We start from the raw sequence: 139,564 nt of genomic DNA, 5'->3' as shown, positions 1-139,564 counted from the left end.
TTGGCAGGGAGCACCCTGCTGGATCACACCATCCTGATCTGTAACTACCAGTAGGGCTTATTTTTGGAGTAGGGCTTATATTTAAGCCTCCTCCAAAAATCCTGAAAAATCATGATAGGGCTTATTTTCGGGGTAGGGCTTATTTTCGGGGAAACACAGTAGATCCCAGAAGCCAAAGAGGAAAGATTGTCCTGGCAGATGAATATACAATTTCCTGACAGATGAATAAACAATGTACAATAGTGATTGAGCCAGTCTAGCCCAATAACAGGCTTTGGCTTTCCAATGACTTCTGAAGCAATCTTTTAACTAGAGATGCCAGAGGCTGAACCTGGGGCCTCCTCCATGCAAAGTCTGCACTCAGCCCCTGAATTCACTCCTGGCACGGTGGAACAGTGGAATGATATTTGCCATGCGCTATTGATAGAGACCAAACAGAGCACTTGCTTGTGTACATCCTACAGCACATCCACAAAATGGGCAACTGCCTCAACATCAAGAAATTATGCCATTTTGCTAGAAAGCTGAACACTTTAGAACAGGGGTGTCCAACTCTGGGGCTTCAGATATTCATGCACTACAATTTCCATCAGCCCCTGCTGGTGGGCCTGATGGGAATTGTAGTTAATGAACATCTGAGGCGCCAGAGTTGGACACCTCTGCTTTAGAACCACAAAAGACAGTATTCACATGATATTCTAAATGAAATATGGTTTCTCTGAGGAGTTGGGAATCAGTACCACTGCCTTGTTTTGGATTTTTACACAGCAGCCCCCAGGATTCCTTAGATACCCTCACCCCTTGCCCACTGGCTTCCATGTTATGTGTTTCAACACTGAAGTTCCTGCCCTGAGCAGTATTTACTTGGGAAGTGTGGTGGCAATGACCCTACTTTACCTTGGGGCTTTTATGTTCAAGGCAACGGGAATTAAATGACCGTGAGAAGGCCATGATCACAGGACAGAAAACAAATCCTACTCTGGGCTGCCAGATTTGAATCGAGCTGTACCTTAGAAACCAACAGGATTTTGAGATTATGAGCATCAGTGAAAACTCCCTTTGTCAGAAACAAGGATCTTGAAAGACAATACCCTGTTGAGCTCTAAAGTGCTACTAGACTCGAGTCTAGCTGTTCTACTGCAGACCAACATGGCTAACCACCGACACGGCCCTGAGCTGACAGCTTGCCTGGCGGAGAGGTGAGCCAAGAAGCTATCTGAGTGGTCGCCTACCATACACATTATCAGAGGCGTAGCAAGGGGGAAAAGCGCCCGTTGCACTGGTGCATCCTCCTCCCCAGAACGCCCCTGTCCCATGCCCCCCACCCCTGTTGCCACGCCACCCCTGGAGCTATGCCTCTGCACATTATGCAACTAGGGGAAACACACACCACACAGACAATGCGGTTCCATGACTGAGCATGGCACCAAAGGCCTGTTTCCAACTGGCCACTTTCAAGCCACCAAGTGACCCAAGCCTTTGCCCCCACAGGACAGGAAAGCCCACACTTACGTGATGAAGTCCAGAAAGCTGGCCAGGGGCTCATAGGCATGGTTCCTCATATGGCGGAACTCCACCACCATCTTCTCCTTCAGCTTGTCGTCAATGACGGACACGGTGAGAGGGGAGGCTTCATTTGCCAGGAAGTTCCCATAGTCGGTACTCTGCAGATGGAGTTTCAAATCTGGGGGGGGGGGGGGGGGGGGGGGAGAAGTGACAGAGAAATTAGAGCAAAATTCCTGACTGAAGACACCGTTTTGAACCTAACAAGGTGGCCTAGCGACATCTGCTGGGCGGAGGGAGGCAGCTCAGTTAGCATGCTGCACCTTGCCTCGTGCACGCCCAAGAATGTCTAAAGGTGAGTGCTTGGATCGTAAGTCCAGTCCTTTGCTCTGAAAAGGACGGAGGCGCACAGCATGTCTTGAACTCTGCGCTTTCTTTTACGCCACTGCTTTGTCAGAGAAAAATGAGGTTGCAAATGTTCTTGAATGTCTCTTGATTAGGTCATTGGGATGGGGGACAGGAGAGACGCCGAACCAAACCCCCGAAACCTGCCAGACAACATTGTGGGCCTAGGAGAGGCAAGCCAGACATGGGACTGTACTGAAATGCCATTCGCACGGTTCACTTCCTGATCCCATCAGCTAAACCAGCCGCTGACCTTTTCTATCAGGTCATCCCACAGGCCTTCTAACCTAGTTTCTCCCTATTAATTTCTCTCTGACTTCACTTTTTTAGTTTGCCATCAAGCCACAGCCAACTTATGGTGATTTTGTAGGATTTTCAAAGCAAGAAACTTTCTTCTATGTACACATGGATTTAGGTGTACAGCCTATGAGCGCATGCCTTTCTGTCACATGGGGGGCGCTTCACATGACAAAATGGCGTGTGACCTGGCCACATGCCACCGAGCCCCACCCCCCAGCCTCTGTGCAGGACAGTTTTGGCCCTCCCCAGGTCCTGGGGACAGCAGGAGTCTGCCTGCAGAGAGGTGGGGAGCAGGGCTCGGTCCCAGCCCTGCTTCCTGAGCCCCACCCCTGAGCGTGGGGGTGGGGTGGGGTGCGGAGGCGCCTGGAGGAGATGTTGCCTCTGGGGGCCATTTCCCCTCAGTACGCCTCTGTCTCCCAGCCAGGTACTAACTAGGACCAACCTTGCAAAACTTCCAGCTTCAGGTTAGTCTGGCCCCTCCAGGTCAGGGTCTGCTGGCACTACCTTGGCAAACATGCACATTCTGACACCAGAGTTAATATATACACCAATGTTGCGATGTGACAGAAAGTTGGCTGCTTCCTAACCTGATCATCAATTTGTTTTTTTACCACAAAAGACTCATTGGATGAGTTGCTGTTTTTAAGGGGAACTTTGGTATCACTATGAGCTTGGTCTTCAAGCACTGTGCTGCAGTAGGTTTTTAAAAAGTGGCACCCAGTGGGAGGGCTAGGCTTTGACTCAGGAAATGTGCTATTCGTGGGGATAGACTTTCCAGGAGAATTAAGTCTCGAGGAAGAACAATTCCAGAGCTGTTTAAAAAAAAAAAGGATACAGGAGCCTCGTGGCACCTTGAAGGCAACATTTTAGTTTAACACAAGCCATCGAGGATTAGAGTTGAGAACTTCTGATGCTAACATCAAGGTGGGCAGCAGACTACTGGTGAAGCACTGGAGCACTCTTAAACTGAGGGCTGCAGGAAGTAACGTGCTCCATTTCCTGGACCTATGTCCATAGCAGTCCATCCTGAGCTGCCTGGCCTTGCCAATCTGTGTCTTCCCTTTGCTGGGTGCACATCACCCTTGAACAAATACCTGATACAGATTCTTTAGAATCCCCCTCCAAGGAACTGGACCACGCTGCCACCTACTGGCTGTTCCTCCACATAAGGCACGCCACCGGCATGCATGAAAAGTGCTGTCAAGTTGCCGCTAACTTATGATAATCCTGTCGGGTTTTCAGGGCAAGAGACTAACAGAGGTGGTTTGCCATTGCCTTCTTCTGCACAGCGACCCTGGCATTCTTTGAAGGTCTCCTATCAAAACATTAACCAGGGTCGACCCCGCTTGGCTTCTGAGATCTGACAAGAGCAGGCTAGCCAGGGTGCTGATCAACCACAGCTTCTTCCGTTGTGCCTGGTTCCCACAGTATGGGATGGGCTTCCAGAAAAGGTGAGGGGAAATGTCTCTCTTAGAAATCTTCAGGAGGCCCTCAAGGCTGCTTTATTCACCAGGGCACTGAATGGCACAAACTGTGGGCATCTTGGTGGGTGGGAGTGGATTATCTAGAGTTTTATTCATAGACTCATAGAGTTGGAAGAGACCCCAAGGGCCATCAAGTTCAACCTCCTGCAATGCAGGAACACACAATCAAAGCAGTCCTTGACACAAGATGTGCCTATCGAAGGCCTCTTACTTCACCAGGGATCACTGCGCAGTGAAAGGCAAACCTCCAAAGCAAGGGAGAGACTCCACCACACTCGCCGAGGAAGTGTGCATTTCTACGCTTGTTGGAACAGTTCCTGTCAATGGAAGTTTTTCCTGATGTTTAGGTGGAGTCTCTTTTCCTTCACCTTGAACCCATTACTCCTGGTCCTAGTCTCTGCAACAACAGAAAACAAGCTTGCTCCCTCACCAACATGACATCCCATCAAATATCTAAACATGGCTATCATGTCACCTCTTAACCTTCTCTTCACCAAACTAAACATATTATGGATGCCACTGCACAGGTACACCTGGCAAAACCATGAACCTGAAGATAAGCATGTAAGCATTTTTTTATTGTCATTGTGCACGCACAACAAAATTTACAGCAGCATTCCTCAATGAACACAATTTCAGGACTCACATACATCATCCTTCACTTTCTCCCCTTCCTCCACAGCCCCCAAACACATCCAATACGTAAGCGGCGTTGAGTTTAGTACATAGCCATACAGCTCTGCCAGGAGTAGAAAGCTGTCTCTAAGCCCCTTTGTTCTAGTTTTGAGAGACCTGTATCGTCTGCTGGACGGTAACAGTTCAAAAAGAGAGTGTGCTGGATGAGACGGGTCCCTCAGAATACTTTGGGCTTTTTTTAGGCTTTGGGAATTATAGAGTTCTTCCAAGGAGGGGAGAGGGCAGCCGATGATCCTTTGTGCAGTAGTGATCACCCTTTGGAGATGAGTGGTCCTCAAGCCTGGATAAATCCTCCACAAGGATGAAGTAGCAGAACTTGGAATTTCACACAAGTCAAAGTATTCAGAGATCATATTCCAGATCACTGGGGTGGGCAGGGAAATGTTAGGATACAGAACCTCCTCATAGTAGACATGAATGGAGTCCTCTGAGAGATTATCGGGGTGGATCCCACTCCAACCGACCACTTCTCCGAGCTAAGTTTATTTACTGAAGTCCTTACACCCTTTGGCTCCGGTCTGAAACCTTCCTCCAATGAACAGGCTCTTCTACTGTAAGGTTACTTTGAGAAAGGGTTCTTGGAGGGTGTTGGGATCTCTGCCACTCTGATTCTGTAAGAGGCCAATTGGCCATGCTGGCAGGGGATGATAGGATTTGTAGTCCATGAACATCTGGAGAGCCGCAGGTTGCAGACCCCTGGACTAGACACTCCTAATTGCCTGAAACAGCGGGATGGCGAAACAGCCCTGTTCACAAACTTCCGACAGCAGGCTTAGAGGTGGATGAGGAAGGCAGTGTCGCGCTGGCACTCTCCTTTCCCTGCCCGGAAAGGGAGACCGCTCCTAAGGGGCCACTCTTTATTTTAGTGATTGTGAGCTGGAAGCGCTGCAGTGGAGTGAGTGCGTGGTAATTAGGTGTCGAGAGAAGCATGCAAGAGGTATGATGGCGATGCAAAAGGGATCTCTCTGTTGCGCAAGGAACTGTCCAGCCCCGGGCTATTTATCCACGAGACAAACAGAGGTGAGCAGCAGGCAAACTGGTCATCAACCCAGGAGCCACAGCTGGACCACTGACTTGCAGCTGCCTACCACAAGTCTAAATGAAGACACCCTGGCTTGAAAACGTCAGCCTCCGAAGCAGCTTTTCCCAAGGCTCAGCTACTCTGATATTTAAGGGCGCTCTTCCCACCTTAAAACCCCTCCCTTTCGATTCCAGAATCAGGGAACAGGATCTGTCCCTGGTTGAAGTGCTGCCAGCACAGTCCCCGTCTTAGGAGTTGTTTCCTCTCCCCTTCTCCTTCATAGGCAAACGCATCCAGTTCTTTTAGCCTTTGCTCCCAAAAGCTGACTTCCAGTCTCACCCCACCCACCACCCACCCCCGGCCCACCGGTCCAAAGCCAGACATTCCAAAATACAGGGTGATCAGCTCGTTCTTTGTGCAGCTGCTCTGACAAACCCCCGGCATGCAAAGAAGGAAACCTTCCCTGAACCGGTCCACCTCCACGCCCTTCTGGATCTCAGAAAGAACCCCTATGGATTCTGAGCCAAGCCAAGAATGGCCCCTGCCAAGTGCCACTTGTCACCCGTAACACTGAGGCTCCCCCCATCCTCCAGCTTTACAGAGAGGTCATGAGCCAGACGCATCCTCCTGGGAAGTCGAGGGGCACCAGGAAAAGGCAGATGAGGTGAAAGCTGAATGGAACCAGATGAGAACAGCTCTCCAACACTGCTCTTGGTTTCCTGGAAACTGGAGTTCAAGGCATTCTCAGACCTCCAGTGTGGCAGTTAGTTGTATAAGTACTTCTTTGGAGTGAAAAGGGGGGGATCATTTCCCAGATTAGGAGCAACAGGGGGCAGAGAGAATAGATCAAGAGCATCGTAAGCAAGCTAAGCTAAATATCTGATTTTAACTGATGCTGCCCTTCACTCAAAACTGCCTGTTCTACATGTCCAATGGCCCAGCCAGAAACACACACGAAGAAAAAAGAAGAAGAAAAGAGGAGGAGTTTGGATTTATATTCCACCTCTCTCTCCTGTAAGGAGACACAAAGTGGGTTACAAGCTCCTTTCCCTTCCTCTTCCCAAAGATATCCCCATTCTCCTTGCAATTTTACTTAGGATCTTTATATCTATACCATTCTTGGCTGCTCAGTGTGTACATTATGCTGGGTTACGCCCTGGCTTATTTTAATGACCTGGACTCATTGAATCTGTATAGAACCAGGTTTGTTTCCCCGCTCCTACACATGAAGCCTGCTAGGTGACCTTGGGTTAGTCACAGTTCTCTTGAACTCTCATCAAGGTGTCTGTTGTGAGGAGAGGAAGGGAAGGAGTTTGTAAGCCGCCTTGGGTCTCCTTGCAAGACTCTTCCACTTCTATAGCAACCAGCGGCGTGCAGAACAGATGTCAAATTTCCATCAAAGACTAATAAAAAAATTTCCCTGCAGTTTTGCTCATACGCAAGTCAAACGTGCTTCCAAGTTCTCAGACACTGTTCACACTTGTATGCTACCTCTCTGGATGTCATGTCCCAGATGTGCTGTATTACACATCCTTCGTAACTGTGAAACCTTTATTATGGGGACAGCATCTGCTTCATCACAGAACTCGACCATGCACAAGGAGGATCGCCTGTGCTGCAGAATACACTCCTGGCTCTCAAACGCCACCCTAGAGAGCTGAGTGTGCAGACGTTGTGCCACCCGCCCTCCAAAAGAGTGGAATGGCCTCGCTGTGTCCTGGTGCACCCCTCCACTTTGGCTCCCCTTCACGGCCTCTATTTGTCTACAAAGCATATGCTTTTCCAAAGGTTAATGGTTTTCTGGCCGTTCCAAGGAAAAAGGTCATGCTGCAAAGGGCCAGTGCTGGGGGGCGGGTGAAGACGCAGCAAGCTTCTCAAGCCTGCTTTCCAAAAGAGGTTCTTTCAAGGGCCGGAACAAAGTCCCCAAGTATGCAAAGGGGCCGGCGTGCGCTGTTAAAATAGCTGCAGTTCAGCACTGGACTCCGCCAGCACTGGAAGCGCCTGCAGGTGCTGCGGCCAGAAGCAAGCTCAGCCAAGTTCCCAGCGAGGCTCCTCTGGGAGAACACAATCTCCAGCAGGAACAAGGATCTTCCATCAGGCAGGAGGAGTCCGCCCGCCCGCAGCGTGCTATCAAGCACCCAGCCCGGTGCCTCATCTTGGCTGCCGAAAGTTCAGGGGAAGCGCCGCAGCTGTGACTGTCAAAGCCCTGAAGCTGGGGTTGATCTGTGCCGCTTTTCAGCTTTGCAGCAGTTGCCAGTGACAGGCCTCGTAAGCTGTCAGAGCGGGCGCTGCATTTCAGGAACACCCAGTGAGCAGCCGCGATTCAAGACTTAGGAAAGGAATTCATTTATACAATGTAGAATCGGCTTGCAGAACTCACTGCCACGTGAGGTTAGCTAGGAGGGAATCGACAAACACAGGGAGACGAGCCATGCAGATCAAACAGAACTTCCATGTTCAGAAGCAGTGAAGCTTGATGCCACGTAGGCTTTTCTGGATCACTGTGGAGAACTACACAGAACACCTGACTGATCTGATCCAACAAAGCGCTTCTTATGTTCTCAGTCCTTTCCGCTGAGGACTCTCGAAGCCGTGTGTGTGTGTGATTGTTTTCAAGGTAAGAGACACTTGGAGGTGGTTTGCCATTCCCTGCTCTCAGGTCACACCCCTGGTAATCCTCCGAGGCCTCCCATCCAAATTCTAACCAGGGCCACTCTGTTTACCTTCTAAGACTAGATGAGATCAGGCTAGCCAGGGGTCATCTATGTCAGGTACAGAAGCTACAGATATCTGAGATTAGAAGAAGAGTTTGGATTTATAACCCCCCTCCTTTCTCTCCTGTAAAGAGACTGACAGACTCCTTTTCCTTCCCCCTCACAACAAACACCCTGTGAGGTAGGTGGGCTGAGAGAGCTCCAAAGAACAGTGACTAGCCCAAGGTCACCCAGCTGGCGTGTGCTGGAGTATACAGGCTAGTCTCCACAGCTCAGGCAGAAGAGTAGGGAATCAACCCCGGTTCCTCCAGATTAGAGTACACCTGCTCTTAACCACTACGCCACTGCTGCTGAGGGGAACAGACTGCAGACAGGAAGGTCTTCTTTCCAGAGTTAACCCTCAGCTACTGTTTTCATTCAAGCAAAACATTTGTCTGATTACCAAGGCAAGGACTGACTCCTCCCTCATCAAGACTCTCACCTAAAAGCAGCTAGATTGGACTAAACCCACTGCCAACTGGAGCACATTCTGGTGCTCTCTGCCAAATAGGTAAATGCTACCCACTGGCCATGATAGCTCAATGGAACCTTCATTTTCAGAGATAATCTATCACCCCAAACCAGATACTATGGACAAGCAGGAGAGCTTCTTACCCAGATATTCTACCTCATATTCAGCAATCCTTTCCTTCCAAGGAGTTCGGAATGGCATATGTGATCTGCCCTTTGTATTACGCAACCCTGTGATTTAGATTACACACAGACACACAGAGAGACATTTAATGGCAGAGAACTGCCTCAAAGTCATTACGCTGCAGTGATTTACAAGCTTCCAGAGGAACCTGGTTGTGGGAAAGCTGGATGGATTTTTGTTCCTATTGAAAAGGCTTTTCCGACGCTCTGCATTTTATTTCTCTCCCCTCTGGTGGGTGATGCTCCCAGGGGGCTTAAAACAAGCTGCTGCTCTCCGAGTGGTCTTCACTGAATACCAAGCTGATGGCTGCTCACTTTCCATTTTGTGTCTGTTTTTAGTGATGCTCAAAGAGTTCCTTTCCAGAGCTAGGCAAACCTCGAACAAAGCTGGGCTGTACTCCAGATGACAGGCCTTGACTTCCAGCCTCCCTTCATATTCTAGACTGGGGAATTGGGGGGGGGGGGGAGAAGCAGACCAGACCCACATATCATTGCCACTGAGGGGAACAACTACGGTACACATGCAGATTTATGTGCTGCAAGATTCTTACACTGAAACTGTGAATGCAATGTACAGTTTTGCCAGAGGGAGCCTGAAATGGAAAATCCACCCACAGGGATGCACTGGATTCAAGGGAACATTCAGAAGTAAACCTCAAAGGGACAGATCTCTCCTTCCCAGTGCAATGATACAAGCTCAAGCAGCAAGATTTCTCAAGCATTTGCTTATTTGTTTCGAGGCAAACAAACACTCATAGCTCAAAAAAGCCAGGCCAAAATGGAAAGCATGCTGAGAAGAGGATGGCTCCTTTGTCAGCCAAGAGGGGCACACGGATGGGGAAACTTGTCCCAACATAGCACATCACCAGGTCACACAGATTAAAAAAGGCTGGACAGACAGTTAACAGAAGGCCTGAGATGCCATCTCGTGATGGAAGTGAGAATTGCAAGTAGAGAAGATTTTGGCAGATAAAAACAACTGAAACACATTTAAAAAAAACCAGGGGAGATCTGCAAAATTATGCTTCCACTGTCAGAAACAAACATACAGACATCAGCCAGCCATCGTCCCCGAGTTCAGACTTCCTCTGGTCCGGCTTTTAAAATACTGTATACTATAGCTAGATTTTGATGGTAGCACAAGTTTTCTTGATCAGCATGCATGGTTCAATATACAGTGGAACCTCGGTTTTTGTTGTCGTCAGTTTTCGGGTTTTGTTGCTTCTTTCCCTGAAAATTTTGTCTCGGTTTTTGTCATTTGCTTCAGTTTTCATTGGTGAGCACGTGTTAATTTTGCGACAACAATGCATTTCCATTGCTTTCCAGTGTTTGCCTCAGTTTTCATCGGTTTCAGATTTCATTGAGGTTTCCCGGACAGATTATTGACGAAAACCAAGGTTCCACTGTAGTTGTGAGCTCACGTCAGTTTCACCTACAGCAATTCAATTCCTAAAAGCAGTGTAGGAGCTTCTAATATTTGGTTTGATTTTAAATTTTATTTCCTTTAATATGGTTGAGAAATGCTAGGAGATTTTATAATAATGGCATTTGTTTTGGAAATTGCTGCAAGGTTAATTTTCACATAGTGTCTTCTAGCATCTCTAATAAACATAATTATTTCTTTGTTTAAAAATATATAGTTTTCTACCTCAGTTGGTAAGAATTCGAAGAGAAGAACTCACAATTAATTCATTTGCATTATTAAAAAGCTAAGGTATGCAACTATCTTAACCTGATAGATCCTGGAGCTAGATGGGCCTAAACAGTTTAAAAGATAAATTCTTATAATTCTTTAGTTAGAGTACAATAGGGCAGGTTTCTTCCTTCCAGGCCCCCCCATAGAAAAAGCCTGTTAATCGCAACATAACTAACATCTGGTTCATTTTTTCTCACCCTGACCACCATTACCAAATCGTTGAAAAAACAACCAGAGAACAATGAGGCAGTTTCCTCCGCCTTATTTGACTGACAGTTGCTTCATATGCCTATGAAGCCCACACAGAGTTTCCCATCCAGCCCACAAGAGTTTCAATTCCTTTACAGTTTTTCTAAGAAAATGAAAGAATTCCCATCAAGGTTAGTCTTGTCTGTTCAGACTGACAGGGACTCTTTAGTGTCTCAAGCAGAGGTTTCCTGTGTTATCTTCTACCTGATCCTTTTAACTAGAGATACTGAGGACTGAACCTTAGAGTATCTCCTTAGGTTGCAGATGGTCCAACACTAAGAATACAATGGGGGGAAGGGGGGCTGAAGCTGCACAAGAAGTGGTGGGAGCCCTGTGCGAATGTTTGAGCCCACTGAGCCATGCAAAGTGGCATGAATGCTGGCATTGTGCCACTTACCTCAGATATTTTATCTCTCTATCTCTCTATCTCTCTATCTCTCTATCTCTCTATCTCTCTATCTATCAGATTTTTATACCGCCCTCCCCCAGAGGGCTCAGGGAGATGTACAAATAAATATATGCAGACAGGGAAAAGTTAAAAACCAGTACAAATATAATACTAGCCCTGTCTCCCTATTAAAACCAATAACAACAATACAGTCAGCATCTGAGAACTAAAACCGACCCCCCTCGGGGAACCCCAAAAGGTCCCCCCTAAATGGGCCACATAATAAATAGAGAATAAGGGGAGGAGGGGAGGGGACCAGGGGCACCCTCAGCAGCCAACCTCCCCCCAAAAGCCTTTCTTCCTTCATGGAACTCAAGATGTAGGATTCCCAGCCAGTCTCGCATTCAAGCACTAATCAGACCGTATTGGCTTGGCTTTAACAAAAGGTGCTGCACTGCGTGCCTTTAAGCCACGCCCTGGGTCCTGGATAATTCTACGCTATCTGTTTAAGCCTGTTCCCAAGTTACATTGAACGCACGTATAATTCATGTATGCCATACACTGTTCTCAAAGGAATACCAGAGACAAATGTTGTCAGGGCAAGACAACTTCATCTGGTGATATGGAGGGAGCATCCATGAAAGGTCAGCTGCAGATGAATCCCTTCCAATGGCCTGTTTGTGTATTCCAGGCCAAGGCAATGCCTGCAGAGCTGGACCAAGGAAGGTAAGAACGAGAAGAGTGAGCTAGGACCAAAGTTCAAGTCCACCACAATTTGGCACATCACCCCTCGCGCTCCCTTTGATCCCTACACAACAACCCTGATACAAATTCCTTCATCACCCTCTCTGCGCTGGAAAATCTCTTTCTAAATATGTTTCACCCCCAGGCCACAAGGAAGTGTTTTGATCACCTATTTACCAACCTCAGTAAGAACAGTATTAATCAAGAACTGCCCAAGGCCGTTATCTTGAGGAACATTCTTTGCCTTGGCAGCTATTTCAGATTTTAGCAGTGTGATAAGTTACTCATGAGAGAAAAAAAAAAACCTAACAGAAAGGAGGCTTCAGAACCTGTGCCAGCTCCCTGGTAACCACGAAGACTGAGAAATCTTGACTGCCAGATAGTCTTGTTACACATCTAACGCAACACTGAAAATATGTTATCTTCTCTTCAGATACCGCAATTGCTTCCAAAATTTTTATCTTGATAGCAGTTGGCTTACTTGGAAGTTAAGTTCCACAGAGGTCAGTAGAGCTTGTTTCTAGGCAAGGGGGTATAGAGGGAAACCATAGTATAGTGACTAAGCGTGGTGGACTATAATGTAAAAAAATGGGTTCGATTTCCCACTCCTCCACGTGAAGCCTGCTGGGTGACCTTCGGCCAGTCACAGAACTCTCAGAACTCGCTCAGTCCACATAGAGGCAGGCAGTGGTAAAGCACCTTTGAATGTCTTGCCTTGAAACCCTACAGGGTCACCATAAGTCAGCAGTAGAACTCAGATGACAAGGATTGTTTTGGCCCCTCAAGTGTAAAAGTCATGCTACAAAAATAGGCCTGGATTGAATATATAAACGAGACTTTCTGCAGTGCTGGATGACAGATTAAGTTGGTGGTGCATATTAAAACTTTCTGTCGTATTATGGCTTAAACATACGTGTAAAAAAGGTACACGTTGTTCCTTGAGAAGAAGAAGAAGAGTTGGATTTATAGCCCCGTTTCTCTCCTGTAAGGAGACTCAAAGAGGCTTACAAACTCCTTTCCCTTCCCCCCTCACAACAAACACCCTGTGAGGGAGGTGGGGCTGAGAGAGCTCAGAAGAACTGAGACTAGCCCAAGGTCACCCAGCTGGCATGTGTTGGAGTGTACAGGCTAATCTGAATTCCCAAAATAAGCCTCCACAGCTCAAGCAGCAGAGCGGGGAATCAAGCCTGGTTCCTCCAGATTAGAGTACACCTGCTCTTAACAATACACCACTGTTGCATCATTTCTTGAGGGGGAAATGATGGTGGCACAAAATTTTCAGAAATGTTTAAGTCATGGGGAAAAACACTGGAAGGACATTCTAGAAAAATCTTGTCCAACACATATACATAATACAAATGTATGTAAAACAATAAGTTTAGAGGAAGTATTGTGACAACATGCAATACTTACTTTCTTACCCCCTGTAAATCTATAGTTTAAAATAAAATGTAACACTAATTATGTTGCATAAAAAACTAGACTGTTCACTGTCTTTACGGAAAATATAAAAACGCCTTCTATTTCTACAAGCAGAATTGTCAAAATTGCCAATGGTAGGAAGCTGCAAATCACAGCACCCTTTTCTATCTTAGCACACAGGCCTTGTTTTTTGCCATCTGTTGAAATAAGGGAAAAATAAGTTGAAAAGAGAAACCAAAGTTTACAATATGCAAAAGAAAGCACCCAGTTTGAATGGAAACATTCCCACACTTGCCACAATAGGACTGGCGCTATATTTGCTTGCAGAGTTGAATTTTATAACACTGAAAACACTCAACTTTTCAATAGCACTATAGCAGTGGTGGCGAACCTTTGGCACTCCAGATGTTATGGACTACAATTCCCATCAGCCCCTGCCAGCATGGCCAATTGGCCATGCTGGCAGGGGCTGATGGGAATTGTAGTCCATAACATCGGGGTGCCAAAGGTTCGCCACCACGGCACTATAGCATATTAAGTGTGTGTGACAGTAGACAAATTCTACCTCTCTCCCACTTCTCAGTTATTTATTTAAAACATTTTATTAGCTGTCTTTCTCCCCTGCAGAACTCCAGTTGGATTACGATATAAACCCAAATGAAACATTATGAAAAACCCTAACAGCAACCCATAAAAAATCATAATCTAAAAACCCCAATTAGGACTGCCAATAAATAAGAACTAAATCAGCCAGAGGTAGCCCTACATAAAAACTCTCCTCAACTGCCTTCTGAAGACTGAAAGTGAGGCGGACAGACGCACCTCCCTGAGGAGGTCATTCCCTAATTGTGCATAACTCTGTTATTTTGCTAAGAATCAAAAAGGGTGGCTGATCAAGGCATTTTTTTCTGGGGGAGAAGGGATCTCCAAGACTTCACACAGGGGAGAAGAGGGGGGGGGATCCCACTTCTGTTCAAGCCACCTGCCTTGGCAAAACTCTGAGGCTCAATATCTTTTTCTCTTCTGAAGGAAAAAACAGGGACTGGATAGCTGCAGAACCCTGAATTTGGTGAAGGAAAGTTCAATCACAATGCAGCTCCCTTACACAAGACAGGAAAAAGAACTCAAAGACCTTATCTGAAACCCGCCTCTTTTGCCCCATCCCACCCTTTGCAGCAGTGAAAACACCTCCATTCACAGATAACAATTGGGCTTCTCTTCAGCACAATTGAATTCAATAAAGAAAGGCCCAGTCATGATGCAGGGTCATGTGACTCCCTGGCACAACACAGGAAAAAGACCTCAAGGACCTTAGCTGCAGCCTTCCTTCCTTCGCCCCGTATTTCTTTTCGCAACTATGGAAAAACCCTCTCTATTCACAGCTAGCAAATGAGTTTCTCTTTAGCACAACCGAAAGCGATCCCAGCTCTGGAGAAATTCTGCCCTCAAGAACTTCTAGATATTGCACCAAGTGCAAAGCATAAGACACGCAAAGCTGTCTTTCTCAGACTCCAGTCCCTTTTGCCTCTCATCGTGACTGGGGAAAAAAATTCCCCGAGCCATTAGATGCCAGGTACAACAGAACCACTGGAGGGCAGCTAGAACTGCACTTTAATATCTGCTCAGCCATGACTCTTACTGGGATGATCTTGGGCTCATCCTCATCGTGCTTGACCTGCCTCCCAGAATTTGTTATGATAGAGGGGGAACCAGAGGCGTAGCAAGGGGGAAAAGTGCCCAGGGCACCAGTGCATCCTCAGCCCCCATCCCGCCCTGGAACGCCTCCGCTACACCCCAACAGGGGGCGCATACCCGGTGCGTTGCTCCCCTGTCCCTTTGAAGCTACGCCTCTGGGGGGAACACATCAGCTTCTTGGATGTACAGTTATGGTTAATCAGGAACAGAGGCACATGCCTGGGGGAAAAAAAGGGAAAAAAGGATAACACGTGTTGAGGCTAAATGTTTAGGAGTAATATGAAAATAAGTGATGCCTTGTCTTGTTAATTCAGACTTTGCTCTATTTTATTGTTTCCTTCGCAGTATTAAACACTTCCAAAGATTATATGCCGTACAGTTCATAATCATAAATATTTTGACACCCTATAATAATTCACACAGGATGCCAATAAACAAAAATAATAATATGCAATGAAGGCAATTAATAACAAATCACACAATGAATAGCAACAGACAGAATTTCCAGACAACTTTCCTGTCGAAACAAGAAAGGTTATTACACAGCACTTTGGAAGTGATTAATATTGGGAAGAAAACAATAAAGTAAAACAGAGGCCCCTTCCACACATGCAGAATAATGAACTTTCAAACCACTTTCAATGCGCTTTGCAGTTGTGCGGAATAGCCAAACCCACTTGCGAACAATTGTGAAAGTGAATTGAAAGTGCATTATTCTGCATGTGCGGAAGGGGTCTAAGTCTGTGAATTAAGAAGACAAAGTACCCCTTACTTTTAAATTACTCTTAAATACTTTCAAATTACTCTTAAATTGCTCTTAAAAATGACCTCAACATGTATTATCCTTTTTTTCCTTTTGAGGAAAAAGAAGACAGCCCTGTCGCTGCAAATTAATATGCATGCACTCTTACTCCATTGTGCCTCCCTGTCTATTCTCCTCCTCTTCTTACATGCCTGTGCTGCTTGCCACAGCAGTCACCAAGATGCTGCTGCAATCCCTTCATCTGCTCTTTAAAACTAGGAGACACAGGGCCTCACCACACTCCCTCTACCTAAGAAAGAAGTTGCCTCTCTCACACTAAAGCAAGAGACAAGTTAGGATCTCTTGCAGGGAAGGAACACTGACACTACACAGACAAAACTGTACACACATCCTAGCTGCCATTAAATAGCAAGAAGCTTCAGTCTTTACTCACACTCTTTCCAACTGAAAGATATTCTTTTGGGCAGTTAGGGTCATCCTGGGAACACTGCATCTGAACTAACCCCCACCCTCCAGGCAAATACTACTGGGATTGGAACTTATCAATGGACTGCCAGTGCCCTGAAGTAATATTAGTCTTTAGAATTATCAATTATCCCAAAAGATTCCCCAATACAGATCAATGTCCACTGTTACATTATTGCCCATGTTGAATGACCATCTTTAGTGCTATAGGGGGTTTAAAAAATGAAGGCCCAGATTGGCCATACTCATGTGCCCACAGAATATAAACAGTAAGACACCAGCAGGAAGAAAAGAGAAGGACAAGGTCCAGGAATGTGACATACAGGCGAGACTTCAAAAGCAGGGTCAGGAAGCAAACCCCAGAGACAGGAAGGGGCTGCAGGAAAGCAAGTCAGCCAACAGGGTCAAATCCTGTCCATGGGATATGAGACAGACCACACAAGCCCAGCAGCCCTCATAAGAATGCCTCCTCTGCCTGGGAGCCTCGACACCCCCACTAACAACTAAGTGACCTGATATAACTTCCTGTTTGTAAATGTTGTATTTCCGTTTAAGAGGGGACACTTATCCTGTGATGTGAGAAAGGCAGGGAAAACAAGACGGACGGACTACTTGGCAGGGTCGTTGTAGAGATTACAAGAGAATTCACACGAAGCGCTCTACAGAGCCTTTAAGTAACAGTTGGGCCGGGCCTGGGAAGAGCCACACCGAAGGGATTCTTCTGCCAGCTTCACAGGGATACCAGGTCCGGGGGGAGGAAGGCAGATAGACTGCACCTGGTCAGAGAGGCTCGCCACCGCCCTTACCTTCCAGGCTCTCACACTGCACCAGATTGACGTAGTCCGCCTGACTCAGCACGCCCGCCTTGAAGCCGCGCACCAGGCCCTCCAGGTAGCCGCTGTCGACGTTGAAATACAATTCGGGGAAAGACGACAGCATCGTGAGGACGAAAAATCAGTCGCGACTCCACTCGCAGAGGCGACACAGGCGGAAGCGGCTCCCTGGGTGTCACGTGACGCACGGACGGGTGACAGGACCGTTCAAATTGCGCACGCGCAGCAGGACGTCGTGAGATACGAGCGTGTGAATTACTACCTCCCGCGACCATAAAGACCATCGATATGTATGGCTAGAGCGGCAACGCCCGCCTCCGTTGTTGCTTACGTAGCGGGTTGGCTAGTTGGCGGAGGGTGGTTTTAAGTTAAATTCTGCACGTTCGCCTTCCGAAAATCCTAGATGCATGAAAAACGAATGATTTTTTAAAATCATTTTTTATTTTCTCAACATACAAAAGAACAACCTCCCCTACAAAACCAAGACAAAAACACTTTCACACCATTGTTACAGATCAATGCAAAGCAAGAACATGAAATACAAAAAAGAAAAATAACCAAATAATGTTTTGGGTGCTGTGTGGTTTCCGGGCTGTATGGCCGTGTTCTAGCAGCATTCTCTCCTGACGTTTCGCCTGCATCTGTGGCTGGCATCTTCAGAGGATCTGATGTTGGGAAAGCAAGTGGAGTATATATATCTGTTGGAGTGTCCAGGTGGGTGGAGAAACATAGTCTATGAGTAACAAAGAAGGCAACCAGGTCAATAGTTGAGGGCATCTGAATAGAAGTATGAGTAACAATGAAGACTATCCATATGCATGGGAGTGTCAATGGAGATAGCAAAGGTCACTGGTGGGAGCATCTGAATAGAAGTATCCTGGCCTTTGTTTCTTTTGTCTATGGTCATCCTGTGTTTGTGTGGAGCTGGTTAGACACTGTCTCTTGACTCTAGTATTTTTCAACACTGGAAGCCAAGTTCTGTTCATTTTCATAGTTTCTTCCTTCCTGTTAAAATTGTCCATGTGCTTATGGATTTCAATTGCTTCTCTGTGTAGTCTGATGTAGTGGCTTTCAGAGTGGTCCAGAATTTCTGTTTTTTCAAATAATATTCTATGTCCAGGTTGGTTTATCATGTGTTCTGCTATTGCTGATTTTTCTGGCTGAAATAGTCTGCAGTGCCTTTCGTCGTTCTTTTGATACGTGTCATGTGCCATGCGTTTGGTGGATTTCCCCTATGTAGACTTGTCCACAGCTGCATGGTATGCGATAGACTGCAGTAGCTAAAGGAACCCTCCTCTTATCCTTTTGTATTGAACGTAGCATCTGTTTTCGAATTTTCTTAGTAGGTCTGTAGATTGTTTGTAGGTTGTGCTTCTTCATCAGTTTTCCTATGCGATCAGTGGTTCCCTTGATGTATGGTAAGAACACTTTCCCTCTAGATGGCTCTTTATCTTTGTTCATGTGGCTTGTTCGTGGTCTTGCAGCCCTTCTGATTTCTGTATTAGAGTAACCATTAGCCTGTAGAGCCCTGTTTAAGTGATTCAATTCATCTTGTAGGAGGTGAGGTTCACAGATTCTGTTTGCGCGGTGTACCAAAGTTTTTATGGTGCTCCTTTTTTGCCCTGGATGGTGATTGGAGTTTTTGTGTAGATATCTGTCCATGTGCGTAGGTTTTCTGTATACTGTGTGTCCCAATTGCTGGTTTGGTTTGCGGATGACTTAACCAAATAATGACTTCCCGCTAGCTCAATGTTAAGTTCTAATCCATCCTAACATCATGCATCCATCAGCTGCATCCTTTATCATTTCTAATATTCTATTTCAGTTTGCTGTTTTAGATCTCAAATCCTGCAATTGTTTCTCTTCTACCATATTTTTCAATAGGTTTCCAGTTCTCTACAAATTTCTCTGTATTATTGTCCTTTAGTAACGTTGTTAATTTTGCTGTTTCTGCATAGTCTTACCTTCTGTATCCAATCTTCCTTTGTTGATATTTTTTCCTCTCTCCATTTCTGTGCATACAATATCCTTGCAGCAGTATGCATATACATGAAAAGCAGTCTGTGTTGATTTGGAATGTCATCTCCCAAGAAAGCAAATGCTGATCCAAGAATCTGAGGAAGAAATTGGGGCCATGCAATCCCAGTCAGCATCCCTGTTGCAAGAGGGGGCAGGTGTGACTGCATGTGTATTTTTGTCCATGTTTGGAAGTTATCCCAAGCATCATCTGTTGTTGTTGTTGTTGTTGTTGTTGTTATTGGTCTTGTTAGACCGCCTAACCCCCGAAGGGCTCGGGGTGGTGTACAATAAATATAAAACAAATACAATACAAAATATCATAAATAATATACCAATAAAACATTAAAATACATTATAGCAGCAATTGCAAAAATAGATATATGGACAGATACACAGATGGTGCCTGAGAAACAGAGAGGCTATAGAATACCCCTGCCATGTAGATAGAATGTGTACTCCTCTCTCTCCAGCAGTATTTGTTCCAAAATAACCTACCTTTTTCTTTCATTGGCTCCATTTTGCTGCATGCTAAATACTTGTCTCCTGACATGTTAAAGACAGACACCGAGGCAAACAGGGGGAAAAAGCAGAGATAGCCAGAGGTTCTAAGGAAACAACTAAGGGAATGTGGCACCTGCCTGGGGGCAGTTTAGAATGGAGAAAGTACATGGAAAGAATGATGAGCCAGGGAGTAATCAAGTGACATTGGACAAAAAGAATAAAAAGGTACAGGCTGCAATCATCTTTCCTGTTGATGGTAAACCTATAAACCTATTGCAAAGCTAGAGACAGCTATAGATTTGTGGAATGAATCACATATGTTAATTGAATTATGGGCCTTGAAGGGGAAACAACAAATCCAAACAGCTAAATTACTTGTTAGCCCTTGGTCACCTAAACAGATATTGTCCAGGAATGCAACTGAACAAAGGCAGATTTCTGGGTAGTAGAACAAGAGGGAAGAGGGAGCAAGCTTGTTTTCTGCTGCTCCAGAGACAAGGACAAGGAGGAAACGAGATTCCACCTAAACATTAGGGGCTGTTCAACAGTGGAATACACTTCCTCTGAGTGTAGTGGAGTCTCCTTCTTTGGAGGTTTTTAAACAGAAGCTGGATGGCCATCTATCAGAGGTGCTTTGATTGTGTGTTCCTGCATGGCAGGCAGCGGCGGAGAGAGGGAAATTGTGCCCAGGGCATGAGCACGCTCTGTGCCCCTGCCACAGCACCACCCACCCCTGCCACAGCGCCGCCCACCACGCCCCCGCCACAGCCTGGCCATGCCTCTGCCTTAGCTCCACCCAAGGCGTCGCACCCCCCCTCCGCCCCATTGGTGCTACACCACTGATGGCAGAGGGTTGGACTTGATGGCTTTTGTGGTCTCTTCCACCTCCATGATTCTATAGTCCTGCCCACTAGTGATGGAGGGAATTTATAGAATATTTTTAATTGATGCCGTATCAAATAGCTAATATATGGTAACTTTATTTGGGAGCACCTGCTGATATGACTAATGATAGGTGTTTGTTCCATGTTTTTAATGACAAAAGAAAGGAGAAATTCTACTGAAAAGATCGGCCATCCATGTAGAAGTCTACACAATTGGCTTAGGCTCAGTATCTTGTTGGTGGAGAACTCTGGTAAGGATGGGAGATATTTGCCAGGGCTGCAGGAAAGTCTCATTTCAGTGGGCTGCTTAACTCAGGAGGAATTAGCTATGGCATCTAATAAAGATAAGTATACTTTCAGTAATGAGTTGAATGCAAGAAGGATTCAGTGTGACTTCCATAGAGGTGACTTTCAAATGGAGCAAGATAATGTTGCCCATCAATGAAGAAAAAACTCCTATAGGGGATAGCATATGGGAAAGCCAGTCAGCTAGGGGTGTGGGTGATGCCTTCTTTCTGCTGTTTCCTTGTTTGTCCCCAGAATGGAATTATTAAGCTTCTTCCCTGCTTGTTCTGTTTCTTCTATCCTTTTTTGCTGTTTTCCTGCAGTTTGGTACATATTTCTCTCTCCCTCCAGAAGCATTTGTTCCAAAATGAACTACTTTGTTTCTTTAATTGGCTCAGTTTCTGTGCATGCTAAATATTTACCTTTTCATGACCAGTAGACTTGGCAGTGGGCTTCTTAATTACAACATATCCTTGAGGCAATTTATTGCTCTTTGTTCCAGACTGAATATGCTACATGTAACCCACCCAGAGCCCATGAATAAGTAAGTATTCCTTTTCACAACTTTCAGGACCAAAATGTGCTTGGGGAGGACACATTTTGGAGGACTGAGTCCAAATAACCTCCAGTATAAGGAAAAGTTGTAGAGCAATCTACTTTTTGCTTTGAAAACAAACAGACTTTTGTAATTCCTTTATTTAGGCTATTTATTAGAACAGTAAAAGGAACATCAGAGCCCATCTTGCACAGAAGGTCGAGAAAATCCTTCAACACTCTACTGCAGTTTTGGCTAGTTCTTGCCACATGGAAAAGTGTTGCTGAATTTCTTGCAAAAGCAATTGGCATTGAAAAAGCGGCAGTAGCAAGTGGCGCATGGATCACAGCAAGGGAGCTTATGGCCATTGCACGATTCCTGCAGGCGGACGCATCTTCTTGGGGAGCGTTCCTCCCTTCCCTGGGCCTGCAACGCTGATGACAGTATCTGGAAGGAGAGCAATAAGGAGAGAATTTGAGACCTGGCCTGCTGATGGCAAAAACAGGTAACCTTTTAAATGTGGTGGGGGCAGCTTGAAACTACCTCACTGCCCTGAAAACATATATAAATATATTCAATGTATATGTGTAATGAAACGCTGCTTTTCTCCCCAATGCACCAAAACCATTTAAATTTTATTTACTTTATTCACACCTCTCCTTGTTCGCCAGTAGGGACGCAAAATACTACATCATTCTTCTCTCCTCTGTTTTATTCTCACAACAACCCTGTGGAGTAGGTTAGACAGTGTGCAGGCGATTTGAAGCTGAGCCTCCCAAATCCCCTTCCATCACTCTAACCTCTATAAGACACTAGTTTCTGCAAATTTAACCTCTATACAACACCAGTTTCTACAAATTTATATCCCACTGATATATATATATTCCTATATATATATATTCCTATATATTCCTATATATATAGGAATATATATGTGTGTATTAAGGCAAGCCATTTTATTATGTGTATTGTTATGGGTATTAGAGAAATGTAAGATTTAAGCAAGATATGAGCTCGTGCAAGAAGCTGTAAATTCACATGTAGCTAAGAATGCAAAACTGAAGCCAAGAGAGATAACAGGAAAAAAAATAGGCTTGGTTTGACATAGCAACCAAAATCCTGGTTTGGGGCAAGGGGAGGTATGACATAAAGAGCATGCCCAAATATGGGAGAAGGTAAAAGTAAGCAAAGGGGGGGGGATGTCAGGAGCAGTCCAGCCAATGAGTAAAGAAACAGTGTGTGTATGCTCAGGAAGGGTATAAGTAATGATTGCAAACAGTAGAACTCTGAGACTCCTCCCTGAAGCTCACAGGAAATCTCCTAAAACTGCAATTTTGAATGAATAAAACTTTGAAACAGAGGAATCTTTTGGAACAGGCTTTTTTAAACCTGACAGAGCTCTGCTCTGTGGCAGAGCTTTTGCTCTGTGCCTATCACCACCATGCACTGGCCCTGCTTGGGCTGACAGGTGGGATAAAAATATTGTAAAATAAAAGCTGGCTCTGTGTACCAGTTGCTTAGCACCACATTGTCCTGCCTTCTAATCTTCAGTTTTCCAACTGTTTGACAATGTTAGTGGGTGTTTCTGTTCTTGATACAGCGATGTATCGAGCACGTTATGCACGAATTACCAAATATATGCTGTTTTAAAATGTTCTGAAAACAGCAGGCACCTGATGAGCATTTGGTTTGCAAGACAATGTAAAGACAGTGGTGAAGCTGTACTCGAGCCTTCAGCAGCTGCTTGCTGGTTTCTGGTGGGCCTGTTCAAAGATAATCCTGTTCCATCACATTTGTTTCCCAGCAGGAAGTAACAGGCAAGGGTGCATTTGAGTGAGAACATCCTGTTGTGTTAATTGTTCCTATAGAATTGTGAAAAAGCAAGCTGTTTCAGTGGGTGAAATACAGATACAAGTACCCATTCTAACTAAAAATAAAGCTGTTTTCCAGGTATCACGACCATGGTATTTATTTCATGTCTGGTATTGGGTGTGTCTCTTCGTAGGTGTGATTTTGCCGTCAAGTCGCAGCTGACGTACGGTGACCCCTTGATGTTTTCAAGGCATGAAGTGTTCAGAGGTGGTTTCCCATTGCTTGTCTCTTCATGGGCTGCGAGAGTGCTGAGAGAACTGTGACTGCCCCGAGGTCAACCCAGCAGGCTTCACCCAGAGTGGAAAATAGAACCTGGTTCTCTAGTTTCGAGTCTACTGCTGTTAACTGCTACACTGTGCTGGTTCTATTAAAAAGGTGAAAAAGAAGACCTGAGGCTGCTGTCCTCTGGGTGGTTTTTATTCCACTCCTGTTAACTTGCACAAGAGAAATTCCACATGCTACAGTTAGCTGAAACTCAGCTCCATTTAATTCACACACTGTAAGGGAAGATAAATACTGGCTAATTCTCTTGGGTTAACTGAGATTATTTGCCACACCGGTGCAGCTACAGTATGTTCCCTGGCCGTGGCATGCTGCCATCTGAACTTGTGTGGGTCAACTTGCGTGTGGTACAATAAAGGCAGTCCCAGTGTGCAGAAACATTCAAGTACATGTCTTAGTAATCCCTTCCAACTTAATGTCCACATCATAATGAACTCCCATAGTTCAGAGGTCCAAGTGCATGCCTTGAAGAGCCGGGAAAGATCCTCCTCTGCCCGAGACCATGGAGAGAAACTGTTTGTTAGATGAGACAGCACTGAATTGGATGGACCAACAATACTACTTCATATGTCCCAGATGTAATCTTTCAACATACCTGTGACTCTATCATGCTGGCCTCTGGCCCAAGGTCATCTTGAGCTATTGATACCTCTAAAGCCAACTGTTCAAAATCTGAGAAAGCAAATGAAGTTTTATAAAGGGGGGAAAGATATTGAAGACATCTGAAAAGCAAAACCTGGTTAGATAGCAATCCTATGCTTTTTGGGATCCCACTGGAATACATAAATACCAGAGTCTCCTTTTTTTGTTTCGGGGTATAAATGTATTTATTGCTATAGGCTTAGTGTTCCCTCACTGTTTGCCCTAAAGGACTGAAGCTAGAGCCTATGACAAAATAATGTTGCTGCATCCTCAAGGGTGGGGTGGGGTGGGGTGAATAATGGTTAGGAGATGATTTCTCAGAGGTTCAGTTGTTCTTCTACTCATAAGATCCTAAAGAAGATGAGCACTCCCAGCTGAGAGGAGATGGCAGGTGTGTGTATGAGGAAGAGCAGTTTGAATTTGGCTGAGGGACAGCTGTGAATTGGTAGAAACAGCTGGCCTTGGGTTAAACAGATCTGCTGCAGTTTAGACGTACCACCTGTTAAAAAAAAGCAAATATTGTGGTACTCTGCCTCAAAGCCCCCCCCTCCCCCCCGGGATAGTTCTACTCCTGGAACATGTCACCACTTAGAGATTCGGGAACAGTCTGCTAACTAAACCCGTTATTTTTACCAGCCTACAGAAAGCAGTAAAGATAACTCTTAAATCAATAAACGATTGACTCTTCCATCATAGTATGTTAAAACCAAATCTATGCAGATTATATCAACAGTTTATAACAGTAATTCTGATGTGGCAGCCAAAAAAATCCAAATCATTAGAACAGAAATACTGTAAAGGCAGTTGTTCGCAGTATTAGACCTGTGTTGAATGTAGGAAGGCTGCACAAGCAGATGGAGCCAAACTGACCTGGGGGTGCATCTTTGACCAGATGCAGAAGGCTCGGGTAGCTGGCCCTTCCCACTTCCTCCAGAATGGATCCCACCTCATCCATACGGCTATGGCTGGAGCTAGAGGCAAAGACGGCATGGATTCCCTGCAGGAGTCCCAAGGACAGAAGGAGCAGCCTCAGCATGGTTCTAGGTCACCTGCACAGAAGGGGTGAGTGTGCTGGGATTAGAGAGGATAATGAAGCCTGAAGCCCCCTCCCCAACTCTGGAATTAGCCGGAAGCCCCTTCCTCAAATCTGCAGAAGAGAGTGTTCTGTACATAAGAAGAGTGTTCTGTACTGCAGAAGAGAGTGTTCTGTACACATTTCAGAACCTCACTGCAAACAAAAGGAGGTACCCCACACTGTATTCAAATCTCTCTTTCTCCAAATCTCTCTCTCTCTTTCAATTTTTGCATCCTCCTCCATGGTGCTCAGTATCATTTTAAAAAAAGGTTACCCCATTTTATCATTGTGACAGCCCTGTGAGGTAGGTTAAGCTGAGAGGGAGAAAGTGGAAGTTGAATTAACTTCATGGCTGAGCTGAAGGTTCAGGTGTTTTCCGCATGGACTAAATATCCTGGGATGGGGAGGTGAAATATACCGGTCTGCACATGATTTTCGCATGGCTTCCAGTCCTACATCGGGCCCACCCTGTGAGATTTCCTTTCTTCATCCCAGGGTTTCCAAAAATCGCTAAATTGGCTGTTCTTTTGAAAAACTCTGCACCAATCCTGCTGCCATGCAAATGCTGCGGGAGACGAACTGGTTTATTTTCCTGGCCTCACCACCTGCTCCCCCCACCCCACAGCGACAGCCAATCAGAATGTCGGGAAAACGGGCATGTTCGCCCATGTGCAGAAACATTTGTGTGGAAAATGAACCGGGGGCTTGTGCATAATTAATTTGAGTACTTCATTTCAGTCTTAACACGCTAATGGGCAGCCATGTGAAGGGAGAAACCGAGATACAAACAACCCTCTATGCAGTGGTGGGATTCAAATAATTTAACAACCGGTTCTGATGATGGGATTCAAATAATTTAACAACTGGTGGTTATTTACAAGCACCATTTTGACAACCAGTTCTGCTGAAGTGGTGCAAACCTGCTGAATTCCACCACTGCCTGTATGTATGATCCCGGTTTCCCCCTGGGGAAATTACGGCGTGCGGAAAACGCCTCAGTTCCAGAGTTTCACTTCTGTGTCCAACATTCGGTCCACTAGAGGTCTCCGTAGCAAAGTGGTGAAACACAGTAAAACACCCTGCTTTTGTCTAGCTCGCTTTACCCTGCCTTTCCTTCAAGGCACACAGGGTGGCATGCTTTTTTCTTCCATCTCCCATTTTATTCTCACAGCAACCCTTTCAGGCAAGCTAGACAAGGAGTATGTCAAGCTCCATGGCAAAGTGGAGACCTGGATCTGGTTTCTCGGATCCTAGTCCAATCCAAGGTGGGCACCCATAAGCAGCACCCCCAAACTATTGTGCTTGGTGCTCAGGGCCAGCTCTCCTCCCAAGCAGCCAAGGCAGTGGCAGCGTTGCTGGTACAGAGGAGAAACTAACAAGCGAGGCATTGATTTTCCCCTATAAGAATTTCCCAGACAATTTCCTCTTATCACACCAGAGAAGAGAACTCTGACTCAGGTTAAAATAAGTGTTGGTAATCTTTTAAGATGCTACTGGACTTAACACCCATTATCATCTTTTTGACCCACACAAACACCAGCCAAGGTAAATCCCCGGGGCATTGATAATGCTTCCTCCAAGCAAATCTGGTCAAATACAACCCTCTCCCCCTACCCTGCCACTACAATTTTGCCCACACATAGACATGATATTTTGGGGGCCTCCCAAAAGGCTGCTTATGCCTGCTCTAAGTATTGCACCACATCTGACTCTCTTCTCATACTTCCTCTTGAAAATATTATGCACACACAGAGTATCAACTTTGGGAGCCACGCTGGAGCCTTGCATGCGTCAAATCGGAACACACGCAGATGCCATATTGAGTCAGACCATTTGGTATTTATTTAGCCTAGCAGTTGTCTACTCTGATTACGCTCCCTTTACCTGGAGATGCCCGAGTTTGGACAGTGGTACCCAACTCCACGGAATTTGTTTCATGCCGCATTACAAACCCATTCACATGAAAGATGAAAATGTACCATACCTGGACTTCTTGTCTGTCGCCCTGACAAAACGTTGTGGCTCTGCTCGGAGCTGTATGTTGACCACCGATTTATATTAATCGCTCCTAATTAAGTGCCTAGATCACATGACTGCTATCTAAAGGATGACATGGGCTTCCATGTCAGCATCGCTTGGTCCGTTTTCCCCGCAGTGACTGATTACCTTTCTCTCTTACTGGCTTGGTGGTACTCAGATATTTTGTGGAAGCAACACAGTAAAGTCATTCCTTGCTGAAGACATTCCCTAAATACCAAGACAAGCAGTTCTCAAAAGGCTACACCCAGTTAGGGGTACCAATAAGGTAACCAAATGAAAATATGGGGGGAAATATATGTTTCATTAACTAGAAGAGGCCTTTCTGAGATTCTATGGTACAGGTGTCAAACTCGCGGCCCTCCAGATGTTATGGACTACAGTTCCCATCATCCCCTGTAGTCCATAACATCTGGAGTCTGGAACTGTAGTCCATAACATCTGGAACTGTAGTCCATAACATCTGGAGGGCTGCGAGTTTGACACCTGTGTTCTATGGTGTTCTTCGGTTTTGGATAAAGGACACCCTTGCTGATTTTTCACCAAACATGGAGCAGTATGGTAGGATACCATCATAGGAAGCCCTGGTTAGTACTTAAGACAGAACAATTTAGGGTTACTGCATAGAGGTAAGCAATGGCACATCAGCTCTGTTCATTTCTTGCCTTGAAAACCTTAGGGGCTTGTATGTCAACTGTGACTTGATGGCACTTTCCACCATCATGAACACAGGAAGGACAAAACGGAAAGCACAAAGGTATGGAAATTGTGGTGGAAATTACTCAGGGCCCTATTTTCAAATCTTTAGGATAGTTTCCTCAGTGTTGTTGAAGATTGAAGGGGTGAGGGGTGTCCTAGCCGCTCCAGGATGTAAAGCACCCAAGTCAATCTTGATCAATACACTACTATTTTCTGATTGACCCCCCGGCCATGCCACAGGGGGCTTTCCACCCCACCAAATACCAGCAGATGAAGTGTTTTTCTTTTAGATCATTTTGTGTCACAATTTTCTATGTACCTGGGCAGTTTCACTAGTATGAAAAGGTGTCTGAGGGTGGCCTGTCTTTGCTGGAGGTTTTTTTTTTTGGGGGGGGGGTGACGCACATGGATTAGGAGTCATATCCCAACACAAATAAAATTATCTTCAACCTTCAAGAGCAGACAGAAACCTTCCTATCTAAAATTCTGATGTCTCATTCTAGTTTCATTTTCCTAGGCAAGACAGCTGGGGAAAAAATCACATATACACACAAATGCTACATGGGTGTCCCAGGAAAATGTATTAATTCATTCAAAATAGTTGGGGATGTAATAAGGATAAAGAATAAGGGTGGTGGAAGCTGGAGTGCTTTCAGCATACCAGTAAGGAAAGGGGTTCCTTTCTCAAAAGAAGGATGGTGGGGTTCAGGCTGGCCATTTGAACTTCCCACGCAAGCCCTGCTCTTTAATTCTGTCTCTTGAGCAGCTGTTTCCCCCTCCTCCAGTCCCAAACAAGAGCTACATGGAAGAAAGGGTTTCAGATACGAGAATTTGGACATGAGGGAGAGAGAAAGGCTAGACTCAGGAGATGTTCCACACAGCAGCCCTTTCCTTCATGCAGCACACTGCCTGGGGGGCTTCCAGATGGTAGGTTTCCCTATCCTAGTCCACACAGTGGCTATTGACCCCCGGCCATGCCACTGGGAGCTTTTCCTCCTACCAAATCCCAGCAGTTGACATAGCACTATACCATTCTATCAGGATGTTGATACATTACCTACTAGAAAACAAATCTTCAAAAAAGCCATTGTAGAGACAGGTATGTGTGCACGTGTGTGAAAATGGCTGACATGTAGGCAGTACAGGGAATATCTAAATTTTCATACACAGCTGACACACAATAGGTTGGGGGTGCTAGGCAGCGAGAAGAGTCCCTTCTGGATGCATAATTGGAAGTGATGTCACTTTCCGTTCTGCGATAGGAAGTGATGTGGCATTGCTGCAAAGGTACACACACACACATACCCATTTTTCTCCCACTGCCAGAGACCAGGGCAGAGGCTATAACAGGAGTCTTTCTCAAGCAGGTTTGAGCAAGATCACAGAAAACCTAGGAGAAATTGGAAACTGCAAGAAGGGAAATCTGATTTCCAGGCAGTAGTAAAACAAACTATGCAGAAAAGATTAGGATTGAGGCTTCGGTAAAGCATAGAAATCTACCATTGTGAGAACTAGAAGCTGCCAAGATAAATTGTTTGCGTGAAAGTTTTGGAAAGCACTTGAGATGAGAGATATTCGCAAGGACTTTCCCTTCCATCCCAGAAATACTTCCAGGTCTGTGGAAGCCTCTGACTCCCTGCGTCCGCTGCAGCGAACACTGTGTCCAACTGCCTTCTTTCCAAAGCTCATTAATGCCTGTTTGTGCGGGAGGCAGAAGAGGCTTCTGGGAAGAGATTAGTCCCATAATGAATTAGGCGGCCCCAACCTGTCCTGAAAGCTTTTCAATCTGCAGAAGGAACGTTGGCTTTAAACGTCTCCCCCAGTGTTCATTAAAGGCTAAATTAAAATCTCTCCGCTAGCCTGCACTGCCGTTTCCAGGAAGAGAGGGGCCAAAATGGTCGGAACACTGCCAGGTGCCGTCAACAAAGGCTGTTGATGTATGAGGGGACAGAACATCCCTTGGGAGCTGAGGTGGGTTCTCAGCCCTCCATAAGACATTTTATCACCCTTCCTTCCAGATCAGCATGCATATACTGGAAAGGACATTGTGCTAGAACCATGGAAAAGGCTTTCTTTCACAAGTTAAATTTTCATCTAAGGCTTTGTGAACTTCTCAGACTGAAAAACGTTCCAAAAAAAGAGTGAGAATGCACAGTTGCCAATTCTGGGCTGGGAAATTCCTGGAGATTTGGGAATTGAATACAGGCAAACTTTGGGAAGGACCAACAGGGTATAGTGTGCCCCCTGCTTAGGTCCCGCCCTGCCAGGTTCCTCCCGGATGTGGGTATAGGGATGCCAGATCCAGGCTGCAAAAGTCCTAGAGATCTGGGGCAGAGCCTGGGCAGAACAGGCCACCACAGTAGGGTACAATGATGAAGACTCCGCTCTCCAAAGCATCTGTGTTCTCCAGGGGAATTGATTTCTGTAGTCTGGAAATGAGACTGTAGGGGTGAGCCCGCGAACCCAGCAGAACCGTAGAAGGAGCGCTTGGGATGCCGGTGCCGGCTACGGCCTTCTGGGCGCACACGCTCCCCCAACCCCCGCTTCCCCGTGAGTCACGGGTCATGAACTGCCTGACTCGCGGTCACCAGGTGTCCCACACAAAGGGACACAAAGGGCTCCTGCCCTCAGGTGAGGATTAGACCCAGACGCGGATGCTTCCTCCCGCACGTAGCCACCCGATGAGATCATACATCACATGATGATCTCCCATTCTCCCGCTCTCCCGACCTCCCGCTCTCCCGCCTGCCCGACCCCTTTACACGCCCCCAGTGAAACCCTAATAAAAGGTGCGAGGGGCGAGCACACGGCAGAGTTGCCAGGATCACGGGATCCCGCGCTTCCTGCTGCTGGCGCTCTCCACCAGATGAAATCTCCGCGTCTCGTCTCTTCCTTGGGGCCTCGTGGGCAAGACTTCAAGAGATGTCATTCCAGGGGATCCCCAGGTCCCACCTGGAGGCTGGCATCCCTAAGTAAGCTGTCAATGGCGTATCTAAGGGGATAAGAGGGGACAGATGACCCAGGTGCCATGCACCTGGGTCACATGGGGGGCACATTTTGGCCCACTGCTCACCCCTCTGCCCAGCTCACACTGCTTGCCCGCCACTTGTCCAGCCTCCACCGCTCACCCACCCCAGCCTCACTACTTGCCTGCCACTTGTCCAGCCTGCCCTGGCTCATTATGGGTTTTTTTTTTTGCCCTTGTGGTCTCTTCCAACTCTATGATTCTACTTGTTTTGATTTTTGAATTTGTACAATCCCTTGAGCTATGGGGGAAAGTATTTTAATAAATATTGTAATAGATGAATAAAATGTGCTACAAGACAAAAGTGCATCTAGTATTCCTGCTGTACGTTTTGCATTCTGCACACATGTAGGAAGTGGCACCAGGCAAATTACAAACAGTCGCAGAGGTATTTAAAATACTGCCGAAATGCAAACTTTTCTCTGCTGATCAATGAGACTGTTCCTTCCTGTGAGCAGTTGCACATAAAACACGCACTTGCCATTTCATTATGTCAGTTTCATTATGTCAGTTTCTCTTATCCTTCTGAGAGTGTTCAGTGGCTGAATATGCTTTACAGACTTAAGCATAGTCACCGAGGAGAACATTTAATTGCTACTCTGCCAGGCTTGCTGCCCTCACTGAGCCTCTAAGCAAAATTGGTATGTGACTTTTTCATCTATCACCTTCAAAATGTGTGTATTCCAAACTGAAATATTGCATATTTCAACAGGATTTAAATAATTCTCAATATATAACTTTAAAAAATTGCTTCTCCTGATCAAGTTGCAAGGTACCCTGATTTCGCTACACTAGTTACAGAGATTTTTCGAAACATGCTTAAATTGAACCAGGTGACTCAAGTGAGAAAAATCCCCATACACACATACACTGTACCAGCCAATCTGACCTGGGAGACATTCACTTCCTGACAATCCTCTTGCTCAAGAAACAGAGTCCCTGAAAGCAGTTTGTTGGTCTCCCAAACATTGGTTCAGGCTTCAGGCCTACAGTGAAAAGTTTAAGAGCGGAAAGTAACGATGCTGTACTTGAGATTCAGCAAAGCTGTGACCTTTTGCAAAGGAATTAAGGAGGTAGTTTCTATCCTGCCTCCCTAGATCTCCAAGGCCAGAACAGCACACCTACATTCCAGTGAATTAGCAGAAGATTTTGCCTTGTTACTTGTGAGAAGTGGAAGATTTAGCCTGCAAGTAAATCCCAGTATTTTATCTCATTCTGATTCTTGGGGTCATCTGCTAGCAATGTGGTGATGTGTGCCTTCAAGGAGTTTGAATTGAGGGATGCCATTAAGAGACCTGGGAAAAGCAGTTGTAACTTAGACCTGCAGGAGTTCAAACCCGGAGCTTCTGTTAGCTGTTCACTGTTCAATTAGTTCTTATTGTTAACGGTAACGGTCATCCTGCCATCCGTCTCTGCAAGCAACAGGGTTGCGTGATGACCTGACATTACTAGTCATGGATCTGATTCGTCACTGGGCCTCGGCCAACTCCAATCCCTGACCATTTTCAGTCTCGTTTTGTGCATTCTTGGTGCTGCATTACGGTTCCTTGTTACAGTTTTTAAACCTTGTAATGCAGACAAGCTGTCTGACTTGCTGATATTCAGAAGGAGCAGCCTTTGAATTTGGAGGATTTCAAGTAACATTATTTTGAACCAATGCTGTTTTCTGTGCAGTTAGTCCTTTGTTGTTTATTTCTTATTATTTTAATTCATCACTGCCTGTTCTTATTGAAATATTCTTCAATAATTTTAATGAATTCATTAAATTATATTTTGTGGTGTTTTGTCTCCAGGAGGCTTCAACCTGATTCCAGTACCTAAGCTCACCTGCCTACACCTACCAGGTTAATTGTTTTGTGAAACTCATGCTGTAGGTGGTCTCCCTCGCAGGGCTGACTTTCTTGACTTTAATCCCAGTAAGGAACTTCTGACTGTTTGGATAGTGAAAAGGGGCTGGTGGGAGCTACCAAGGTCCCTTCTGCACTTGCAGAATAATGCCCTTTCAATCCACTTTCAATGTACCTTGCAGCTGAATTTTACAGTACAGAATAGCAAAATCCATTTTCAACCATTGTGAAAGTGGATCGAAAGTGTATTATTCTGCATGTGTGGAAGGGGCCTAAGTCTTAGTTGTGAGGATTCGTACCACGAGGATTTGTAATTTTGTGTTCTGCTTACTCACCCCAGAAAATCCCTTGGTCTAGTGGTCCCCCCTCCCCCCACTCATAATGATAACTAGTCAGAAGTTCTTGGTAATATTTTTAGACTTTGTGGTGTCCCTTGTTCTATTTATCTTCTTCCTCTCCTCAGAATCTCCGTCTGACTTCCTGTCTTCCTCCATGGCTGGCGGCCTGTTGTGGCTCACCCATAGCTCTGTCAAAACTCAAGTGAGCAGAGGCAACTTGAGCTGACAGGTTGAAGCATTTGCAGCAGAGGAAGGCAGACAGGCCTCACCCGCAGGGCACAGTCCCAGGGACATTCATCTTCACAAGCCCCACTGAAATGGATGGGAGCTTCATAAGAGCGCAGCTCCAGATTAATTTGATTAATGCAGTTGTGTGCAGAAAAGAGGCATGTGGCTATATGTTCTATCAAGCACTGGAAGTATTTTGGGCCCGCCATCCCTGCGATTAGTTGTTTTAAGCCACTATGGGCACAAGACTGAAGGAAAGAGAGGATTCTGGGAAGTCATTAGCCCTGTAACGAAGGACGCCACGTCTGTCCTCCGCCCCCACTGTGCTCTGAAAGCTTTTTAATCTATGGGAACCACGTCTGGCATATGTTCTGCCCCAACCGTTAACTAAAAGGCCAAATGAAAGCTCTCTTCCGTTCTGCACAGCCATTTCCAGGAAGAGAGGCACTCTGAAATAACTCTGGCAAGGTCAGCAAAACTTGTTTTTCTGAATCTGGGATGGAGAGCAGGTAGGCGGCAAAGCGTCAGCACAACAACCTGGTCCTGACTATCTCTAGGCACAAGTTTTCCATGTTCCAGTGATATGTACCGTTACTTAGGATGATACATAATGTTGCTTAGGTTTGCCAACTTCAACTTGAGAAAAGTCTGTTTCACACTGTGTCTAAGTGAGAAGGGAAAGTCACCCTGGGACATGGACAATATACCCCACTAAACTTTCCCTTCTCAGACTTTTCTCTGTGATACACCTCTGAAGATGCCAGCCACAGATGCAGGCAAAACGTTAGGAACAAAATCCCCCAGACCACGGCCACACAGCCCGGAAAACCCACCAGAACCCACCAGTTGTTAAATTATTTGAATCCCACCATCGGAACCGGTTGTTAAATTATTTGAATCCCACCACTGGAATCGCGCTATTAGCTTTTGAAAAATCTGGAATGGAGAGGAAGAAAACCATCTAGAAAGCTGAGGCTAATACTGATTGGTAAGGCAAAATAGTTTCTAGCTAGGCTGATAATGGTCTCAACAGACAAACAACACAGATCCTATTCAAAAATGGAACTTATCTATCCCAGCTTGATAAACACCAGATATCTTTTGCGTATACTTTGCAACATCTGCATTTTTCAGCTGCCAAAAAACATTGTTATTTCTTTTGTCCAAAACAATTTTATACTATTTGTCCCAATAGTATTAATGTACCAATATCTCTAATATTCAATATGCATACAGTTAAACAAGTGTAAATAAGCCTTTATACTGCATAACATAAACAATATCTACACAGGCTTATTATTGTGTGATAATTTACCCAAAGAAACATAAGCTTTTATACTGTGTGACATAAACAATACCTACAAAGGTGATAATTTGGTTTATGTTTCTTTGTGCCAATTATAAATTCATACACACTACGAAAAGAAGGTAAAGGGATTTGTTAAAATTTATATTCCTGGTGGCAGTTACCAAATGGGGAAGAATTAAGGGAACAAATATTAGTTGGCACTTAATATATATTTATTTATACAGAAAAAATAAAGAGTGGACATCGCTTTTGGTGCCCGTGGGTGGAAGGGTCACCGCAGGTGGGATATAAGTGCTCAACATAAATTGAATAATTTGCGTCTGAGAGCTGATGTAGTGTAGTCGACCCACGCGGTCAGCGTAAGAACGAGACGAGACGCGGAGATAACATCTGGTGGAGATCGCCAGCAGCGGGAGACCGGAGGTCCGTGTTCCTAGCGAGTCTCCCGTCTGCCGGTTCCTGGCACCTTTTATTGTTACTCTATCGGGGGCGTGTAGAAGGGAGGACTGGGGGGAGTTCCGGGAGAACGGGAGGCGGGAGGTCAGGAGAGCATCATGTCCGTGATGTATGATCTCATCTGGCTACGTGCGGAGAGGGAGCATACGCTGCCTGGAGCTCTTCCAATCCTCACCTGGGGCAAGACCATTGTCCCTGTACCGTGATTGGAGCCAGACAGTTCATGACCCGTGGACTCATGGGGATGAGGAGTGGGGGTGCGATGCGACCGGGCAAGGCCAGCAGGTCCGCTGGCATCCCAACGCTCTACTCACGGTGCTGCTGGGTCGGCAGTGCACTACTACATCTCCCTCCTTACATTTTTGTATATGGAAGGGAGGGCCTAAATGCTAAGGGGCTGATTTAGATGGACGCCGCTCTCCTCCGCTATCGCTTGGTCAAGCTGGCCAAGCTGCTTGTGTAACATTAGAACTTGGCTGCGGGGTAGGGGAAATCCGAGGGGTTTCTTACACATGTTACAGGCAATATTAGACACGCATTGAACGAAACAAGATCCGGATAACAAGGCACACGATCAAACCGGGATGCAGAGCTGTACAATAGCATTCTCAACCATCCTCCCGGCAGCCAGCTCCAGAGGGCTGAACCACCAATGGGGGGTAAAACATCATACTTCCAGATTAGATACACAACTTTGCAGCTCACGCACTTTCATGTGAATCAACTGGGAATTATCAGAAAGATTAAAACAACACATGTTATGTACATTCTCACAACCTTGGTGAAAGCAAACAACAAGTAATCAATAGCTAGGCACGATTGTCTAGGGTCGCTTTGGACGAAGTTCCTGCTGCTCGGAGGCCAGGGCATCCAGAGCGGTGGAGGTAGAGTTGATGGATCCCTCGCGAAGCGGCAATAAGGCCAGCCGCCAATAGCTCCATTAAGGCATTGTGGTGGAAGCGAGTCCGGGGACTCCCACTAGGGAAGTTGCGAGGGAGACCTAACTCCGCTTCGAGAGGGCGACCGCCGCTCCGGCCAGGAGGGGTTGAAAGGCAGAGCTGAGCTGGGGCGGGCGGGCGGGCTGCCCGTGGCTCCCGGGGTGGAGCCTGGGCAGGACGATGGTGAGTAGCTTAATTTGGAGGCAGCAAAGAGTTCCGCAGAGAGTCGGGCTGGGAATGTAATTAAACGTTCTCTCTCCCGCAAGAGAGGGTCCAGAACCAGCCCCTGGGGAAAGCGGCAGGATGTTTCCAACACGGGGGAAATGTCCTCCATGTGCGTGCAGTTCCACTGGCCGAGCCCATCGAATGGGCCCGGGTCGGTTCCCCCGTTTGGCTGGCGCCGGTGATGTGCGTGGGCGCAGGTGTTAGATTCGTGGGTTAGCGACAGGGTCTTGGTGACAAGGGAGAGAGCGCCAGCCGGGAGGGTTTGGACGACGGGTCCCCAGTCGGCGCTCATAGAGTACCTGGATGGATGAGGCATTCTATGAAGGGGCTTAGCCCAGACTCCGCTAGGAAGTCTCCGGGCGCTTTGCAGACGGGGAGCAGGCAGGGAGCTTAGCAGGCTCCCCGACTCCCAGGTACTGGCCCAGGCAGGAAAGATGAGACGTTGGCAGCGGCAGCAAACTGCTCCCAGATGCTGGTCTGGTGAAAGCTCGGCCAGTGGGTGGCCGCATCGCCATCGGGCAGGAGTGCAGCAGCAGCAGGCAGCGATGGTGGCCGCCGAAGTTGGTGGTGATGATCGCAGCGAGAGCCGCACAGAGGTTCTCCGGGTGTCTCGGGTGGCTCTCTGCTTACGCAGCAGCTCTAGGGCTTGGCTGGTGGTCGCCTTGACGCCTCCCCCAGGTCATTCGGGTCTTCGGCTACGACGGGCGCTGCCTGTTGAGACCGCTGGGCGGGATCCTTTAGAGAGATGTGCTCCATCTCCTGGATGGGGTTGGTTTTCCTCCCACGCAATTCCATGGGTTGGCCTGTCATGGCTTAATCGGAGTCCATTGGCCCAGTGGGGACCTGTAGGGAAGAGGGACTGAAACACACCCCCCTTCCCAGGTTAATGGGGCGGGTCCCGCCAGGCTCCAAACAGTTCTAGGGCGGATGGCGGAGAAGTTTTTTTGAATTTAATATAAGAAGGGAAGAAGGGCTTGTTTTGCAGCCTGTGAAGGTTAAAGCTTTTAATGCAATCCTTCCTGGGGGCCGCCTACTCCTCTTTTCTTTAGTTGCTCTTGACAGGGAGGGCAGGGAGGTAGGCCACCCTGGTGGGAATTGGCTTCAGAGCCGCCATCAGGCGCGCCAAGGCGGTGGGTCCTGGAGCCCTCGAGGGGAGGGAGCAGGCGAACCTGGGGGGATTGTGGGTATGCATGCTTAACTTCAGCAACACAAAGGGGGCTTTGGGAGCACCTTTGGGGATGGGTGCATCCGGGGAGTGAAGCGATCCGCAATTAGAGGCAAATTCCCTCGCACACACAAGGAAAAGGGAAGGGGGGGGTTTCTTTGCAAGGGAGTTGCACTTACCGTGACCTTGGTGGCTAATGCAGGAAGCGGGATGGTGCAACAGATCTAATTATCCCGGGTTGCCGCCTCGCCGAGACCGCCTCCTTAAGGGCGTAAGCTGCCGAAGCGCGGCAAACACCACCCCACCCAAATCCGCGAGAGGATCTAGGCTTGCAGCAACCCCCTTGTGGGTATATTAGGGGCATAATGGCAGCAGCCCCTTTTTTTAAACTGGGGCCTGTCCTGACAGTGCTACGGTATCAGGACGGGCCCAGATTTTAATCCAGGGAGGGCCAGCCAGCCAATTGGCCCTCCCGCCTTTACTTCGGTCGTAAAAACAGAAGGAGGAGAGGAGGGGAGAGGGAAACAGTTTTCCTGCTGGAATCAGAAAATACCGAGGGCAAGATTGGGGTCAACGACCGGGCAGACGGCTTTACCCGGCCCCAGACCAGCCTGACCTGACTCATGAGGTCCCTTCCCCAGAGATTGACATGGATGTCCACGATGGGCGGGACTGTGAGCTGTCACTCGAGTCCTGGGCTGTTGACCGTGGGAGCGGGGCGGATGCTCCGGCTCGCCGGTTTGTCTCCCCACCCCCCAGATGTGCGGGCAAGCCCCGGTCGGCCACTGGTCGGGCCACTCGGCTGCTCTGATGAAGGTAACATCAGCGCCCGTGTCCACCAGGCCCTTGAACTTACATCCTTCTAGCGGCGAAGCTCCAGATATGCACGGGAGCTCCCGATAGGCGCCTCCACCGGCTAAGCGACGGTGGTGTTAGGCTGTACCATGTTGGCCGCTGGGGCCTCGTATTCTATTGGGTCGGCAGCGGGCAGCGCATGGGGCAAGAGAATCAGCTGATGCGCAGCTGGCTCCGGCGGGCAGCTCCTGTGGGATGTTTGTCCAGACCTGGAGGTGGATGGGTCCTTGGTGCGTGGAGTCGATCACTCCAGGGACGATGAACAGTCCCTGTTCAGCGGCAGAGGCCTTTGGCAGCACTAGCCCACCTTGTCCCCGTAGGGATGGGCTCGGCCATACTGGCTAGCCACAAGAACCCTCGTGGGGGAACTTAAAGGAGATGTGCTGGGTGCATGCGTGCGAGATGCCACGAGAGGCGGGTGGTTTTGGCAGGGCCCTAGGGGCGCTTGAGTCTGCTCTCAGTACTCTCCTGGTCCTGGGCTGGGGAGGCTTCCTCGGGCGGGAGCTTCCGGACGGGCAGCTCGCTTCTCCAGTGGAAGCCTTTCTGGCAACGTAAGGCACCGGGTTTTTGGTGGCCTTCTCCTCCTGAGGACCCTCCTCCATCGGGGTTGTAGGCCCCCCCGGCTGGCTGCCTACACTCCCTTCGGAAGTGTCCGGGTCTGCCGCAGTTAAAGTAGCTTCATCCTGGGGCTACCGGAGGAGAGTGCTGCGGCGAGGAGGCCAGCTTGGCAGGCGGAGTGGATCCCATGTCCCGGCAGGCCTTAAGCATGTCGCTAAGTTCAGGATTTTTGCCCAGGTCTGCCGTTGCCCTGCGGCACTGCGTGGAGGCGCTCTCCCGCGGCGGGCTTATGAGTGAGCCTTCGCTGCTGGGCTTCGCCATCTACCCGCCTCTTGGAGCGCCTGGAGCCTTGCTCCACAAAATCGGCATAGGGCTCTTGGGGCTTTTGCCAGATGGAGGAGAAACTCTGGGTTGGCGGGCCGGCGTTGGGGACCTTAACAAATGCCTTATAGGCGCACTCAGAGGCTTAATCGTGAAGGGTGGCCTCAGGCAGGACAATCTGATCGTTAGGGCTACAGCATCGGGGCCATAAAGCTGTAAGCGGCGCAGGCGCCGTTTCAGAGGTGGCTGCTCTGTTGAAGCACTGCTGGTCGAACTCACCTTCCCAGACCACAAATTGTGCAGGGCTCCAGGAGCATGCGAAAGGTGGTCTTCCAGTCGCCTGGAACCATTAGGTGGTTCCTATGCGATGGCCTCCAGCATGCCTCTCACGTAGGGGCTAGTGACTCTTACGTCCCGCATTAAGCTTTATGGAGCCCTCGGTAAGCGATGTTATAGTTTAGCGGCACTCATTAACCTCACGCTGACGACTTCACCCTCCCCCTCAGTATCTGTGAAGTGGACGGGGCACAATGCAAGAATCTCAGCATCGCCTTCCATTGTGGTTTCTTCTGCAGATCGCGGGCTACCACGCTCTGCTTTTATGAGTCTTGAAGCCCGCCACCATTACGCGGCGCTGACGGAGGTGCAGTGGCTTCGGAAACGAAGGCGGAGCAGGAGGGCTGAGCCGGAGAGTTTGAATTGGGTGAAGGAGCCGAGGGGGGCAGAAGGAGGACAGGCGTCCAATTTAGTGGATAGAGAAAATCTTCGGGGTTGAAATTGAAGGTGAAAGATCGGAAGGAGGGCTGCCTACAGCAGGGGAGCCGTGAGGTCTGCAGGCTGATGGCGACAAAACATTGTCTCCACGCCAGCAGCCATAATCGGCGCGCTGAGGTTCTGGTGCCAAGAGTGCGCCCGGGATGTTTTCCCAGTCCTTAAGATTCACGTCCCCCCCTCTGGGCACCATGGACACTGAGCTTCAATCTCAACTATTCTGGCGCAGCTCCCCTCTCTTTACGGGGACCCTGCCGCATTTCGTTAACGCTTTCAGTTCGTCAACGTGCTTGTCATGGGCCCTGCTTTTGCAAGCTCCCATAATACCACCGGGTGTTCCGCCGGACGAGCGTCCTAGGACGCGTGTCTCTTGATGCGCCGATCCAGAGGACAGGCGATAACGAAACGGTGGTCCCTGGATGCGCCGGTCCAGCGGACTTCGGTGACGCTGCCCTTCCCCAGGCGCACGGTGAGCAGGGTGGAGGTTCGAGGATTCCCGGGTTTCGGCACCAGCTTGTAGTCGCACCCACGCTGTCAGCGTAAGAACGAGATGAGACGCCGAGATAACATCTGGCGGAGATCGCTAGCAGCGGGAGACCGGAGGTCCGTGTTCCTCAGCGAAGTCTCCCGCCTGCCGGGTTCCTGGCACCTTTTATTGTTACTTCCTATCGGGGGCGTGTAGAAGGGAGGACTGGGGACCGGGAGAACGGGAGGCGGGAGGTCGGGAGATCATCATGTGATGTATGATCTCATCTGGCTACGCGGCGGAGAGGGAAAGCATACTGCGTCTGAGCTTCAATCCTCACCTGGGGGCAAGACCACATCCCCGTGATTGAGCCAGACAGTTCATGACCCGCGGACTCATGGGGGGATGAGGAGGTGCGAGCGCGACCGGCAGCGTCGCAGGTCCGCTATATCCCAACGCTCTCTACTCACGGTGCTGTTGGCCTGCAGTGCACTACTACAATGTAGCAGTCCCCTTTAGACACCCTCACACTTGGAATAAAAAGTCTCTTTGCCCACCCCCATCCCCCCTTATCCATCCCATGCTCTGGAAGAAATTTATTCTATTTAATGACACACTTTGAGCTGAAAACTGTAGGCAAGAAAATGGTACCAGTTCTCAGATCCTTGAAATGGCTTCCAAACATTAATAGGCCAGGAAATTAGGTCAGGAATTTGCCCCCAGCTCTCCAAATCTTTCTCTTTGTCTCTTTAGCTCTTCCTGCCTCAGAAGTGAGGAGGTGTGCTGGCAACTGACCTTTAAATGATTGCCAGAGTTCTTTCGTTTCAAGGACATTTTTGCAGCAAGAGAAAGCTTTGCGGAGCCAAAAGAAGTCCGACTTGGTAGTTTTTATGTCTAACGTTGTCTTTGTTGTTTAGATGTACTAGAATAGAATATCTCTACTGAAACAGGGACCTACTCATGTATATATATTCTATTTCAGATTGTTGTAAAAACAGGTTTATATGCACTGACCTGCACTGAAAGTAGTATGAAAACACTGCCTTTTCGATTTGGAACTGTAATATGGGAGTGAACAATAATATATATTTTTTTACATTGTAGGTACCACACACTCACGAGCTTTTGAATGTTTTTGAAGCCAGAATATATCCAGAAGCTGGTGGCCTGTGTTGGGTTTTCAATATTCAATATTAGTTACTAGCTATCCCTGTAAAGTTTACGGAAGCAATTGAAAAGTGCTTATTAGTTCTTAGGGATGCAAGTTGCAACCTTTGTCTGCATGTGAGACTGACTCGAAGATGTACTTGGGCATTATGGAGACACAGCGTCTTTGATGTATGTATTGTAGATTTAGTCAACTCACAAGTTATACAGTCTATGACTGCTTGCCACATTGTGTGCAAATATTTGCTTGTTTGCTTATTCTAGTTGCACGCCCCCTTTGTATTGTATACACTCTTTCAGTTTGAGATTCAAGTTGCTTACAGCCACATTGGTTCAAAAGTTAAAACCAAAAACAACATCCATGTAAATAATAAGTTTATTAGTTATTATTAGTTCCAACCGAATAGCAGATAACAGTGTGCATGCTTTCTAATTCTTCATCCGGCCAGACAGTCCAACCTTTAAAAAGAGAGAAAAAGGAGTTTTTAAGCAAATTTTAAGGTAATGGTGTTAAGAAGGCCTCCTCATGTGAATATATTTTTAAAACAATCCTTTGGTATAGAAACTGCTATTTTAAAGCTGCCATTGTTTTAATGGTCTGTGTTTTTATACTGTGCTGGGTGTTAATGCTAGATATTACTTAATACATTTTATCATTTTGCTTTTATTGGTTTTCTTTTATCTTTTATAAACTGCCTCAGACAGGTTCCTAGAGAAGAAGCATAAAAATTGTTAAATAAAAAATGTAATCAATAAAAGGTAACAAACCAATGAAAAGCTACAGCAGTGATTGCCCCCCCCCCCCACACCCCAATCTCTAGTCTCCCCTTTAACCAGCAAGACCCATGGTTCTTTTTAGAAAGAAGAATAGGAGAAATTGCTTGAAAGTTGCCATATTCAGGATATTAATTTATAACGTTGTCAGGTTTGACAAACTGAAAGGCAAAGCTGCCTTTCTGACCCAAAAGAAAAAAAAAGAATTTGGCAGATCCTCCAGGAAAGGTGGGTGGATGGGGGGGACCAGAGTTTGGTGTGCAGGCAAAAGGAAATTGAATTCTAGGCAGATGTTTCCAGCTGAAGAAAACCATCACTGTCTCCTCTACAAAGTGGGATACTCAAAAAGTATTCTGAATGCCTAGCCCCTGAGGGCCAAATGAAACATCACATTGTTTAATAAGGTGTCAGATCCCTAACTCATTGTCTATACGCCAGATGTCAGCTATGGAGATTTTATTTTTAAAAGTACTGCAAGGGACTGTCCAGTTTAGATCAGGACAGCAATGTAAGTGGGAAGGTGCTTCAGCCTGCCCCCAATGCAATTCACCCAAAATGACCCAGTGGGCATTTTTTGCTCCATTTTTTAATTACACATGAATTGAATAGTCCAGCAAAATTCTCTTCACCTCTCTTCACAGTCTTTTTAATGGTCCCTTGTAATGGGTTTTTTCCTCCTATGGAAGCTGCATTCCTTTAAAAACAACACCTCCAATACCTAAAGACTCTGAATATCAGGCATAGCCTGTTTTGGTTCTCCCGAGTTTTATTGCCAGGCTAACAGAAGCCAGAGAGGAGCTTGCTTATCCTGAGTGCCAAAAAGGCCATTTGACAATCAGCACTTTTGATCAGGGCAGAAACAAACTGGGAGCCAACTGCAATAAATTTCTTTTTCTAGATTTTATGCATTTCCTGTCAGGAAGCTGAGCTGCTGCATTTGCACCAGCTGCAGTTTCCAAACTGCCTACAAGGGCTGCCCATTGGCGTCAGTCAATCAGAAAGGCTGCAAACACATGGGGGGCAGACGAATGCTCCTTGTTCTCCATAAACGCATGTGACTGGCATTAATGAGTCAACAGAGATGGAGAAATACAAAAGTCACACACTATTACAGTGTTTTTTTGACACTGGTGGTCTAAAATGTAGCTGAGTTTGTGCTTTTGATGTGAACTAGTCAAGATTTTTACCTCAGATGGCATGGAATTACATGCTCCTCTGCATCCACAGAGAATTCTGATTAAAGTCAATTTTCAGTTTATAGCTCTTCCCCCCCCCCTTTTTTTATTTTTGCTGTTGAGTTGCAGCTGACCACAGGGGTTTCAAGGCAAGAGACATTCAGAGGTGGTTTTGCCCACTGCTTGCCTCTGCAAAGCAACCTTAGGCTTCCTTGGTGGTCTCCCATCCAAATACTGGCCAGGGCTGACCCTTCTTAGCTTCTGAGACATGACTAGATCCAGCTACCCTAGGCTATCTGGGTCAAGGCAATACCCATTTAATGTGTCAAATAATCCATAACTGGCCCCAAGTGATATTTGTTCTGGTCCTCTGGGGAGGCTGATACATGGGAAGCAGTCTCATTTCCAGACCATGGACCACTTTCCTCACTGCTATGTTGCCTGGACGCAGCTTCAGTTTGTAATGTATCATATTTATCCTTTCGAGGTTTCCCATTGATATTTATGTAGACCTGTACCACCTAAACCACATAAAAACTTGCCTAGATCCACCTCCACTGTTGCTAAATTTTTGTTTTTACTTTACGTATATCTTTTAAAAATGGTTTTTTTCTGAGTTTTTTCGGGGGGATCAAACAAGAAAAAAAACAAAAACAAATTTGTCCTGGTTGGTTACTGGGATTCTAACTGGAGGCCCATGCACCCACACACACATTGTTTCGCAGAAGGATATGAACTTGCTCATTTTTCTGTACTCACCTGTCAGCTTCTATCCCATCAGTGTGCTCCACTTTTACCAGCAACTGTCTCAAATGATCATTTTTCTTGGATTTTGCCCCTGCAGTCAGCGAGGGTGCAGGTTCGAATTCTAATTCACACACATACATACCCTGCCCAACAACCCCCCTACCTACAGCACGTCAGGGATCAGCTATTCCTTGCCAGTGCTATGTTGTTATTTACATGGAGATTGCTTTCTTATGGACGGGCTCATTCAGATATGCAGTCTACTGCTCACGCTCACCTGCAATCTGAAGGGAGAATTTAGAAAGGCCTTTAGGGTCTTGGTGCTGCCAGTTTTATGCGCTGACTCACTGTGCGTGACATTTCCATCTCCCATGGTTCTCTAAGCAAAGCAATGGACTGTGATCAAGAGCATTTCTATCCTGCCATTCCTCCAAGAAGCTCAGAGTTCATATGTGGTTCTCCATTCCCCCATTTTATGTGAGGTGGGTGAGATACCTCTGCCCTGTGGGGTAAGTGAGACTGTATATGTATGACAGGCCCAAGGCAGGGGCGTATCTATAAAAAATAGCACCCGGGGCAAGGAGTGGAAAGTATGCCCCCCCAAACCAGTGAAACAGTGGCATAGTGCCCAAGGGGTGGGGGCGCGATGGCCAGGGCAGAGCAGCCACGGAGGTGTGGCCAGGCCGTCGAGGCAGGGGGCGTGGTGGGGGCATTCCGCAGTGTGGCGGGGAGAAGTTACAGTTCTTTGGAACTCTCTCAGTCCCACTGACCTGCATCTTCTGCTGATTTCTTTGATGAAAGGCCCACAGGCACAACAGGCTGGATATCTGGTTACTTTAGTGGCCATCTCTCCATACTTAATGGTGGTGAGTTCCATATTCAGAACCTTGACATTGTGTATCTACGTGTGGTCAAGTTGCAACCAACATGTGCTGACCCCAGCCAAGGGGCTTTCAAGACAAGGGAGAAGCAGAAGTAGTTTGCCATTGTCTCCCTCTGCAGAGCCTTCCTTGGCAGCTTGCGATCCAAGTATTGACCCTTGGTGACCTCCCATCCAAATACAGCCTCCCAGATATGACAAGATCAGGCGCCGTGGTGGCGAACCTTTGGCACTCCAGAGGTTATGGACTACAATTCCCATCAGCCCCTGGCAGCCCCTGGTCAATTGGCCATGCTGGCAGGGGCTGATGGGAATTGTAGTCCGTAACATCTGGAGTGCCAAAGGTTCGCCACCATTGGTACTAGTATACCATATCATTCCACATTCGAAATTTATATTGCGCCATCAATTTGTTGTTGATTTGGTGACCTCTGCAAGGGACTTTCAGGGCAAGCAGAGGTGGTTTGTTATTGCCTTCCTCAGCACTGCCTTTCCTGGTGGTCTTCATTTCAAGTACTGACCCAGCTTAGCTTCCAAGATCAGGCTGTACCATCATGTCACCTTCCCTGCCCAGCTTTACATTACGAAGTACAATTTTTAAAAAGTCATCCTTCTCCAAGAGCCAGTGTGGCGTAGTAATTAGAGTGCCAGGCTAGGATTTGGCCAACTTGGGTTCAAAGCTCCACTCTGCCGCGAAGGCAGACACTTTCCGCCCCAACCTGCTGCACAGAGCAGTCGCTGCGAGGGTAAAACGGAAACGAGAATGGTGGGTGTGAGCCAGTGGTGTGATTCAAATGGTTTAACAACCGGTTCCGGTGGTGGGATTAAAATAATTTAACAACTGGTTGTTTACAAGCACCATTTTAACAACCGGTTCCACCGAAGTGGTGCAAACTAGCTGAATCCCACCACTGGTGTGAGCCACTTCAACAGCTTTATATCTCGCTTTGAGAAAATGGGCCTCCGAAAGAGAGGGGGGAGGTTGCCATCATTTTTTACAGCTATTTATTCTACTGTTTACAACGTGACAGGTGTTTTTATAGTTTTAATGTTGACTATTGTCTTCATTGTTTTGTTGTGTTTTCATTCTTGTAACCCGCCCTGAGCCCTTGAGATAGGGCGGGATAAAAGTGTGGGGGAAATTAAATAAATAAATAGGGACATAAATAAAAAGCAATCACTATTTATTTATTGATTACTTTTTACCCTGCCAATCTCCCGAAGGACTCAGGGCGGCTTCCAAAACAAAAAAGAAAAAAAGCCCAACCCCAAATCAAAGCCACCCAAAAATATAATCAGATTAAGCAATCAAACCAATTTCAGCAAGATGGCACAGAAAAGAAATTGGGGCGCTGCTGCTCCTGCAGGGAGGTGAAAGCAAGGGCGCACTTCTTGCAGCCGCATTTCAAGTCAGTCCCTCTGATTGCAATGGCTGCCAGCCTGCCTCTTCCCGGCCCGGGCTCCTCCAGGCCATCCTAACGGGGCTGGCTCCGCAGGAGGTGCCGTAGCGCGCACAGCCGCGCGCCTCCCCAGCCCGGAGTGCCATCTTGGTGCCACCCCAGCGTGCCCCCTCCCCCTGGTGGAAGCGGCGGCCCGGCGCTGGCTCGGCCCCTGCGCCCAGGCAAACCCCCCCGGCAGCAGCAGCAGCAGCAGGGGCTGGTGGAGAGGGGTGAGCCAGTTAGCGCGCCCCGGGCCAGCGCCGTCCCCATCCGCGCTCCCTTCCCTGCGCCACGGCGCGGCCCCCTTAAGAATCTCCTTGACGTCAGCCAGTGGGGAGCGGAGCGGAGCGGAGCTCCCGGTTCGCAGCGCCGCAGAGCCGAGGGGGGAGCGCGCCCGGCCGGCTCCGGGTAAGTGAGGGGGTCCCGGTCGGAGGGGAGGGGGACTGGAGAGCAAGGGGAGAGGGGCGCCAAAGGCCTTGCGCTCCCGTCCCAGGCTGTGCGCGCCCCAGCTGCCCTTGCTGCGCCCGGCCGAGGCTGCGGCACTGGGGCGGGTGGGGGCCCTGCGCGTCGCTTCTGCAGAACGGCAGCAGGCGGCGGGGGCAAGGGAAGGGCGCCCCTGCCTGGCACTGCCGGGCACAGATGGAAGAGCCGGGGCTGGGGGAGATGGGCTGCGCTGCAAAGGCTGCCCTCTCTGCCCTGCGGCTTGGCTCTGAGTCGGGGCTGCGGAGATCCGTCTAAATGGAGGGATGGCGCGGGGGCTTCGAGACCCTCTTCCCAGATCGGGGGTCTGCTTGGGGGGTGGGACTGCGGACGTGCTCCGGAGGGAGCCCTCCCCGTGGGAATCGCTCCGGTTTGCTAGACCCCTGCCAAGAAATGAGATGGTTAATAACCTCAGAGATTGGTCGAGGGGACAGAAGCACCTTTTTGGAGAGTCCCCTATAAAAGCCCCTGCAGACAGAAAGCTAGCCCCGCAGGCAAACAGTGGTGAAAGAGCAGGTTTCTGGTTGCAGCGCTAGTTTGCTGCTTCCAGCAATTTTTTTTAAATTGAAGAATTATTCAAAACTGGAACCCACTGCCTGCCAAGGTGAAGGCCAGGCTGCTGCTTCAGTATTTTATTGCCTCTTTCTCTGCATGTGGAAACCAGGCGTGGTGTGGGGAAAAGAGAACCCCATGCTCAGCCCTAGTGGACATTGTTTGCTGCATCTCACTGAACTGAGATGCTTGAAGCTGCTCCATCTGGCCTCCAGGCAGCAGCTGTAGGGCTTTTCAGGAGGAGTGGACTTTAGAGGAGCCCCTTTGCCCACTGCCTCCACCCATATCCATCCCACCTCTCTTGGCCTTATGAGAACCAGGGTCTGCAAACTGCCCCAAGCAGTTCATGGTGGCATGTTGTATTTGAGGCAACTTGCAGCAATTCAGATTGGGGCTGGCATGTTTATTTATTTACTGAAAACAATGGTTAATCTGCTAGAGACCAGGTCTACCAGTTGTTCTTAATGGCCATAGATCAACTCTCTTAGCAGTGGAGGCTGATGGGCCGCAGCCTAGAGGAGGGGGCGTGGAGGTTTCCTGCCTAACCAAGGAGCAGCCAGGGTGCCCCCAGACAAGTGGCACGCCTAGGGCACGCACCCTGGCTTGCCTCACCCTACATAAGCCAGTGGTGGTATTCTCTATTTCATTATTGACCTTACTATTTTAAAAAAATTATGTAATATAAAAGCACACATTTATAGCAGTTCAGTGACTCATGAAATTCCAAAATAGGTCATAGCTATGCCAGCCTGTACAACAGGGGTGTCCTGTTCAGATGGCGGTTCAGATATTCATGGACTACAATTTCCATCAGCCCCTGCTGGCAGTGGGAATGGTAGTACTCCTAGCCTTAGTAACATTGCTGTTGTGTTGAGTATTGGGGTATGTTTGTATGTATCTAGTCAAGTGCATGTTTATGAGGAGGGCACACAGGTGCCCAGTGTGGCTGGCTGGCTCCCAAAGGTGGGACAGTGGAAGAAGAAGAAGAGTTTGGATTTATAACCCACCTTTCCTGTAAAGAGACTCAAGGTGGCCTAAAAGCTCCTTTCCCTTCCTCTCCCCACAACAGCAGGTCAGTGGGACTGAGAGAGTTCCAAAGACCTGTGCCAGCCCAAGGTTAACCACCAGGAACCTAAACGTGCAGAAACACCTCTGGTTCACCAGATAAGCCTCTGCCACTTAGGTGGAGGAATTCTTCGGTTCTCCAGATTAGAATCCACCTGCTCTTAACCACTGCACCATGCTGGAGGCTTGGCTGAGGCTCTGCATGGTCTGTGGTGTCTCTTTTATTCTGAACTAGGCTTCGTGCTGCCTTCCCTTCAATGAAATGGGCGCAGAATTCATTCAGGAAAACCTCCTAATTAGTCTCATATTTGATGGGGCCTGACTTGCTTGCTTGAGACCTGTGAGGTGCTCTGGATCCTTTTGTTTACACACCGTCCTCTTTCCAGCCTTCACTGGCTGAAGGGTCCCACTGACAACACTAGTTTGGTTGTTGGACTATGATCTGGGAGAACCAGGTTCAAATCTGCACTCTGCCATGAAAATTAGGCCAGTCATTGCTTTCCAGCCTAATGTACCCCGCAGGGCTGCTGTTAGAATAAAATGGAAAAGTGAAGAGCAATGATGTATGCTGTTTTGGGTCTTCTATGGGGTAACAGAGTATAAATACCTAAATCATATTCAGCAAACGGTTACCAGCCCAGTTCCGAAGCCAGTCCCACTCCTTTCTGAGATATATTGTAGATCTGACTACTTTAATCTTCTTTAACCGTTTCTTTCCCTCTGTTCCAGCTTCCCGAATGACTAGGCCTCTGTGAGGCGCAGCACGCCACAGAGATGGCTGGAACACGGGCCTTCTCGGAGGGGAAGATCGCCGGCCTCTATGATTTGGAACGCACCCTGGGCAAGGGCCACTTCGCGGTGGTGAAGCTGGCACGGCACGTCTTCACGGGCGAGCGGGTGGCGGTCAAGGTGATTGACAAGAGCAAGCTGGACGGTGGAGCGGCCACCCAGCTCCTGCAGGAGGTCCGCTGCATGAAGCTGGTCCAGCATCCCAACGTGGTGCGCCTCTACGAGGTCATCGACACCCACTCCAAGCTCTACCTCATCCTGGAGCTGGGCGACGGCGGAGACATGTTCGACCACATCATGCAGCACGAGGGTGGCCTCGGGGAACAGCGGGCCAAGCACTACTTTGCCCAGATCGTCCACGCCATCTCGTACTGCCACCGCCTCCACGTAGTGCACCGTGACCTCAAGCCTGAGAACGTGGTTTTCTTCCAAGAGCAGGGGGTGGTCAAGCTGACGGATTTTGGCTTCAGCAACTGCTTCCAGCCAGGCACCATGCTCACCACCAGTTGCGGCTCCTTGGCCTACTCGGCCCCTGAGATCCTCCTGGGGGATGAATATGACGCTCCCGCTGTTGGTAAGAACTGGGTGGAAGTGGCTGGGAAGGGTTTTGATAAGCCTGTGGCCCACTGGGGAAGCCTGGTTTAGGTTTGCCCTGGCCCAGTGACAGGTTAGCAACCGGAGAAATAACTGGGGAAATAAACAGGTGATTTGCTGTCTGAACAGATAGCGATGACCTCTAGCTTTTCCAAAGGGCAGAACAAAACTAGGGAGGGTATGGTTTATATATTATTTCATTTATACTCTGACTTTCTCCCCAGTGGGGGTCCGAAGTGGCTTTCGTGGTTCTCTTCTCCTCCATTTTGTCCTCACAAGAACTTTGTGAGGTAAGATAGGCCAAGAGCGTGCCACTGGCTCAACTTCCATTGCAGAGATTGGGGGTTTGAACCTGGGTCTGTGAAATCCTAGTCCAGCACTCCAACCACTAAAGCATGCTGCCTCCCAGACCTTTGTTGATCTGTTGGCCTCAGCTGCAAGTCAGTATCCCCACTTTCAGAAACTGCGTGCCATGAAATATCAAAGGCAGGGGACCTGCAAAAGGGAAGAGCAAACTTCATGCCATTGTACTGCACTGTTGAGCTTCCTAGAGAAGAGGAGTTTGGATTTATACCCCACCTTTCTCTCCTGTGAGGAGACTCAAGGTGGCTTACAAGCTCCTTTCCCTTCCTCTCCCCACAACAGATGCCTTGTGAGGTAGGTGGGGCTGAGAGAGTTTGAGACAACTGTGACTAGCCCAAGGTTACCCAGCAGGAATATAGGAGTGCGGAAACACATCTGGTTCACCCAGATAAGCCCCTGCCGCTCAGGTGGAGGAGTGGGGAATCAAACCAGGTTCTCCAGATTAGAATCCAGCTGCTCTTAACCACTACACCATGCTGGCATCTTGCAGGCTGCTGTTGGCAACCAATCGCTAGTCCAGTCAAGCCTTTTAGTCAAATTCAGCAGAGCTGTTTCTTTAATTCTTAAATCAAGCTATTCATTATCATCCAGAGCAGAACCACTGCTGACTCCTTAATAAATCAATAATTCTTATTTCTATGCACAGATAACCTGAACTCCCTTCCCCCTAGTTCCGGAGGGGGACACACGGTCTCTTACACCTCCTGCTACATCAGCCGTGACCAACTCTGGGGCCCCTTCATGCAGAATAATTCACATTTAATCCACGTTCACAATTGTTTGAAAGTGGATTTTGCTATTTCACACAGTAAAATCCAACTTCAAAGTGCATTGAAAGTGGCTTGAAAGTGCATTATTCTGCCTGTGCGGAAGGGGCCTGGATGACCTTGGTCGTGTCTCTCTCAGACTTAGCTTTCCTTATAGGGCTGCTGTGGGGATAAAATGGAGAGCAGGGAAGCTGCTTTGAATTATTTGGAGCAAAGGAGATGTTAACATTTAATAAATAGATCCAGCAAAGTATTTTATGCAACATGAGGTGTTTCTCAGGAGCTCACAGAAGCCTCATGTCTTCCATGGCATACATGTGGATTTCCTTAAGTGGAAAAGCACCACCACCCTGGGTCTGTTTCAGGCTGACAGTGCAAAGGGAAGGGTAATGTTCCTATTCCTAATTGGGCACCTCATGTTTAGGGATTAAGGAGAACCCGCAATGCATGTGTTACACATCTGACACAGGGTGGGGACTCAGCCCCACCGACCTGCTCTGTGACATGTGAAGAGGCCTTTGAACATGGTGTCTGGAGCTAAGAACTGACTTCTCTTGCCATCTGGACGTTGCACACATTTTGTTTCTTGCACCAGGACTCTTTCAGCCATCCATGCAATTTGGTTGCTGTTAGCGAGAGGGGGTTGGAGGGGGCCTACCGGAAGGAATCTTTCAACCTTAGTCATCTGCCTGATCGTTGTTAGGGCCAACAAGGCTGCTTGTGCTAGGGAAGATTTCTGTGCTGACAGGATATCCTGAGTGCAAGTGTGGGCAACTAAACCCTTACATTTGTGTTTGTGTGTGAGTGCGCACACTTTGTATTGATCTGCTTCTGTCTTTTGCCTGGGAAAACTGGCAAATGAGAAAGCCGAGTCTTAGAGATGGAGGCATTCCAGAGTGAAATCTGCAGCGGGGATCTGTTATGTAAATTGGTACTAATATTAATCCCTTGCACTGTGTAGCATTTTCTGTTCAAAACATTTCACATTCGTTGTTTCATTGCAAGGCAGAAAGCCACAAGGATCGTTGCTCATGATTTTTGTTGTATAGGCAACAGCACTCAGGGCCAGGATTTAAGTACTGTTGTTCAGTTGATTTGCAAGGCCTCACTGGTCCATTGCCAACTTTCTGTTTTGCGAACTGCTTGCAGTAGCTGCCACTGGTTTGCTCGCAGTAGCTGCCACCGGTTTGCTTGCAGTAGCTGCCACCGGTCTGATCCTAGCTGATGCTATGAATATTTGTAAGCTGTTAGCATAAGGTGGGCAGCAGTGGATTCCAGCCACCTGCCACAAACAACTTAGAAAGGTGTGTCTGGAGACAGGATATGGAAGAAGGAGGCTTGACTGGAGAGGCTTAAGATCCCTGAAGTAGCCTAACTAACAGAGGCTTACAGTACAATCCTGTGCAGTTTCTCCAGTTGGATTGCACTGTGAAAAGACTTGATATTTCGCAAGGAAAGTATATTTTAAATCTCTGTATCTGACATTTTTTTTCAAATATTGCAGTAATTGCACTGTAAAAGGGTTCACAACGCATAGCTGCTTTAATTCAGCTCCACCCACGCAGACCATGCTGGTAAGGTGTTTTCAGTCACATACTGGCCTTCCCAGAATGTACAACATGCACACTCTTGCTTTGGAGGGCTTGGTGGGGTCAGTCTGTTGCAAACTAAGACAGGAATGTGGATTGTAGCTTCTGCTCAACTCTCAAGTGTGTTATCCTTCACTGAGAAATCCACGCAGCTTTGATTATAGTGTAAAAGTTGGTGAAATTATCCAGCATAGATCAATAATACTGGCAGGAGCATGTAGCCTTTGATTTTAAAACATGACTCTAACCCTCAGCATTACAAAGGAAGCAGTCTGCTTTGTTGAATAAAAGTCAACAACTTGAAGTGGTTCATGCTAAGGCAGATTAATGTGTGTACTGTATGTGTGTGTGTGTGTACTGCCAAGTCAGAGTTGACTTATGGCAACCCCATAGGGTTTTCAAGGCAGGAGGTGTTTGGAGGTAATCTGCCGTTGTTTGCCTCTGCTTCTTGGTCCTTAGAAGTTGCCCATCCAAATTCTAACCAGGCTGACCCTGCTTAGTTTTTGAAATCTGATGAGATCAGGCTAGCCTGGAGCTATTCAGTTTGGGGATGTCTATTCTATGAAGAGGCTAATTTCCCCCTTTGGTGTCCCAAAAATCAATTTGCCTAATAGAATCTCTGATGACAGAAAAATTCCTTTGAAAACTAGGTTGTTTTGTGGAATAAAATAATTTGTTCAGAATAAGGAAAATGCATGAGAACCTAGATTCTCTAGACTAAAAGAATTTCCTATGACTGAGACATTGTAGGATTTTGCCACAGCAAAATTGGGCGTGATTGGCACATTGCATCTTACTCTTTAAGAGGACATGACTTTGTGTGAAAGACCTGGGTACCAATTTTGAGCAACTCTAACAATCGGTCTCAGTCATACAAATGTAATAATTGTAATTTGTAGTCTGCTAGCTAAACATTGCACTATTGTATCATTTCTGACCACTGAGGAAGGCCAGTTGGCCAAAATGCATCTGTTTTTAAGGGCTAAAAAGTGTCCCTTAGCTTCTGTATTGAATTGTGTATTGTATATTGAATTGTGATAGTGTGCACAAGGTAGTCTACTTGGGGTCTTTTGTAAATATAGATGATTTCAGTTTGTAATAAATACATTTTTGGATTTTTGTTACTTAGCAGATTTATATTTAGTGGCCCCTTTATTTCTTTACCTCTGTGGTGTTCTGATGTGAAACACATAAATGTATCTGATGTATTTGATTCCTAAGACTCTTTGTTGCCCAAAGTGGGAGTTGCCCAAACTTGGGAGTTGTTCCCTGGACTCATAAATTCTTAAAAACTATTCTAGGTGTCCTAGCATGGCATTGATTGTATCTGTTCATTCAGTGGATCTTAATCACTACCACCTATGAGCAGTTTGCTAGTTTTTATGTAGGGTTGGCCCTTGTTTCTATGTGAATTTATCATATGCATTTATAACACAGTAGAAGATGGTCTACCGATACATGTAGGCTGAGCATAAATGTATATTGTTTTGTATTAAACAGAGTTTGTTAATCACAAATTAAACAGGGTGCTTGGGTATGCGTGTGCACATGTGTATGCTTTGTAGGTGGTGAATAAAGGTGCATGCCCCCGAGTTTGCTTTTTACGAGAGAGGCGTCTAAACCTGAAGATGGGCAGAAAGTGGGCGTGTGTTTGCTTATGGATTAGGAATGTTTGGTGTCTCTCTTTACAGCCATGTATTGGAGGGCAGTGTATTTTGCTGCGGGGAAGGTTAGCTGTGTTTTGGTGGCTGGCTGTGATCAGCTCTAGCAGAGCATTTTGTGAAAATCAAATCAAATCCTGGACTAACTTGAAGGCATCCTGGCTCAGCTTAGTGTAGATGAGGGGGAGGGGTATGCTTTTTTGTAGGAGCGGCTTCCCTGGAGACATTGTGGAGGAGCTGGACTCTGATCTAGATCCAGGACTGATGGGTCAGTTCTGCTTTTCTGTTCTGTCTTTCATCTACTGGATATAAAAAGACTGGGACACTTATGCTCATGTTTACCTATAAGTCCATACCCCTTTCTCCCTGTGGCTTCATGCTGAATGGAAACCAGAGACATTCCCAGAGCAGATTCAAGAATATTTGCATCCACTCAGATCATATTCTCAAGCAGATTATGAAAGCGACAAAAAAGAGATGTCTGGATTTAAAGATGCTTCAAGCAGAGGCGTAGCAAGGGGGGGAAGCGCCTGGTGCACTGGTGCCCCTGCTATGCCGATGTCCGCCACTGCCCCGCCTGCCCCACCCCCACAGGGGCATGCGCGTGCGCCCGGTGCATCACGCACCCCCCGCTCCCTTGGAGCTACGCCTCTGACTTCAAGGCTGATCCTTTGAAGAGATCTGTTGGATCAGGCCTGTGACCCATCTAGTCCTGTATCCTTTGTCCCTTAACAGCCAGACAATTTCTCTGGAGGGTCAAGAAAAAGAGCACAGAGGGCAAGACTTTCCCCAGATACTGTCTTCTAACATTGGTATTCAAAGAGTATAATGTGGAGGTTCTCTTTAGTCACCCTGGTAAGGAGCTGCTGATGGACTCTCTATGCTGACAGCCGCTGGTAGTACATTTGACAATTTGATTACTTGTTGAGTAAAGGAGGGTTTTATTACACCCTTCCAGAATCTATCAGCCTTCAACTTCATTGAGTATCCCAAGTTCTGATTGTATGGTTACAGGTTCTCCAGTCTTGTCACGAATTTATAAACCTCTAACACCTCCCAATGTGGTTATCTCTTCTCTTAACTGAAAAGTCACAACCTCTAATGTTTCCTCACAGGAAAGGAGTTCCAGCTACTTAATGATCTTAGTTATCCTCTTCTGCACTCTCAACAATTCTGCAATATCTTTTCTGAGTGGCAATCAAAAGTGCAAATAGCAGAATTTGCTGAAGGAGCTTAGCAAAGACGTGATACCCTATGGCCCACACTTCAAATAATCCATTTTGTCCAGAAAAACCATATGTGTGGTCTAGAAATCAGGTATAACTCCAGGAGATCTCTAGACCCCACCTGGAGGTTTGCAACTTTACTTCCAAATGAGGCTGTACCATACATCCATATAGGGACATTATAATATCGGCTGTCTTATTTTCAGCCATTTTCATAATAATCCCCAGCATGGAGTTGCTGGCTGAATGGATCTCATCCTGTCTGTTTGCAAACTGTGCCTGTCCTTACTTGAGCATCTAATCTTGCAGGATCATGAGCTAGTTAAGCAATCCTTAGTTATCTTGTGCATGAGCAGATGCATTTCTGGAGGTGGGGGTGGGGGGTTGAGTTGCAGGCTGCCTCCCAGAGTGCTTTGCTTTGAGGGCGTCAGTTCAACTTTGGGGCATTTTTCTTGGAACCAAACTGTACATCATATCCTCGATGGCTGCTTTGGCTATGGAAAAACAATTTCAAGAGAAAGTGACCTTGAGAGAGGGCTGACCCTTTTTCCTGCTTCTCGTTTTCCTGTTCAAATCGCACACGCCCTGATTGCTGTTCCTGCTCAGAGTTTCTGCCACACTTGCAATCACATTCTTCTTGGTGGGAAAGAAAAACTTTGTGGAAATGGGCGGGGCGGAGAGGAGTGTTCAGATTTTAGAGCCAGCCAGCTGAACATTGCATGCCTTCTTTTCCTTCTTGCCACTCCTTTGCTTCCAATGTCCCCTTTGCATACCTTCTGTACAGACCATGTGCTTGGCAGGGATTACAAAACACCTCACTACTTTGCCCTCCAGTCGCTAATTTCATTGATCCCTTCAGATTCCCAAGGAACCTTTTTAGGCATGTGCTGTTGAAATCAATGAGGCAAATGTGATCAACTTTTGCTGGGTTGTTTGTCAAACCTCAGTGGGCATGAAGCTAACTGTAAAAGGCTGGAGTATTCATGTGGGGGTGGTAACAGTGATGCTCAGTCCTTGCAGAGGGGTGCCAGCGCCAGGCACAGAGTCTTAGTAGAGGTGGCAGGAATTGCTGGCTGTCCCCAAGGCAAGCTTCCCGATTGCCTGTTATCCCTTTCCTTCTGGCCTGGCCACCATCCCCCTGTATCCCAGCAGCTGTTGATCAAGGAAGTGAAACCATGGCCCCTTCCGCACACGCAAAATAATGCGTTTTCAAACCACTTTCACAACTGTTTGCAAGTGGATTTTGCCATTCCGCACAGCTTCAAAGAGCACTGAAAGCAGTTTGAAAGTGCATTATTCTGCATGTGCAGAATGAGCCCATGTTGTATGGGAGGAACTGGGTCCCAGAAGGAAACAAATAGGATTTCTGTTTTTCTTCTTTGCCACTTCTTCCCAGTTGATGGAATTAAAAAAAAAACATTCCTGGAGAAATAGTGTTCACCTTGAGACACATCTTAACTTTTTACTCAAGAAATAAAAGTGTGTTTTATTATACTTGATTAGTCAGGAGTCCTGTCTCCCCATGTGTTGGTGGAGAACCTGCTTAACCCTTAAGACTCCCTGTAGTTTTCGTAGTCCAGTCAGCTGCCTGCTGCTTTTCTGCAGCATGACAAACCTTCCTGAAAATATTTGCAAAAAAGATAAGAATTAGGGAAGCCAGTATGAACACTTAACAGTTAATTGATTAATTTGTTTACTTACTTCATTTGTACCCAACGCAACTTACATTGCTTTCCACCCCTCTATGTTATCCACACAACAACTCTTGAGTGGTAGGCAAGTCTGATAGTCTGTTCCTGGCCCAAGGTCACCCAAGCAAGCTTCCAAGGCCAGGTGGGGATTCAAACCTGAGTCTCCTGGATCCTTGTCTGACAGCTAACCACTTCATTTTTTGAGTCTGTGTCTTCTTGCTGTCAGTCCTTACCTGCTGCGTGTTAGCAGCTGGATTCCCAACTCCAGGTAGGGAAATCACTGGAGATCCAGGGTGACGAAAGGGACTCAGTGGGGATGTTATACCACAGCACCCACCCTCCAAAGCAGCCATTTTCTCTAGAAGAACTGATCTCTGTAGACTGGAGATCAGTTGTAATTCTGGGAGTCTGGCAACCCCAACTACTGGGCCCTGGTCTAGAAGAAGAAGAGTTGGATTTACATCCCCCCTTTCTCTTCTGTAGGAGACTCAAAGGGGCTTACAAACTCCTTTCTCTTCCCCCCTTACAACAAACACTTTGTGAGGTAGGTGAGGCTGAGAGAGTTCAGAAGAACTGTGACTAGCCCAAGGTCACCCAGCTGGCGTGTGTTGGAGTATACAGGCTAATCTAGTTCCCCAGATAAGCCTCCACGCATCTCAAGTGACAGAACGGGGAATCAAACCTGGTTCCTCCAGATTAGAGTACACCTGCTCTTAACCACTATGCCACTGCTAGCAAGGTCAGCAACTGTAGATCAGGGCCAGAAGTAGCCTTACAGCAGCATCTTCCTCCACCTCCACGGCCACCGATTAGTTTGCATCATCTGGAAGTGGCTTTCTAGGAGAAGGCTGCCTTGCTTTTGATACCCTGATAGCAAGGAGCACAAGAGAGCAGATGTAACCACAGGATCTCCCTCCCACATCTTCTATGTGACAGCTGGTGAGCTCTGCCGGCCACTTCCTGTTTCTTCTGATGCATGTGCATCAACACAAAGCCCGTGCATGGATTCCACCACAGATCCGCTCCCTCTGTGTCACGTGTGTGCGAAGAATATTTATAGCTCGGGTGGAGCTGAAACTGTACTGAGGACTGAACAGGGGGGAGGAGCAGAGCTCAGCTTTCAAAAGCCGTTTGTCCAAAAGAACCTCTGTGAGCTTTGGCTCACAAAAACCTTTGCTGGAATACATTTTGTTCGTTCTTAAGGTGTCCCTGGACTTATTATTTGCTTTTCCCAGGCTACCCCTTCTGCAGTGACCTGATTTCTCTATGTAAATTGGGATGTCAAGTGGGGGCAGAAACAAAGTTTAGAAGCTGGAGGAGATTGTAGATCTGAGATAGGTTGTGCTGCTCTGATGGGCAATCTCCAACTGCAGGGGGATGAAGGGGCTTATGTCCTTGTCAGGGGTGTTTGCTTTGATCTAGTGTAGAATCCTCCCAGCCTTAGGATAGCCTATTTTCACCAGCATACAATTGGCCATGCTGGTAGGGGCTACAAATTGTGAGTTCCCTGAACACCTGGAGAGCCAGGTTCCCTACCCCTGATCTATGTAGACCTCCAGACAGCTCAGTTGCTCATCAGCCTACCAGCATGGCCAATTGGCCATGCTGGTAGGGCTGATGGGAATCTCAGTTCCTGAACATCTGGAGGCCGCAGGCTCCTACCCCGATCTATAGCGGCTGCTTTTTACATCATCCAGCTGTTTGTGCTCTTAGCGTGTCTGAAATGGTAGTAGAATTTGTAGGGTCTCCAGATATTCAGGAACTGCTATGGCCTCCCAGCAGCCCCTGTCAGCATGGCCAATTGGCCATGCTGGCAGGGGCTGATGGGAATTGTAGTTCCTGAACATCTGGAGAGCCGCAGGTTCCCTACCCCTGGTGTAAGGGAATGGGTATTTCGTTGTTGGCAATGCCTGCATCTTGAGTTCCATCGCATTGCCAAGATTAGTGTGTGTTGCCACTATGTCTGCAATATCCTTCTGGAACACATTCCTTCATTGTATCCTGATCTGAAGGAAAGAAGAAGGAGACTCAAAGGGGCTTTCAATCTCTTTTCCCTCTCCCCTCAACATCAGACACCCTGTGAGGAGATGTGACAACTCTAATCATATCATCCAGATATCTCCACACCCCATTTGGTAAGACTGAGAATACCCCAAAGAAAAGATCCTCATCCCAAGCATTGCACTCTATTCCTTCCTTCCCTCTTGGTAATGATGTGGTAACAAAGAAAGGGCTTTCTTAGTGGTGGCTCCCAATCTATGGAATGTTCTCTCCCTAGAGTCCTTTATCTGGCACCTATTCTTCTAGCCTTTAGGTGCTGGGTTAAGACATTTTTTCTTTGTTCAGAACTGTTGTCAGAGTTTAACTTGTCTTCTCTTTCTCTTTGGTTGAAATGCAGTTTGCACAAGCAATTCTTCATTTTTGCCAGGTTTACTTAGTAGCTATTGTCCACTATTGAGAATTTTTCTGTGCTGGGAGGAAAGCGTGGTTGAGAGGAAAGGTGGGCTTATAAACCATTTCCATAAATTAAATATTTTTGGTTTTTCTCTGTTTTAATCTCTATTTAAATGTATGTTATTTATTAGTGCATGGTTTCCCCCCCTGTGTTTTGAAATTTGCTGCCTGCCTAGTGGGCAAGCAGTACTGAAAAAAATTTTTTTCAGGGGTCTGTGCTGAAAATCTCAGCAACCGAGTTGTGCCAACACCCATTTACCTCAACCGAGTGAATGATTCTTACTTCTATTTCTGCCATGCACACAAATAATGCCACATTTTATAGCCTGGTCATTTTAACCAGCTCCTTTTCTATGTTTGTTTTTTGTTTGACTTCTGCGCTGTGACTCTCCCTGGATCTAATCTAAAATCTACACACTCTTTGTGGTGTGTTTATTTGCAGTCTGCAGGAAGTACATTTTCCAAAGTGTTTGGTGAAGCTCTAGAATCTCTCTTCCTTCCTCTGGGCATTTTCGCACATGCAGAATAATGCACTTTCAATCCATTTTCACAATTGTTTGCAAGTGGATTTTGCTATTCTGCACAGTAAAATCCAGCTGCAAAGTGCATTGAAAATGGATTGAAAGTGCATTATTCTGCATGTGCAAAAGTCCTTGTGACTTGCAAGAGAATGGGGGCAGGAAGGAGAGAATAGTATTTGAAGTAATGAGTTTGGCTCAGAAAAGTCTGATCTTTGCTTCTGTTGGCAGCCTTCCATTTTGCATCAAAATCTTCTGGAGATTCACCAGCTGTAACCCTTCCTCAAGAAACCCAATCTGGCCACAGTGATCCATTCTGTCATCACTTCCAGTTGATTATCGTCATGCATCGTCTGTGCAGGGCTGTTTTTAGAGAGTGGAGACTATTCGAAATCTTCAGTTTGTCCAGAATTAGCACAGTAAGACTGCTAGTTGGGGTGGACTTCAAGCCACAATTTATTCCAGTGTTGAAAGCGTGTCACTTGCTTCCTCTTTGCTTCAGGCTACAATTCAAGCTGATATGAATCCCTGTTCAATCTAGGACCTGGATAGTGGAATGACTGCCTGCCCCCTCATTGTCCTGTCCAGACTTGGTATTCATTATAACAGGCCTCTTTCTTCATGCCCTTCTGTTTTCTCCTGTGAGGCGGGGGGACCCTGAGGGATCGGGATTATTCCCTCTCCCCAGTTTCTTCTCCCTTTCTCTTCATCTGGCACCTACATATGACAACTTTTAACTTCTTACCCAAACATTTTAAAAAATTATGTTGGCTTGAGCGTGGTTAATTCTTTTTCTTTTCCTCCTTATTGCTTTATTGACTTTATGCCCTTTAGTTGCTTGCTGGTTTAGATTTTATTCTGCAGTGGTTGGCTTTGAAATTTGGCCGAAAATGTGTTGATTTTTGGAAAAAGTAATCAATGTAATAGATTGCATCTTACTAATGACTGTACTGCATTTTGTCTGCTACTGTATTTTCTATTTTGCTAATGGCCTGAAGTACTTCAGTACTGAAATATGCACATATTTTAAATAAATCATATCACTCCCGATGAATAGTGTATCCGAAGACTGCAAACGGCAGTAGGAAGGGAAGGGTTACTGGAAGATTCAGCAGCTGTGATAGCTTGGCTTGTTATACTGTTTGACTAAATGAGATTTTTGGAGTGATATTTTAACAGTCTTGATTCCTTTTGTATGCAGTTTCTGAGAACTGGCGCAGAATTCTTCCCAGTCTCAATATCTACTGTCTCCATGTTGAGAGCTAGATTCTGGATGTTAGGACCTGCAATACTAAGCATACTTGGAAATAAACCCCAGGCGAATGAATAGAACTTGCTTCCGAGTTGGGCTGTGATCTGCTGGCGCTGTTTTGACCTCTGACTGAGGCTTTGTTCCCTGCTCGCCGTTGCCAAGGGAGATTTTGAGGGAAAAGAACAGAGCACTCGCTCTTTCGTTTTGGAACTCCCAGTTCCACATTTCAATTGAGGAGCGGATATAAAGCTGTCCCCTGTTGGAACAGCAACAGAAGCAGAAGGTTAAATCTCTCCCCATAGGCCTTGCAGTGCTTTCCAAGAAGAAAGGCAGGCAGGATACTTGAGCAAGGTCAGGTAAGAAGATTGTCCCACAATTCCTGCCCCTCTGTCACAGTCTTTGCCAGGAACAGTTGGCAGAAAAGGTACAACACATGGGCTCGGTTCACATAACCGTGAGACAACTTTGAATAATATGTAAATGAGGTGACCTGGTTTGAGGACCTGAGCAACCCTTCTGAAGAGTAACTAGGGAAGATCCTCAGGGAAGAAGATCTCTGTAGCTTGCATCAGGGCAATATTTCAGAATCGGGCACCATCGAAATAACATCCAGTATTCTTGACCATATACCGAAGGAGACTCGTCCCACGTGTTGTTTTATAAGGCGCCCGACATGCTCTGGGCACACTCCTCTCTGGAGATTGTTTAAAAGCTTCAGTTGATTCAAGATGCACCTGGCACTGATCCAAATCACCAAGAAGCGCTCTCTGACCAGTGCTGAAAGAGCTATGCTGATTTGCTCCCTGGCTCAATTGAACATGCAGGCTATTCTTCTTTTAAAGTTCTAAATGGTTTGGGATGAGTGCCTTAAAGGACTTCCTCGTCCTCTCTGTGCCTGCCTGTTGGCAGAAAGATCACCCACTGAATTCATCCCTTCAGTGTATTGTTGAAGGCTTTCACAGCCGGATTCAACTGGTTGTTGTGGGTTTTCCAAGCTATGTGACCGTGGTCTGGTCTGCAACTACAAATGCGAATGGACTGATAACCCCAATTGCAATACAATGCACTTAACCACACCTTTGCCTAGCATAGTGGTTCTCAACCTTCCTAATGCCACGACCCTTTAATATACCGTAGTTCCTCATGTTGTGGTGACCCCCAGCCCTAACATTTATCCATTTTACAGATGGAGAACACTGATGCAGAGAGTCTTAGGCGACCCCTGTGAAAGGGTCGTTCGACCCCCAAAGAGGTCCCGACCCCCAGGTCTAGCAAGTTCCACCAAACACTTACTGATTGGTACCCCACCCTGGGTCATGGACAATATATACCCCACTAAACATTCTCTTCTCACTAGACATAGTGTGTAACAGACTTCTCTCTGTATTACACCTCTGAAGATGCCAGCCACAGATGCAGGCAAAACCTTGGGAACAAGATCTACCAGACCATGGCCACCCAGCCCGGAAAACCCACAACAACCAGCTTCTGAGGTGGGGTGTCTCTTGAAGCCTTTAAAGTGGTGGCTCCTGATTAATAGAGCCCTCCCCTTGCCATCTGGGCCAGGTTCCATGAAACTGCTTTACTCAGGCATTTGGTTATTGTGGTTGTCTTGAAATAACTGTGTGTAAATATGTTTTCTAATTGTTTGTTTTGCTTTCCTGACTATGTATCATTGTTATTTGTATACATGGCTTTGTTTTCAATTAGTTGTAGTTAATTTTATTTTGTGGGATGGGAGCCAGTGCATTGTGGGGATCAGGGCTTTGGACTCTGACAGGGAACACCAAGCTTCAAGTCTCCGCTCCGCCACAAAACTGGCTGGACAACTTTGGGCCTGTCACTCTCCTGCCACCTAACCCAGTTCGCATAGTAGGGCTAAAGATAAAATGGAGACAGGGAGAACTTATGAAGCTTATTGGATGGCCTTGAACCAGCCACATCTTCTCAGGCTCCCCTACCTCACGGGGTTGTTGTGAGCCTGAAACGGAGGTGAGCTTGAGCCGCATACTCTCAGCCCAAGCAAGATTGTTGGTGAGGCAAGTGGAGGAAAGAAGGTGGAGAACCGGTGCAGTATAATGCTTAAAGTTCTGGACCGGGATCTGGAAGAGCCTGGCTCAAATCCCAGGTCTGCCAAGGAAGCTTGATGGTTGATCTTGTGTCGGTCACTCATTCTCAGCCTAACCTACTCATGGGGTTTTTGTGATGGTTAAGTTGAGGAGAAGAGAACAATATAAGCTGCTTTGGCCTCTCATTATGGAGAATGGTGGGGTATAAACAAAGTAAAATTAATAAGTAAACTGTGTGTGCTGCCCCAGACTCCTTGAATGAAGGGGGCAGGATGAAAACGTAAGAGATGGTTTGTATGACAGTTTTTATTGTTGCGCTTTGTACATGTTCTTGACTGCCCTAGGGTCCTGGTTGGTGGAGGATTCTATGGGATTCCCTTCAACGGATACTCAGAAAGGATCTCTGCCCTGCCTGGCAAAGCCCCCCCACCCTTTACTAAGGGACCCTGACCAGTGGCAAAGAGCGATACCCTGAGGGAGAGAAGGCAGCTGCTGTTTGAGACCTGTTGTCTCTGGCTTGACCTGTCTGGGACATGGCACCGTTTCAAGGGTGACCTGATAGCCTGGACATCTGTGCATGACGGCTTGCCCGCCCGTCTGGAGAGCTGTGTCTGTTTGAAAAGGAGGGGTGTGAGATGTAGGTAAAAGGCTCTGAAGGGTTCCCTGGCTGGTTGGTTGGCATACACTGAGCCGGATTTTGAAAAGAGCCCTGAGCCGATTACCGGGGCTTATTTCCTCGGCCATCTGTGCTTGACTTCCTCTGGGGAAGTTGAATCTTCGCTTCTGCCTCACCCTCTAAGCTGCTGCCTTTCCCCCTTCCCTTCCTTTTTGTATGGAAGAAAGCAAAGGGCCGGGGTCATATCCTGGTCTTGGGGATTGCCCCACCCAAGTACTTGGAATTCAGGCTGCCTCCTTTCTATCCACTCTTCACCCCTTTATAAGCCCTTCTGGGAATTTTAGTCACCATGAGTCGTGTTCAGCATTTTCTCCCTCATTCCTGGAACACCTTCCTTGCACACCAGGAGAGCATCCTGCTCTTGGTTCTCTTGATACTTGTGGTTGTTGTTTTGTTGACAGCATCTGTTGACAGGATCATTCTTTTATCTTTCTTTTGGAGGCCCAGAGGCTGGGTATGCATTAGGATGGACAGTGACCTGAACCGCTTGTATCAAGATGTCTCTTACCTCAGGATGCTTTCCACTGTCTACACTCCACTAATCTTATTCACAATCACATTATGCTAAATTTTAGAGTGTAATGGGTGGTTGAGATGGGCTGGTAAACTTTCAGATTTCCCACAGACTCCAGAGATTGTGCTGCTGTTCCCATTCCTTTCACAAGTAAAAGAGTTTGATAAAATGAACAGTTTGTGTGGCCGTGAATCTGCCCAGGCAGTGTTATGTAGTGGCTAGAAAGCGGGCTAGTGCCTGGGAACCACAGCTTTGAATCCTCACATTACCATGGAAGCTGACTCAGTTTCCTTGAACTTGTTGTCATTGGCCCCTTATTCACTCAGCTTCTGCACAGCTGAGAGCTTTGAAATGGAGATTCCCCACTACTTTCTGGGAGAACAGGGATCTTCCAGGGGCGAAGCACCTCCGCCCCCAACTTCCTAATTCCCTCCCTGCCGGAATTCCTGCTGTTTTGTGCACAGGAAGAGCCGGGAAGAGCAAGAAGATCCACAGAGGGCAGAACTTACAGCAGAGTTCTTCACAGAAACTGCAATGGGAGAGTAAACATGGTACTTTAAGAGGTTTTGAAAACTGCGGGCTATGACCGTCAGAGGTGGAGTTAGCACAAAAAAGCCTAATGTGCGTGTGTGTGTGCAGGGGAATCAGCCATGGATGCAAAGGAGACCATGCCTGTATAATGGGCCATTGTTTCTCAACCAAACCTACCTCACAGAATTGCTTTCTTGAGGATAAAGCAGAGAAGTGGGGAGTAACTATGGAGTCCCTTTGGGGAGAAAACCTGAGTATAAACATCAAAATGAAGAAGAAGTAGTGTTGGATTTATATCCCCCTTTTCTCTCCTGTGAAGTAGATAGGGCTGAGAGAGCTCAGAAGAACTAGCCCAAGGTCACCCAGCTGGTGTGGGTAGGAATGTACAGGCTAATCTGAATTCCCCAGATAAGCCTCCACAGCTCAGGTGGCAGAGTGGGGAATCAAACCCGGTTCCTCCAGATTAGAGTACACCTGCTCTTAACCACTATGCCACTGCTGTTCCCTAGGAGCATTGTGGTATGAGCCACATAAGATGGTTGTAAGGATGGTGAAATGTTTTCTAGAGCTTGCTTGGGTTTGCCCCTCAACTGTTCACAAAAGTGTGATGTCCCTGATGGTTTTCTATTGCTGGGGTGCTTGCTGGTGTTCCCCATTTCAGCCCAACTTGCCTCACCCTTTTCCTTTTCTCTTTCTTCTGTCACAGATATTTGGAGCTTGGGTGTCATTCTTTATATGCTGGTGTGTGGACAGCCGCCCTTTCAGGAAGCCAACGACAGCGAGACCCTGACCATGATTTTGGACTGCCGCTACGCTATCCCTTCTCACGTCTCCTCACAGTGTGCAGAGTATGAGACCAACCTTTATCCACTCCCGTTTCATGGCTCCTGTTTCACAGGGCAGTGTCATGTGCCTTCCCCCTCCTCTATAAGCATACAGGAGCTCCAACTTCCCCTAGTGTGCCTGTCCTTTTCCTGTTCCATAAGTGTGCACTGGTTAAGTGTCAAACGTCCTCTGCAGACCAAAAAGGAAATGAGATTTAAATGTCATTTATTTATACTGTATTTATAGTAAATTACAATCTATGAGTCCTTTATGTTTTGTTTTCTTTATGTTTGTTTCTTTATGTTTTGCTGTGTAACAAAACACAGATAATTATAATCCTTTACTGTCCCATTAGAATGCCTCATTTTGGACAATTTTGCACTCCTAAAGAAGGTGTACAACTATTATAACCCTCACCAAGTCCTTCATGTATGCTGACAGTAAAGGACTATAATTATCTGTGTCTTGTTACACAGCAAAACAGAAAGAACTGGTAGATTGTAATTGTTCCTATGCATACAGTTGTATTTTCTGTATATGTGTATTGCTAGTGGTTTGTATGTTTTATTTATAGTTGTTTTAGACAATAGACTATAGTGCACTTAATTTCACTTTTCAGTTCACTTGGTAAATCAGTACTAAGTATCGAAGTTTGTGTAGTTGTGGTCTTAAGCAGCAGGACTGGTGGGTTTTTTTGTTCATTGTTCTTTGCCCCTGATTCAGAGTTTGAAAACTGAGACCAGCCCTTTCTGCAACGATATCTAAGTCTGTTTCTCCCTGGGGATCTCACCTAGCTGGCTGTGTCGATAACCCTCGCTGTTTTCTCCTGGCCAGCCTGATCTCTCAGATGCTGCAGCGGAACCCACTGCAGAGGGCCTCCTTGGAACAGATCGAAAACCACCCATGGCTGCAGGGTGTGGACCCCTCCCCGGCCAGTCGGTACCTCTTGCCTCTGACGTCACACAAGCGGGTCTCAGAGGAGGAGCATGAGATCATCATCCAGGCCATGATGTGTGGCAACATTGCAGACCGGGAAACCATCCAAGAGTGAGTGTCACCAGCCAACTCTGCTAGCCTGGTTTTCTGATTGAGCAGGAGGTAGGGCTGGGTAGGGAATAAGATTGATGGAGGTATTACTGTGAGAATTGAGGCATGCATGAATGTTCCTTCACAAATGTATCTCCAAATCACAGGATAAGGTATCTTGGGTTCGTGCTTACCTCAAGTAGGGTTCTGGAGTAGCACACAGCAATGGAGATGGTACTTATGTTTGCAGTCTTTATGGAACATGTGAAATGGGGGGGGGGGGGGAAGGAAAATGTATGTAAACTGGAAGAGCAACGTGAAATGCCAAATTAGTGGAAATGCTGAGCTGTGGGTAACTAGATCACAACAGCAGTTGGGGAAAAAACAACAAGAAACAAATCAGATGATTCTTAGTGGAAGCAGTCCCAGCCAAACTAGATTATCCTCCCTGGTATTAGTCCAGAGTTGGAGCCCACCCTTGATATTTGTTAGAAGTTTGCACTGTGGTTGCCGACCTGCAGGTGGGTAGTAACCACACCACTCTGCCCCTAAAAGCTAAAGGATGAAAGCACCCTACAGATTCCAAAAATAAATTTCAAAATGTCTTCTTTTTACTAATTGGTATACAGTACAAAATATCAGGCATACACAGATGCTTTCATAATAATTAAATATATACAAAAATGTGTATTAGGCCAACTGCATTTACAAAGAAAATACATAAAAGGCCAACTGCCTTTATAAAGAAGATGTTAAATAACAACAAATCTGGAAGTGTTATTACGTATTGTGTATTTTCTTGTAAACTTGCTCGTGTCAGGGTGCCACCTTCATGCAGATTTTGCTTGGCCATTTACTACTGTAGCCAAAATCACAGGCAGAACTTTTCTGTCCTCTTTGCTTTTGGACCACTTTTTAGAATTCTGCTTGTGATTGGAGAAATTTGAGCTGCTCTTTGATTGGAGAGATTCTAGGAACCTTGTTTTCACTGTGGGAGAGGATTACAGTTTGGATGCCTATTGGCAGGTTCACATTTCTCTTTGTGTGAGATTCTGGCAGAGAAAAGGCACAAGACAACACAGCGGGAAGGAGAGATGGATCCAGGTGGCAGGATCAGATGACCAAATCTGACTAAGACCTGGCTGCCGTGGGTTTTGCCTATGCACTAAATTGATTCGGTGTTGTAGGGAATGAGTTAGAAGGCAGATTCCTGGATAGTTCCTAGAAAGCTGATCATTGTCTTGCAAGCCTCGATTGCTAATCATATGCCGAATTTTGATGAGCCATCAAGAAACCACAGAATAGAGCCATTGCCAAGGTATATCTGAAACTGGCTACTTTTCTATGTACTGGTATCTCAGCCACATGTAACCTGATCTTATCTCTTCAGCTATAATATCAGATCTCGGGGGGCCCTGCTAGCTCAGCCATCACAAGGTCTGGTGTGGGGGGGGGGGAGGATGGGGGCATGTTTCAAAAGCATGTCAGCCAGCCCAGGGGTTTTTGTGGGACGACAAAGGTGCCTGAAATCATACCAGAAGCTCTGAAGAATATTCTGTACCTCTAAGACTCAAGTACTGTGAAACAGTTTCCTTAAATAATGCTTAACAAACACATAGGCATTAGTACCTTCACAATGATATTTTTACTACAGCAATAATTTTTATGTCCTTACAATAATATATCTCAAACACAAAACTCTTTACATAGTAAAGAGAAGAGATAAGATCAGGTTACATGCGGCTGAGATCCCAGTGCATAGAAAAGTAGCCAGTTTCAGATATACCCATGTGTTTGTTAAGCATTATTGAAGGAAACTGTATTTCACAGGACTTGAGTCTTAAAGGTACAGAATATTCTTTTTGACAACTTTCAGGTGTACCTACCCCTTTTGTCTTATGGAAGCTCTGAAGAAAGCAGGGAGATACCATCTGCTTGCAGACAGATGTCTAGGGTCGTTCTTTTATGCTCAGCTGCTATCACGAACTGCCTTCCAAAACTTCCCCAGTTGCCAATTTATTTATTGTTTCAATTGTTTGAAAATGAAAGTTTGACCATAGTCCAGGTTGAAGGAGTTGGGATGTATAAGATGGGGCCAGTAGCTAACCTTCTGTTAGCCCAGGACACCCAGGAGCAGCCCCACAGTGACAGCCTTCACAACTCCTCTCCATTTGTTTCTAGATGGATGATGTTCCTGCCCTGCATTGGTGTGTTCCTGCGTAATTGCCTGCATCAGGTCTTTACTGATTGACTCCTGCCATTCTGATTTTTTTTTGTCCCTTGCGTTTCCTGTAGAGCATTGGAGGCCAATCACTACAACCATGTTACTGCCACCTACTTCCTGCTGGCTGAAAGGATCCTGCGTGAGAAACAGGAGAAGCAGAGCCCTAACCCCAGCCTGGTCTACAACCTTGCCCAGCATGTCCAGAGCAGGCAAGTGTTTTCCCCCTCCTCTAAGGGCCTAACTCATAGGTGTCAAACTCGTGGCCCTCCAGATGTTATGTACTACAGTTCCCATCATCCCCTGCCAGCATCATGCTGGCGGGGGATGATGGGAACTGTAGTCCACAATATCTGGAGGGCCGCGAGTTTGACACCTGTGGCCTAACTCCTTGTTACCTTTTCCTTGCATCTGGGCCAGCGTCTGCATACTGTGAAGGGGGGCAGCTGCTGGAGCCCAGTGTTTCTGGTGGCCCCTGCTGATGCTGACATCCCAACCTCTCTTCAGGCTCATGTCCTTGCCCTGCCAGTTTGCAAGTGCTTTGTCACCCACAATCCCATTTGCCTAGCTAGCATCACTTGTGAGGGTCATGTGAGTGGCGCCCACAGCAGAGGTGCTCATAGTGTCCATGGCAATGGCGCTTCCGGATGCACCCACCGCACAGCACCTTGAGGGAAAGAGCACGTGAGACAGCTTGTGAATGGGCAGGGGAGGGGTATACAGGCATATGGAGGCATCCGGGTACGTAAGCAAGAAGAGGAAGTTGGTGGTGAAATAGTCTGCCCTCTTAAACTGCCATTTCCTCTAGGGCATAGGTGTCGAATTCAGGCCCTCCAGGGGTACAAGAGACCCCTGACCTCTCCTCACCCAGGATCCTTCCAAACCTGGGATGCTAGCAGGGGCTGCTGGGAATTGTAATCCATGAACATCTGGAGGACCTGAGTTCGACACCTATGCCCTAGAGGAAATGGCAGCTTGAGAGGGCAGACTATTTCACCACATGTCCCCACCCCAAATTCTGCCCACTCCAAACTCCCACCCCTACATACCCAGGACTTTGGCAGTTGTACAGGTAAATGGTACATCGTGTCTTCCTACATGCTGTTATCCCCATCCGAATCAAGACCTCACATGCCTGGCAAATTGAGGTTTGACTATGGAATATGCAATGTACACCTCAGCAACAGGACATTTGGGATGGTGGGGGGGTGAGGAAAACATTAAATGGAAAAAATAAGCCCTCCGTTTGTGGCTTCTCCCTGTTCATTGCTTCTTTAGATGTTCATAGACATTGAGCCCTTTCCTTTACATCTCTCTTTTGTAGAAGCACGTTCAGCACCGTGAGTGATCCGAATCGCCCTGCGTCTTCGGCAGATAAAAGCCCTCAGCCTCTGCTGACAACCAAGAGTGCTTTGGAGAACTTTGCTGAGCATTCTGGGAAGTCCATTCTGTCCTTCTCTGCTCTGGGAGAAAGTGAGTCCCCTTCTAGCTTCCACGTGTGCGGGCAGCCAATCAGAGCGCTCATTCGACCCTCCCTCATCGAGACTCCTATTGCCAAGAGCACGCCTGCCTTGCAGCAGATTTCAGAGGAGGAGGAGGAGGAAGAGGAAGAAGAGGAGGGGAGGCCTGGCCTCTTCCGAAGGAGAACCTCCTCCTTGAACCAAGAGCAAATGAGCGATTTCCAGAGTGCCAAGGCTTCCTTGTTGTTCTGCCGAAGCCTCGCAGCCCACAGCAAAATAGCAAAGGCTCCCGCGGCTGGGTTCACCAAGGCATGCTCCCTTGATCAGTCGTATGAATCTAGCCTGAACCAGGTGGTCCTCCAGAGGCCTCTGTCCCTAATAGACAATCAAGGCCTTTGCCAAGAATTTCTGAACCAAGCTGTGCAACTGGAACGTACCAGCAACTTCAAGTTGCAGGGGGAGAAAACAGCCCCTGAATCCCCCCCAGAAGGGACCACTGAAGGTAAGCTATGGCTGGGCAGCAAGGATGATCCTAAGGAGGGGGACTGTGGCCAGGTTGCCAAGAATCCAGACATGGAGCGACACATAGGGAAGGAAGAGGACAATAACAACACTCCCCCAGTGGGATATGGCCCGATTAAAGAGAAGCCCCTGAAGAAAGGTGGGATCCACATTCCTCAGAAGAATGAGGCGCAGGGCACAGCTGCCCAGGCAAATGCAGCCTCGGAGTCGGAAGGCAAGTCCCAGAAACCAGACGGAAGCCTCGAGATGGGACCACCCGGTAGGCCAAAGCACTTGAGCGACAGCTGCGGGAACGGCAGCCCCAGCGGCAGCGAGAGTTTGGCCGACAACATTATCAAGCTCGACCCCGCAAAGGGCAAGAGTGCCAACCTGAAGGACCGGATCCTACAGTTCCCTCTTTGTGAGAAGGCCCTGGCCTTCCGAATGCGGCCCGCCTCCAAGGAGAGCCTCCTCTCTCTAGGACAATTCAACTGCTGCCATGTCATTTAGGGCCCATGTTGCATTTGCGCGAGAGAAATTGACCGTAGTGACAAAGGCGATGATGAAGACACCGGCCAGAGGCAAGATGTTGGTTCCGTTCCCATGATCCTCTGCTCCCCCGGAATGGCTGCTGCGTGAGAATGCATTCTGACTCTAGTACCTGTTGTATCCGCTTGAACGAGCTGGAATGAACCAAATGTGCCCTCCCTCTTCCCTCCACTCCTTGCTGATACTCTCCAAACCCAGCAGCCTCCCAATGCATGCTGGGGTGCAGCCCCCTCCAGAGGACAGGATACCAGGAGCCGCTGCCTTTTTTTACCCATTGTCTGTTTCAGAATCCCAAGATTTAGAAGGCAGCTAATTTAGCTAAATGAAGCTGGAGCGAGGTCAGTGGCTTTGAAGAGGCCTCAATAAGGAGATCCTCAAGCCACGTTTTGGCTGCTGCAGGTCCCTCAAAGCCAAAAACTAGCAGTCAGGCATGCAGCTTCCTGGCCATGATATGCCCATCCGCAATGGCACTTGGGGGAAAAAACCCCATGGTGCATTGTGGCAGTAACTTTTTTCTTTTGCTTGTCGAAAGGACCATTGTCCTGCTCTCTTATTCTTCCCCACCCCCAATAATTCTCTGTTGTCACATGACTCAGAAAAAGCCTGTCCTGCAATTACGGATTTGTCAGAAGCAGGCTGGAGGAGTCAGCTTCAAGAGCTCCTTTCGCTGCATAAAAATCCATGCAGACAGAGGCCAAGGAGCTGCCTGACCCTGCCCTACTGCAAAGCTTGAGTCGTCCTATCCTTTGCCTGCAGGCACCAGTCTTGACACCTGTTGTAGGCCTCTGTAGATCCTTGGCAGTGAAAACTGAAGTTCCCCCGCCTCTTGCTGACAAAGAAATTGCCAAGAGACCCCTTGGTTTGCTAACCCCACGGCTCATGTTCCAGTTTGGGTAGGATCTGTATTGCAAAGCACTGGGTGCAGACACCAGACCTCTGTACAGCCAAGGTCTGTCACGTTGCTCCTTTTCAGCTCCCCCAGGATTCCTCCTGACCTTTTGTCCCATGGACTGCATAAGGAAACCTAGTGGGACAAATACATCTTCCCCCATCACATGTAAAGCCGGCGGTGCAGGATCTAATGCTAGCTTCAGCAAAACTTGTCCAGGTGAGGGAAGCCAAATCTTGCCTTCCCCTTACTGCACCCCATTGCCAAGGCACTTAACATCCAGCCCAGCTCACTTCTGGGATTGAGGCAAGGCTCAATGGGGGTTTAGACAATGGACTGCAGCGAGGTAGGAGATAGGCGCAGCTCCGCTCATCCCCAGTCTCCCTCTTATTTATAGGCGAACTAACCTGACTGCCCTCGTTGGGCTTAAAAGCTCCGAGCTTCAAGTAGACCTCTCATTGGCTCTAGCCTGATGACTCAAAGGCACTAGGTCCGCAGCTCAACTCTTGGCTTTCCTTTATGGCCACGACAAGAACGATGAGGGATTTTGCTAATAGGTTTGAGGGCAACATATTGCTTTCACTTTAATTTTCTATTAGGAGCCCACTGCACTGTGTCATTAAGGCTGTGGAGACCAAACTGTTCACCCACCCCCGTCCCCCATGGACCAGCTTCTGGGTTTGATTTGGTGCTATGCAAGGCAGGATGCCCTGGAAGCCAGGGATGGCTCCACAGTAAGCTCTCAACTGGCCCTTCCCAGCCGGTGCCCCCTCTGTGTCAAAAGGGCCAGTGCTCAAGCCCCCTCGCAAGCAGCATGCGCTCCCCTCCGAAGCATCCCAGCTCGGCCAGCCCCGAAGAGGTGAGGTTTTTTTGTAGCAATTAAAATATTTTTTAAACAAATAGTCTATTTTAATGTAATATAGAGATGGCTCTGTATCCCTTCCTCAAGCCCCAGAGTTTTCCCTGGGCAGTGATGCACTTTTTAGGAGTGAATTAGCCATGCTCTTGCCCGTCTTTGGCCAATGAAGCTTCCCGTCCTTCCTTCCCCAGCTGCCTGGCAGCTCCCCTACCTGTCAGTTGTACAAGGACACGCCCCTCTTCAGGACTTCGCTTGTTGGGATCAGATGGACAAAGAGATGACTCTGCACACCCGATGTATGTGCAGGACTGGGTGTGTGAAACCCGCGCACCTTATCCAAACCTGTGTTTTTCTACCCTTTCCATGTTTGGCGCCCTACCAAGCAGCTCCACGTCTATGTTTACCCCTGTCCAGTGCCCAGATCTCCAGCCCCTGTCCCCTCGCTGCCCCCTGTCTGAAACTCTTCCAGGAAAATAAGCTGTCCGTGTATTTATCCTTCTTTCTTGCTGGCAAGAAATGAACTGGGAAAATAGATTGCTGAGCTCACTCTGGGTTCTGTACAAAGTGCACTGATTGGATCTAAGGCAAAGCAAGTTGAGTCCAATAAAATAACCCTTGTGGATTTTAAAGCTGCGCATGTTTCCTTTTTCAAGTGTGGGGTCGCAGCTGAAACTGGATGGATCCTGCCTGATCAACCCTGCTGATATGTGGAACCCTTTTGTCTCTGTGCAGGGCTGAAGCCAGTGTTAATATTCAGGTATACATGTAGAAAAAAACACAGGTTAAACTCAGCCAGCTTTCAGCTCAGGTTCACCCAATTCCAGCCTTTGTTACAATTCCTGTCCCATCTGACTTTTGTCTGTGAGTATCCCATAATCCTCACCATAGCCTTTTCAGATTGGTCAAAAGTCCCTTCCCACTGCTTCCTTGCTAGCAGAACCCCATCTCTGGAAGGTAGCATGGCCATTGGAAAAAAGATGCAGGCACTCTCCGGCAGTGTGGTGTAGTGGTTAAGAGCAGGTGGATTCTGGAGAACCGGGTTTGATTCCCCACTTCTCCACCTTAGTGGCAGAGGCTTATCTGGTGAACCAGATGTGTTTCCCTTTTCCTACATTCCTGCTGGGTGACCTTGGGCTAGTCACAGTTCTCTCAGAACTCTCTCAGCCCCACCTACCTCATAAGATGTCTGTTGCAGGGAGAGGAAGGGAAAGGAGCTTGTAAGCCACCTTGAGTCTCCTTACACGAAAAAAGGTGAGGTATAAATCCAAGCTCCGCTCCTATTCTTGGACTTAAAGCACAATCCTAAACAGAGTAATACTCTTCTTCACACAGCAGTAGACTTAGAAAGGTATAACTGCTTAAGAATGCACTGAAAACCTGGTGTTTCTCACACCCAGTAATTGGCATATCCAGTCCTGTTGGGACTTGCTATATCCAGAAACCCTTGCTAGCCCAGTTTGGTTGATATGTTGCCACTAAATACTATGGCCTGTTTGCCGAAGAAGGATTAGGATCAACAACAGGACCTGCAGAAGATTTATGGGTGATGAGTATTCACAGTAGATGTTGACTAGACGAGATAAGGCACCATCTCACCCAGCATCCAGTTTCCAACAGGGACTGACCAGGAGGTTCCAAGAAGCCCACAAACAGAACCTTTGTAGAGATCTTAGACTTGAGAAGGACGCTGCTTGTGGTATATACATTCATCTCATTTTGCATGCTAAGTATATTTTGTGAGGTTTTATGCCGGTTCAAAAACCTGTTGATCAGAGGTGACAGGATACAAAAGAAGTGTGGGCCCACATTGGAAAGGGATTCTGTCTCAAAATAGTTTCCTCTCAAAAGCCCATCCATTTCTGGCTTTGTCACATGCAACATGGCTTTGGTTGTACCAGGGCTGTCCCGACTACAGAAACCAAAGCAGCTCCTGGAGTGTCAATGAAGCAGTGGTGCACACCTTCCAAACAGTATGCACTCAAGATCTCCCACTGTATCTGGACCGGAGTCTTGGCTGTCTTTCAAAGTTGGGAAGCTGAACCAGTGTGGTGCAGCAATAACAGTGTCAAACTAGGATCTGGGAGACTCAGGTACAAAGCCTCACTCTGCCATGGAGGTTGGCTGGGTGACCTTGGACCAGTCACATCTTCAACCCAACCCTACAGCAAAGGATGGCTGAGGATAAAAGTGTTGAGGATTGTTGACCCTTGCTCTATACTTGCCCTAGCTGGTGACATTCTAAGGAAGTCTCCTTAACTTGTAAACTATTGTCATTACTCTGGTCTTTGTTCGGGCCTGAAGTCACTCACATGGCAATGGCCATCTTCAGCAGGAACCCACCTGAGAACTCCAGCTAAAAGAGAAATCAGCTAAAAAAGAGACACTCCTCTCTGTGCCAGAGTTTTTAAATCTCTCTTTGGCTACCCCTTGCGGGTCAAAAAATCTTTCCCTGAAGCCTACAGGAAGGCACTTCTAGTACTTTAAGACTTCTAGTACTTTAAGACTTCCCTGTCAACTTTTTAGCTGAAGGTGTGAACCTACCACTTCATTGTCTAGCTTGTCCTACCCTTGACATTTCTAAAACCTGCTTGAGTGAGCCTGGAGAGCAGTGAATGTGCTGTGCTCCTACCTGATCTCTGCCAGGAGTGAGAGACGCTTTTTGAAAGATTCTGCACAGTACATTTATAACGAAGGGCAGCAATTATAAATGAATTCATTTTCCGTTTATAAAAAGGGGAATGAATTCATTTATAATGATTGCAACTCATAAATATTCTGTGTGGAATCCACTTTGGTGAAGGTCTAAACCTCCAAAGTAAAACACATTTTACCACAGAGCATAGGAGGGGGAAGGGGTGCTGTGCCTGTATGGGTTAGGGGCTGTGTGTGGGAGAGAGGGAAAGCAAACCTGCAAGAAATCTTTTTTTTAAAAAAAATGCCTGACTACAAACACTGTTTCTGGCATCAGACTCCCTATCATGTGCAAATGCAAAGTCACAGAAAACAGACTTCAACTTCAGTAACCTTTTCTTAGGCAAGCATTGCCAAAAATGCATTCTGAGTGCATGTTTTTTTAACAGTGTGTTCCAAGTTCTTCTACCGGGTTGTGTTGTTACAGCTGAGAGACATATACTTAAATGGGTACAGCTCATACCCTTTAATAGTTAGTGGCCATACCAGAAGTCACTTCCTGAAGTGCAAAAGGTGTACATTTACCTCTCAGAATTTCTGCTAGCACAGAGCAAAGATCTCCTGTGATGTGTCATACATGATGATTTATCTTGGGCCAAAGCCTGATGCAAACAAACCTTTGGTTAGCGATAGGCCTTTTGGCTTGAAAACACCGTGAGGAATGTGAGACTTTTGGAAAGAATCTCCCTCGAGGTGGTAGATACAGAGTTGAATGCTGGGGAACAGAAATGGCTTCAAGCTACATTTGTCTGAACCGGACCTTGGATGCATCTGGTTTCAATCATGGTAAGAACAAGTTATTGCAGGCTCCCTGGAGGGGGGAGGCTATTCACATTCCAACATCTACTTTTGGGATGCTTTTTTCTGCCAACGCAGCACATGTACTCCCCTGCCAGTGTGTGCAGGGGCCGGGGCTGAGAGACACGGACAGCCCTTCTGGGCTGACCTTAGCCTAGCATCTGCTAATGATTCCCCACCTTGCCTCCACCTCTCTGCAGTGGGCTGTGTTTAAAAAGACTGTCCCGGAGTAGGCTGAGCTGGCTGGAGAGCAGAACTCACGATGGGCAGCTTCCTTGGACCTGCAGCGCTCTTTCTGTTCCTCTTCCAGCCTGCGAGCCCGTTCTGGCTTTTAGATGTGCTGTTCCCACCCAGTTCCACTCCAGAAGCTGCCCTCGCCAACAACACCCCTCCTGTGGTGCTTGGTAAGTTGGGCAAAGCCTGGCGGGGGATATGTAGCAAAACTGGTAGCAATCGGGAGGGGGTGGCATACCCCTGCAGGTAAGGCTTAAGCCTGGGTACATGGTCCAGTGCGGGGGGTGGGGGGGGGCGGGCTTGAGATGATTGGCTTAGCTAAGGTTGACAACCTCTAGAAAGGGACTCAGAGATCTCCTATAATAACAGCTGATATGAAGACTACAAAGATCACTTCCTCTGGAAGAAATAGCTGATTTCAAAAGGTTTTCTTTTTTGCATTATACCCCACTGAGGCCCTTCCGTGAACCCCGCCTTCCTCAGTTTCCACCTCAGTTCTCCAGGGTTTTCCCAATGCAGAACTGACAACCCTAAGATTAGTCTTAGGCAGGCAATTGGAATAGCACAGGGCTCCTCTCAAAGGCACTGAATATTGCATGGGGAAGAGGCTGAAACACTCAAGACCTGAAATGCTGGAGAGCACTTGTTGTCCGATACGCTGCTTTGCATGGGAGGATCTAACTAACTTCTCAAAGGATCTGGAATGAAAAAGAAACATGCCAGGATCAAGGAGTTGTATGTTTCTGCTGCTGGTCCCCGCAAGGTTAGCTCAGGATCAGACATATTCCCACGGAGCTTCCTGGAGATCATGGGTTGCTTAACCAATTCCAACCTGGCCATTGCATTTTGATGCCACAGTCTATGGGCCTTGTGCTCTCAATGGAGTCAACTTTGCTGGTTTCTGCATCTGCCAGGATGGACAGGGTTACCTGCCTGCTTTTCAACTTCCCAAGGTGAACTTGAAGTCTTTTAAAATGATTTTTAATCCGATTTAAGTACCGATCAATGGGAAATGTTCAAACCAGTATGCCCGAAGAAGCAATTCCTGTTTCTGAGGGAGATAGCCACCTAATGCTAGACAGAGCAATAGCCTGGAACAAAACAAAGGCCAATTACACACAAGGTGCCTGCTGCATGGTGAGGGTGAATGTCTGTTGCAGCAAGATTTCTTATACAGACGTATTTCCTCGAGCCCTGCTTCCACTTTCCATTCTCTCCATGGCAGGTGAGACAGCCTGTAGCACGATTTTAGTTTTGTTTCACCACCAGGGCAGGCAGATTTGCTATTGAGCATAGCTTTACCCTGGACATCTTCTCTCTGCCTTCAGTCAGCCTACCTAGCTCCACTCTTCCCATTCTGTTGCATTGCACACCCTCGCCTGCCCCTTCCATGTTGCTGGCTAAGAGCAGCAGTGGCATAGTAGTTAAGAGCAGGTGTACTCTAATCTGGAGGAACCGGGTTTGATTCCCCGCTCTGCCGGTTGAGCAGTGGAAGCTAACCTGTGCACTCCAACACACGCCAAGGGTGACCTTGGGCTAGTCACAGTTCTCTCTCAGCCCCACCTACCTCACAGGCTGTTTGTTCTGGGGGGAGGGAAAGGAGATTGTCAGCCCCTTTGAGTCTCCTATAGGAGAGAAAGGGGGGATATAAATCCAACACTTCTTCTTCATGGAAAAGAAGCTCACTCATTCAGACTTAGTCAAAGCATACTGACCTCCACCTTCTCATGTTGATAAATCAAGATATCAACATAATAAAAACAGAGAGTGCTTGGAAATAAAAAGTCCCTATGTCCTCTGGCGGCGGCAGCAGCAGCAGCAGCAGGAGGTGTGTGTGTGTTATGGATGGGGGGGGGGGTATCAGCTATAGCACAATGTCCCCTTCTTTGACAGTGTGTGGGCCAGGGAACTCCTTTACTCTTTCATTGGAGGGAATTATTTTTGGAACAGAAATATCAATAGAAGTGCAGTTCAAAGGCTAAGTCAGCAGATTTAAAAACTGAGTATAATAAGATCTGTACCTTTAAGAATAAGCTGATGGGTGGAGTTAAGTGCATGCCCAGGAGTGAGTACCTTCTCGTGTGTAAACAGAGAAACGTGAGGAGACCCCGCTACAACCCCACTGCGCACTGAAGAGTCTCAAGGTAAGCATTCCATGCATAATGGGCCAAAGAAAGCTGAACAGCAGAAAATTATAGGATGATCAGCTTCTTTATGATGAATGTATAATTTGGGAATGTATAATTAGGGTAGGAAGGCTGAAGGGTGGATTTCAGGCAACCGCCAAAACAATGCTAAGAAAGAACAATTTTTGCTGACATTAGTTTACTTCATTTATACCCCATATTTCTCCTCAACGGGATCCAAAACAGTTTACATCATTCACCTCTTCTCCATTTTATCCTCACAATAACTATGAAGTAGGTTAGTCTGAGAGTATGTGATGGGTTCAAGCTCATAACCCAATCCAAAATGGGGTGGGTGGGTAGAATGGCATCCAGGGACGATGGCACCCCACTGCCTCCAAAGAAGCAATTGGCAGCATGGGCACTGGGGCAGCAAACAGCCACCACAGGGACTAACTTCTGGGTAAGTCCCTCAGTAAGTCCCTCAATCAGCCACTGAGGTAAGTCCCTTGGCACTGGCATTTGTGCCATTTTGCATGTCACTGGTGGCACAAACCCCAACACAACCCTTCCACCACTTCCAGTGTGACTTCAGCCCCCCTTCCTTTGGACTGCGCAGTTAGCAAGCTTCCCTGGCAGAGTGGGGATATGGCCCTAGCCTGATGTTCTAACCACTGTACACATCGCTGCCATTCTTGCTACTGGACTCACAGAGGAAGATTTAGTTTCACAACTGTCCCTTTGGTTAAAGCAGTGATTCTCAACCTGTGGGTCGGGACCCCTTGGGGGTCGAACGACCCTTTCACAGGGGTCACCTAAGACTCTCTGCATCAGTTTTCTCCATCTGTAAAATGGATAAATGTTAGGGTTGGGGGTCACCACAACATGAGGAACAGTATTAGAGGGTTGCTACATTAGGAAGGTTGAGAACCACTAGGTTAAAGGAAGGGGAGCTCTATCCCAGACTAAATCTGGCAATCTTTGCTTCACTACCTTTAGCCTGCTTCAAGAGAGTCTCTCAACTGGCCTCCGATTCCCCCTCCCCTTTTGTCTGAGTCCCTATTGATCCCCTCTGTGAGATTATTTCCTTGCACAATTTCTTTCTGGCAAACGGCACTAGCTGGACTTTGTTTTGTTTGCCCAGGAAACGAAAAATGGATCTGTTGACATTCTATCTGCTCTCATTGTTCCTTTTTATTACATTTTTATCCTGCTTTTCTTTCATGGAGCTTGAAGCGGATCACTTGTTTATAAGATGAGAAGAGTTTTCCTGCCTCCTTCTTAGGAGGCATCACTGCCGTGCCCAAAAAAATTTCTATTTTTGCACTCTCCCCTTTTTATCCTTACATCAATCTTCTGAGGTAGATTAGATTGCAAAAGGATAGCTGGCTTGAGGTAATTGAACAAGCTTCCACGGCAGATTTGAACCTGGTTCTCTTAGATCTCGGGCTGACACTCTAACCACCACACCCCACTGACTTTCTCTGGTGACCATAATGCAGTGCTTCTGCAATGGTGTGCTGGAGGGCCCTCCAGAAAGAACAGGGTTGCATAATCTGAGTGATTTGGACATGGTGCCTGGGAACGGTGGGTTTTGGGGAGGACATCAACAGAAACATGATGTCATAGAGCAGGGGTTCCCAACACAGTCCCCATAGGTGCCATGGCACCCACTGACAACTTTTTTGGCACCCGTCAAGTGTTTTTAGGAAGTGGGTGAATTCAGGTAGAGCTTTTTCCCAGTAACACTCCTGACTGAATTGGCCGGCAGCTTTTGAAAAATGTTGCTTTGACACATGTGCCACCATACCACAAAGATCTGCACTGGGCATTATTCTGCATGTGCGGAAGGGGCCTCAGAGCTCTGTTTGAGGATCAGGCAGAATCATACTCACAACTCTGGGCTTATATAAACTGTACTCTGTGGATTTCTCAAGCTTCAGTTCACTGTAGCCCTTTTTAAACCTAACAAATCGGAGATCCGAAATGACATGTTTGCCCACCAGTTGAGCAAGAAGATGAAAGTGTTTTCAGGCTTTTCCCTCTCTTTTGTAGGATGGGAATCGTCTCGTGTTCCTGTGCAGTGAGCATAAGAAAAGCCCTGCAGGATCAGACCAGTAGTCTATCTAGTCAAGCTTCCTGTTTCACTCATGATTAACCAGTTCTTCTGCAGGTCCAATAAGAGGGCACAGAGGCTGAGCCCTTCACCTGATGTTGCCTCCTGGCCCTGGAATTGGGAGGCTGGCTGCCTTTGAACTTGGAGGTTGACCTTAATCATCACATCTAGTAGCCACCAATACACCTTTCCTCCATGAATCTGTCTAACCCCCTTTTAAAGGTGTCTATGCCAGTGGCCATTACTACATCCTCCAGCAGTGAATTGTGCATTTTAATAACTTGCTGTGTAGATAAGTATTTTCTTTTGTCCTTCCTGAATCTACTCTCCGTTAGCTTCATCAAACACCCTCAAATTCTAGTATTTTGAGAGAGGGCAAGAAAAAAATGATCTTTTAAACTGTCTCCACCCCGTGCATAATTTTGCAAACCTCTGTCTCGCACCTTAGTCTTTTCTTTTCTAAACTGAAAAGTCAGCCTTTCCTCACAGTGAACGTACTCCAACCGCCTATCAGGGGGAAATGACACAATCCGTGCCTGGCCAAACTTTGCAGACTGCCCGATGCAGTTTATGGAAAGTTATGTCCCCAACTCCAGGAATCCTGGCCAAAAACAAGAGGCTCCTGACCTGCAGTTCAAAGTCACAGTATGGGTACAGGTTTACAAAGCTCTTCCCACCCAAAGCCTTTTGCTTGATGCAATTCATGAAAAGCCAGAGGCCTGGTCCAGAGACCCAGCAAGCCTCACAGACATAAGCCAGCCTTCTCTATTTTTAAAGCCACAAAGGGTGAGGGCCAAGGACCAGATGACCAAGTCTTCTTCTCTGTTTGCAGTAGAGAGTATGTGTATTTGCAAGATTCACATGAGGCTGGATTCCTAGAGAAATACAGCTTCCCAGCAACCAGCATAATGCTTCTGACAAGTGCTGTAGACAACAGTAGACAAGACTAGACAAGTGTTTTAGATTCAAGGGAGAGAATGTGGCTCAGTGATAGAGCATCTGCTTGGAATGCAGAAAACCCCAGGTTCAATTCCCCGCAGCTTCAATGAAAAGAATCAGGTAGCTGCTGCAAGTCTAAGTAGACAAAACTCACCTTGATGGAAACAGTGGTCTGATTCAGTATAAGGCAGCTTCATGTGTGGTTCATGTGTAGGAGCAACAGACTCTGATAAATGAAAATCTGTCAGCCACAAAAGGCTCAAGGTTGCCATGATTTTAGTCGCTCCCCTCGCTGCTTCTGTGCTTTTCATAGCCTGACATGCAAACATACAGTCTAAACCAGGGGTAGGGAACCTGCGGCTCTCCAGATGTTCTGGAACTACAATTCCCATCAGCCTCTGTCAGCATGGCCAATTGGCCATGCTGGTGAAGCTGATGGCTGATGGAAATATGGATAATTTATCTGAATCCTAGTCTAAACCGCAGTTCTAGTCTAAACTGGAAATGCCTGATTCTGTTGATTGTATTTGACTAACTCTGTGCAATCAGTGGCGTAGAAGGTTAAGAGCTCGTGTATCTAATCTGGAGGAACCGGGTTTGATTCCCAGCTCTGCCGCCTGAGCTGTGAAGGCTTATCTGGGGAATTCAGATTAGCCTATGCACTCCCACACACGCCAGCTGGGTGACCTTGGGCTAGTCACAGCTTCTCGGAGCTCTCTCAGCCCCACCTACCTCACAGGGTGTTTGTTGTGAGGGGGGAAGGGCAAGGAGATTGTAACCCCCTTTGAGTCTCCTGCAGGAGAGAAAGGGGGGATATAAATCCAAACTCTTCTTCTTCTAATCCTCCTTGAGTCCCAGTGAGAAAGGCAGGCTATAAGCAATGTTTAAAAAGTAGATAAAAATTAATGTTGCTGATCCAAGCACATCTCTATGCAACTACTGTTAAAAGGCCAGGAGCTGAGGAGAAAAGCCTAAAGATGGCAGGCCTACCCCTCAGCCTTTAGCATCTTCCGCAATGGCCAATGCATACACAGCTACATAACTGTCGTTTCCTTAAGACATAGAAACCAATCTATTGAACCTGTGGTTTAAGCATCTCTTTCTCATTCTGCTGACCTGCGGGTTGCCTCAAGTTTTAACCTTAAGGAACCGAAGTTAAAGGAAAGGCCAAGCTAAGACGACAGCCTGATGTTGGTCAACTGGATGTTAACTATCATAAAAGGCTAGAGGACTACTTCACCATCTGGCTGAACCTCAACATGTTCCTGCCTCTGGGGGTGGACTGTTGGATTGATAATACCAGGTAGGTGCATTTATGCTGGGACAGATGCGACCTGTGGTTTTGTACTACTGAACAGGAAAGCTCTCTTATGAGGCACAAATTCAGCACACGTAATGGGGAAACTGGATCCCACAGTTGCCAACTGTAGAAGCTTCTGCATGGGGAGAATGCAGAAAATGCAGGAAATCACTGTTACATTCATAAAACATTATGTTCATTCTGATCATGATTCCTGGGGCTCCCTGATCTTTCCCCTTTCAACCAGATCAAAGGATGCCCTTCTGTGATTTACTTCAAAGGAAGAGCTATGGGGGGGCTGGGAAAGAACACCCACGTAAACACTCTTTGCATAGCCATTCTAAGAGGACGACAGAAATCACATTGTCTCCTCCTGGCCAGTGTTACCAGTCTCAGGCGAGGGAGGAGAGAACCAAAATTCTTCCTGATCTCCTGACCACACAGATCAGTTCCCGTGAAGTTAGGAATGTCAACTCTGTCTTGGGAAATTTCCTAGTGATTTTGTGGTAGTGCCTGGGGAGGGCACTCAGCAGAGATGTAATACTCTAGAGCAGGGGTCCCCAACCTTTTTGAGCTTGTGAGCACATTTGGAATTCTAACACAGCATGGTGGGTGCAACCACAAAATGGCTGCGGCAAAATGGTTGCCACAGGAGGTGGAACCAGCCATCGAAGGGTTCCAACACTTCAGCACCTTGGACTGTGGCACTTCAGTAACACTTCAGCACCTTGGACTGTGGTTGCAGAGGATGCCAAAGCAACACTAAAAAAATCTGCACAGCCAATCAAGTTTCTAATAATCAGTCAAAAGGCTTGCTGGGCAAAAGCCCTCCCTGGCCCCTCCCACTTCCTAAGAAGCATTTGTTGGGCACCAGAAAAAGTGTTGATGGGAGTCATGGCACCCACAGGCACCACATTGGTGACCCCTGCCCTAGAGCCCACCCTCTGAAGTTGACATTTCCTCTGTATTCTAGAGATCAGTTGTAACTAGATCACAGTTAGTACAACTGCCCAATGAGGAATGGTTAAAATGCTTAGGGTTGTTTAGCTTAGAAAATAAGGAGATGTCTATAAAATCATGCACAATGTGGGGAGAGTGAACAGGGCTTTTACCACTGATCTCCTCTTCTCCCTGTCACATTGTTCCAGCTGAAGGGTGAGCAATGCAAAACAGACAAACGGTAGTATTTCTTCACACAATGCATTGTTACATTTTTGAACTCCCTGGTGATGGTTGCCAACTTGGACGGCTTTAAGAGGGGAGTGGATATGTTCAAGGAAGATAGGGCTATCCATAGCCACTAGTCAACTGGATATTATGATGCATACCTATTCTCTCTCAGAGGAGCATGTTCATTATATTAAGTGTTGTGGATCACAGGTAGGGTAATGCTACTGCAGTCGTCTTGTTTGTGGGCTTCCTAGAGGCACCTGGTGGGCCACTATGTGAACAGACTGATGGACTTGATGGACCTGGGTCTGATCCTGCAGGGATTTTCTTATGTTCTCATATTCACAGAGTCCCAGTCTGAGGTTGGTAACCCTACCTGGAGAAAAGGGCAGCTCTGCAGCATGACCTCTACAATATCCTATCTCCACTGAACTCCCTGGGCATTGGCTCCAAATATCCTGGCATTTCCCACGCCAGAGTTAGGAACCCTACTTTTGACCCCTTGAAAGATTCTGTGGAACGACACCCAGTCCAGCCCATTCTCTGCTGGTGGTCAGCCTTCAAATTTATAAATGGCCTTAAAGTTTATAGATCCTCTGAAAATGCCAGCCACGGATGCAGGCGAAATGTCAGGAGAAAATGCTACTGGAACATGGCCATACAGTTCAGAAACCCCACAACACCCTGGCCTTAAAGTTATCTTCTGGCTTTCACCTGACTGGCAGAGAAGAGTTGGTCTTGGTTTCTAAATGAAGGGAAAGAAAAGGTAAATGGCATAGACCTTGAGGATAACACGTGCATAAGCAGGAGGTAACCATTACAGCAATTCTGACTGTGATAGTTTTTAAAGTCAGTCTTAAGGTTTGCAGTGGTTGGGAGAAGAAAAAATTGAAGTGATAGCTGTATTGGTCCTTGCACCCATGTCTGCTCTCTCCTTTGCCTACAGGGTGGTATACAACAGGACAACCCAGAGAATGTCCAATGCACCAGGTGTCCATGTCCGAGTCCCTGGGTTTGGCAAAACCTACTCTGTGGAATATCTGGACAGCAGTAAACTGGTTGGTAAGAGGATCTCTTCAGTGCCAAAGAAGCCATTCAACCCCATCTACCAAGACTAAGAACTTTGCCTGCCTTCAGTCTATTCTATCATTCAACAGTACTGGCAGGGAAGGATAGAATGCATGCAGAGTTGGTTAACCACCTCAGCACTTCTCCTTGTGTTTGTGCTCTGCCACCCATCTCCAAGATGGGATGTCTCCAATATAGGCATGTGGTAGAAATGCTTGTTTCTGTGATGTGCTGCCCTTGCTTGAGAAAACAATTAAAGTTCAGCCATCTCTGTATGTATATGTGAGAGAATATGGATTTGTGACAGGTTCTACCTCAGTGGAGCCAGGCCCTATAACAAAAGAATGGAAACTTCGGGGAATGTTTCCTGAGGGATAATTTTTTTAGGTCCACTGATAGCTTTGTTGAAACTATGGACATTTGAAGGAGGTGACTTCTCCCAGCTGAATGAAAGCTAGGTCTCTGTGTGAAAAAGAGACATCCTGGCTAAGAGTCTGAGACAAGAAAGCAGAGACTTCTGGGATTTGGCTGAAGCACCAAGTGAGTGTGTGTGTGGAAAGGTGGGAGAAGTGGCAGGCTCTTTTTGTTCAATGTGAACTGGATGCTGGATAATGGATCTGGTGTCCTGGAAATTCTTTGCCTCCTTCTGTAGTATGTAAACAGAACAGCTTTTTACCCCAACCTGGACATTATGTAATGCTACTCTAATTTAAAAACAAGGTCTCTAATTTATTTGACCTTATGCTGGAAGAACAGTTTGACCTGGTTTATTTGACTGAAACTTGGCTGGATGCATCTGACCATGTTACTCTATCAAAAGTAGTGCTGGCTGGGTACACAGTCCAACACACCCAAACAGAAGGTGAGTGTGGAACAGAGATGGAGAGGGTGTTATCCTCTGAGAGTCTTTCTCCTCCAGCAGATTGGCAATGCAAACAGGTGCAGGCAGTGACTGTGTGTCCCTTGACCAAGCACAGATTGAGCATTCTTCTGGTTTACCATTTGCTTAGCTTGCCATTAGGTAGTGGTGATCTCTGGTCTGGTATGCAGGGGAGGGGGGGGGTGTTCCCAGACTTCAACATAGATGCTGACCTTGCTTGCCTTGTCAGGATTGGCTCAGTATGTTTTGGCTACCATGAACCCACCCAATGTTACACTGGGCCCAGCATATGGAAAAGGTCACATACTTCATTTAATCTTCTGCACTTAGCAGTTTCTGGTGATCTACTCGAAAGCTTGAAATCTAACCAGCACCTTAGCCAAATTGTTATCTGAAGATGACTTATTTAAAGATGGGTCTCTTGCCTCTTCAAGAACAGTGGATAAATTAAATTAGGTCAGCCTTGGAGGTTTCTGGATTTCATGAGTTCTCTAGAAGTGCTGATGGATGTTGGGCATATGATTAGTGACTCTGGAAATTTGTATACCCAACTGTATATCACTTTGACTCAATAGTCACAAGCTGCCATTTCTGTGCAGAGTCAGTGTCTCAATACTGTGGTAAAGTAATTAAGGCAAAATAAGCTAAAATTGAATCCAGATAAGAATGAATTAATGCTGATTGGAAAAATAGCTTCATTGAATGGGGTAATTCTCCCCATTATTGACAAGGTACAACTTTCATTGAAGGATTTTGTCAAAAGCTTGAGCGTCCTATTTAGATCGAGATCAGCTAATAGAAAAACAGACAGATACAGTTACTTGCATTTCATTTGGAAAGTTTCTGCAGACATCTGATCCTAGCCATGCTGACCTGTGCTTTGTTAACTTTGAGGATAGTTTACTGTAGCACATTCTACATGAGGCTGCCCTTGAAGACTATGCAGAAACTTCTACTGGGGCAAATGTGGTAGCCTGTTTGTAATCGAGGGTTGCCTCAACTGGCCCAACTGCTGTGTCAGGCTTGAGGAAAACCAGGGAGACGTTTGCAAAATGAAATGTAGACAAAGGTGTGCAGGTCAGAGACCAATGAAAATATAAAGTGGGCCATCAAGTGACAACCACCTTCTGCTGGTGCTATGAAATTCCTCCTGAAGAGGTTTTCCAGGCAAGAGATGAGCATAGCAGCCCCAGCAGTCTTTCTTGCTTCTCTTCCATCCAAGTACCAACCCTGCTCTAATAAGGGCTAGCCTGGGCTAACCTGTAAGAAAAGATGTAGCATATAATGCAGTGCATTTAAAACACCCTATAATACAATCTACAGAGAAACGTATAGTGCAGTGTTTCCCTTCCATTTGACCTCACCGATCTTTCTCCCTTTCTGCAGGGTATATGCACACCCTGGTGCAACATCTGGTCAATAATGGCTATGTGAGAGATCACACTGTGAGAGCTGCTCCTTATGACTGGAGGACTGGACCCAGTGAGTATGATCGAGTTGAATTTAGAAGGCTAAAAACTGTACTGAACAAGTCCGAGTGCCTTGACTTAACAGGCCCTTGACCCAGAAACTAGGCTCTGAGTCAGAATACTCTCTATATCCACCGGCCAGGCACTGTCTTCAGAGCTGGGGGAGGTGTAATTTGGTACAAAAATTCTGGGGAAAATGACACTACGAACAGATTGAGTTTCTGAGAGCTCTCTGCCACACATTACTGAAAGGGATAATTGCTGGCAACAAGCAGACAGGGTTGCTTCTAACCTCCCCACAAAGCTCTGGGGACCTTTAATTTGACAGGTGGACTAGTCTGGGTTCCTTTCTGACTCTCTAGTTTTGATAAAAGCTAGGATAAGTAAGTGTGAGCCAGCTGTTCAGCTTTTAGAAGCTGCCTATCTGTCTTCTCACCATCACCCCCCCATTTTTTTTTGTAGTTTCCCACTTCTACTTTCTCTGGGTGTTTTATTTTTTCTTTATTTTATTTTTGATCTTTTTGCAAACTTTTTTTCTTTACTGGATCTGCAGTTAGATTTTTAACTGATGGATTATAAAAACTTTTTTAAAAAGGAAAACAGATGATGCTTTTTTCTTATTACACATTGTAAAATCTTATTACATATGTGTCGATATCAGGATGTTAAAGTTTGTGTTTAAGTTTATATGAATTTACTTACCAAAATTATTTTCCTTGACCAGTATTATTGCAGATCTATGTAACTACTACTACTACTTCTCCTCCTCCTCCTCTGCCGCCGCCGCCTCCACCGCCTCCGTCTCCTCTACTAAATTTCTTTTTTACACTTGTGTAATGTTTAGTGGAAAAGTTTTTTAAAATGCAAAATTTGCTTTGAGTTACAGATACCTCCAGATTCTTAACCTTCTTAATGTCTCAACTTGTTTTGGAACCAGACTGTGGTCTGTGGAACAGCATAGCTCTTCTTTCAGGGTTAAGTTATCTGAGTCTGGAGAGGTAGGATTTGAAGTGGTCAAAGACTTGCTTTGGGGTCCTGAGCTTTTAAAGTATTGTCAACATTTGAGGTTGTGGTTCCTTCAGAAAGGAAGAACTAGAAACACTGAATAAGGAACTGGGAACCAACTTTGGTTTTATAAGAGACAATGAGGTATAATCAATATTGTGTCATGGATGGGTTGTTGGCTCTTGAGGAAGATCTCCTCCATGTACCTAGCTGCCTGAGGAAACTCATTGGGCCAACCGTGGAGAAAGACCGGGTAACTCCTATTCTCTAAAACACCCCATTTCAACAGGTGCTTGCATTCTAGGTGCTCTGGAAATTTATAAGGGGCTCTAAAATTATTGAAGTTCTCAGCAGCTGTCAAGTTTAGTAGTGTTGTTTGGGTGCTTCTGTCTAGAAGTCTGGCTGACAATCCTATTTCTGCAGATGATCAAGAAGAATACTTCCACAACCTTCGTGCCCTTGTGGAGGAGATGTATGATGCCTACCAGAAGCCAGTCTTCCTCATGGGCCACAGCCTGGGCAACCTTCTTATCCTGTACTTCCTGCTGCAGCAGCCACAGGACTGGAAAGACCATTTTGTCCAAGGCTTCATCTCTCTTGGGGCTCCCTGGGGGGGAGCTGTGAAGTCCTTGAGAGTCATGGCTTCAGGTAAGGTGCTGAGTGGGTTTGAGAAACCTTGGTGATCCTTCATCTCAGTGGCTGAACCCTCACTATTTCTAGAAGACGAGAACTACTATGTATTTAAAACACCACCTTTCTAAGAAGTATTTGTACAAGTTTCATTGTGGTTTGGATGCCAAACTGCAGCTGCTTTTCTGCAAGCTTCCTCCACAATGTCATTGTTAGTCATTCTATGGTTAATTTGCTGTTTCACTGTGCTTTCTCAAACCACCTTTCAGCTGGTTTTGAGAAGGCATGGAGGAACAACAAGGAAACCACACAAAAGACAACGTGGATAATCGCCACCTGTTAGGAAGCTCAAAGAATTAAAAAACGCTGCAGTTCAAGACCCAAACAGTGTGAAAACCTCTGTGTGAAAAGTGTGGCCTTCTCTCATTTGTACCTATCACCAAAGGTTCTTAGGTTTTCCCAGGTATATTCCCAGTTTTCTCAGGCACCCCCAGACCTGGTGGACAGACATAGTCAGGAACTTCTGTACTTGGAACTTGATTCTTGGAACTGTACTTGGAACTTGTAGGAGCATGATTTGGATCAGAGCAACAGCTGATCTTTCTCTCTGCACTGTTCCCCCTTCTGTAAGGCAGAGATCCACAATGTGGTGCCCATGCGGTGTCCATGGGCACAGAACCTCCCAGTGGCTTTCCTGGTGCTAGTTTACTTCTTCAGCACACCACCCCTTCCCTTAAACAAATAGCTAGTTTGGCTCCCCTTCACCTCACTGAAGCAGATGATACTTCAGAAAAGCACTGGAGGCACAAACTTTGTGTCTGCAGGGAACAGCCATTCAGAAAGAGCTGCCTCCATTGTAGGAGGATGCTTGGTTTGGAACTCCCAACATTTTCCTCCATGGCAACCCTTCTGAGGTGATGCCTACTCCCTATCCAAAATTCCCTATCCAAAATTCTCACAATACTAGAACCAGGGGGCATTCATTGAAAATGCTGGGGGGAAGAATTAGGACTAATAAAAGGAAACACTTCTTCACGCAACGTGTGATTGGTGTTTGGAATATGCTGCCACAGGAGGTGGTGATGGCCACTAACCTGGATAGCTTTAAACGGGGCTTGGACAGCTTTATGGAGGAGAAGTCGATTTATGGCTACCAATCTTGATCCTCTTTGATCTGAGATTGCAAATGCCTTAACAGACCAGGTGCTCGGGAGCAACAGCCGCAGAAGGCCATTGCTTTCACATCCTGCATGTGAGCTCCCAAAGGCACCTGGTGGGCCACTGCGAGTAGCAGAGAGCTGGACTAGATGGACTCTGGTCTGATCCAGCTGGCTTGTTCTTATGTTCTTATGTTCCATAAAATACCCACAGCCTTAACAAAGACCTCTGCTGAAAGGTATGTGTTACTTCAGTTGACAATGTTTGAATGGCAGGTACCAACCAAGGCATCCCGATCATGTCCAGCGTCAAGCTACGTGAAGAACGGCAACTGACCACCAGTAATCCATGGTTGTTCCCAACTGGAATGGCTTGGCCAGATACTCACACCTTCATCTCTACTCCCTTCCACAATTACACATTACGTGACTACAAAAACTTCTTCACTGATATCAACTTTGAGGATGGCTGGTACATGTGGAATGATACTAAGGACCTTCTGAAAGGACTGCCCCCTCCAGGTGTGGAGGTGTACTGTCTGTATGGCACTGAGCAACCCACTCCAGTGACCTATATCTATGATGATCGCTTCCCCTATGAGGACCCTGTGGATATGGTGTACGGGGATGGGGATGACTCCGTCAACAAGGGCAGCCTAGAACTGTGTAAGCGGTGGCATGGTCAGCAGAAAGAAAAGGTGCACGTTATGGAGATGCCTGGGGTTGAGCATCTCAACTTGGTCTTTAATAACCTCACCTTGACCTATGTCAATGAAATCCTGCTTGGAAGCTTTGGGAATACTACAACTGCAGAGGATGAAGGAGGAGAGGAAGAGAAAGGCCCTTTAGAAATGCATCCCACAGCCAGATGAAAGAAGTGAAGGATGCCGATGGCAGCCCGGGTGCTCCCAGGTGCCCATTGGGAACTAAACAAAATGGTGGCCTGTACTTATCTAAATAGCTTCATCTTCTTTTAGGTTGCGGGGGAAGAAGTGTGCTTTACTATGGTACAGAAGCATGGTCACTCTTTTGCTCTATCATATCTACACTGCAATATATGCTACATCCATAGGCACTGTTACTAATACTTCCCCCAGCCCTTTTATTCCGATAGGGAAAGATTGCAAAAACCCTCTTGGCAATTAGCTACTTCATATACTGCACTGGCAATGAGATCGGAAGGCATAAGGGTTCGTGCTTTTCTAATTCTGTCTGAACTGAGGCTATTGAGGTATGAGCGTGGTTATGTTTGCTCCACTTTAAGACACCTGGCAAGCAGAGAGTTGCTGGAAAAAGCAAAATATTCCCTGTTTTTGGTAGGCTCCACCCTACTTTATATGGATGGCAAGCAGGGGGCTGGTCCACAATCTTGCCACTAGAACAGTGGTTCTCAACCTTCCCAATGGCTACGACCCTTTAATACAGTTCCTCATGTTGTGGTGACCCCCAACCCTAACATTTATCCATTTTATAGATGGAGAACACTGATGCAGAGAGTCTTAGGTGACCCCTGTGAAAGGGTCGTTCGACCCCCAAAGGGGTCCCGACCCCCAGGTTGAGAACCACTGGACTAGAAGACTGACTGGCTCCCACTGCTGGACTATGCATTCTCACAGAATGGTTCAGTTATATAGACAAATGCCAATTTCTTAAAGTCTGCGAGCTTGGATTTGCCTTGCTCATCCTGGCTGTCTGGTGGGGCAGGAGTAGTTTGTAAAACAAAGGTAAGGTCAGACTGAAACTCCCTTTCCCATTCAACTCTTGATAGGAGAGGAACTCTCCTTTTGATCACCCTCCCGAATGGGGAGTTGTTTACCTTGGCAGTTTTCGCATCCTTGCGTAACTTCTGTTAGTTGTGAGCTTAAGTGCAAAAATTATGTTATCTGGAAAGTTAAATTCCACAATGTTGTTGCAATACAACATGACCAAAGGCTGGATTTATGAGATACTATTGATTTATGTAACAAAGACTTCATTCAGTGCAAGTGGAAACGGCTTCAAGTCAAGGGGATGACCCCATGTCCTCAGATGCTGAGGAGAGTAGTGATGGAAATAGGTGATAAAAGGACGGGTGTTGGGGCAGAGTGTGAACACACCCCGACCTTGCATCTATGTGGAGACGCTGTGCTAAGATTCTACACCACACAGTCCACAGCAGAAATCAGGCAGGGTAATGCTGCGCATTTCCAGAGATGCCACTCATCTAGTGCTTTGTGAACTGATTTACTATTGGGAAAGATGTTGCCAATCTTTTATGTAGTGCTTCCTTCTGAAATACAAATGACATCATAAAAGTCCTCTATTTGAAAAACTGTTTTGAAAGAACACTGCATTCTGTTCAGCAAAGGGAAGGGTTACAAGAAGGATTTGTTCATTTACTTCATTTACATGCAGGCTTACCAGATGCACACCTGTAGTGACTCCTGGCCTGTCATCAATCGCCCATGCCTCACCAAGTGAGCAGTAAGAGAAAAATGGGGGGGGGGGGGAATGCCATCACCCCGCCCAATATATATATATAAACCTTTAATGGCATAATTAAAACAGCAGCAATATACCAGAAAAATGGCGACCTCAGTGTAATGATACAATCTCCAGTACAGTTATAACCGTTTGCTGATGACAGAGCACAAAAAGTTAGCCAGCGCTTCCAATACACTTGCAGAACCACAATCCAACATCGTTACCACAATTGATAGATTAATATTATCAATGGGGGGTTTTAACCACGGGTTTAGATATTTATTCCTGGCTAAACTGTGTAACGGGCAGTGTAATATCACGTGTTGGATTGATTCTTCGTAAGCTGAACTGCAGGGACAAAATCTTTCATTAAAGAGCACTTTCATGTATTCTGCCCTGCAATTGGTAGCTGAAGGGAGAATAATATTGCACCTGGCAAAAGGAGTCCAGGAGCTGCGTCGCATAATTGTTGGGTTCCTAAGACCAAATGGAAATACTTAGCCATGGAAGGTATAGGGGTTTATTAATATGGGGTATACCCAAGTGCAAGGGAGAGCAAGCGTTTATTAGCCTGCTGCATCAGGTGACTATACTTTCGAGATCATACAATCTCTTTTTTGATAGTCAGCTTTTAGCTCATTGGCATTCATTAAAACCAATGCATCCAAAGGATATTAGACCCATTTCATGGATTTTCGCCTCTAACAAAGGACCACCACTTTCGGTTTTGGCTATGAAAGAAAGAGCCTGGTAGGTGAGAAGCTTTTGTGACAGTTGTTAAAAAAAAACACAACTGTCGTATTATCAGAATTGGAAGGTCATGCACCATGCTCTTGTATGGAGTAGATGTTGGCCCACCTCCAAACGAACCGCAGCATTATAGGGGACTGAGTAGGGGTAAGCCAGAGTATATACTATAGAGAAAGCATGACTGAACTCTTTCCATATCGCAGCTCCATAGCTTGTATCCACAGTGGGATTCCGTATAGTAATTGCATGGTGATTTTAGCATTAAATGCCTTAATGGCTGCAGGTACAAATTCATGACCTTTGGTGCGAAAATAGCGGCTAATGGCCTTGCAACTAAGTTTGCTTGATTCAATGGCCAATTTCCTTTGGGTAACCCAAGAGGAGTTATAATTAAAGTGGAGACCCAGGTATTTAAAATGTTTGACCTGTTCAAGCTGTTCATTATTTATTGGCCAACTAAATGGTCTCCAAGAACAAGCAAAAACCATTATTTTTGACTTTGCAAAATTAAGCGTCAGGTTATTATGACTACAATATTCAACACAGCGTGCCAGTAAGCGTTTCAAGCCAGCTTTTGTACGGGAGAGTAATATAGCGTCATCAGCATACAAAAGTAAAGGTATGGTACAAAAGTAAAGGTATGGTCCCCGCCCAATAAACCTTAAGGAATTTCCCCAATCTCTATGGTCTTTACCAAGGAGATTGGGGAAATTCCTAGAGAGTTAGCTTCTCAGAAGCTAAACAGGGTTAGCAGTTGGAAGGGAGACCATCAGGGAAGGCTCTGCATAGGAAGGCAAAGGTAAATTACCTCAGCTTCTCACTTGCCTTGAATGTTCCTTGCTAGGGTTAAAGGCAGTTTACACACACTCAGTTCAGATGAATAATGCAATGGGGTTTTTGAACTTCTCAATAAGCCTTAGACCAGATTAATTAATGTGACCTTGCAGCCTGGAGACACCTCCCCCAGCATCACAATTGCCTTAACCCTTAGTGTAGACTGAAACCAAGTGTGGTAATAATATGGTTTCCTTGCAAGGTCTACATGAGTAACTAAGCTTTCCATCCAGTCAAACTGTACATCCCTGTGATTAGGAAACTTTTCACTGGGAGATGCCCCAAAGCTATATCTAACAAGGCTTTGGTTTTGTGCTAATGACATGTCCATGTGATTCCCCACCCCAATCCTGGGCAGTGCTGCAATGAGTTAGGAACCAGATATCTGTGCAGAAGCTGACCTCTCATCAAGTCAAACTAAGCCAAGCAAAATCAACCCCTTCAAGATGCCTCAAGATCACATCTGCCCAAAACTTAAATTTTAGCACAGGTCAGACATGGCATTGTCTTCATTTGTAATGTATTTTATATCAATACACCAAAAATAATGAGCTGGAAGCCTTGCTCTCTTAACTAAGTTTTGACCTAGAACAAATCATGTGTCCTGTGGCCAAGAGGTCCCCCCGCTTATGATGGCTTTCTGTGGTCTCCAGTTTGGTAATTTCTTCACACTCCTTTCCACCACAATGCGTCTATGTCTAGCAACATAGTTATATATGAGCAAATTGATGTTTTGCACCCTGAAATTTGGTTTGGACTATCCTGTGGCACACTGTTCATTTTCTAGAGCCCCATGATGGAGTCTGATCCAATGCCCAGCATGATGGCTTCCCCAACCCAATAAAAGGATATTTTAAGTGCAACTAGCCCTATAAATGAAGAACTGGAGGTTTTGCCTCTGCTGGTCAACTTTAGACCACGCTAAATCAGTGTGGTGTAGTAATTAAGAGCAGGTGGATTTTAATCTGGAGAACTGGGTTTGATTCCTCATTCCTCCACCTGAGTGGCAGAGGCTTATCTGGTGAACCAGATGTGTTTCTGCACTCCTACATTCCTGCTGGGTGATCTTGGGCTAGTCACAGTTCTTCAGAACTCTCTCAGCCCCACCTACCTCACAAGGTGTCTGTTGTGGGGAGAGGAAGGGAAAGGAGCTTGTAAGCCACCTTGAGTTACAAGAGAGAAAGGTGGGGTATAAATCCAAACTCCTCTTCTTCTGAGGACCAAGTTTCTGTTTCCTGCTAGTCCTCTGGCCATTATGTCCAGCCTGAAGTTTCACTTTTAAACAAGTCACTGTCAACTAATGATACTCCGACCTATACCAAGGCTGTTATGCAGAGGAAGTCTGTGGCAAACCAGCTCGGCTCATTTCCTGCCTTGAAGACTCCATGGTCCAACACCTGCCATAAGTCAATTGCAATTTGCTGGTGCACAATTACTACCAAATGCCTCCCTAAAACATGAGCAAAAAAAATCAAGGCATAAAAAAGGCACTCTGAAAAAGAAAGCTTGCTTTATATAGTCATATTTATGATTTATGTGCATATGAAACACGGGCCTTGAGGAAAAGGGGCTGCTGCAGATCCTGACAGTCGTCGTTTGCGCTCCCCCAAGATTTACAGCACATTATACACCCTCAATTTAAAAAAAATCACCCCAGATCTTCCAGTTTACCCCTACCTGCTGTTTAAAAGAGCAGCTGCGCATGGATTATCCATAAGTGGCTATGCATTTTCCTCTTCCAAACACTAGGTTTCCAGGCGTAGTGACAGCATCAAGGTTAGAGGTGCAATTACAAACTGTCAGATTCAGAGTTCCTGTTTACAACAGCTGGTGCCGCCTCGCGGCTGCTACGTGCAGAAGAGAACAATAATAAAAAGTGAGATCCAAAAGGAAGACCGGGAAAGTGGACATTCTGCAGTTACCGGAGCCTACTGAAAGCACAGGATTTATGCAGCCCCGACTCTGCACAGAAATGCTGCCCCAATGCTGCGATCTGGCTGCAGACATTTTGCAGCGCGAGTCAGAAAAGCCACACAGCGCCCTACAGATGCATGGGGCAGTATCTCCCCCACCCCCGTCCCTCAATAAGGCAATGAAGGCAAGGTCGAGCCCCCATCCTGACCCCGCATCACCCCCACCCCCGGTGCCTGTCGGCTTTTTTCCTTGTGACTAAGCGCAGCCTTCCAGGTAGACCGAGCAAAACCGGTGTACATCTCCTCGAAAGTCAACCCCAGTATTTCCCGTGGGATTTCCTCCTAAGTAAGGTTCTTATAACGAGTTGCAATAAATGAATTCGTTTTTCAAGAGAGCACCTTAGAGGCGTCTGCCCTCCCCAGGCTTCCTGCGGAGTAAAGCCCACTTCACCTAAGCGAGAGCCAAACCCCGCTTTAGTTGGATCCCGTTGCAAAACCCTTACACGAAACGCGGCGGGTCGACTTTAGCTCCCCACCCACGGGGAACGGCGAGAGGAGCGGCCAGACGGCGGCATTCGGTCCGGGTTGGCCTTTGATTGGCCCGAGGAGAGCGGTGGGCGGTGTGTCCGGACGAGCGAGTGCGCATGCTCCTAGAGCAGAGGTGCCTCCCCAGGCGCAGGGTGAAGGATGCCCGTGGAAGGCTCTGCGGATGCAGTTGCGGAGCGAGACAGGTAAGGCGATGGGCGGAGTCTCGGCCGCAGGGAGCGATCCTGGTCCAGCCGCAGCAGCATCCTCAGCATCCCAAGGCGGGCGGCGGGGCCTCCTGCTTGTTTTGCTGATGTTCTTAGAGCCCCCCCCCCCTCTTTGCAGCCCGTTAGGGACCGGGACGCCACGTGGGTTTTTTAAAAATGGCTAGCTGTCTGGTCTTTGGCTTCTGGCTTTGTTCTGCTGGGTTTGCTGCTCCGCCTTTGATCCGCTAGCATTTCTAAATTTGGGCTTTCAGTGAAGGCAATCCAGTTCATGATGCCAGGAACGCTGATGTCAAAACCGGTGCAGCAGATGATATATATTTAAAAGGAATGTGGTGTTGCGCTGATTAATATGTAACACAAAGAGCAGTGAAGCAAGGAGCTATTTATAATGCCGGGGCTTAGGGGTCTGTGCGTGCATTTCATCCACAGGGGTTTTCAAAAAGGAAAACAAAACCTAAATAACGTCTGCTGCAGAAGGGACTGCTTAAGGACAAGAACAAAGGTGAATTTTAAATATACCTGGATCAGAGTAAGATTGCATTTTGTTCTGTTGGCATTGTTTAAAAATGGTTGTGTAGCTTTCAGCACTGGATTTTTGTGATACTTTATTAGACTTTTTATGGGTTGTTGGCCGCTTGGGAAAATGGGATAATTTTTTAAAAAATGTGAAACAGGGAAGAGTGAGCCTATGCAATCTCTGCCAAGTGTAGAAATCAACCACAGTCATTCATCACAAGGGAGATTTTCATGTCTGTCTGTGTTTATTCAGTTAGCCTGCGGGGATTTTTCTCAGTTCAGTCTCACAAATGGTCCTATGAGATGCTTTGGGCTGAGGAAAGATACCAATACTGGCTGAGAATTTGAACCCAGGTCATTCTGGTCCAGGTCTTATCCTATCCAGTACAAAACAACAATTAACTTAATCCACAACAAAATCCGTGATTGGTTTAATCTTGACAACAAGAAAAGAAAAAACATTGTTAAAAATAAAAAAGTCTGGCAATTTTTGGAGGGATTTCAACACTGTCCAAGTATGGAAACATCAGTTCTCCACTGATTAATGGCATATGCATTCTGTTTCTGGCCTAGCCCATGGTAAAGCCAAGATGATGATCTTTTTTGGCATCCAGATTTACTTATCTTAAATATTTCTTTCTCCCTGATGTAGATCCAAATGGCTTACAATGTCATTTTTTACCTTCATAACAACAACCTTATGAGGTAGACTGAGCTGACAATTAGTGATTAATCTAAGGTCACCCAGTAAGTTCCCATGGCAGTGTGGGGATTCAAACCTGGGTCTCCCAGATCCTCAGTCTGACAAGGATATCTACCTCTTTCCTTGTATGTTACATACATTACTATGCTTGTGACAGCATAGAAGTTAGCCTGTACACCCTTGCAGTTTTTTCAGGGTTTCTGTCACTTGCTAAGTGTCTCTTGCCATTGCGAAATGTTTTCAAGCATGAGATCCCAAATTGCCCGTATGGATCCTTACATCTGAGTGCCTCATAATATGTCAGGAAGTTTCTTTTCTGATAGAAGAGAACAGCAACCTCTGCATCTTTTGGATTTGTGGCTCTTGGTTCCTTCAGTCAATTCTTCCTCCTCTTTATAGGTGCATTTCCTATCTTGATAGCATTTCATCAGTGATGCCCCTCCCCAATAGCTTTGTTGCAACATGGCATCCAAAGCTGGATACAGTATGTCCATCACTGGTGTTGCCAGTATAGATGGTTTGGTGTGCTTGATCTCTGTAGTGGAGTGTGTGGCACTTCCCTGGATTCCTTGCATTGTCTACTCCTACCCCTCCCCTCCCCATTATGATGACATAAGGATCAAATGAAAAGTCTGTCTTGGTAAAAGTTCTTTCCCCATCAGTGGCCAGCCAGAGGCCCCTGGGAATCTTAGAAGCAAAGGAGGTAACTGTCCCTTATTTTTCTCCAGCCTCTGAGGTATATTGAGATATATCTATACTGGTCTCCAACTTCTTTCTGACCACATTTCAAGGTGCTGGTCTTGAACTTCAGAGCTCTCAATTTTTGTGTCCATCATACCAGAAGGACCACCTAAACCCTTATGAACATGCCTAACCATTATGGTCATCTTCAGAAGTACTGCTTTGGGTCCCTCCCACCTTCTGAGGAGGGTGGCAACTTGGGAGAAGACCTTCTTGGTCGTGACACCAAAGCTTATTTGTCCCCTTCGGTTACAGTCCACCAGCAGGTGAAGACTGTTTGTTTCATGTTGAATTTCCGCAATGATCCTTCCTTACAGTTTAAAAAAAATGTTTAGAATGTATTTTAACTATTTTAAAAATTGTTTTAATGATCTGTGTTGGGGAGTGGGGGTTGATCATAAAGATTTTTATAATGTAATTTTATCTTATGTGTTTTCAGGTGATTAGCTGTCTTGGCGTCCCTTGTAAGGTCAGAAAGGCAGGATGTAAATGTTGTAAATAAATAATACATATATTACATTAATACATGGAAGTTCCATAGTAGCTGCTGATAGACCTTTTCAACTAAAAATATCCATCTCTTTCCAAGAATATAAGAACTGCATAGGTGGATTAAACTCAGGGGTAATTGTGCAGCATTTATTGCTACTAATAGCAAGACAAATGCTTCAGGAAACCTCACAAGTAGAGAAGGTGGGTTTCACTTGTTCATTGTCCCAACCTGCGGCTCTTCAGATGTTCATAGACTACCAATTTTCATCAGCCCCTGATGGCCAATTGGCCATGCTGGCAGGGACTGATGGGATTTGTAGTCCATGAACATCTGGAGAGCCGCAGGTTGCAGACCCCTGTAGACTGAGAGATGGGATTCCATCCACCAAACATAGCTAAATCTAAGGTCTCTTTTGTGGTGGCACCCTTCTTACAGAGCTCCCTCAACAGAATAATTAGCATCTTGTACACTGACTCTCAGGTGCCAAACTGAAAATTGCTTTTATTCTTTTAAGTATTTGATTGAGTTGTTTTAATGTTGCTTGCTCCTATGGGTTATCGTTCGCCATTTTTCAGTTGCTGTTTTGCTTTGTGCAGAGTTTTTGTCATTTTTTTTTTACTGCTAACTGTTGCATAGTTTTAGGTTTTGTTAATCTGTCTTGAAGGTCTGGATTGGAACGATAAAATAGAATACTTGCTTGTGATGTGAAGGAGCACTTCCTTTAATCTGAACTAAGTGCCAGTTGGCCGGAACTCGGGTAATAACAAACCATTTTAATTGGTTTTTAAATGTGACTGTGTTTAGGTTTTTAAACCCAGATTTGACACGCAGACAGTAATTCAGATCATGGTTTGACTTGACAGGAGCTAAGTTGCAGGTCAGTTCTAAGAAGAGTAGACCCTTCTAAGTGATTTAGAAGAGTATGAGTTTGTTTAGGATTGTACTGTCAATTCTTTTGCTGACAATTACTCTCTCCCTGACAAAACCACAGTTAAGACTTACTGTGTTTAATAAGCGAACTTCATGCCATGGATTTGCATCCTGATTGGATGTACCCTAACTAATAGTAAATTTCAGAAGGCTAACCAAAATAACAAAAAGATGTGTGGAACCTTAAAGATTAATAGATAATACGTTGCTTCAAAGAGGCAACTCGTTCGTATTTTGTTCACCTTTGAGGTGTTGTTTGACGACCACGCCCAGATAGAATCCTTGCATTACAATCAAGTTGCCAGGTGTTTCCTAGCTGTTTTCAGAACCTGTGGGTTGGTTATGAATTATCCTGAATAATCTTCTTTTATTTCTATTTTATTTAAGTTTATTAGCACTTATCAGCACACTTTCTAATGTGTATATTTGGGCCAACTGGCTATGTAGTATTTTAGATAGTCGATGTCTGTAACAAATGTCTAATAAAGGTTTTGTTGATGATCTTATGTGAAATTATTATAATGTTCAGATGGCCACCCTAACCACATAGCTAAATTAAGCTGTGCTTTCACAAGGCATCTGAAATTTACTGGAGAAGAAAGTCTGAAGCAGTTTTAACACTAGGAACTTTGTTTGCCGAGCAGCATCTGGCCATGTGCGGAGTACTTTCTCCTTCCCTGTGATTAATCACAGCCAGCTTTTCCAGTCTTGGGAAGCAGTGCTAGGCTTCCAAGTTTGCACAAGCTTTCTTTTCAAAAGGCACATCTACTTCTGTTAGTGTTGCCAGCTTCCAGGTGGGGCCTGGAGATTTTCCAGAACAGTAACTGATTTCCAGATTACAGTTCCCCTGGAGAAAATGGCACTTTTGGAAGGCAGATTCTATTGAATTACATCCCTGCAGAGCTAACGCCTCTCTGAAAATGTTGCTTTTCCCCAGGCTCTACCCCCATACCTTCAGGAATTTCCCAAACTGGATTTGGCAATCCTAGCTTCTGGTTGCATTTTGCCAGTGTGAAAAGTGAGGGGAGGCAGTTGTTAGGCTAGACATAAGAGCTTTCCCCACCTGGCTTCGCAAAGAGCAAAGCACACAGGAATGACTTCCCTCCAGTCCCAAGTCTGGAGGAGGAGATTGGCTGAGCCTGGCCTCCTGCTTTCTGAGGGGAGGGAGGGTCTGTGGTGCAGCATTAGAGAATCCACACGGCATGCAGAAGCCCTCAGGTTCCATCCCTGCATCTCCAATTGAAATGATCAGATAGGAGGTGGCATGAAAGACCTCCACCTGAGACTAGGCAGAGCTGCTGCCGGACAAAGTGAACAGTATCGACCGTGTATTGTCAAAGGCTTTCACGGCCATAATCACCACGATGTTGTGGGTTTCCTGAGTTGTAGATGCCAGCCACAGATGCAGGCGAAACGTCAGGAGAAAATACTACTGGAACATGGCCACATAACCCAGAAAACCCACAACATCGTAATATAGACATTGATGGGCCAAGGGCCTGACTGTTTATAAGGCAGTTTCATGTATGTGTAACAATTGGTTGCTACATTTCTTTTGCAGCAGAAACATATGTTGGAGTGTTTGGGGGGGGGGGGACCCTGAAATTAAAGCCTGTCTCTCTTTCTTTGCTTGAGGAGATGAGAATCCAAAGTCGGCCTTGATGACACCCTCCTGAGGGCTTTCGTGGAGCAAGATGGTGCTGGACTCAGGGTCACAGTCCTATACACAGCAGCATCCCCATGATTTTGGCAATGGCCTGCCGCACAGGAGAGGTGGGAAGAAGGGCTCCTCATGTGATGGACTGCGGCTTTACCCGTTCTTGTCCCCTTCCCTTTCTTTGGAGTCAGACTCTTCCAGCCCAGCGCAAAGCACCCAGCTGCCGTTGAAATCCTGCCTCCGAAAACCCGAGCCCAGACCGCCGCCGAATTTCTGCCCTGCCATCTCGAGTCCTTGCAGCTGGATGCGCCGGAGCGAAAGCACATGTGCAGTAGACCGCAGAGGCCGGCCTCGAGGCCAGATCCGCAGCGCCTCATCCCTACCTCACATCCCCAAACCCGGGGCCGTGGGACCTAACGGCAGGAAGAGCCCTTGTTTGTTGGTAGCCCTGAGGCCTGTCAACATTGAGGTGGAAAGGGAGAAATTCTTCCAGTCGTGTTATTCCTATGACCCTCAGTTTCAATATGAGGAGCCTCTTCCCGAAGCAATCTTGGAAAAATACCAAGAGGCCTCTGGCAAATTTATTTCACAGGTAAAAATCCATTTCTCCCTACCTCACCTACATAAAAATTCCCCTCACTCATTAAGGCTGGGATGGGTCATACTTCAAGCCATATCTCCTGCTTTCCTGCCTGCTTTGAAAAGAAAAGGGGGAGTTTGCGACTGTCTCCCTCCAAGAGTGAGGAAAGGCAAAAGCTAGAGGATCTCCTGGCAGGCAGCATAGCAAGCAGGATAGCATTTATATACCTGAATGAAGCACTTTGAAGTTCTTCACAGATATTAGTGGGCCACTCTCCTGGAGAGTCACTGGTGGGCAGAAGCAAACCTATGTAGCCTCCGTGGGGCCAACAGTGCTGTAGGGTCTGCTCGGACTCAGAGCAGAGCAACACGTTTAATGGCTGCAGGTCAAGCAGTTCAGGTAGCAGTGCTGGCCCTGCAAGGACCTCTTGGCTCAACTTGCACCAGTATTGCTGAATACCCAACCCACTCAGCTTTTGATAGTTACAGGCCTGCCGCGAAGCCAGGAAAAGGGGTGATGGGTGGGCATGCATGTGCAGATGCATAGTGTGTATGTTTGTGTTGCAGGCAATCAGAATTATTAATGCTGTTCTGGAGAAATACGGCACCTACGAAAGCTTTGAAGCAACAAATGGCGGGAAGCTGCTTAGCAAAGGCCACATCTGGTCTATCATCCGGAAGTACATGCAAAAGGAAGGCTGTTCTGGAGAGGTGAGTGTGGGGCCAGCCTGGGACGGTTGTCCTCTTTGACAGACGTAGAATCATAGAGTTGGAAGACATGCATTTCACAGTGCCCCCAGGATCCTTTATAGGGCCCCATTCAAACATTGCTGCCCCCCAAAGCTGCTTGGCTTCATGCCGTTGTTCTATTTCTGACTTCAGTCCCAGGGAATTTTGCCCTGTGGTCAGACTTCTGGTTGACTTGAGCTCATTCCTTATTTTATTTTTTATTTCATTTCATTTTCAGCCCAGTTTTCTCCCCAATAAGGACTCAACATGACTGACAACGTTCTGACCTTATCTGTTTTATCCTCACAACTACTCTGTTAAGTAGTTTATGCCTAGAGTGTGTGACTGCTCCAAGGTTCCATAGCTAGCATTTAAGCTAGAATGAGGATTCAAACCTAGGTTCTTAGAGCCTACTTTAGCACTCTAACCATTACAACACAGTGGCTCTTCTCTCCTATATTCTCTCAAATACTGGTAGTATTCTCTCTGCAGCAATGAGACTGGTGAGACCTTGTGTTTTGAATATCTCCCTGAACTATAGTAGCTTCTGAGGGGGCACACTGGAAGGTTCACAGGAATATCTGGGCTATGACCTGGTGAGCAGGCAGGGGAGCTGTATGGTTGGCACAGCCCCTACTGGTTTGCACAATGGGTCTAGAAAAAGTTGAAAGGGTGCTTACTGATCCCCTCCCCAAGGTCTGTGAATCTGCATGCCTTCCAGAAGTCTTGGCAGGTTTCTCACCCAGTACTCCCATTTTGGTGGTCAGTACTGGGACATTATTGGCTGTGTGCCTCTTCTAACTCCAGTAGAGCCCAAACATAATAAAATTAAAGAGTTGAGGAAACCCAGGAAGGCTGTTTAAAACTGTGTGGTTGCCACACCCCACCTTCTGTCTTTCTTTCCAGGTCGTGGTTCAGCTCACCGAAGATCTGCTTTCCCAAGCCGTGATGATGGTGGAGAACTGTCGCCCGACTTTAGCCATCAACCTTTCTGGAGCCCGGCAGAACTGGCTGGAGGGCATGCTGCGTCATGAAATAGGTGAGGATTCCTGAGGCAGAGTGACATCCTGGGGCCACCAGGGTGATGGTTTGGTTTGGAGGAGGCTTTGAACCAGCTACACCTTTTTATATCACAAGCTGAAGTCGTGCAACTTCCATGAAATCAATAGGTATAGATTGGAGTAATGCCACGTAGAGGGCCATGTTAAGAGCAGTGGACTTTAATCTGGAGAACCAGCTTCAATTCCTTACTCCTCCACATGAAGCCTGATGGGTGGTCTTGGGGCAGCCATCTCTCTCTCAGTTGCAGACCACCTCCAAAGTCTTTTGACTTAAAGTCCTTTGGGGTTGTCATAAGTTAGCTGTCACTTGATGTTGCATGCACAAACACACCCAACGCTACATAAGATTTCATTGTTGGTGATGCCACTTTTTCAAGACCTGTATTGGCTACTCATGATTATGCAGAAAATAGCAGTTTGTGAACATCTGAAAACTGGGAAAATGCATCCACAGGTCCTCAGGTTCCCATAAAAGGAATGCACTTCTTTGCTCTTGTGAACAGTTGTAGCATAAGTGTTGGTGGGACACGGGTATCTTATTCTCATTCTACCCTGCTGGGTGATGCACTGAAATGGACAGGTTCAAAGGGTAGCCATGTTAATTTGCGGTAGAATCTGATAAGATTTTAGGGGTATGAACTTTGGAAAGCTCTCAAGTTCCATACCGTGAATGTTTTATTGGTCTCCAAGGTGCCACTGAATTAGAATCTAGCAGTAACGAACAGGAGAATCTGTTATCCAGGTATAATCAGGTCTGGGTATATTCTGCATGTCAGAAACCTGAAGTGGGTCCATGTCCGTAGATTAAGCAGGCTTGCATCATTTATTCCATTCTGTTGGTCATTTTGCATAATTTTTTTTGGTTTTGCCAGACATGGGGAGGATTCCTTCTGAGCCAACTGTGTGGCATCAGACATTTGCACTTCACGCAGATCAATGCAGCCATAAGGACTAGAGCCCTGGTTGTTTTAAAAAACATGAAATTCTCTAGAAAGTGAACTCTTTGTTCCATCCCACAGACTGCACCCTCGTTTTTGTTGTGCCTAGATTCATTCCTGGGAGAAGAAGTAGGAGGCAATTTTGAGAAGATAGCAGGCAAGGAGGAATAATGTTGGAATAACGAGTCTCTTTCCCCCCAACCCCCCGCCCCCAGGAACCCACTACATCCGAGGTATTAACAATGCCCACCAGCCCTGGAACAGCTTGGAAGGCCGCAGGCAGTATGGCCTGAAACCTGCAAACCCAACAGAGGAAGGGTTGGCAAGTTTACACAGTGTCCTCTTCCGAAAGCACCCCTTCCTGTGGAGGGCAGCCCTGCTCTACTATACCATCTACCAGGCCAGCCACATGTCTTTCTGTGAGCTCTTCCACGATCTGGACCGTTACGTGCAGGATCCAGGAGTGCGGTGGGAGTACTGTGTACGGGCCAAGAGAGGACAGATGGACACTTCCAAGCCAGGTAACGGCATGCAGTCCCTTCTTGAAAGGAGGACTTGGGAGCACTTAGAAAACTCAGCAGCGGTTGGGTTTGAGATAACTGTAATTTCTGCCAGTCTGTTCTTCTTTGTGACTCTAAAGTTATGTTTTGTTTGCAAACAATTCCTCTGCTCTTAAGCTGCGGAGCTTAGATGCCTTCTTTGGCTTTCTGTCCTTGGTGGGGGAAACAGGATTGATTTCTAGCCGGATGGGATCTTTGAAGAGTATTTGTATGCCCTTGTGTGGCGGGGCTTGCCCAGGAAATGTTCCTGATAGCATGCACTCTTTAGAACTAGTAAATTATGTAAACAATTGTTGTTTAACAGCACATTTTCATTAAGGTGATAGGTAATAGTACAACGGAATGATTCAGGAAGGTGCTTTCATAGAGAGATTAGGACCATAATCTGTGACACTATGTATACTTTCTATTATCTATTTGTTGTGTGTATTTTCTGGTTCCTTCTGCATTTTTTTCTATTTTCATAAGTCCATTTTTGGCATAGCATGTGTGATACTTTTTTGCACTCATTTTTCTAATCCTGACGCTGTTGCACTGCTAATTGGATTTCTCATGCTATTTGATTATATTATTTTAGACCAGGGGTAGGGAACCTGCGGCTCGAGAGCCGCATGCGGCTCTTCTGCCCTTGCACTGCGGCTCCACGAGCCGAGCCGCTGGCCCCATCCTTGCCCGCCCTGCAGGCAGCAGGGTGGGCGCATCAACTGCCCGCAGCCGGCTGGACTGCGCCGCGGGCTTCCCCTCTTGCCTGCCCCGTTGGGGCGGGGCGGGCGCTTTCCTGGCGGCCAGCGAGGCTGAGCTGCTGGCTCCAACCTTGCCCGCCCTGCAGGCAGCAGGGCGGACGCATCCATGCGCTTCTCAGAATGAGCGGAGTAAAAGGTAAAAAACCTCAATATATACAGTGTTATCTTTATTTTAAATGTCAAAAATTATTTGCGGATCCAAGTGTTTTCTTTTCCCATGGAAAACGGGTCCAAATGGCAGTTTGAGTGTTAAAGGTTCCCTACCCCTGCTTTAGACTATGTAATATGACTTGAGAAACTGAGAAAGCCCCCCATACAAAAAAAATTTTAAAAAGTGTTTCTGTGGCCCTCCCCTCACAGCTCATCCAAGTCACCAGCGTGCTTTAAGCAGAGGACAATTTTTAAAAATAATAGAATCCTCATGAAACTCTGACCAACAAAATGTGTGTATAGCGACGCTCAGTTGCTTCTGAAGGACATCGCTGTGAAATGAAAAAGGTTTAATGACATGTATATCTTACCCTTCCATTGAAAACTTCAAGGCAGCATAGATCAGTGGTGGTGAACCTATGGCACACGTGCCAGAGGTGGCACTAAGAGCCCTCTTGGTGGGCACGCACGCCATCGCCCCAGTTTGGCCACTTGGCAGTGGCATAGCACCAAGGGGGTGAGGGGTGCGTGATGCACTGGGCACGCACCCCTGTGGGGCGTGGCAAGGGCATTCCAGGGGCGTGATGGGGGTGTTTCGGAGCATTCTGGGGACATTCCAGGGCAGAGTTTCCCCTTGCTCCGCCCCTGGCACTCGGTCTCTAAAAGGTTCGCCATCACTGGCATAGATGGTTCTCTGCCCTGTTCACAACAACCTTGTGAGGTAGATCAGGCCAAGAGGGCAAGTGACTGCCCCAAAGGTTCTCTGTGGGCTCCACAAAAGCTTATGTCCTTGGAACTTTTATGGATCTTTAAAGTGTTCTGGGACTTGGATTTTGTTCAGTGAGCTTGGATCTCCTGCCATACTGCTCCTTGCGTGTCCCAAAGCATTGCCTTGTTATCTATTGCTGGTTCTTCACATTTCAGGATGTTTCAGTAAAGATCAAGTGTACCTAGATGGAATTCTCCGCATCCTGAGACACCGGCAAACCATCGACTTCCACTTGTTGGCTGCGTTGGGGAAGGTGAGCTCACTGCTGATTATCTTACTTTCTCCCTTCGCCTTGAGCAAGCAAGACTTCTCCCTCCCCTCCTTCTTTGCTTAGATGCAGGCAGATCTTCTCCCAGGTTGGGGAAAGACGAGACAACCAGGGCAAGGAGGCGAGTCGGGGTGGGAAAGTGCTTGTGTGTTTGTTCCCCACCCAGATTTCTTTACTCTAAATCCATCAGAGAAGCTTTTTCTTAGAAACAGCAGCTGGGCTTCAGGGGTTGGCACTCTTGGTGAATTGCCATGGGGCCATGTCAAGTCGTGTGGAAGGACTAAGTGGGTGTATGTGCTGCTATCATAACCTTCAGTGATTGGACAGCCACAGCTAAAGAACTGTGACTGTTGCCAAGGAAGAGACCAGAGCAGATGCTGTTGCTGTTGGCAGGGGAAGCACTGTCACCACTGCGGCCAGAGAGCAAGAGGCAATGGCTGTGGCCCAGAAGGGAGCAGATGGTTGAACTACTGAGTGTACAATTACTGAGGGGCGTCTGTCAACCTTCAGAGCAAGCAGCGGCAATTGCTATTGTGTGAGGGAGAAAGTAAAGGAGCCCCAGTGGTGTAGGTAACTCTCACTGAGGGACTCTCAGCATCTGGAACCATCCCTACTAAACAAGAGAGCCACTAAACAACTAAACAAGAGAGCCACCAAACCAAACAAGAGTGGTGTAGTGGTTAAGATCAGGTGCACTTTAATTTGGAGAACTGGGTTTGATTCCACTTGAGCTGTGGAGGCTTATCTGGTGAACCAGATTAGCTTGTGTACTCCAACATATGCCAGCTAGGTGACCTTGAGCTAGTCACAGTTCTTCTGAGCTCTGTCAGTCCCACCCATCTCACAGGGTGTTTGTTATGGGGGTGTGGAAGGGAAAGGAGATTGCAGGAGAGAAAGGGGGGGATATAAATCCAAACACTTCTTCTTTTAATTCTTAAAATATGTTAGCCCAAAATTACAGCCCACTAAGCTTGCTCACTGTGCAAAATTGCCTGTCTTTGCAAAGATCCTTTTGCCTAACCTCCGCCCTCTAAAACGGTTGAAACCTGACGGAAAACCCACGAGCAAACTTGCTCTTTTTTCTTTTTGTATCAGGTCTCCTACGAAGACATTGATCACCTCAAGAAATTTGGAGCTCTGGGCAAGGCCCGCATCCCCCACTTCATGCAGGACCGCGAACGGTACAGCCAGCTGCTCGACCGTATTGTAACAACCAACTGCCTCAAGGACGAAGAGCTGGAACAATTGCTCCCGGACTGAGTGGACTGTGTCAGGGAGAAGAGCTCCTATGCCGGATGAGTTGTGCTCGATTGGGAAACTTGTGACCCGGTGGAAGACTGTGCTGTTGGATTGTGGCCTGTTGAAAACGGTTCCGTGATTCCGAGTGTAGCGCTTATTTATTTATCTTTAAACATTTTGTTGGGTGTCTCTAGTTATGTGTTAGATGACAGTGTCCGGGCTGCGCCATTGTCCTCTGGCTGACTAGAGCGAGACCTTTGTGGCTTCCTGTTGAGCAGATCACATATATATCTCAAAATTCTGCAGTGGATGCCTGAAAGTATGCAGATAGCCTGACCACTTGCAGGGAACACATAAGCTTGTTGTGGCCATTCCAAGAAATAGATTGTATAAGTGCCACAGCCAAGTATGCTGGAATTTAGATTACTTGAGAAAATTTTCTTTTAACAGTTTGGTATAGCTTCTTGGATAAGCTGCAATCTAAGAACACTTCCCACACTATCATCTCTTAAGAGGATCAACCAGATGACTCATGGTGCGCATGTAAAGTGCCGTCACATCCCAGCTAACTTATGGTGACCCCGTAGGATTTTCAAGGCACGTGATCAAGCAGAAGTGGTCTGCCATTGCCTGCCTCTGCAAAGTCTTCTTTGGTGATGCCCCATCCAAGTACTGACCCTGCTTAGCCTTCAAGATCCGACAAGGTGGGGCTTTACTATTCCACATCTCAAACGAGAGATTAGCAGTATGCAAGCTTTCAAGTTCATCAGAGCTCTTCATCGGGCTGGATGTTACCAAAACATGTTCAAAAATGTTTAAGGGAACTGTTTAGCGCACGATGCGAGTCCTGGTTTAGTCTGTACTGCTGAACAGTTGTCAGCTTTCGTGTGGCTCTTTGGGGCAAGATTCAGTAAATTAAGTGACCCCTCCCGTTCATTAACAAAGCCCCCAAATTGTCTTTAATTACCCTCTAAACCAATAAGGCACGAAATTTAAGATGCTGACAACCAGGGAGGGGTGAGGCGAGTGCAGCTCCCAGCTACTAGCAGAACGGAGGATGCAGAATAATAGGACCATGTTATCAAGTATATTTTGTGTGTGTGTATATTGAGGTTGCAGAACTGAAGCCAAAAGAAAAGAAAATTGCATTGCTGAAACAGACCCAAGTGGCACCCTGTTCTCAACAGATGTCAATTCGTCAGATGCTTCTGGGCGGTCACAAGCCTGGCATGACTGTGTAGCAAACTTTTATACATTATTTAAATTGCAGAGATGATGTGCAGCCCAAGACCATGGATACGTTGTTTTCGTCCTGTGGCAGATGGAATGTTTTGTCTGTAGTTGGCATGCATGATGTAGCTGAAGGTGCTTTGTGGTAGCTGAAGCTGTGTTTCTATAGCAGTTGCCCCCTTAGTGATGCCCAGTTGCTGCAGTAGGGGCAGAGAGAGAGAACTGAGACAGGCAAGAAGCTTGATGGAACGCCAGGGATCATTCTGTGCTCGGAGGGTACCTAAAAAGTTTGGTCGTGGCCAGAATCTTTTTAGCAGTAAGTGCAGCAGAAACACCTTTACCTGCTTCACCATATTGTTATGGTTCCCCCTCCTCTCCTGTTCAGGTACCTACAAAGATGAGATATGGCCAGAGGCGACAGCTAAAGAGCTTTTCTAAGCCTGTGGCTTTGGGCAAGCCAACAAAAGAATCCAGGACTAGCCCGACACGTATCTTGTTGGTTTATTGATGTGGTGCTGGCGGAGGTGGGTCCCTGTGGTGTATTAGTTAAGAACAGTGGACTCTAATTTAGAGAAACAGGTTTGTTTCCCCACTCCTCCACATGAAGCATCCTGGGTGACCTTGGGCCAGTCACATTCTCTTGTACTCTTGAGAGCCAGCATGGCGTAGTGGCTAAGAATGGTGGACTCTTATCTGGCAAACCAGGTTTATTTCCCCACTTCTCCACATGAAGCCTGCAGATGGCCTTGGGCTAGTCACAGTTCTTTCAGAACTGTCTCAGCGCCATACCTACCTCAAAAAAGTGTCTGTTGTGGGGAGGGGAACCACTTTGAGACCCTTAAAGGTATAGAAATATGGGATATAAAAACCAACTCTTCTTCTTGTAAACTGCTTTGTGGAGAAAATGAAGGTTCAAACCATAAGTAATGGCTTCACCATGGAAGGGGCCCAAAACAAAAGCAGGACATATGGGACACAGATGCCTTCTCACTGGGAAGGAAGCGAGGGAATACGGCCTGCAGCAGGAGCAACGGTGACAATGGGCTAGAGCAGGGGTCCCCAGTATGTTGCCCAAGACCCTCCTAGCTCCTGCCAAGGTTTCTAGAAAATGGGTGGAGCCAGTGCAGCTTTTGCTCAGCAGGGCTTCTGATTGGCTGTGCAGATTTCGCTTCAGCAGCAGCTGCCATCCCAGCACAAGAATGTTCACTGTGGGCTTGAAGGTAAGCAGCGTCTATGCAAGGAAATGTTTTTTAACACTACATTCATTTTAAAAGGCACCATGTTAAGCAGGGGGTTCAGCCTGAAATATTGGCAGAGTTACTATTAGATTTTCTGCATCACCTCACTGCCTGTCATTTTGTGGTTAGCCCCACCTCCTGTGGCAGCCATTTCATGGTTGCGCCTGCCAACTGTGTCTGAATTCCAAAGGTGTTTGCCCTCTCAAAAAGATTAAACAGCTATACTGTTTGATCTGGAATGTGTCCAGATGATGTTATCGACTGCTCTGTTTTGCTTCCAGACCATCTGCCCTTTCTTGTAGTCAGTGATGTATGACAAAAAAGGATGTCTGTCCTTTCAATAAAGACTCTTCTCTGCTTTTACTGTGCTTGTGGGGGTGGGGGTGGGGTGGGGGGCTAAAAGAAAAAAGTTTTGACAAGGGGCATGGAACGCTCACATCCCCAGAAGCATGGTGGGTAGAACTCTTTGCACTGAAATAATATGTGAGAAAAGCCTTCAGGAGAGAACAGCATCTACCCTACCCCAGATCCCCTGCCATAGTTATTTTTGCTAGTCACTGGCTTGTACCAGTAAAAGGACAAGCACCCTCCCTACCCCAGCAAGTCCTCCCTGCCCCACCCAGTGCAACACACGGGGCAGCTGTGTGGGGTACAAGTATAGGAATTTAAGATTTTATATATTTTAAGATTTTATATATAGGTTAGTCAAATCTTAGTTGAAACATTCTAAGGTTCCTTTTGTTCATTACCGAGTAAGCCAGCCAGAGATAGTGGTAATGTTGTATTTGTGGTAAATGTGGCCAAGTCAGGCACATTCAGCCTCTCTAGTTGAACAAATAGGCGTCATAAGATCTGCTCCTTCTTTTAGGCCCAGAAAAGCCCTCTGTTTTAAATCTGTGCTTCCAATTCACACGTCCTTTCAAATCAATTCCCTTGACGCAGTGACAAAGGTTTGTCTTTATTAAAACTACTTTTTAAAAACATGTACACGCATACGACAATAGCTTCTTATATACAAGACAAGCAAAACGGCAGCCAGGCAGGAGACTTTACCTCAGGGTCTCCCCGACAAACACTGGTTCACAACTTCCAGCAAATGGGCGTTTTCCAAGGCAGCTGCAACTCTCTCTTTGTCAGCCAGCTGCTTGTTCACTGGAGGAAACAGTCCAAAAACATATTAATAAAGACCTCAGTATCGCATTTTGTGTAGAAACCACTGGAGGGTTGCAGCATGCTGTTCCCCCTCCCCCTGCAAAGGACATATACATAAATTCCAGGAGAACCTTCCAGGAACAAATCCCAGGTAGCTGACTTCATCCCAGAAATCTCACAAAGAAGAAGAGTTTGGATTTCCCCTTGGAAAGTAAATCTGCCTTAAAGAATTTAAAGCTGTGGCATTTGATCCACTGGGACAAGGGGGAGAGCAGAGTTAGGGGACTGCCTTTTCAGAAAATCTCTCAAACCCCTCAAGCTTGCCTGAAAAACACCCAAGAAGTTTTTGCTTTATAATTTGTTACTTGCACTTGGACCGCAGGAACAGTCAGTAGATATGTAGCAGATATTTGTAATCTTCTGCAGTTTCTGTGCAAACTGAACTCACCTGCATGTTCGGAGGCATGGGTTCCAGGTGTTATGTGGACATCCACCTGGGTGGGAGGGAAAATAAGGAAGTAACCCCCTCTGTCCCAAAAAGCTAGCACTCTTAAATTCATATCACAAAACACCAAGATGTCTGCTGTTCCCAATCACAAGGAAACTAGGTTTTCCCTTCCTTTACTTGGCTTCTGTTAATGGTACCTTGGAAGAAACTTTTGCAAAAAGCTAAAGACACTCTGCAAAGTAAACAAATCTGAAATGTTTGAAAACTCAAAGTTTTCAAGTGTTTGAAAACTCAAAGTTTGTTTGAGTGTTTGAAAACTCAAAGTTGTTTGAGTGTTTGAAAACTCAAAGGTTGAAGTCACCAGCTCAGTTTATTTCTGGGAACAGGAATTATCCTAATTGAATAAACTCTGCAAACATCAGATTTTAATTTTTTTGCTTTTGGATCAAAGATTTTAAGAATTTCCTTGTTAGGTTCCCACCCAGTGGACTATTCTGTAAACTGAGGGTGGTATGACCATTGTGGGGGGTTCAGCTTCAAAGAAGACCCCCCAATCCTCCTCTACCACTCAAACACCACAACATCCAACTCTGCAGTGCTCAGGATCTTACAGGCCTCCTGTCCTCATGCAATCCAGCAGCAGTCTCCCCCCAGCTTGTCCCCACTACCTTATACTCCCCCCCACCTATGTTTCCTGCTTGAGCAATGAATGTGATCCAAACACAGGCACTTCCAGGAGCCTGAGATCTGACTGGACATATCAGGCACAGGGTATGTCACTACTGGAAAGCCCCAAGCAGACAGATTAGTTAAGTGGAAACATGTTTTCTATGCACTTGCTTAAAAGCTATCAAGGATCATTCCAGAGTGGGAATTAGGTTAGTCTACTGTAGTAAAATAAAGCTGAAGTCCTGTGGGCACCTTAAAGACTAACCACATTTATTTCAGTATAAGCTTTTGTGAATCAGAGCTGCTTTGTCTCATAGTATCTGAACAAGTGAGCTATGACTCAAAATAAACACTGGTACCACTAGTCTTGGCTTTAAAAATATTTGAGATGCAGCTGTATGGTCCACAGAAAAAATGGCTGAGCCCTCCAGCCAGAGTTCCCTGATGTAGAAGAAGAAGAGTTGGATTTATATCCCCCATTTCTTTCTGCAAGATGACTCAACGGGGTTTACAAACTCCTTTCCCCCCTCACAACAAACACCCTGTGAGGTGGGTGGGGCGGAGAGAGCTCCGAAGAACTGTGACTAGCCCAACGTAATCCGGCTGGCGTGTGTTGGGAGTGCACAGGCTAATCTGAATTCCCCAGATAAGCCTCCACAGCTCAAGCAGCAGAGCGGGGAATCAAACCCGGTTCCTTTAGATTAGAATACATCTGCTCTTAACCACTACGCCACTGTTGCTCCTCTTTGTACTCTGCAGGCCTGTTTGATCTGCATTGTTTTCAAATGGCAAAGAATTCAACAACTGGAACATTATCTCTCACGTTCTGAAGTACTGTTTCTCACTGGCCGCCGGTGTCTCAAGCAAATCTGTTTCTTATTATGTAGCTGTGAGAATAATCTTATGTCCAAAGGCAGCTGGGCTTCTAGATGCTTTTTCTCCTGCAAAATGTTAATTTCTTTGCAACCTTTCCTTCTGCACTCCAGCTTCCTCAGCAGCTTTCTGTCCTTGCAATGCTCAGCAAACAGCATTTGCTAGGACGTTGGAAAATTTCATTCCACCTTTGACGGTTCAGAAATTGACAAGCACTCACCTTAAATCTTTCAGGGAGGGATCTGATCAGCTTCACTTTGATCGAAAGGCCGATGAGCGTTGCCATGCTGCAGTGAGGAATGGTGGGAGTGAACTCCACCGAAACAGTACTTTCTGCATCATTCACCTGTGACGAGACATTTTCCCCTGAAGCACAAGACTCACAGAATTGATAATTATCTAATATGGTCCAATGTGGCATTAAGTGGAGAAGTCCCAAGCTAGTTTGTTCAGCCGAATCTTATTAACTGCATTCATACATCTGATTACCAAAGAAGGAACCCCATCCCTATCTTTCATCAAGTGCCTCGTCTTCCAAAGGTGTCCCCCTGGCATGAGTCCAAGAAGACTTCTCAAAGGAAAATCAATGAGTTTAGCATTCCATAGCCTACTATTCCCATACATAGGATAGGGATGTTGGGGTAGCCAGACTTGATGGCAGAGGTTGAAAAACTGATCTTTTGGCTGCTATGACCACGAGTCAGGCTCCTGTAGCTATTTTAGAAGCCTGCATATCATGTGTGTTATACACTGTGTCCACACTGGATACAGTGTGTAACCCACTTCTCTGATACACCTCTGAAGATGCTGGCCACAGATGCCAGACCATGGCCACACAGCCTGGAAAAACCACATCAGCCATCTTTTTAGCAAGTCTCTAACAAAACAACGAGGCACAAGCAGAGAACCAAACCAGGCGGTACTTACTTTGACACGAACTTGCTCCACGACATTCAGCTCTTCCAAAGTCAAAGGATGTTCTGGGTCATTGATGGACCGAATGAGATGTTTAAAAGAAAAAAGTAAAGGAAATGCACTTGTCTAACAAGAAGCTCTTGGTTCTTGCCAAGAGGCAGGACACAATGGGTTGGATCCTACAGATCCATTTTGCTAGGGCAGGTACTTTCCTCCAACAGAAGGATCCTTGATGCAGGATGCTCTAGAGCAGGAGAGAACAGCATCTACCCTACTCCAGGCCATGCTGGCAGGGGCTGATGGGAATCGTAGTCCATGAACATCTGGGGGACCAGAGTTGGACACCGCTGCTCTAGAGGTATCTTCTGCTGAAGGAACCTGCCTCCACTAGTAGCTCAGCAAGGATGTGAACTAAACTCCAAACACCCATCTGGCCTCTCCCTATAATAAAGGTAAAGATAGGTCCCTGTGCCAGCACTGGGTCATTGTTGACTTATGGGATGATATAGCAGATAATAATATGCTAGTAAGGGTTGCCAAATCTGGTTTGGGAAGTTCTTGGGAGATCTGAAGATAGTGCTGGGATAAGGTGAGACTGGGGATGAGGAGAAATTCAGCCAGAATGTAAAACCACAGAGTCTGCCTATACATTTGACATAATCCTCAGCATTCATTTAATTTCCCTGTTGAGGTAAAGCTTTGTCTGCTGATCATGACACCATAATGGGCTGAAACCTCTCCCACATTTTTGTTTGATCTCATTTCTGTCCCACGGCTCAGATTCAGGGGCTGACAAAAGGAAATTCTACTTTATCTGGCAAGTGATTAACATGTGAATTTACTGCCAGTGGAAATGATTGCAGAAATACACAGTTTTTAAAGTGGATACATCCATGGAAGGAGGGTCCACCAAGGGCTACTAGTCATGGAAACTGAAGGGAGCCTCCAACTATAGGCAATAAATCTCTGAACACCAGTGCCAAGAGGCAACATCAAAGAGGGAATCAGTCTCTGTGCCCTGTTGCTGCACCTACAAAGTGTGGGACAGGATGCTGGGCTAGATGGACCACCGGTCTTCTCCTGCACGGCCCTTGCTCTTATGGCAATGTGCATGATTCTCCACCTCCTAACAACCGAAACGACAGGGGAGAAAGCGACTGGCTCCGGATCATTCAGTAAGCTCCAAGAAAAGCGGTGATTCTCCCCGCCTCCGTTTGCATCCTCATTACAGCCGAGGTAGGCGTGGCTTAGAGGCAAAGACTGGTCCTTGGTCCCCCAGTGAGATTCATGCTCCACTATTTTCACCCTCACGATAACCCTATAAGGTAGGCCAGTTGCAAGCCTTGCAACTGGGTCTCTCTAAAGGATATCGAAGATCTCGCGGTCGTCGATGGCATCGGGCAGCTCGTCGTCTTCCTCTCGCGCCGTGACCTGCCGCTCGCCCTGGCGCCGGTAAATGAGCGGGTTGGCGTTCTCCAGCGCAACACCCCCAGCCGGGGAAGGAGTCAGTGCCGGGCCCACCATGGCTCAGGAACTCACCCGCATGGGCTCTGGCGCAGCTGACTTCCGGTGCACGGGAGGCCTTGACTGACGCTCCCAGAAGTGGAGGAACATTTTCCCGGTAGGGGGGGCCTCTAGTGGTGAAAGAGGGTAGCGCATCACTGCAACGCGACCACATTCAAAGCCACGAAAGAAGACCTGGGAACCATGGAGAATTGAACATAGAGCGGATGCCTCCCTGCTGCCCCCTATCGGCCTGACATCAATCAGTCTGACCCCCCCAGTCAGCCTAACATTAATTCCAGGAAAGATTCTAGAGCAGATAGTTAAGGAAACCATGTGTAAGCACCTGGAAGGGAATAATGTCATCACTGAAAATCAACATCGGTTTCTCAAAAACAGGCATGCCAGACTAATCTGATTTCTTGTTTTTTATAGAGTGACAAACTTGGTAGATGTAGGGAATGCTGTGGATGTAGCATACCTTGATTTTAGCAAGGCATTTGACAAGGTGCCCCTTGATATTTTTGCAAGTACGCTGGAGAAATGTGGACTAAATGATGCAAATGTTAGATGGATTTGTATTTGGTTGACTGGCAGAACACAAAGAGTGCTCATCAACGGCTCATTTTCATCCTGGAGAGAAGTGAGTAGTGGAGTGCCAAAGGGTCCTGGGGATTCCTGATCTACACACAACACGCCTAGCACTTGTAGACTGTATAGTTTGTGAGTTTACTAAGTCTACAATATATACACTTGTGTCCTGCCCTCATGGTTGCAAGATAGAAAAGGAAGCTTGCATGCAAGTGGAGCTGTGAAAAAGGAGGAAGAAATAGCAATCTACACATCAAAGGGATAGTGTTAGAGCAACAGTGCCTTGACACCTTCATCTCTCTGACTCTCTTGTCAAGTTCCCCTCTGCAGACTGAGGTTAAGAGACAGCACAAAGTCCTTCACTTTCAACATGCTACTCCCTGTTTTCTAGTTTTCAGGTTTCCAGTCCAGTCTGTCATCCCCCACCCCGCCTAATAGTGCATCCAAACACTATCCCACAGCCAGTCTTTCACAAGCAGCATAAGGATGCAGATAGAAACTGAACATGCTGTCTCCTTTCTTCGCTGAACTTGGAGCCTTTCCACATTCCAGGCTTAAATTGATATGCAACGCAATCCGCTCTCTACAGTTTTACAGCCTCTAAAAGCAACTGGAAGGAGGCTCGAAGGAGGCTTATCTCTTCCCTCCTGACCATACATCCTTTTACCCTGTGCCTGGCTCTAGGAAAACAGGTTTTGCTGGTGTGGGAAACCACGCAGACTTTGCAAAAGCAGCTTATCGCACAGCTGAAAAGAGGGAATCAAAAAGTTAATGAATGCCTCGAGCAGCTATTTCTTTTTCTACATTGCTTTCAAGTCTCTGAAATTTCACTGGTAGCTAGAATACAGAGTAGTCCGTAAAGCTGCCTTATACTGAGTTGGCCCATTGGTCAGTATTTGTCTCAGACTGAAGTCCTTCACATCAGCTGCAGTCTGGTAATTGTAACTGACGGTCCTGGAGATTGAACCTTCGGCATGCAAACCTGGGATCTTCTGCTCTGTCACTGAACCACAGCCCCTCCCACTTGATTTCTCTTCTGCTTTCTCTCACACATCATCAGTGACGGGATGTGGCACAAAAACCACAAGAACCTCATACTCAGGTGCAAAAATACTTGCAGAGTTGGGGACCTTTCTAATACTCCTGACTTCAGTGGTCCCTGGGTTGATCAGGTGGGCATTCAGAATTAGATTTAGGGTGGTGAATTAATCAGATCGAAATGAGAGCTTCCATGACACATGAATAAATGAAGTTGCCTTATAATGACACAGACCATTGGTTCATCAAGGAGAAGAAGAGTTTGGATTTATACCCCACCTTTCCTGTAAAGAAAGCTCCTTTCCCCACAGGTGAGGTAGGTGAGGCTGAGAGTTCTGAGAGAACTGACTAACCCAAGGCCACCCAGCAGGAATGTAGCAGTGTGGAAACACATCTGGTTCATCAGATAAGCCTCCGTCACTCAGGTGGAGGAGTAAGGAGTCAAACCTGGTTCTCCAGATTAGAATCCACCTCCTGTTAACCACTACACCACACTGGTTCTCAAGGTCAGCACTGTGTACTCAGGCTGGCAGCGGATCTCCAGGATTTCAGATGGAGGTCTTCTTTATGTGATCTTTCTTTTAGCTGAAGATGATGGAATTGAATCTGGGGCCTTGTGCCTGCCAAGCAGATACTCTGCCACTGAATCAAGTCCTTTGTGGTTGAGGAGTCAAAAGGCACAAATAGGTGGGACCCCTGGATTAAACATTTATGAAACTACCTCTGGATTCAGTCAGGGTTCCAGATTCCAGAAGATGTCTGCCAAAGAAGCTACCAAAGGTTTTTAGTTTTATTACGGCTCGAGGCCAGCCAAAACATTCCTTAAAATATAACAAATAAAATTATTCATTAAAATGTTCCTAGATTTCCTGGTTTCTGATAAACTTTACATGCTAAGCCACAGAATTTCACTACCTGTCTTGAGACTGAGGTTTCTCTTCAGATCATATAATAAATCACGGTGAAACTCATCAATACACCAACAAATAATTAACCATATTTGTAAACAAATTTCATTTTTTTCAGTATAATGAAGCACAGGAGGAAGCCATTTTTTAAAATTGCTCAGTTCTTTGCCCTACGTCAAAGCTGTCAACCTGTCCAATTTGAAAATATCCCAAACTTTTATTAATTATTCTTTCTTACTTAAAATAGGCTGAGCTTTCCATCAATGAGCAAATACTATCCTTGCCATCATTAGTAAATTCAGTACGATTTCTTGGGCTGACTTCTGAACCATAAGAGAATGATTCAACAAAAAGATTTCAGCTGTAAGAAGTAAAATAATCTGAAACACGTCTGTAGTGCTTCTTGCCCCTATTTTCCCAAAAAATTCGGTTTTGGGCAAGCTGGCGACATACAGTGGAAATCAGCTTTTTCATCGGCGGCACTGCCAACCTGTAATGCTTTAACTGATGGGATAATGATTGCCACATCTCCCAGCATGCCCAGGAATTGTCCTCAGAGTGACTAATAAACATGCACAGAAACACCCTGTTCAGTTGGTTTAGTGCAAGGGCGTACATCCACACATGGATTCCTGGAGCTACTGATCTCTATCATTTCCCTTTCCTTAAGCCTCTCTAGGAAACATTTTCATCCCATCAAATAATTTCCTTGTCTTTCCAGTAGACACCCTCAAGTACAAAGCGCTGCTTTCTTGGAATTCGACTTTCCGGTTCCCCAGATGAGAGTATGGTTCTGCCTGTTCCCATTAATGTTGCTGATATATTTGCATACACATGTTATCTTACAGGAGTGCTTTGAGAGGAGGGGAGACTGAGGGTCGTTTAGCTTGTCACTGACCGATTACACTGAACTTGGGCCTCTGAGCAGCATGCTAGTAGTGGCTCTCCTTGCATTTCTCTCTTTTCACATAAGGAGGCAGCCCAGAACTTGCAGCTCAGTTCGTCTGCCCGGTCTCTGGTTCCAGTGTCTCCATTTGGACAGCGGATCTACGCCTAGGAAGCAAATGGGAGGAGAGGCAGGAGGCCATGGGGTATGGACCCGAAGCCTTGAGATGAAATGAATGAATCCCCCAAATGGGAAGGATGGGCTGGCATGGAACTCTTTCCCTTAGCGAGGAATGAATGAAAACTGTGAAAGAGCAGTCTGAGCAAAAGAGGGACTGAGAGCTACCTACAGGGAGGTCTCCATACTGGAACTGGCAAAACACAGCTTGGGAAGAAGTTTCAGTGCATTGCAGGGGAAAACTGAGAAAGCATCTCATTTCTCAAACAGTATTCGGCAAAGCATAGCCGGAGAGTTGGCTGGCGTTTATTTTAATGGTCCTTTATTGTCCTCCCTCTTCCAGCCCACCACGCTACCGCCTTTATTGGTACACCCACCAACAAATAAACCAACATGCCTTCCAGAACAGAAGTTTGTTGGTTGACACAGAGAAGCTTGCACTGTTCCTTGCAAAAGCCCTCTCTGTTGTTAGTATATTGAGAGATCGATCTCTCAATATTAGCCCTTATGTTGTGTCAGGCCAGAAAAATAACATTTGGTCAAGATCACCCTATTCTTTAGCTAGTATACTTACAGAGTGACCATTAGTAGAATTCATTTCATAGTAGCCTTATTGACAGTAGTCTTTACAAAGACTTAGCTCTATATTATTAAAAATATATTAAACCAAAGATCCTTCCTTCTTTCACAAGTGAACAAATTCTGCATCCCAGCAAGCCACTGGGTTGCTTGCTGAATTTTGTAAACAGAGACAACAAACAGGATTACCACAGTCCCACTGTAAAATGCGAAATCACTAACAGAATGTGGGGAAAGAACTTCTTTGACTTAAAAGGTCAGCATATGAAGGACATGGGTTTCCCCTTTTTTCTCAAAGGACCCTTTTCCTGGTGCAATAAAGATAGCTCCATTTGAAACCCAGGTGATTGCATCTGAGAACCGGTTTTTGTTGTATGCTTGCATGTCATCTGTTGGTAAAATACAAATCCCAGGGATATGTTGGTGCTATAAAGACATCTACGAAACTATGTACTAGAAATGCTGTGTTTTAGCAAGGAAATATGATCATTCCTAAATGAATAAGTATTGCCCAGTATAATTCTGTCCTGGTTAGGTAGGTATTGTGTTAAATACCAAAGAATAGGAAAATATATATGTTACCTGTCAGCTACAAGGCAGCTAACCTTGTGACCTTAGGGTGACAAACATTTGGCAAGGAAAAGAATCCACCTTCCGAGAACTATGATGACAGAGAGAAATTTTTCTCTTTCTCACAGTACTAAAACCAGGTGGCATACATTGAAAATGCTGGCGGGAAGAATTAGGACTAATAAAAGGAAACATTTCTTCATGCAACGTGTGACTGGTGTTTGGAATATGCTGCCACAGGAGGTGGTGATGGCCACTAACCTGGGCCCTTTCCGCATGGGCCAAAAACGACGGCCTGGGGGCGGTATGTGGGGGGGGGGGGGGGTGGGGGGGGGGGGGGGGGGGGGGGGGGGGGGGGGGGGGGGGGGGGGGGTGTGGGGGGGGGGGGGTGGGGGGGGGGGGGGGTGTGGGGGGGGGCGGGTTGGGGAGGGGGCGGGGGAGGGGGGTGGGGTGGGGGGGGGGGGGGTTTGTGGGGGGGGGGGGGGGTGGGGGGGGGGGGGGGTGGGGGGGGGGGGGGGTGGGGGGGGGGGGGGGTGGGGGGGGGGGGGGGTGGGGGGGGGGGGGGGTGGGGGGGGGGGGGGGTGGGGGGGGGGGGGGGTGGGGGGGGGGGGGGGTGGGGGGGGGGGGGGGTGGGGGGGGGGGGGGGTGGGGGGGGGGGGGGGTGGGGGGGGGGGGGGGTGGGGGGGGGGGGGGGTGGGGGGGGGGGGGGGTGGGGGGGGGGGGGGGTGGGGGGGGGGGGGGGTGGGGGGGGGGGGGGGTGGGGGGGGGGGGGGGTGGGGGGGGGGGGGGGTGGGGGGGGGGGGGGGTGGGGGGGGGGGGGGGTGGGGGGGGGGGGGGGTGGGGGGGGGGGGGGGTGGGGGGGGGGGGGGGTGGGGGGGGGGGGGGGTGGGGGGGGGGGGGGGTGGGGGGGGGGGGGGGTGGGGGGGGGGGGGGGTGGGGGGGGGGGGGGGTGGGGGGGGGGGGGGGTGGGGGGGGGGGGGGGTGGGGGGGGGGGGGGGTGGGGGGGGGGGGGGGTGGGGGGGGGGGGGGGTGGGGGGGGGGGGGGGTGGGGGGGGGGGGGGGTGGGGGGGGGGGGGGGTGGGGGGGGGGGGGGGTGGGGGGGGGGGGGGGTGGGGGGGGGGGGGGGTGGGGGGGGGGGGGGGTGGGGGGGGGGGGGGGTGGGGGGGGGGGGGGGTGGGGGGGGGGGGGGGTGGGGGGGGGGGGGGGTGGGGGGGGGGGGGGGTGGGGGGGGGGGGGGGTGGGGGGGGGGGGGGGTGGGGGGGGGGGGGGGTGGGGGGGGGGGGGGGTGGGGGGGGGGGGGGGTGGGGGGGGGGGGGGGTGGGGGGGGGGGGGGGTGGGGGGGGGGGGGGGTGGGGGGGGGGGGGGGTGGGGGGGGGGGGGGGTGGGGGGGGGGGGGGGTGGGGGGGGGGGGGGGTGGGGGGGGGGGGGGGTGGGGGGGGGGGGGGGTGGGGGGGGGGGGGGGTGGGGGGGGGGGGGGGTGGGGGGGGGGGGGGGTGGGGGGGGGGGGGGGTGGGGGGGGGGGGGGGTGGGGGGGGGGGGGGGTGGGGGGGGGGGGGGGTGGGGGGGGGGGGGGGTGGGGGGGGGGGGGGGTGGGGGGGGGGGGGGGTGGGGGGGGGGGGGGGTGGGGGGGGGGGGGGGTGGGGGGGGGGGGGGGTGGGGGGGGGGGGGGGTGGGGGGGGGGGGGGGTGGGGGGGGGGGGGGGTGGGGGGGGGGGGGGGTGGGGGGGGGGGGGGGTGGGGGGGGGGGGGGGTGGGGGGGGGGGGGGGTGGGGGGGGGGGGGGGTGGGGGGGGGGGGGGGTGGGGGGGGGGGGGGGTGGGGGGGGGGGGGGGTGGGGGGGGGGGGGGGTGGGGGGGGGGGGGGGTGGGGGGGGGGGGGGGTGGGGGGGGGGGGGGGTGGGGGGGGGGGGGGGTGGGGGGGGGGGGGGGTGGGGGGGGGGGGGGGTGGGGGGGGGGGGGGGTGGGGGGGGGGGGGGGTGGGGGGGGGGGGGGGTGGGGGGGGGGGGGGGTGGGGGGGGGGGGGGGTGGGGGGGGGGGGGGGTGGGGGGGGGGGGGGGTGGGGGGGGGGGGGGGTGGGGGGGGGGGGGGGTGGGGGGGGGGGGGGGTGGGGGGGGGGGGGGGTGGGGGGGGGGGGGGGTGGGGGGGGGGGGGGGTGGGGGGGGGGGGGGGTGGGGGGGGGGGGGGGTGGGGGGGGGGGGGGGTGGGGGGGGGGGGGGGTGGGGGGGGGGGGGGGTGGGGGGGGGGGGGGGTGGGGGGGGGGGGGGGTGGGGGGGGGGGGGGGTGGGGGGGGGGGGGGGTGGGGGGGGGGGGGGGTGGGGGGGGGGGGGGGTGGGGGGGGGGGGGGGTGGGGGGGGGGGGGGGTGGGGGGGGGGGGGGGTGGGGGGGGGGGGGGGTGGGGGGGGGGGGGGGTGGGGGGGGGGGGGGGTGGGGGGGGGGGGGGGTGGGGGGGGGGGGGGGTGGGGGGGGGGGGGGGTGGGGGGGGGGGGGGGTGGGGGGGGGGGGGGGTGGGGGGGGGGGGGGGTGGGGGGGGGGGGGGGTGGGGGGGGGGGGGGGTGGGGGGGGGGGGGGGTGGGGGGGGGGGGGGGTGGGGGGGGGGGGGGGTGGGGGGGGGGGGGGGTGGGGGGGGGGGGGGGTGGGGGGGGGGGGGGGTGGGGGGGGGGGGGGGTGGGGGGGGGGGGGGGTGGGGGGGGGGGGGGGTGGGGGGGGGGGGGGGTGGGGGGGGGGGGGGGTGGGGGGGGGGGGGGGTGGGGGGGGGGGGGGGTGGGGGGGGGGGGGGGTGGGGGGGGGGGGGGGTGGGGGGGGGGGGGGGTGGGGGGGGGGGGGGGTGGGGGGGGGGGGGGGTGGGGGGGGGGGGGGGTGGGGGGGGGGGGGGGTGGGGGGGGGGGGGGGTGGGGGGGGGGGGGGGTGGGGGGGGGGGGGGGTGGGGGGGGGGGGGGGTGGGGGGGGGGGGGGGTGGGGGGGGGGGGGGGTGGGGGGGGGGGGGGGTGGGGGGGGGGGGGGGTGGGGGGGGGGGGGGGTGGGGGGGGGGGGGGGTGGGGGGGGGGGGGGGTGGGGGGGGGGGGGGGTGGGGGGGGGGGGGGGTGGGGGGGGGGGGGGGTGGGGGGGGGGGGGGGTGGGGGGGGGGGGGGGTGGGGGGGGGGGGGGGTGGGGGGGGGGGGGGGTGGGGGGGGGGGGGGGTGGGGGGGGGGGGGGGTGGGGGGGGGGGGGGGTGGGGGGGGGGGGGGGTGGGGGGGGGGGGGGGTGGGGGGGGGGGGGGGTGGGGGGGGGGGGGGGTGGGGGGGGGGGGGGGTGGGGGGGGGGGGGGGTGGGGGGGGGGGGGGGTGGGGGGGGGGGGGGGTGGGGGGGGGGGGGGGTGGGGGGGGGGGGGGGTGGGGGGGGGGGGGGGTGGGGGGGGGGGGGGGTGGGGGGGGGGGGGGGTGGGGGGGGGGGGGGGTGGGGGGGGGGGGGGGTGGGGGGGGGGGGGGGTGGGGGGGGGGGGGGGTGGGGGGGGGGGGGGGTGGGGGGGGGGGGGGGTGGGGGGGGGGGGGGGTGGGGGGGGGGGGGGGTGGGGGGGGGGGGGGGTGGGGGGGGGGGGGGGTGGGGGGGGGGGGGGGTGGGGGGGGGGGGGGGTGGGGGGGGGGGGGGGTGGGGGGGGGGGGGGGTGGGGGGGGGGGGGGGTGGGGGGGGGGGGGGGTGGGGGGGGGGGGGGGTGGGGGGGGGGGGGGGTGGGGGGGGGGGGGGGTGGGGGGGGGGGGGGGTGGGGGGGGGGGGGGGTGGGGGGGGGGGGGGGTGGGGGGGGGGGGGGGTGGGGGGGGGGGGGGGTGGGGGGGGGGGGGGGTGGGGGGGGGGGGGGGTGGGGGGGGGGGGGGGTGGGGGGGGGGGGGGGTGGGGGGGGGGGGGGGTGGGGGGGGGGGGGGGTGGGGGGGGGGGGGGGTGGGGGGGGGGGGGGGTGGGGGGGGGGGGGGGTGGGGGGGGGGGGGGGTGGGGGGGGGGGGGGGTGGGGGGGGGGGGGGGTGGGGGGGGGGGGGGGTGGGGGGGGGGGGGGGTGGGGGGGGGGGGGGGTGGGGGGGGGGGGGGGTGGGGGGGGGGGGGGGTGGGGGGGGGGGGGGGTGGGGGGGGGGGGGGGTGGGGGGGGGGGGGGGTGGGGGGGGGGGGGGGTGGGGGGGGGGGGGGGTGGGGGGGGGGGGGGGTGGGGGGGGGGGGGGGTGGGGGGGGGGGGGGGTGGGGGGGGGGGGGGGTGGGGGGGGGGGGGGGTGGGGGGGGGGGGGGGTGGGGGGGGGGGGGGGTGGGGGGGGGGGGGGGTGGGGGGGGGGGGGGGTGGGGGGGGGGGGGGGTGGGGGGGGGGGGGGGTGGGGGGGGGGGGGGGTGGGGGGGGGGGGGGGTGGGGGGGGGGGGGGGTGGGGGGGGGGGGGGGTGGGGGGGGGGGGGGGTGGGGGGGGGGGGGGGTGGGGGGGGGGGGGGGTGGGGGGGGGGGGGGGTGGGGGGGGGGGGGGGTGGGGGGGGGGGGGGGTGGGGGGGGGGGGGGGTGGGGGGGGGGGGGGGTGGGGGGGGGGGGGGGTGGGGGGGGGGGGGGGTGGGGGGGGGGGGGGGTGGGGGGGGGGGGGGGTGGGGGGGGGGGGGGGTGGGGGGGGGGGGGGGTGGGGGGGGGGGGGGGTGGGGGGGGGGGGGGGTGGGGGGGGGGGGGGGTGGGGGGGGGGGGGGGTGGGGGGGGGGGGGGGTGGGGGGGGGGGGGGGTGGGGGGGGGGGGGGGTGGGGGGGGGGGGGGGTGGGGGGGGGGGGGGGTGGGGGGGGGGGGGGGTGGGGGGGGGGGGGGGTGGGGGGGGGGGGGGGTGGGGGGGGGGGGGGGTGGGGGGGGGGGGGGGTGGGGGGGGGGGGGGGTGGGGGGGGGGGGGGGTGGGGGGGGGGGGGGGTGGGGGGGGGGGGGGGTGGGGGGGGGGGGGGGTGGGGGGGGGGGGGGGTGGGGGGGGGGGGGGGTGGGGGGGGGGGGGGGTGGGGGGGGGGGGGGGTGGGGGGGGGGGGGGGTGGGGGGGGGGGGGGGTGGGGGGGGGGGGGGGTGGGGGGGGGGGGGGGTGGGGGGGGGGGGGGGTGGGGGGGGGGGGGGGTGGGGGGGGGGGGGGGTGGGGGGGGGGGGGGGTGGGGGGGGGGGGGGGTGGGGGGGGGGGGGGGTGGGGGGGGGGGGGGGTGGGGGGGGGGGGGGGTGGGGGGGGGGGGGGGTGGGGGGGGGGGGGGGTGGGGGGGGGGGGGGGTGGGGGGGGGGGGGGGTGGGGGGGGGGGGGGGTGGGGGGGGGGGGGGGTGGGGGGGGGGGGGGGTGGGGGGGGGGGGGGGTGGGGGGGGGGGGGGGTGGGGGGGGGGGGGGGTGGGGGGGGGGGGGGGTGGGGGGGGGGGGGGGTGGGGGGGGGGGGGGGTGGGGGGGGGGGGGGGTGGGGGGGGGGGGGGGTGGGGGGGGGGGGGGGTGGGGGGGGGGGGGGGTGGGGGGGGGGGGGGGTGGGGGGGGGGGGGGGTGGGGGGGGGGGGGGGTGGGGGGGGGGGGGGGTGGGGGGGGGGGGGGGTGGGGGGGGGGGGGGGTGGGGGGGGGGGGGGGTGGGGGGGGGGGGGGGTGGGGGGGGGGGGGGGTGGGGGGGGGGGGGGGTGGGGGGGGGGGGGGGTGGGGGGGGGGGGGGGTGGGGGGGGGGGGGGGTGGGGGGGGGGGGGGGTGGGGGGGGGGGGGGGTGGGGGGGGGGGGGGGTGGGGGGGGGGGGGGGTGGGGGGGGGGGGGGGTGGGGGGGGGGGGGGGTGGGGGGGGGGGGGGGTGGGGGGGGGGGGGGGTGGGGGGGGGGGGGGGTGGGGGGGGGGGGGGGTGGGGGGGGGGGGGGGTGGGGGGGGGGGGGGGTGGGGGGGGGGGGGGGTGGGGGGGGGGGGGGGTGGGGGGGGGGGGGGGTGGGGGGGGGGGGGGGTGGGGGGGGGGGGGGGTGGGGGGGGGGGGGGGTGGGGGGGGGGGGGGGTGGGGGGGGGGGGGGGTGGGGGGGGGGGGGGGTGGGGGGGGGGGGGGGTGGGGGGGGGGGGGGGTGGGGGGGGGGGGGGGTGGGGGGGGGGGGGGGTGGGGGGGGGGGGGGGTGGGGGGGGGGGGGGGTGGGGGGGGGGGGGGGTGGGGGGGGGGGGGGGTGGGGGGGGGGGGGGGTGGGGGGGGGGGGGGGTGGGGGGGGGGGGGGGTGGGGGGGGGGGGGGGTGGGGGGGGGGGGGGGTGGGGGGGGGGGGGGGTGGGGGGGGGGGGGGGTGGGGGGGGGGGGGGGTGGGGGGGGGGGGGGGTGGGGGGGGGGGGGGGTGGGGGGGGGGGGGGGTGGGGGGGGGGGGGGGTGGGGGGGGGGGGGGGTGGGGGGGGGGGGGGGTGGGGGGGGGGGGGGGTGGGGGGGGGGGGGGGTGGGGGGGGGGGGGGGTGGGGGGGGGGGGGGGTGGGGGGGGGGGGGGGTGGGGGGGGGGGGGGGTGGGGGGGGGGGGGGGTGGGGGGGGGGGGGGGTGGGGGGGGGGGGGGGTGGGGGGGGGGGGGGGTGGGGGGGGGGGGGGGTGGGGGGGGGGGGGGGTGGGGGGGGGGGGGGGTGGGGGGGGGGGGGGGTGGGGGGGGGGGGGGGTGGGGGGGGGGGGGGGTGGGGGGGGGGGGGGGTGGGGGGGGGGGGGGGTGGGGGGGGGGGGGGGTGGGGGGGGGGGGGGGTGGGGGGGGGGGGGGGTGGGGGGGGGGGGGGGTGGGGGGGGGGGGGGGTGGGGGGGGGGGGGGGTGGGGGGGGGGGGGGGTGGGGGGGGGGGGGGGTGGGGGGGGGGGGGGGTGGGGGGGGGGGGGGGTGGGGGGGGGGGGGGGTGGGGGGGGGGGGGGGTGGGGGGGGGGGGGGGTGGGGGGGGGGGGGGGTGGGGGGGGGGGGGGGTGGGGGGGGGGGGGGGTGGGGGGGGGGGGGGGTGGGGGGGGGGGGGGGTGGGGGGGGGGGGGGGTGGGGGGGGGGGGGGGTGGGGGGGGGGGGGGGTGGGGGGGGGGGGGGGTGGGGGGGGGGGGGGGTGGGGGGGGGGGGGGGTGGGGGGGGGGGGGGGTGGGGGGGGGGGGGGGTGGGGGGGGGGGGGGGTGGGGGGGGGGGGGGGTGGGGGGGGGGGGGGGTGGGGGGGGGGGGGGGTGGGGGGGGGGGGGGGTGGGGGGGGGGGGGGGTGGGGGGGGGGGGGGGTGGGGGGGGGGGGGGGTGGGGGGGGGGGGGGGTGGGGGGGGGGGGGGGTGGGGGGGGGGGGGGGTGGGGGGGGGGGGGGGTGGGGGGGGGGGGGGGTGGGGGGGGGGGGGGGTGGGGGGGGGGGGGGGTGGGGGGGGGGGGGGGTGGGGGGGGGGGGGGGTGGGGGGGGGGGGGGGTGGGGGGGGGGGGGGGTGGGGGGGGGGGGGGGTGGGGGGGGGGGGGGGTGGGGGGGGGGGGGGGTGGGGGGGGGGGGGGGTGGGGGGGGGGGGGGGTGGGGGGGGGGGGGGGTGGGGGGGGGGGGGGGTGGGGGGGGGGGGGGGTGGGGGGGGGGGGGGGTGGGGGGGGGGGGGGGTGGGGGGGGGGGGGGGTGGGGGGGGGGGGGGGTGGGGGGGGGGGGGGGTGGGGGGGGGGGGGGGTGGGGGGGGGGGGGGGTGGGGGGGGGGGGGGGTGGGGGGGGGGGGGGGTGGGGGGGGGGGGGGGTGGGGGGGGGGGGGGGTGGGGGGGGGGGGGGGTGGGGGGGGGGGGGGGTGGGGGGGGGGGGGGGTGGGGGGGGGGGGGGGTGGGGGGGGGGGGGGGTGGGGGGGGGGGGGGGTGGGGGGGGGGGGGGGTGGGGGGGGGGGGGGGTGGGGGGGGGGGGGGGTGGGGGGGGGGGGGGGTGGGGGGGGGGGGGGGTGGGGGGGGGGGGGGGTGGGGGGGGGGGGGGGTGGGGGGGGGGGGGGGTGGGGGGGGGGGGGGGTGGGGGGGGGGGGGGGTGGGGGGGGGGGGGGGTGGGGGGGGGGGGGGGTGGGGGGGGGGGGGGGTGGGGGGGGGGGGGGGTGGGGGGGGGGGGGGGTGGGGGGGGGGGGGGGTGGGGGGGGGGGGGGGTGGGGGGGGGGGGGGGTGGGGGGGGGGGGGGGTGGGGGGGGGGGGGGGTGGGGGGGGGGGGGGGTGGGGGGGGGGGGGGGTGGGGGGGGGGGGGGGTGGGGGGGGGGGGGGGTGGGGGGGGGGGGGGGTGGGGGGGGGGGGGGGTGGGGGGGGGGGGGGGTGGGGGGGGGGGGGGGTGGGGGGGGGGGGGGGTGGGGGGGGGGGGGGGTGGGGGGGGGGGGGGGTGGGGGGGGGGGGGGGTGGGGGGGGGGGGGGGTGGGGGGGGGGGGGGGTGGGGGGGGGGGGGGGTGGGGGGGGGGGGGGGTGGGGGGGGGGGGGGGTGGGGGGGGGGGGGGGTGGGGGGGGGGGGGGGTGGGGGGGGGGGGGGGTGGGGGGGGGGGGGGGTGGGGGGGGGGGGGGGTGGGGGGGGGGGGGGGTGGGGGGGGGGGGGGGTGGGGGGGGGGGGGGGTGGGGGGGGGGGGGGGTGGGGGGGGGGGGGGGTGGGGGGGGGGGGGGGTGGGGGGGGGGGGGGGTGGGGGGGGGGGGGGGTGGGGGGGGGGGGGGGTGGGGGGGGGGGGGGGTGGGGGGGGGGGGGGGTGGGGGGGGGGGGGGGTGGGGGGGGGGGGGGGTGGGGGGGGGGGGGGGTGGGGGGGGGGGGGGGTGGGGGGGGGGGGGGGTGGGGGGGGGGGGGGGTGGGGGGGGGGGGGGGTGGGGGGGGGGGGGGGTGGGGGGGGGGGGGGGTGGGGGGGGGGGGGGGTGGGGGGGGGGGGGGGTGGGGGGGGGGGGGGGTGGGGGGGGGGGGGGGTGGGGGGGGGGGGGGGTGGGGGGGGGGGGGGGTGGGGGGGGGGGGGGGTGGGGGGGGGGGGGGGTGGGGGGGGGGGGGGGTGGGGGGGGGGGGGGGTGGGGGGGGGGGGGGGTGGGGGGGGGGGGGGGTGGGGGGGGGGGGGGGTGGGGGGGGGGGGGGGTGGGGGGGGGGGGGGGTGGGGGGGGGGGGGGGTGGGGGGGGGGGGGGGTGGGGGGGGGGGGGGGTGGGGGGGGGGGGGGGTGGGGGGGGGGGGGGGTGGGGGGGGGGGGGGGTGGGGGGGGGGGGGGGTGGGGGGGGGGGGGGGTGGGGGGGGGGGGGGGTGGGGGGGGGGGGGGGTGGGGGGGGGGGGGGGTGGGGGGGGGGGGGGGTGGGGGGGGGGGGGGGTGGGGGGGGGGGGGGGTGGGGGGGGGGGGGGGTGGGGGGGGGGGGGGGTGGGGGGGGGGGGGGGTGGGGGGGGGGGGGGGTGGGGGGGGGGGGGGGTGGGGGGGGGGGGGGGTGGGGGGGGGGGGGGGTGGGGGGGGGGGGGGGTGGGGGGGGGGGGGGGTGGGGGGGGGGGGGGGTGGGGGGGGGGGGGGGTGGGGGGGGGGGGGGGTGGGGGGGGGGGGGGGTGGGGGGGGGGGGGGGTGGGGGGGGGGGGGGGTGGGGGGGGGGGGGGGTGGGGGGGGGGGGGGGTGGGGGGGGGGGGGGGTGGGGGGGGGGGGGGGTGGGGGGGGGGGGGGGTGGGGGGGGGGGGGGGTGGGGGGGGGGGGGGGTGGGGGGGGGGGGGGGTGGGGGGGGGGGGGGGTGGGGGGGGGGGGGGGTGGGGGGGGGGGGGGGTGGGGGGGGGGGGGGGTGGGGGGGGGGGGGGGTGGGGGGGGGGGGGGGTGGGGGGGGGGGGGGGTGGGGGGGGGGGGGGGTGGGGGGGGGGGGGGGTGGGGGGGGGGGGGGGTGGGGGGGGGGGGGGGTGGGGGGGGGGGGGGGTGGGGGGGGGGGGGGGTGGGGGGGGGGGGGGGTGGGGGGGGGGGGGGGTGGGGGGGGGGGGGGGTGGGGGGGGGGGGGGGTGGGGGGGGGGGGGGGTGGGGGGGGGGGGGGGTGGGGGGGGGGGGGGGTGGGGGGGGGGGGGGGTGGGGGGGGGGGGGGGTGGGGGGGGGGGGGGGTGGGGGGGGGGGGGGGTGGGGGGGGGGGGGGGTGGGGGGGGGGGGGGGTGGGGGGGGGGGGGGGTGGGGGGGGGGGGGGGTGGGGGGGGGGGGGGGTGGGGGGGGGGGGGGGTGGGGGGGGGGGGGGGTGGGGGGGGGGGGGGGTGGGGGGGGGGGGGGGTGGGGGGGGGGGGGGGTGGGGGGGGGGGGGGGTGGGGGGGGGGGGGGGTGGGGGGGGGGGGGGGTGGGGGGGGGGGGGGGTGGGGGGGGGGGGGGGTGGGGGGGGGGGGGGGTGGGGGGGGGGGGGGGTGGGGGGGGGGGGGGGTGGGGGGGGGGGGGGGTGGGGGGGGGGGGGGGTGGGGGGGGGGGGGGGTGGGGGGGGGGGGGGGTGGGGGGGGGGGGGGGTGGGGGGGGGGGGGGGTGGGGGGGGGGGGGGGTGGGGGGGGGGGGGGGTGGGGGGGGGGGGGGGTGGGGGGGGGGGGGGGTGGGGGGGGGGGGGGGTGGGGGGGGGGGGGGGTGGGGGGGGGGGGGGGTGGGGGGGGGGGGGGGTGGGGGGGGGGGGGGGTGGGGGGGGGGGGGGGTGGGGGGGGGGGGGGGTGGGGGGGGGGGGGGGTGGGGGGGGGGGGGGGTGGGGGGGGGGGGGGGTGGGGGGGGGGGGGGGTGGGGGGGGGGGGGGGTGGGGGGGGGGGGGGGTGGGGGGGGGGGGGGGTGGGGGGGGGGGGGGGTGGGGGGGGGGGGGGGTGGGGGGGGGGGGGGGTGGGGGGGGGGGGGGGTGGGGGGGGGGGGGGGTGGGGGGGGGGGGGGGTGGGGGGGGGGGGGGGTGGGGGGGGGGGGGGGTGGGGGGGGGGGGGGGTGGGGGGGGGGGGGGGTGGGGGGGGGGGGGGGTGGGGGGGGGGGGGGGTGGGGGGGGGGGGGGGTGGGGGGGGGGGGGGGTGGGGGGGGGGGGGGGTGGGGGGGGGGGGGGGTGGGGGGGGGGGGGGGTGGGGGGGGGGGGGGGTGGGGGGGGGGGGGGGTGGGGGGGGGGGGGGGTGGGGGGGGGGGGGGGTGGGGGGGGGGGGGGGTGGGGGGGGGGGGGGGTGGGGGGGGGGGGGGGTGGGGGGGGGGGGGGGTGGGGGGGGGGGGGGGTGGGGGGGGGGGGGGGTGGGGGGGGGGGGGGGTGGGGGGGGGGGGGGGTGGGGGGGGGGGGGGGTGGGGGGGGGGGGGGGTGGGGGGGGGGGGGGGTGGGGGGGGGGGGGGGTGGGGGGGGGGGGGGGTGGGGGGGGGGGGGGGTGGGGGGGGGGGGGGGTGGGGGGGGGGGGGGGTGGGGGGGGGGGGGGGTGGGGGGGGGGGGGGGTGGGGGGGGGGGGGGGTGGGGGGGGGGGGGGGTGGGGGGGGGGGGGGGTGGGGGGGGGGGGGGGTGGGGGGGGGGGGGGGTGGGGGGGGGGGGGGGTGGGGGGGGGGGGGGGTGGGGGGGGGGGGGGGTGGGGGGGGGGGGGGGTGGGGGGGGGGGGGGGTGGGGGGGGGGGGGGGTGGGGGGGGGGGGGGGTGGGGGGGGGGGGGGGTGGGGGGGGGGGGGGGTGGGGGGGGGGGGGGGTGGGGGGGGGGGGGGGTGGGGGGGGGGGGGGGTGGGGGGGGGGGGGGGTGGGGGGGGGGGGGGGTGGGGGGGGGGGGGGGTGGGGGGGGGGGGGGGTGGGGGGGGGGGGGGGTGGGGGGGGGGGGGGGTGGGGGGGGGGGGGGGTGGGGGGGGGGGGGGGTGGGGGGGGGGGGGGGTGGGGGGGGGGGGGGGTGGGGGGGGGGGGGGGTGGGGGGGGGGGGGGGTGGGGGGGGGGGGGGGTGGGGGGGGGGGGGGGTGGGGGGGGGGGGGGGTGGGGGGGGGGGGGGGTGGGGGGGGGGGGGGGTGGGGGGGGGGGGGGGTGGGGGGGGGGGGGGGTGGGGGGGGGGGGGGGTGGGGGGGGGGGGGGGTGGGGGGGGGGGGGGGTGGGGGGGGGGGGGGGTGGGGGGGGGGGGGGGTGGGGGGGGGGGGGGGTGGGGGGGGGGGGGGGTGGGGGGGGGGGGGGGTGGGGGGGGGGGGGGGTGGGGGGGGGGGGGGGTGGGGGGGGGGGGGGGTGGGGGGGGGGGGGGGTGGGGGGGGGGGGGGGTGGGGGGGGGGGGGGGTGGGGGGGGGGGGGGGTGGGGGGGGGGGGGGGTGGGGGGGGGGGGGGGTGGGGGGGGGGGGGGGTGGGGGGGGGGGGGGGTGGGGGGGGGGGGGGGTGGGGGGGGGGGGGGGTGGGGGGGGGGGGGGGTGGGGGGGGGGGGGGGTGGGGGGGGGGGGGGGTGGGGGGGGGGGGGGGTGGGGGGGGGGGGGGGTGGGGGGGGGGGGGGGTGGGGGGGGGGGGGGGTGGGGGGGGGGGGGGGTGGGGGGGGGGGGGGGTGGGGGGGGGGGGGGGTGGGGGGGGGGGGGGGTGGGGGGGGGGGGGGGTGGGGGGGGGGGGGGGTGGGGGGGGGGGGGGGTGGGGGGGGGGGGGGGTGGGGGGGGGGGGGGGTGGGGGGGGGGGGGGGTGGGGGGGGGGGGGGGTGGGGGGGGGGGGGGGTGGGGGGGGGGGGGGGTGGGGGGGGGGGGGGGTGGGGGGGGGGGGGGGTGGGGGGGGGGGGGGGTGGGGGGGGGGGGGGGTGGGGGGGGGGGGGGGTGGGGGGGGGGGGGGGTGGGGGGGGGGGGGGGTGGGGGGGGGGGGGGGTGGGGGGGGGGGGGGGTGGGGGGGGGGGGGGGTGGGGGGGGGGGGGGGTGGGGGGGGGGGGGGGTGGGGGGGGGGGGGGGTGGGGGGGGGGGGGGGTGGGGGGGGGGGGGGGTGGGGGGGGGGGGGGGTGGGGGGGGGGGGGGGTGGGGGGGGGGGGGGGTGGGGGGGGGGGGGGGTGGGGGGGGGGGGGGGTGGGGGGGGGGGGGGGTGGGGGGGGGGGGGGGTGGGGGGGGGGGGGGGTGGGGGGGGGGGGGGGTGGGGGGGGGGGGGGGTGGGGGGGGGGGGGGGTGGGGGGGGGGGGGGGTGGGGGGGGGGGGGGGTGGGGGGGGGGGGGGGTGGGGGGGGGGGGGGGTGGGGGGGGGGGGGGGTGGGGGGGGGGGGGGGTGGGGGGGGGGGGGGGTGGGGGGGGGGGGGGGTGGGGGGGGGGGGGGGTGGGGGGGGGGGGGGGTGGGGGGGGGGGGGGGTGGGGGGGGGGGGGGGTGGGGGGGGGGGGGGGTGGGGGGGGGGGGGGGTGGGGGGGGGGGGGGGTGGGGGGGGGGGGGGGTGGGGGGGGGGGGGGGTGGGGGGGGGGGGGGGTGGGGGGGGGGGGGGGTGGGGGGGGGGGGGGGTGGGGGGGGGGGGGGGTGGGGGGGGGGGGGGGTGGGGGGGGGGGGGGGTGGGGGGGGGGGGGGGTGGGGGGGGGGGGGGGTGGGGGGGGGGGGGGGTGGGGGGGGGGGGGGGTGGGGGGGGGGGGGGGTGGGGGGGGGGGGGGGTGGGGGGGGGGGGGGGTGGGGGGGGGGGGGGGTGGGGGGGGGGGGGGGTGGGGGGGGGGGGGGGTGGGGGGGGGGGGGGGTGGGGGGGGGGGGGGGTGGGGGGGGGGGGGGGTGGGGGGGGGGGGGGGTGGGGGGGGGGGGGGGTGGGGGGGGGGGGGGGTGGGGGGGGGGGGGGGTGGGGGGGGGGGGGGGTGGGGGGGGGGGGGGGTGGGGGGGGGGGGGGGTGGGGGGGGGGGGGGGTGGGGGGGGGGGGGGGTGGGGGGGGGGGGGGGTGGGGGGGGGGGGGGGTGGGGGGGGGGGGGGGTGGGGGGGGGGGGGGGTGGGGGGGGGGGGGGGTGGGGGGGGGGGGGGGTGGGGGGGGGGGGGGGTGGGGGGGGGGGGGGGTGGGGGGGGGGGGGGGTGGGGGGGGGGGGGGGTGGGGGGGGGGGGGGGTGGGGGGGGGGGGGGGTGGGGGGGGGGGGGGGTGGGGGGGGGGGGGGGTGGGGGGGGGGGGGGGTGGGGGGGGGGGGGGGTGGGGGGGGGGGGGGGTGGGGGGGGGGGGGGGTGGGGGGGGGGGGGGGTGGGGGGGGGGGGGGGTGGGGGGGGGGGGGGGTGGGGGGGGGGGGGGGTGGGGGGGGGGGGGGGTGGGGGGGGGGGGGGGTGGGGGGGGGGGGGGGTGGGGGGGGGGGGGGGTGGGGGGGGGGGGGGGTGGGGGGGGGGGGGGGTGGGGGGGGGGGGGGGTGGGGGGGGGGGGGGGTGGGGGGGGGGGGGGGTGGGGGGGGGGGGGGGTGGGGGGGGGGGGGGGTGGGGGGGGGGGGGGGTGGGGGGGGGGGGGGGTGGGGGGGGGGGGGGGTGGGGGGGGGGGGGGGTGGGGGGGGGGGGGGGTGGGGGGGGGGGGGGGTGGGGGGGGGGGGGGGTGGGGGGGGGGGGGGGTGGGGGGGGGGGGGGGTGGGGGGGGGGGGGGGTGGGGGGGGGGGGGGGTGGGGGGGGGGGGGGGTGGGGGGGGGGGGGGGTGGGGGGGGGGGGGGGTGGGGGGGGGGGGGGGTGGGGGGGGGGGGGGGTGGGGGGGGGGGGGGGTGGGGGGGGGGGGGGGTGGGGGGGGGGGGGGGTGGGGGGGGGGGGGGGTGGGGGGGGGGGGGGGTGGGGGGGGGGGGGGGTGGGGGGGGGGGGGGGTGGGGGGGGGGGGGGGTGGGGGGGGGGGGGGGTGGGGGGGGGGGGGGGTGGGGGGGGGGGGGGGTGGGGGGGGGGGGGGGTGGGGGGGGGGGGGGGTGGGGGGGGGGGGGGGTGGGGGGGGGGGGGGGTGGGGGGGGGGGGGGGTGGGGGGGGGGGGGGGTGGGGGGGGGGGGGGGTGGGGGGGGGGGGGGGTGGGGGGGGGGGGGGGTGGGGGGGGGGGGGGGTGGGGGGGGGGGGGGGTGGGGGGGGGGGGGGGTGGGGGGGGGGGGGGGTGGGGGGGGGGGGGGGTGGGGGGGGGGGGGGGTGGGGGGGGGGGGGGGTGGGGGGGGGGGGGGGTGGGGGGGGGGGGGGGTGGGGGGGGGGGGGGGTGGGGGGGGGGGGGGGTGGGGGGGGGGGGGGGTGGGGGGGGGGGGGGGTGGGGGGGGGGGGGGGTGGGGGGGGGGGGGGGTGGGGGGGGGGGGGGGTGGGGGGGGGGGGGGGTGGGGGGGGGGGGGGGTGGGGGGGGGGGGGGGTGGGGGGGGGGGGGGGTGGGGGGGGGGGGGGGTGGGGGGGGGGGGGGGTGGGGGGGGGGGGGGGTGGGGGGGGGGGGGGGTGGGGGGGGGGGGGGGTGGGGGGGGGGGGGGGTGGGGGGGGGGGGGGGTGGGGGGGGGGGGGGGTGGGGGGGGGGGGGGGTGGGGGGGGGGGGGGGTGGGGGGGGGGGGGGGTGGGGGGGGGGGGGGGTGGGGGGGGGGGGGGGTGGGGGGGGGGGGGGGTGGGGGGGGGGGGGGGTGGGGGGGGGGGGGGGTGGGGGGGGGGGGGGGTGGGGGGGGGGGGGGGTGGGGGGGGGGGGGGGTGGGGGGGGGGGGGGGTGGGGGGGGGGGGGGGTGGGGGGGGGGGGGGGTGGGGGGGGGGGGGGGTGGGGGGGGGGGGGGGTGGGGGGGGGGGGGGGTGGGGGGGGGGGGGGGTGGGGGGGGGGGGGGGTGGGGGGGGGGGGGGGTGGGGGGGGGGGGGGGTGGGGGGGGGGGGGGGTGGGGGGGGGGGGGGGTGGGGGGGGGGGGGGGTGGGGGGGGGGGGGGGTGGGGGGGGGGGGGGGTGGGGGGGGGGGGGGGTGGGGGGGGGGGGGGGTGGGGGGGGGGGGGGGTGGGGGGGGGGGGGGGTGGGGGGGGGGGGGGGTGGGGGGGGGGGGGGGTGGGGGGGGGGGGGGGTGGGGGGGGGGGGGGGTGGGGGGGGGGGGGGGTGGGGGGGGGGGGGGGTGGGGGGGGGGGGGGGTGGGGGGGGGGGGGGGTGGGGGGGGGGGGGGGTGGGGGGGGGGGGGGGTGGGGGGGGGGGGGGGTGGGGGGGGGGGGGGGTGGGGGGGGGGGGGGGTGGGGGGGGGGGGGGGTGGGGGGGGGGGGGGGTGGGGGGGGGGGGGGGTGGGGGGGGGGGGGGGTGGGGGGGGGGGGGGGTGGGGGGGGGGGGGGGTGGGGGGGGGGGGGGGTGGGGGGGGGGGGGGGTGGGGGGGGGGGGGGGTGGGGGGGGGGGGGGGTGGGGGGGGGGGGGGGTGGGGGGGGGGGGGGGTGGGGGGGGGGGGGGGTGGGGGGGGGGGGGGGTGGGGGGGGGGGGGGGTGGGGGGGGGGGGGGGTGGGGGGGGGGGGGGGTGGGGGGGGGGGGGGGTGGGGGGGGGGGGGGGTGGGGGGGGGGGGGGGTGGGGGGGGGGGGGGGTGGGGGGGGGGGGGGGTGGGGGGGGGGGGGGGTGGGGGGGGGGGGGGGTGGGGGGGGGGGGGGGTGGGGGGGGGGGGGGGTGGGGGGGGGGGGGGGTGGGGGGGGGGGGGGGTGGGGGGGGGGGGGGGTGGGGGGGGGGGGGGGTGGGGGGGGGGGGGGGTGGGGGGGGGGGGGGGTGGGGGGGGGGGGGGGTGGGGGGGGGGGGGGGTGGGGGGGGGGGGGGGTGGGGGGGGGGGGGGGTGGGGGGGGGGGGGGGTGGGGGGGGGGGGGGGTGGGGGGGGGGGGGGGTGGGGGGGGGGGGGGGTGGGGGGGGGGGGGGGTGGGGGGGGGGGGGGGTGGGGGGGGGGGGGGGTGGGGGGGGGGGGGGGTGGGGGGGGGGGGGGGTGGGGGGGGGGGGGGGTGGGGGGGGGGGGGGGTGGGGGGGGGGGGGGGTGGGGGGGGGGGGGGGTGGGGGGGGGGGGGGGTGGGGGGGGGGGGGGGTGGGGGGGGGGGGGGGTGGGGGGGGGGGGGG

The 139,564-nt window shown here is 52.1% G+C and overlaps 6 protein-coding genes and 1 long non-coding RNA gene across 12 annotated transcripts in view; 4 read left to right on the top strand and 3 right to left on the bottom strand.

Moving 5' to 3' along the window:
- The window catches only part of ATP6V0D1 (ATPase H+ transporting V0 subunit d1), a 35,837-nt gene extending 18,511 nt beyond the window's left edge, over positions 1-17,326 (bottom strand). Inside the window, exons 1-2 of the mRNA XM_048515783.1 lie at positions 17,045-17,326; positions 1,513-1,684 (exon numbers count right to left, since the gene is read on the bottom strand). Coding sequence (XP_048371740.1) covers positions 1,513-1,684; positions 17,045-17,177 — 305 coding nt within the window. The 5' untranslated portion in view covers positions 17,178-17,326. The remainder of the gene's footprint in view (positions 1-1,512; positions 1,685-17,044) is intronic.
- A 396-nt stretch (positions 17,327-17,722) lies between these two features.
- On the top strand, positions 17,723-24,251 carry LOC125443571. 2 transcript variants are annotated; one of them, XR_007246141.1, is made up of 4 exons: positions 17,723-17,785; positions 21,263-21,304; positions 21,463-21,800; positions 23,301-24,251. It is a non-coding gene; the product is annotated as an uncharacterized LOC125443571 (long non-coding RNA). The 2 variants fall into 2 exon arrangements; XR_007246142.1 differs by lacking the exon at positions 21,263-21,304 and having other exon boundaries at positions 17,728-17,785.
- LOC125443569 (agouti related neuropeptide) lies at positions 21,551-27,269 on the bottom strand. The gene is made up of 4 exons (XM_048515784.1): positions 27,151-27,269; positions 24,962-25,140; positions 24,045-24,121; positions 21,551-21,742 (listed from the first exon to the last, which is right to left on the bottom strand). Exons 2-4 carry the CDS (start codon positions 25,125-25,127, stop codon positions 21,551-21,553), a joined length of 435 nt encoding a protein of 144 aa, XP_048371741.1. The 5' UTR covers positions 25,128-25,140; positions 27,151-27,269.
- Positions 27,270-46,587: 19,318 nt separating this feature from the next.
- LOC125443599 (SNF-related serine/threonine-protein kinase-like) lies at positions 46,588-74,336 on the top strand. Its single transcript, XM_048515823.1, has 6 exons — positions 46,588-46,994; positions 49,413-50,046; positions 66,084-66,225; positions 67,037-67,249; positions 69,524-69,661; positions 70,774-74,336. Exons 2-6 carry the CDS (start codon positions 49,458-49,460, stop codon positions 71,918-71,920), a joined length of 2,229 nt encoding a protein of 742 aa, XP_048371780.1. The 5' UTR covers positions 46,588-46,994; positions 49,413-49,457; the 3' UTR covers positions 71,921-74,336.
- Positions 74,337-77,281: 2,945 nt separating this feature from the next.
- On the top strand, positions 77,282-93,601 carry LCAT (lecithin-cholesterol acyltransferase). The gene is made up of 6 exons (XM_048516035.1): positions 77,282-77,600; positions 83,767-83,914; positions 86,028-86,143; positions 88,416-88,511; positions 89,927-90,151; positions 91,567-93,601. The coding sequence occupies exons 1-6, from the start codon at positions 77,459-77,461 to the stop codon at positions 92,160-92,162; spliced, it is 1,323 nt and encodes a 440-aa protein (XP_048371992.1). The 5' UTR covers positions 77,282-77,458; the 3' UTR covers positions 92,163-93,601.
- Positions 93,602-97,882: 4,281 nt separating this feature from the next.
- On the top strand, positions 97,883-111,790 carry KIAA0895L (KIAA0895 like). Of its 5 annotated transcripts, XM_048515635.1 has the most exons (9): positions 97,922-97,981; positions 98,432-98,504; positions 101,120-101,212; positions 103,024-103,634; positions 104,189-104,332; positions 105,257-105,389; positions 106,565-106,870; positions 108,727-108,824; positions 109,935-111,790. In XM_048515635.1, exons 4-9 carry the CDS (start codon positions 103,080-103,082, stop codon positions 110,097-110,099), a joined length of 1,401 nt encoding a protein of 466 aa, XP_048371592.1. In that variant the 5' UTR covers positions 97,922-97,981; positions 98,432-98,504; positions 101,120-101,212; positions 103,024-103,079; the 3' UTR covers positions 110,100-111,790. The 5 variants fall into 5 exon arrangements, with proteins under 5 accessions (XP_048371589.1, XP_048371594.1, XP_048371592.1 ...); XM_048515637.1 differs by lacking the exon at positions 98,432-98,504 and having other exon boundaries at positions 97,916-97,981; XM_048515634.1 differs by lacking the exon at positions 101,120-101,212.
- Positions 111,791-113,485: 1,695 nt separating this feature from the next.
- On the bottom strand, positions 113,486-118,200 carry CIAO2B (cytosolic iron-sulfur assembly component 2B). Its single transcript, XM_048515631.1, has 5 exons — positions 117,974-118,200; positions 116,616-116,695; positions 115,909-116,034; positions 114,147-114,192; positions 113,486-113,698 (listed from the first exon to the last, which is right to left on the bottom strand). The coding sequence occupies exons 1-5, from the start codon at positions 118,125-118,127 to the stop codon at positions 113,601-113,603; spliced, it is 504 nt and encodes a 167-aa protein (XP_048371588.1). The 5' UTR covers positions 118,128-118,200; the 3' UTR covers positions 113,486-113,600.
- Between the last annotated feature and the right edge of the window lie 21,364 nt (positions 118,201-139,564).

This window comes from Sphaerodactylus townsendi, linkage group LG14 (genome assembly GCF_021028975.2).
Source record: "Sphaerodactylus townsendi isolate TG3544 linkage group LG14, MPM_Stown_v2.3, whole genome shotgun sequence".
NCBI classification, from domain to species: Eukaryota; Metazoa; Chordata; class Lepidosauria; order Squamata; family Sphaerodactylidae; genus Sphaerodactylus; species Sphaerodactylus townsendi.
This window is presented reverse-complemented; position numbering and strand designations above follow the sequence as displayed.

Coding starts and splice junctions, on each gene's coding strand:
- CIAO2B (XM_048515631.1), bottom strand. CDS start 118,127: ATGGTGGGCCCGGCACTGACTCCTTCCCCGGCTGGGGGTGTTGCGCTG. Junction 116,035..116,615: donor TGGAGCAAGTTCGTGTCAAA/GTAAGTACCGCC, acceptor GTCTCGTCACAG/GTGAATGATGCAGAAAGTAC. Junction 113,699..114,146: donor CCATGCCTCCGAACATGCAG/GTGAGTTCAGTT, acceptor TGTTTCCTCCAG/TGAACAAGCAGCTGGCTGAC.
- LCAT (XM_048516035.1), top strand. CDS start 77,459: ATGGGCAGCTTCCTTGGACCTGCAGCGCTCTTTCTGTTCCTCTTCCAG. Junction 77,601..83,766: donor CACCCCTCCTGTGGTGCTTG/GTAAGTTGGGCA, acceptor AAGGAACCGAAG/TTAAAGGAAAGGCCAAGCTA. Junction 86,144..88,415: donor GGACAGCAGTAAACTGGTTG/GTAAGAGGATCT, acceptor CCCTTTCTGCAG/GGTATATGCACACCCTGGTG.
- KIAA0895L (XM_048515632.1), top strand. CDS start 103,080: ATGGTGCTGGACTCAGGGTCACAGTCCTATACACAGCAGCATCCCCAT. Junction 105,390..106,564: donor CATGCTGCGTCATGAAATAG/GTGAGGATTCCT, acceptor CCCCGCCCCCAG/GAACCCACTACATCCGAGGT. Junction 106,871..108,726: donor GATGGACACTTCCAAGCCAG/GTAACGGCATGC, acceptor TTCACATTTCAG/GATGTTTCAGTAAAGATCAA.
- LOC125443599 (XM_048515823.1), top strand. CDS start 49,458: ATGGCTGGAACACGGGCCTTCTCGGAGGGGAAGATCGCCGGCCTCTAT. Junction 50,047..66,083: donor ATATGACGCTCCCGCTGTTG/GTAAGAACTGGG, acceptor CTTCTGTCACAG/ATATTTGGAGCTTGGGTGTC. Junction 69,662..70,773: donor GCCCAGCATGTCCAGAGCAG/GCAAGTGTTTTC, acceptor TCTCTTTTGTAG/AAGCACGTTCAGCACCGTGA.
- LOC125443569 (XM_048515784.1), bottom strand. CDS start 25,127: ATGCTGAGGCTGCTCCTTCTGTCCTTGGGACTCCTGCAGGGAATCCAT. Junction 24,122..24,961: donor GGTCAAAGATGCACCCCCAG/GTCAGTTTGGCT, acceptor TTGCTTTCTCAG/ATTTTGAACAGTTGGCTTTA. Junction 21,743..24,044: donor CCAGCATGATAGAGTCACAG/GTATGTTGAAAG, acceptor CTCTCCTTCCAG/ATACTGTCATCAGCGTTGCA.